The sequence below is a fragment of the Varroa jacobsoni genome, unplaced genomic scaffold, assembly GCF_002532875.2.
Source record: "Varroa jacobsoni isolate VJ856 unplaced genomic scaffold, vjacob_1.0 contig00763, whole genome shotgun sequence".
Classification (NCBI taxonomy): domain Eukaryota; kingdom Metazoa; phylum Arthropoda; class Arachnida; order Mesostigmata; family Varroidae; genus Varroa; species Varroa jacobsoni.
In genome coordinates, this window is record NW_019214522.1 from 1 (window position 1) to 122,344 (window position 122,344).

The window sequence follows — 122,344 nt, forward strand, 5'->3', positions numbered from 1 at the left end:
AGGAGGAGGAGGAGGAGGAGGAGGAGGAGGAACGTGACAACGATAACGAAAATATAGACGGTGATGATTCATTAATTCGTGTTGTTTGACGGATCGCAATACGATAGAGCTGAAGCACCAACGGAGAGTCACTTACCGTTGCGTTTAAGTTCAGCAACAGACCTGTCGATCTCGCTTAGTCTGATAGAAGATATCTTCTTCATAGGCAGAGCATTGTTTCCTTCAAAAAAAAGTTCAAATCTGCAATAGCAGCAATGTCCGACTGCACTATTCAGTACTAGCTTGTTATAAGCTGTCTTGGACATTTTTGACCTTTGTTGCATTTCGAAATGGAGCTAATGTTTAACTTGTTCTAGCAGCCATCTGCAATGGGCTAACTTAATTTAGAGATTTTTCACTGGCATTTTTTTATGGGACATTCATTATCTGCGCATGATATGATAAGATAGGAGAACCCAGTTTTGTCGTTAACCGTTGACCTGATGTATCTACATGGCGTTTCGATATCGCCAATACTTAACACCTAATATCACTTTGTACAGACTTTGTATAATACTTCACACGCTGAACAACAAACATCAAGTATAGTAGGCATCGTGGGAATTGAGTGGCACGAAAAGCTAACAAGTTGGTCGCCATCAAACAATGACAGAGAGACCAATGGAAAAATAATGACATTACAAACATTTTGACGGACCCGATAGAGAAGTAATCAAAGCTATCTGTTGGCAATGCTTTACTACGCTGTGCTAGTTCAAGTTTATTTGGGCCTGGGCGGAGGACAAGCGACCATAATTAGAGCGATGTTCTTCGCGTATTCATATGCTGCTGCTGCTGCGGTTATAGCGGGATAGAAATCTCAGATCTTGGGAGCAAATAAATCGGTCTCCAACTGGTAATGCCTTCGAAAGTTACAATAGCATTGATGCATTGTTCTTAAAACACTATGAGTTGGGCCTATAAAATCCAACTAGTATATTTAAACTAGTATATTTTTTCTTAGTTTTGGCATTTACTCACGAAATTAGATTAGTACAATCAAACAAACTAGAACGAGCTCGTATTATTTAATATCAAGCGACGCTGCGGAGGAAGCGAAAATTATTTTCTAGTAGAAAATTTCGACGGGATTAAGTGAATATATTGATTCGTTCTGAAGTACGGAGAGGTACGAAAAAATTCCAAGCCTAACCTCTATGGTAAATTCGAAATCGATAGCGATGATACATATACGGTAAAGTTTTAATTTGGCAACCCCTTCGACGAACGACGAATAGGCTGTCGAATAAATCGACCTATGGGACAGGTCGTTCCCTGTATGTAGGCGCACGTCGTGTATGATATCGATATACAGTAAATATAATTTATCCGTTTCTGCCAATGTAGCCGAATTAGACAGACGCAAAGCGGAGCCGCACCGTTTGTCGCTTTATCTTGTCGTACTTGTCCATGTCGGATATCAATAGGCTGAACAGTATCGGCGAGTATTCGCTGATGGCCTTTCGGTGATCGGGCAGGATACATTTGACCTTGGGATACTGCGAAACTGCTAGAGTGAGGTTTGTAAACTTACTAGTAACTGTAATAGTTAGGTACATTTTCGGTATTTGTCACAAATTTTCAATGGATAATTGCATTGGTATGGAAACAAACCGATTCTTTAAAGTATGGTTATTCTTTGACCGTTTAGCTAATGCACAATCTGTGTTTCCGATAAGATTAGCCATATAGAAAAAAAGAAACTACAGCAAGAACATGGGGTGCAAGTCGAATAGTTCTTTGTGCGGAACGTTTGCTCGGATGGCTTCAGATGTAACTGATGTCACGTGACAATGTTTGCGTTGTGGTAAACCTCGTTTTACTTACACATACCTTACCATATTTTGGCAAAATGGCGAAAGTCATACCATATTGTTCTATTTACCATCTAAAATGCCACAAAAACTTTCTGATTATCATGTATGCCTTGTAGCTAATTTACGCCAAAGTATAGAACTAACTGTGCGTGCGTCATATCGCCATTCGGATCACTTGCCGTGATCGAAGTAGCGAAGTACTAGTAAAATATCACCTTCGCCGACACAGTAAGATTGTGTAATGATATTATTGTTGCAGCAGGTAACCGTATAGATCTGAAAAGGGTCACAAGTTTAATTAATATTTCACTTTATTGAAGAGTGTGTCAGATAGTTTGGTGAAGTGGGAAGCTTCAAACCCAGTAAACATTCGGCTTACTTAGATTCTTAAAGACCTGGCCTTACTTAAGAATCTAACTTCTGACTTGTGTTAGATACGATTGTTTTCGGTGTTTTTCTTCTGTAATCATTCGGATTATTTGTGGACACTGGTCGAGCCTAAGGTTGCATACGATGGTAATAGAAGAACACCGTTACCATGACCGAGCACTGGGCTGATTCAAATTAAGCTGATATCTAATAGGTATAACTCCTGTCGAATTGACAATGTTCAGCGTTGGGGTGACGGGAACTGGTTAGCCGCTTGTAACGATGCCTGCATACAAATATCGTTTCCCTGTATAACTTGGCCCAAAGACAGACTTGGTGCTCACTGACGTCCCTTATCCATTGCTGCAATTCGAAAGAAGCTTTCTGTGGTTGTTGCAGCCAAACTGTTCTACTATCTCTTTGCTTGCCATAGAAATAATGCAATACGATGTATACAACAAGCACATTGATTTGTGGCTCCATTCATATTCTACTGTTGTTAGGCGTGCCCCTCTTCGACTATATGTCTATAAGCAACCATGTTTCGTTGCTATTTGAAGGGTATGCCACTTGTCTATGTCTGTATTCAACCACGCAGACCGATGAACCAATGGACTGCATACAAAACCGATATATGTAACAGATCGCAAGACACGGACCCTTGAAACGTATTCATTGAATGCACGACAGGAAGTTCCAAGGCTTGCGTCGCTTTTTGGATAGGAAGAATCGAGACAAAAATGGATACTGCCATATCACATTAATGAATGTTTATGTCTTGGAGAATCCTGCAATCAGCCGAGCATCGGTTAGCTCCGGCGTCAAGCACGAACACGATATTGTTTTACTATTTAGTCAACGTGAATAACCTAAAATACGCCTCGCTCAAATCTGCTTAAAAAGATCAAGAGGGTAATAAATTGTAGTTTAATTTTCGTGTGATTATTAAGTTAATGAGCTACTGTTATTTTCTCCCCTTATATATATATATATATATATTATATATATATATATATAAATGACCGACCAGACGTAACATTAACTGACTGAATCGAAGACAACGCTTTCAGCGTCGTGGTACAAAATCTCCAAGTCGTGTACACATACAAACAATTCTTATCTGCTCCATGTTCGGCGATCTATTCCTAGCAGCGTTAGTAAATTGGTGTTTTACTGTGGCACGAGAATGGCTCCTTTGCCCGGCCAGCCTGTCGTGACCGATGAGAGTGACCGCGGCTGTATCTTCCAGTTGGCCGCTTGTATCAACGTATCGGGAGATGTAAAAGGCCATCGTAAATCACTTCTCTACGCGACGTTGCATCTTAACCAAATTTAAACAATCAGGCAAGATAGGCCTACGAAAAGATAGGGCCCTTTAAGATTTTTGAAGAACGGCTTGTGGCCAAACTAACACTGCGTGGATTTGCCAATAACGTTTCTATTCGAAAATATCGGGACATGACGAACAATCTCAGCCAGAAACCGCGTTTTTAACGCTTTCAGTTTGAAAGCTTTCATGAGGTCTATAAAAACGGTATAGCTGAAACCGGTGCAAGCGAAAATATGCACGTAAATATCAACGTACAACTAAATATATGCGATATACGTGTGGCTAACGTTGTAGTAAAACCATTCTTCTGCAAAAATGACCTGTCATACCGTAGCTTCGAGCGGCTGTATACCATCGATTCGTATGTAGCTGGCAGTAATTTTAAGATAAGTGAAAAGGAAAGCCATGAAACGGCAACGAACGCCGCGGCGAAAGCACGTTTGTACTTGCACTCGTTCAATGTAAACAATGAAACATTTCTCTCCATTGAAATTATGCTTTCCTATATTCGTTTTGATTAAACTAAATGGAACATGAGCACCCCTCGTTCTTCCAGCGCCGTTGTGCGTATTCTTAATAATAAACGAATCAGTGACAACCAGTTAGAGCACCTTCTTCGCTGTACGTTTTACGTTGTACGTCACGTCAACTAATTGCCACAGTAACAGCCCGCGCTGCAGTGACGCACAGCAGTCTCTAGAAGTCAGCAGTGTTGATGATGATGCTAATATGAGCACCATTGAAGAACGTGCATCCATCCCCTTACGGCTAACGATCGTCTATGCGTTATATGAGTACGTATTGAGACAGTGCTGTGTATCGAATCCTACACTGTTAAAGGGAAAATTTCTGCCTACGCATAGATATGTTCCAAAATCTTAGAGACGCTGTTCACGATTTTTTGCTTGGTAAACATAAATGAATAACAAAAACTATATAGTGAAAACTATGTTTCATCGTACAGATTCTTCTCCATAAGCAAAAATAGTAAAATTTTCATATAGCTTTTCCAAAGAATGGCTGAGCGCTTGCAAAACGACGGTAGTGAAGACATCAAAATCGGCGTTCCATAGTACTTCCTTCCTTGGTTTCCTAGGCGGTCGAATGTTTACATGCAACTCTTAACGTCAGTTCCCCCCCCCCCCCCCTTGATGTGACGAAGTAACCGCAACGTCGTGACGGGCAAAAAACGGTAGTACGCTGACAGCTAAATTTCAATGGAAACTCAATATAATTAATCGGGATATTTGCGTACAGGAATTCTAAGAGCTACACACATGCGTTTCAAAGTACTCGGTAGATATCACTTAAAAAAAATCCAATTCAGATCGGTCCAATATAAAGTCGCGGTGTACTCAGAAATCTCACCTGCCAAGACAGACAACTCTGTTGCTGAAATAATACGATAGAACTGCGGGAGCGGTAATGGTAATTGAATAGGACGGTAACATAATGGGACAATTCAAATAATGCAATGGCGTTCCTACAACAAATTGATGTGAGAACCCCATCGTGAAAACTACAATGGGAAAACGAGTAATAGAATAACGTACGTTTATTTGTTTCAACCGTACCTGTCGTGTATCACAACATTATGATATAAACATGATAAATATAGAAACAGACTGCACCTGTTTCAGTCCGACGGGGTGCTACATCAATTCAACGAGTCCGGCTTTAATACTCTACTTCAGCCTAAGTAAATCCTAATGTAACAGGATAGCGGTCAAAAGCATCCAGCACGGATCATGTGCGACCAATAGATGTTTCGAACCTGAATGCTCGGACACGTATAAACACGCGAACGTTTTAAGTGTGGGGAAAGCGTCGACCCTCTCGGGCGGATATAGTTCATATCCTATCTATGTATGTAAAGTTTTTATGCAGGCATACGGCAATTCGAGAAAACTGCTCGATCTGTAGTAAAATGAAACATAACAACACAATGTAGATAAACTCGGTAGATATAGCTGTATACATGTGTGTCTCCAACCCATGGAAACCACTTGCAGACATAAAACTCCTAGCGTAGTGATTAGCCGGTCGATTTGAACTGCTCTGCAGGAGCTGCGCTTAGTTAGTTGATATTGAATCTACACGCAGACATAGAAAGCATTGATGTATCAGTGGTGCACCGACAATCGGTAAGCGTCAGAGGTTTCCCATTGCAGACAGGATTCTGATTAACACAAAACTTTTGAGGGTTTCGGGATCATATTCGTCCCATAACCATTATCATGTCTGTGCCGTCAGTGGTACTCTGCTTTTTAGCTAGCGAAATTCATTCGTTTCGTATCTCGTCGAGATGACTCCATGTACTGGGGTTAGTTCGAATGTGTTAGGCACTAAGGCCAAGCTTGTAGCTTACCCTTTGCATACGTTATGTAGTAGAGCCATAGACGCATTCGCCGCGATCCGAAATGGTTTGTCCGCATATCGAACTCGACAGGTGGACTTCGCCGTGAGACCTTTCACCTTTCGACGAAAAAGGTAGGCGGGGGAGATGACATATTTGCTATGCAAAAGCCTACCCGCTGTCCAAAGGCTCACCTTTTCTAGGAGCTATTGTGTTCGACAAGAGCTGATATGCGATGGTCTGCTTTACTATAATGTAGTCCGTACACCGTGTCGTCGGGTGGGTGGTGGAGGTGATGCATATTGGTGAGAGTGGAGCCGCTCACAACAATATACCTTCAGGATAGTACTTAATAGATGTAAATGAATTCAGGTAGGGTAGGCAATCACTTCTACATGGTCGGTGCTGCTACAAAGATTAAATATTACGCTGTTCTGTTTCTGGACATGCGTGCCACTAGGAGGGGTTAGCTAGTCTGTGTGATGGTCATGGCCGTTCAGTCTAAGTGGCGTTCTGTGTCGAGGCGACATCATCCAAGGACATACCTGCTCGTAGGCGTAGAGAACAAGGCCTATCGTCGTTCGGTCGAATACTTTGCTCCGTAATACCTTGACGAACCATTTCAGGGGCAGATAGCAGCGCAATCTCACACGGGCAGCGGACTACATACTCCGCGAACTTTGTCGTGATGCTAACAGTGGCGCAAAGCGGGGCATCCTTATGTACGTTACTCCATTATGCTGCATAGTTGAGCGTAATAGACAAGCAACGGCATTGCCTGAATAAAATGGATAGCTATAGTACCGTATGAGACAAGCATTGAATACGACAACAATAATAATAATAATGAAGTAATGTATGCCCAGTTGAGTTAGATGACTCGGAAGTAATATGTTAATGCCATGACTTTTGTTGCTAACCCCATCCACATTAATGAGCATGCAAGCTGAATTCGGGACGATGAAAGAACGGGAGCGCATGATGGTGATGCTAATTAATACTAACAGGATAAATCATCATCAAATATTTTTTATCGGACGTCTCTCAAATAAGCAATTTAATTCCGGGTTTTATTAATTATATTGGACCAAATACTAATTCTTTCGGCTCACTTATATTAGCTAGTGTAATGAACAAGGCTCCGAAATTAAGAGTTCACTTAAATTTCTGCTTATCTTCTCGAGAGTAGCTATTCTTCCGATATAGTTTTTTGTCTTGATCGGTTTTGCCAAGTAGCACTAAACTACATTATTTCAAGGCGTAATATTTAACTTCGAACAGAAACAACCGCAATTGTTTCCACTGTTGTCGGCTACTCCTGACCTCTCTCCTCCTTTGTCGCTTGCTCAGAGCACCAGCCGAAGCAAGGGGTTCTGCGAAGGCTAAATAGGTTGATGGGGGTAGTCATGGTGGTGATTCTGGTCGCTCTGGCAATGCTGACGCGTAGCCACAGTTTAGGTCACTGGGGAGACGGCAAACAGCAGTGCTTTTTGTTAATGACAAGCCTAATTTGTTTGCTTTAATGTTTTCCTTCCATCCGTATATACAACTGCGCAGAAGTGTTCCCAACGATGTTGAACTTGTGGAGGTGGGTGGCTCGTACAAGTGAACTCTGCTTTCTCATAGCAGGGGCTACCCACGTTCAATTGAGTCGTTTTTTCTGTGTGTATGTGTGTGTGTGTGTTTGTACTCGTTTTTATTGCCACCCGCTGATCGCTGCAAGTCCTGACGTACGACAGATCCTCTGATGTGTGCATGTTGGAGAGTAGTGGTTACCAGTGCAGTTTTCCAAGTTTCATTAAAGCAAAGCAGATAAATTCAAGCGAAACGGCGATCTTCTGTGCTACTAAGCTAGACAGTAGCGAATTGAACGGTCATCGCAATGCTGAGGGACGAAACCCGTGGCCTTACTACGGGCTACAGTTGCACAGACAAAATCCGGAGCCGTGCTTCATGTTACCTAGAAAAGACGACTCGCCCTTCTGTTTTCGCTATTGTTTTCTGTGTAACTTCAGAAATCGCAAGCAAATGAGAAGTAGCGAGGCGGAACATCAGGGTCTGGGAGAAGGAGGCCTATGTTGACAAGCGAAAAAATCGTGCGTCTGCCAATGTTAGTAGTGGTACACTTCCTAGGGAGGTTGCTGGATAACCTAAAGCATTGTCGATTAACGACGCCAACCTTCTTCTCTTAGCGATAGTTGTCAACACGAGAGATACTCCAGAACGGTTTGTAGCTTGCAATAGGTAGAATATTCCTATTTTGACTCCCATCCAGAGGGGCTAAGCTGAAAAGGGGAACAACCATCTACTGCTACCTACCACAATAGCTGCTACAGTGACTCTGTCTAGCTCAGTTAAAGGGCGACGTAGTCTAGAAGAACAGTAACGGTTTTCGCTGGCCGGCTGTTGTTGGTGAAGCTTCACATCTTCTTCAATACGTAGTTGAGTTGTCATCTTATACGTGAAGTAGAAAAGTACTGCAATTTTTCGTACAGAGGGAATAGAAACGAGACGAAGTATACAGAAATTACACAGATAACTGCGATAGACATACAGATATCAAAAAAAGCCTTAACAAAGAAAGTTAACTATCGTGTTAAACTTAGAACGCCACCTCGCTACTGCTAATCGTTACTTACTCAAAAACCACTAACCAGCCTCCAGAAGTTTGCCTCTTATATACGTATACTGGATGTTCGATATGAATTGACAAACAGTTTGTCACCTAAGTTCATCCTGACTGCTGGAAAAGGGTCGCTTTATCTCTAGAACAATACCACGAGCTTAATACGGAGAAATAGGCGAGAGATTTATCTTTGGACTATAAACAAACATCAACGCCTACGCCATATCTTTGTACCAGATTTTGCAGTTACGGTTTGGCTAGTCAAAATCGATCCATCTGTGTCCCTTCTAACATCCAAAGAAAGCGCTCAAACTTCCATTAGACCAGAGTGTACGCGTGCGAAAAAAATGCAATATATCTTTGAGGTAGAGAAAGTACTTATCACAGAAGGATATGACTGTCGTATTCAAGCTTTTATGACTTCTATACTATCCCTAATACCTTCAATAGCAATATTATCCTTGGCTAATGGCGCTGATCCTATATATACATCAATCGTAAACCAGTCATTATCCACTATAGCACATTTGACGACTACTTTATTAGGAAACAGAATGGGCAGTAAACAATTAATACGTAAAGAAATTGCCGGGTATACCGACTGTCGAACACAAAAACGCCATGCTCCAGGGGCTTATCGTCAGCTGAAGATTATCCTTCACATCAGAGGTGTCCAACCGGAACAAGAATGAGAAAGCCCGGGGTCTCATCAATACCATCGAATTGTAATATAGTCTGTCTACAGTTGTGGTTGTAGTAATGTCTTCTACGGAACCAACTCGACAGTTCTCGACTCTCTGCCGCCACGTTGTCGACACTTGGCTATTTCTGGAACAATTTAGAAATTTTCGATAAATGCTATTCTTTTTCTTTTTCTACATGTTTAGACTCTCTCTGTCACACATACATACATATATATGTGTGTATATATATATAGTTTGGGAGTTGGCAGTTTTCTGATGCTTCCTTCTTTTTGTGCAGTAATCAATAGGAAATGAGCCAAGATCAATTTTTTAATCCATAGGTTTTAGGCAAAGTAACGTGCGTGACTTGCAACAGATCGAGCAGAAAGTAAGTTTGAAACAAATGGAAGCGTTCCGGATGTTTATAAATAACGTCCCGGAAAAAAGATCATAGCGACATAATCTTACCATTACCAAATCAAGCTTCCATCGCATTGGTGAGTATTGGAAAATATGAACAGAATGCATAGTTTCTGGGAAAAATAATTAAATGAAACGACATTTAAATTGACATCATTGCTACCTTAAATTCACATGTAATGCAGGGGTTACATCATGGTGGGGTATTTTTTTTTTTTATTTAATATGGTGCCAATTCCCTCCGAATTACTACTTCAGAACCTGTGTAGGCGCTCGTGAACGGCATGCTATACAAAAACTATTTTTCTGAAAAGCCTTGAAAGAAACGAAAACATCCTATAGAATACTTTAACCTTTCCCTGAATCTGACGACACGCCCAATTGGGCTTTTAGGTCTGCGAGTGGGCCCCAATGGACAATAATGTGCCACAATACAAAATTATTCAAATGAATAATCCATCGCTATCAGCAGTGAATTGACTGGAGCGTGAATGGTTTTAATAGGAGGAAAATTAGATTGTTCCACTATGTAGATATTAACTAACCACGAATAGGAACTGCAGTTACAATTTGTGCAACGTTTTTCTTATTATTAGTAGTAGTACTAGTTTATTTTTGCGTTCGAAGGTAGCCGTTTAAGGCGACCTATTGCTACAAGGTTCACTTGAATGGACAGAAAGACACTCCTATTTTGTGATATATATATATATATGTAGTATGTGATTTCGAGTACATAATAATGCACGCAGTAGCCTAATATTAAGGCCGTGTAGAACTATGGTGAGAAGCTTGGGGCCATCAAATAGAAAAAGCTGTCTGCTACTGAACCGCATCTGCGCTGGATATTTTCGATCAAGTATTTTCGAGTTTCCTAGCCAATCAACTACATTAAGAGATTTTCTACTCAACGATTCGTGTATTACATAGCGCTGACAGTGCATCATATTGTGGTATCATTGTCTCATCATACGCTAGCCGTTTAGAAAATTAATTAAACTTCAATTCAATTCAGCTTAATCCCTCCTTCACAGTTTGGCTATGGCCTTCCCATGAAACTAATTCGCCGTCATAAATGTCGACCACAAAAGGTTCTTCCTGCCACAGAATAACTGTGTCCGCGATGATCATTGGCAGGATTAAGCCGTCACTTACGACATCATAATGGTCAACTGGTAGTACATCTTCACTTTGTTTCGGTAACCTGCAGTATCTGTCCTATGATTACTATAGAGTGTCTTCCCGGCCACAGTTATTCCCAGTTAGCTGGTATTGTAGTTACCAACGATTCTTTCATAATTATTAGCCAGCGATACGTCTGGAACCGCCGGCAAGGTAGATAATGCTGGGTCTGTTAGCGAAAAGTCACCCAGATAGGCTGATTGATCGTCTCGAGCTAAGGTATTGGCTGTCGGAAGATGAGGTAGGCGGCTTGCAGAAAAATCAATACGATGCCCGACGACTGCTGACTCTGGTAAGAGCTCCGGCTTACACGATTTTACCGCAGGGAAGTCGCATCGCTGCTTCCTTGTTTTTACATGGGTTATTACCTTTACACAGACTAAGATAATACCGCTCAGTACGATAATTACCGAGTAAGCAAACAACTACTCTTCACTAATAACTGTCACGCGGATGGTGAAATGACAACAATCACCTGTTTTCGGTTGATGATCATGAGTCGGGCCATCGAGGAGGAACAATTCCACCGACTACCAATCCTTTTCAGACCGGTAATATTGATGAAATCCGACCACAATCTTGTCAGTCACCATTGTTGCGTCTTTTTCAACGCTGAAGACCTCGCCAGATCCGCGCACAGACGGACGAGCGTTGGAAATTGCGAAGCCTAGTAAGTCTCGTCTGGTTTTTAATAATGTCCCTCCCATGGGCGTTTGCATTGATTTTATATTGCTTTAGGCGGTGTGTCTGCGCTGCCAGTTCATCAGTGATCAGACATAAAGAAAGACAAGGTCAAAGAACGCAATTTGAACAGGATAAATGAACGACAACTTTTTCGGGCTAATACACATTTAGTGGTCGAGAGATGATAATGAGTAACTGAAGTCTAGCAAGAAAAAGATGTATGATGGACAAAGACAGATTTCTCTCTCTAACAAACTTGCTGATCTCAGAGGTTTCCAAGCGTATGAAAATGATCTTGTTTTTAGTTTCGGGACTTTAGTGAACCGATACTGTCGGTCCTTCAGTCTGCTATCGAAAGAGCTAGATAATAACGATTGAGTCAAATGATTCAATCATTGAAGTCTATGACAGCTAAATTCTGTCGCCGTGAGTAGGGATACTGAGGGTGAAATGAATTAATGGAACATGAAGAAAAAATAGCTCGTGATCCATACATGTGCAAGCAAAGACTTCAAACCCCCTGTGTTTACAAAAATAAACAGCACATTGACGAGAAAGCAGCGTAGAAGACTACGTTAACCATTATACTATTGAGAAAGGTAGAAGCCATTGCCGTCTCTACGTATAAACCTGAAAATCACCGGACTCTACACGTTTTTGAATACAGGACAGTTGTTTTCGGTTACGGCAGGAGCATCGTTTGTAAGACTGTTATATACCATCACTAGATTTCGTTTTTGCTTTCAAGTACCTTCACTCACTCTATTAGCGTGTTCCAGCTAAGGCTCTGGTATTACTTTGGCATGAAACCGCTAGAACTAACGTTTAATCTCTTGTCTTTTTTAGGAACGCTTGGATTTCGCAATGAAAGAAATCGTCTATGACCTGCTTTCAGTGGGTCGACCCATAAAATTTATCCTCACTCCGGAACGAATGGCTATCGGACTTCGAGCTTTTCTCGTGGTTGCAGATAGCCTCCAACAACGAGAAGGGTGAGTCTTTGAAACGCTGAAAATACATATGAGCATCGCTACAACGATTTGTAATGAAGAAAATGATAAATCTTCATAATATTAAGCAACTAGAAGATAATAATTTTGTTGACAGGTAATAATATTTTCGAATGATGCGCTAAACACACGGTCGGTAATATTTTATTATTATCGAACTAAGACTGACGCCTGTTTTCATCACGCAGCAACAAAAGTCTAAATGTTTATTGATCTTATGTGTCTGTCCACTTTGTCTGAAGGTACTAGAGTGTCCCGAAAGGTAAATGTCAGACCTCTGTTATAGTAATACTGCTTCTGTTGCCAAACTGGCATTACAAACTATAAACAGTAGCGGTCGCAATGTTAAATATAAAGTGTTAAAACTGCTTCGAACCCTGCGAACTACCGGTGCCACACAAAAAATCTTACCTCTAGGGCTATGGCAAGTAAATACAGATACATCTGTTTTAATAACTTGGTAGCATATAATCATCACTTTACTACCAGCCAGCATCATCACCCGAAACAAGGACACATACGGGAGCTCGCCTTTTGTCCTTGGAACCCTTTTGATGACAGCATCACCTTAGGGGGCCCTGACCCTAACAGTGGTCGAACTGTTGCAGCTGCAGCTACCGATAAATTTGGTTGCCGTCGTACTGCATCTGGGTTTCGTGCGTTCCCTTGATTCCAGTACTCTGCTTTGACATCCAGAGAGGTTCGACAGCGGGAGACGAAGCAGGGATAAAAACGCGGTATACCAGACGCAGAACGACGTTGGTGAGCACGCGAACATTTACAAATAGTTTTTATCTATCTTGTAGCCGAATAGAGGCCGCCAAAAAAATTCGACGGTCGAAAATCGCGCATGTTTGACTGTTTGTCAGTAAATCGACGGTGGCGCCGGCACAGGTTACGGTAACGGTTGTCGAAGTCCTGTCGCATCGTAGAAATGTCTCACGTAGAGTATGAGCACCGGCAGACTTCAGGGCGTAGATTGGCGTCATTGAGACCTCCCACGGAGCGTGGACATTGCAATGGCGATAGCGTTCGTTGATTTGTTGAAAATTACTTCTGCTTTTTTTCGCCGTATCTCTTTTGGTGACCATTGCAAAGTGATACGATATCACATGCCAGCACAAAATAGCGTCGTCGATGTTGTCGATCCCACGTTGCAGTACACGCTTTCTTGTTGATTACATGCCCTACGCTATGTTCTTGCTGGGTTACATTGCACCGATTTGTTCAGATCGTCGGAATCTTCCCAGTAGGGCCTTGAGTCGTGCTTACAAGCTGCCGATCGCTTGCATCTCCCAAGAAAAGAAGGCCTGCGAAAGACGACTGCCGCTGCATTTAGAGCCCCGACGGCAACCCCGTTAGCAGTAGCGATCGTAACGGCGATGACAGCAATTCCAACTAGGATAGCAGTCTGATGATTACGGGACAAGTGGAAAAACGTGTCGCTTTTGTTTGATATTTCGGTTCTTTTAGCATTTGGGGACAGCGTTTTTTGCTCATATTCGACGATGCCCTCGACCTGCGTTGGTTGATAGTAATCGAATTTATTCCAGGGCTTTCAAATGGGCAGTGAAGACAGTCGCACCGTCCCATTTTCAATAACGGCTGTTTTTGTTCAGTGGGCTGGTGGCAGACATTGGTTCGCTTGGAAGCGTAGATTTAACGGCCGCGTTGGCGTTGTGTTATAGCTCGGTGGTTAAGACGTGAAGCCATACGTCCGTCCCTCTACCCGTGCAAGGGCCATGCTTGTTCATTGTCAGGTAGCAGACCACTCGGCAACACTGAAAACCAGGACCCGAATTATATGCCATATGATTATTGAATGTACTGCGCGTGGTGTTTGAAAAATGTTGCTTTGAAATGCTTGTAGCTTTCCCTTTGGGATTGACAATTAACTTGGAAAAGTACCAAGTGTTCTGCGTGCTAGTTAGCCGGTCGGTCACCAGCAAAATCAAAACGTATCTGATGCCCATAAATATCCCGAGCAAAGTAAGCAGGAGCATTAATATCGGGTAATGTTAACCGAAGGCTCAATTACTGACAAAAACAATACAGGCCAAAGAAAATCTGCCAAAACTACGTTCTCTCCGCATGTTGTACATGGTCGAAGCGAGCAACATTATCGAACGTGCAGTTTGTATCTATAAAAAAAGTGTGTGTGTGTGTGTGTCTATGCTAAAAACAGCGAAGAAACAAAAGTTGGTTGATTTGTTTTGGCTAGTGATTAAATAGGCTTAGACAGAAGCAAGCAAAGTAACTTCACATACACAACTAATCATCCGTGTGATCATGATTTGGCACTTAATAATCTTATTCAGAATAACTGTAATAACTACCGAAAGCGTTGCCGAACGCGAATATTGCTGTCACCCCTGCTTGGACGGACCTTCACGCTAAGTATTTAGCTGTCGATTGAGCTTAATTAAAAATCGTGAATCGAACAGTAGAAATCAGGCCCAAGCGGCTTTGCAAGTGCGGGGGGTTGTTACTCGCGTTGTGGTTCCGTCACGACGGGTTTTCGTGTACTCGGCAGAAATAAGAACGAAGTAGCGGATACGAACATCAGCTATTCAACGCCGCTGCTGATCACGCTAGAACAGATAGATTATAGCACTGTATATAATGTTTAGATATTTTTTTTTACCTAACTGGATTTGCGTTACGGTATGTATTTTTACGTAATTTTTCTCTTGCTTACTTTCTCTCACCTCCTTCTCTTACATGAGCTGATTTATTCGTACGGGCTGATGATTCTCGAAAATTCATTTAAAGTTTTTCTGCGCGCTTATAGGGACAGTGGGTGCCGTCGAAAATGTTTCCTATTGTTCGAAAAAAAAAAGAAGATGAACGAAACTATACAAAAAAAACAGTAATCAAACCATGCCGTCTAATGCTACAATGGCGCAATCTATACCGTAGCCATGCAACTGCTTCTTCATATCATCATCATCATTGTTATTATTATTTTAACAGGCTGCTTTGCACGCGTTTTTTTTTTGTGTCCAGTTGTTATTGATAGCTGTCTAATGGTGTTTCAAATTAAATGCATTAAATTGTGCACGATTGTACGTTTATCCCGTTTGGAACCTAATAAAAATGTCTACTGTTTCCTTCTTCACTTCTGGATTGTATGTCGCCGTAATCAGCTTCTTTTTTAAGTTTAGTATTTACTTAAAATACGTACAAAAATAAAGAAAAAACGTTATTTTAGATTAAAAATTCCCTTCCTTTCTTGAGTGATGAATAATAATTATCGGGCCATTGAGCCAATCTGCTTCCTAACGTCTCTAAAATACGATTTCAAAGAAGAGCTTGGCCCAGAATTACAACATTAGTTGAATATATAATAATATATTGTTGAATAGACAATCCAGAAGACGACTGCGTTTTCACGTAATAAATGTAAAAAAAAATAGCAGAATAGAACAAATAGTGTCTCTGAATTAGCTCGAAAAATACACATTGGGTTTGTTGGATTTTTTTTTTTTTGATTTTTCCCTTGATAATGTATATGCAAAGATAAGCTTACAGGTACGATTACGCGCTGTATGATCTTTTTACAGTACATCTGAAATGGCTAATTATATAATAATCGTGATAATAATTGGTTGCACTCCATAGTCTTTGGTTTGTGGAATCTGACGGTTTGACTAAAGCGAAATTTGGTTGCCCCGTCAAAGTGGACTTTTTTTTTTTAAGTAATCATCGTTAAGGACTAGCCCGTTCCGGTATCAATAGTCACTAGCTCTTACGGTCTCTACTGTTTCCTGTAGATCTGCTTCACGTTTGATGGAGATCTACTTGATAATCGTTACTTTACTAAGAATAATAAATCTCACACCGATCTGTATCGCTTGACGCCGATGCTAAGAGCATTTCCGCGAAATTTTCGGTTACTGCTGTCGCTACTGTTGTTAACGACGGTCGGCCAAGTCAACGACGCTAGACATTTGGCGGCGACTGGTAGCCGCACCGCACTAAATTTTGGGATCAATTGGTCCTGCCTCGCTTTCGCGTGACATTTGGTAATGATTACCAATTACCTGTGCTGTATTTGACACGCCTGTTACGTTTACTATCACCGCTTCAAACTAGATATTTGCACTACGTCGATACACCAACCTTTTCTTTTTCCCTCGCCCTTCCTGTACTCCCTTTCCACTTGAGTCGTGTCGTCCAAAAAAATCGCCGTTGACGTCGCACCTTAACAACCTCTTGCCGCTGGCCTGCCGCCCGCTCACTTAATTGGTCGGTTCTCGAGAGTTCGTCGTTCAGCTACAACTTTGACGACCGCATCAACTATTACTACTATACACCATGTTTAGGTCAACGGACCCAGCGGGCATCCTGCACTACGGAAGTTACTTATAAAAAAGTTACAAAGGGGGACAATTTCCACGACGGTTGCTGCTTTTCGCCATTCCTGATGACGATGAAACCGTTCTTCCAAAGAGTGACTGGATCGCCCTGGCCATCGACAGACATGGGTCGATGGAGAGATGGACCGATCAAACGACGACCCGAACAGTGGTTGCCGGTGGCCTGTAATCCAAGTAACGATCATGGGGGCTGTGGGATCGTTCTCTTCTTTTAACTTTTTCGTTTTCGTTCGTTGGCATTTATGTGGCTTTTGCTGCTACTGCTGCTGTTGTTGTTGTTATTTTAGTCTCCTTACCTCGTCTTCCGTACATTTCTGCCATTACGCCGTTGTCGTATGTGTTGCTTGTGGTGATGCTGCGCTGCGGCGATCCATGCCTTTGTCTCGTTGCTTCTGATGATGGCATAGAAGCTATGGGACACGTATAATATATATACATATATATCAGTAGCAGCAGCAGCAGCAACGGGAAGCCATTCACCTAAAGTGAATGTGAGCTTGCGCGCGCGTTAAAATTTGAAAATTAGCCTCTGCTGCCACTGCAGCGCTGTGCTAACCGTCCGGTTTCTCTGCCTGTCTATGTCGCTTAGCTATGCTAGTTACACGTGTACTTATGCATCATACACTAACGCACGCGCCTGTATATGCTTGTGTGTGAACGTAGGTAAAAATAGCTTGTGCCCTCGCCTATCGCCGCACTCATTAACACTTGTGCGCGCCATTGATGCTGGTGAATAACGTGTAAGGCAGCCGTTAAAGCGGAATAGGCTAGATACCGATTAAATGTCGACCCATTGTAACAGCAGCATAAACAAAACGCAATGAACGAACTAGGCAGCTAGCCAGCCATCTGATTCAAGTTTCTGAATACACACTCCGTACCAAAAGGACCGATATAATAACGAACAGTCGTAATATTTCTTCTATTTACCGTGCTCGACTTCGACTACGGCGCCACCAAGTCGGCCGATACCATCGTTGCTGCGTTCATCCTAGTCATCGAAGTCGGCAGGATTTCCACAGTTCTAGCCTATAGTCGTATATAACATCATGCCGGATCCTGTTGGTGTGATTGGGCAGTTGACGATAATACACAAACTCAACTCATTTCTACACGGGATCGTTTTACCGATAACAATATCACTGTGCCTTTGTTGTGCGTCTGCCCAACGCTGCTGATGTCGCTTATTGCGACGAGTTGCTGTTATCTTTTGCTTCTTGTGGTGCCAACTAGCAATATTTGTTTAGACACTTGATTTCATTCAGAAGTACGCTTACCTCTTGATTTCGACCGTTGACCTTGTTGCGGTCTTGTCGCCTGAAGATCGTCTTAATCACTAACGGCTTGCAATTTATTGGACGGCGAAAATTTTTGCTAACAAAATCCAGTATCTAACAAAGAATATATGTGTGATGAAGTATATTGAGAGCATTAACGAATCGTCGTCAAGAGACGCTTTAGACAGCGTCTGCAATAGTTAGCAAGGGATACCCGTCTGCTAACTGTTCTACCGTCATAGCATTCTTGCGTTAATAGCATCCTGATGAAAAAAGTTGGACAAAGGGTTTATTGCTTGTTAAATAGACACACTTTCCTGGTGGATTGATTAATTTCCATCGAACTGTGACACATGTCATGTAATATAAATACGAATTTAATATTTATATTCGATCAATTATAACAGAATAGACTCTCGCGCTTCACTAGGGTCGTCGAGGAAAGTGGCTTCAACTCATATAAAATATGTCTAGGAAAAAGTTGTATGAAGTGACACCCAACCTGAAATAACGTAATATACTTTTTTCTTTTCTGGTGAGTTCGGTCGTCCGTTTTTCGTCTTAATTTAGGACGCAGAACGAAATGGGTCTCTTGGAAGGGCACTTATAATCAACTCAAGATATTTACGCGTGTTAATAATAATATGATGCTACCACGTCAATATTTCACGGAAAAGAACACTGGACCGAAAACTTAAAAACCATAAGCTCATACCAACATCTGATTTTCTTTTTGTAGAGCGCATTATTCTAGTAATAAAAAACAATGTATTTTTTTTCATAGAAAAGAATGACAAGGTCCTGACAACAATCTACCGGTAGAAGTTAGGATAAATAGTGCAGGTAATGATAGTGCGTATTTGATTGCGGCGGCCACCTTTCTCGTTTTCGCAAAATAAAGAGGAAAGATTTTTGTTAACTTTCGCGGACGAAAATGACCCTTAGCAGTAATAATAATTAGATCCTTCTATTAAATGCCAAAATCTACTGCTTAGTTCTCGATATTAATTAACTAAATTACACGGCAGGTGCTTCCGTTAATTGCAATGTAAATGCGTAAATCTTGATCTGGGCTTTAAAATTAGACTTCCTCGTGTGACGGTCATAGTAGTAAGATTTTAATGATGGCTGTTGCGTAATAGGGAGCGGTCTCAAGAAGGGGTGAACAGTCTATGACTTTTTTTGTTGAGTACTTGCTCTGTTACAATGTTATGTCTTCGCAGTGTGTTTTTTCAGCAAGTTGTAGCGAAGGCTTCCGTGAGGATGTCGCGAGCTTGAAGCAGCTACGACGGTGGTTAGAGCTGATGAATTTCCGAACTTTTTTTGGTTGACATTGCCGCAAGGCTTCGGCATTGTTTTTGGCTGCCGGGAATAATTCACACATGTGTGGATAGAAGTATATGAAGATTTCTAAACAGTTGAAAATCTTCCTATTATCAGTTCATCATTAAGCTCTTCTGTCTTGGCTTGGCTTTTGCAGCTGTCACGTGTGTCACGTATTTTAGCTCTACATAGAATTAGCTAAAAGCTGCCGTGTTTCGACTACGTCTTCCGTATTCAGCTGGTCCCGAACGTGTCAGCTTCTACAGCTGACGCGTTCGGGATTAAATTAGCATTGCCATTGTCACGGCTGACAACAGCTGCAATTTTATATTTTTTCTTATTTCTATTGTTTTATTATTTTAATAGTTCGGCCGTAATCGTTGTCGAGGTATCCGCATGAGAGTGCCCACAGGTCCCCAATAGCTATCTGTACCCTATTGTTTACCTGGTCATCATCAATGCCACCGCCATTGTCATCAGTGTCATTACCACTACGACTCTAACGCCATCTGATAATCTTGGTTTTAACGATGCGCATTACTATAAGGAGATTCAGGACAAAAAAAAGCGCAGATATAAAGATGCAGTAGTAAGATGTGGCGAGGTAATAATAGAATAGTTTGCATGTACTTCCACATATCTGTATGGATAGTTGTACAGTCGACCTATGTATGTAATGCATTTTTTGTGCCACGTGCGTAAGCCTCTTTGCCTACTTGAGTATCTCGTCAATCAGTAAGCACCGACTGGTTTTAGGTTAAACGAAATTTGGAGAAGAAGGGATCGAGCGTAAGGAATTTCGACACATGTGTCAACTGCCGCCATTTTTTTCAGTTGCACAGATATCTGGCTGGAGTTGCGTAATGGGAAATATGGTTCAGGCCTGTGACTGTTAATGGCTGAACCATATGAATAAATGCATTCTTTCTCATGCTCCTCTGACCAAAGTCTTACTCCGAAAGTCAGCTGATTCGCCTGGTAGCACTGGTTCGCCATCTATTGCGTATGGAAGCTTCCACGCCTTATCAACGGCAGTGGCGTCTGCTCGTTGGCGCCAGCAACACTAGCAGGCGTCGTATCACTGGTGCATTGGGGTTCTAGGGCAGCTGCCGCGTGTAGCGTCGCTGGCTTCCACTCGAAATGCGCAGAAATCGTATCAATGGCAATATACACGAAAGTAACAGACAGCGCGGAGTCATCGGCAAAGAATGTCCTTTTTTTAGTCATCCACTGTCTTCTTCTGGGCCAGATCACTGCGCATATTTTTTATTTGACGCTGTAAATTATCCGTACTATGTCCTCAGAATCAGCTATGTTTAGGTTTGATACCAAAGACTTGCTTTCGTTCAGTCTCTAACCAGAGTGGGTCTTTGCTAGTCGTACTGGGTTTTTCCAACAGAGTTATGAGGCGCCATGATAGCTATACAAGCAATTATTGGCCTTCATAATAAGAATAACAACAATACCCTATTCCCTACACCTTGTGCCTTTAAGTGTCTGGTAGTAACAATATTTGTCAACACTCGAGTACACTGGAACCAACGTGGTACTACGATTGTTGGTTATGGTTATTACGAATACGTACTCAAAGGGATGCACATTAGCCGCCTACGCCACATTATGAAGTAAATACGCTTATAAAATGAAAGGATCGTCTTGTTCACCGTCACCCTTAGCTTTGCTACGATTGCATTGTCGGTGCCAAATAGTTTACCGTTACCTCCTTCTGCGAACTTTGCTTCCCTAGACTGCTCATTTTTAAGTAGAATTGTTGTCCTACCTGAAAAAAACTAGAAGGGATGAAATAGAGCATAATAATAGCCATGATGAGCTATATTGCGACGCTTTGTTGGCTGTTGTCAGTATCGCTCCCAGATATCAAAAAGCAGTGAACGAAAGAAACAGCAGGAGATGACACTGGCTGGCTGCTGGAACACCATCACCATCACCCAGACTCTATATAATTTCCTATCGAGAAACTGCACGAGAACCGAATAGCAAGAAGCTATTGTTCAGTTACTGGGAGATTGAAAGAGCGGACGACACAAGCTTCTATTGAAGCCAGCCAGCTCTCATAGATATCTTCATAGGCAAAGACGACAGAATGAATGGTCCTCTATTTAAGAGAGCGTTGAGCTAGGCTAATATAGGATAACCGCTGTTCGTGGGCAAACAGACCATCCCCTCGTTCAGCCTCTACTTTTCTGCGTCTACATGGGGCATCAAGTGTTGGGTAAACCGAAACAGATAATATATATGGCAGAGGCATAAAGTCATTGATTTGTTGACCGTCACCTGCCATGAAGTAGCAGATGCTTGTCTCACAAGGATGTCTACTATGCAAAAACAGGTTGACTGGTCGGTGTGTATCGACCTGCAGTTGACGTCGCCAGACAACGTTTTCCTATAATAATAATCATCACTTTTTCGTGGTCATCGATATCGGCGCCTGAGCGGTTTGTTTGTTTACCTGCCGCAAGTCGGGCTGCCTTATCGAATTGTCGAAGGCGACACGGATACGTTCGACCACTCGATAGTGAAGCCAATCGAGCGACTATTTCGGTGACCAAGTCGACGATTCCAGGTTACTACACGATCGACTGCACGAAAATGCGCTCGCAACGAGCAGGGACGAAGGCCAGCTCGACGCGGACTCTAGTAATCTATGAACGTAACGTGGTTGCAGTTCCTATCACAGTACTACATGAGACTGGGCGACAAAGGTAGTCACCTAGTTCTATTTTGGTAAACCGGCTCAATAATGATAGGGAGACGCGCGGGCCTACAGACGTTATGGTTAGTTCGTAGAAATGCAAAGAACACTGGTACAATATTTGCTCTGCAGATACTGACGAGAGATATTCTGCGTACGAGGTGCTCGTAACGCCACTTTATTTTTTTCGCCACAAATATCACTATAAGTACAAACTCGCTTTTTACTATTACCACATAAAATCAAATCTTTGATGTTTATGAATGATCTTCAACTTGTTTCGAGTGATCTGTTGTTCGGGCATCGGAAATATACTGAGGTGTAATTATCAGGAGATAAAATTATGGTCAATTTTCGCTGTGTAATAACACTAGCGATGATTTTTTTTTGTTTCACAATTATTCCCACAAGATTGTTAAAATCAATTGTTCTTTTATGAACTAAAACATCCTAATAGTAGATTGGGACGAAAGATTTTATTGAAGCCGCTGTTAACCGTCAACGTTTGACGTCAACCCGGTGCGATGTTTTGAAAAGGCCGTCAGTGTTAAATGCCATCGCCAGCCACAGATGTGATCATTGAGACCTAAGCCAGCCATCTTGTATTTTTATTGTATGAGCAGAATCGCAGATGGTACGTGTATGTATTCGTATCTAAATGCTAGGCAGCATGCGAAACGTACGACTGAAACCGATCTTAAAGTGCGACGCAAACATTTAGCTCTCTGAAATCTAGTCTAGGACTTAGCAGGGAGTATATAGTCGTTTCAAAAGTAAGAATGAGCTGCCTCGCGATGAGAAAAAATAAGAATGAGGGACACGCGAATTCGCTTAGGTTTCCTCGAGCCCAGATACGCACTCAGAAGTTAGAATAGATATACCGATAGGCGCAAACGGTAGTAGCTTGTCCCTAGGCCGGTAATAGCTGAGTTGCTTCGGTCTATTGTAGTGTTGTAACGTTTTAGTGTACCCATAATTGAAGTATACACCTAAGGGGTGATGCCATGCAAGGCTGGCTTGCTCACGGACTAAGTTCCAGGCTGCCATTGCTTGCTCAGTAGTCTGTCTGGGTCTTCCGCTAAAAAGTTCGCGATTCTCAAGGTTTGCCATGAGCTAGTAAATCTACGGCAGCATTACGTACTGCTGGCGGGGGTCCTTGGTGCAAGATCCAAAATGTAACGGTAACAACGGCCTATAGAACATAAGGAATCAATACATGGCGCCTATAGAGTAGCCCGTTGTTGCTACCGTTGGAGGCGATCCATTTGTGACAAGATAGCCGTACATAAGCCTTCACTTATTTGGCTAGCAGCGGTTCCTCTAGACGTAACCTCTAAACATTCCTCTAAAAAGTAACGATACGGTACCGTTAATGTAAGAAATCATGTATAACTGATTCAACGTATTAGGCAGAACTCTGATGAACGTGTGAATTGCATTAAATATTAATGCAAATTAAACTATTGCATTAAATATAGTATATCCTGTTCTTTTCGTTAAGAAATTGAAACTTTGCGCATTTGAGAACCCAGATACTAGTTTTGTAACTTATTGATTACCCATCAGGTGTAGGGTTAGCTATTTCAGCGCTAGTCTCGGTAGTAGTAGCGCTTGTGTTAACAAAGTAGCCTTTTCTTTAACATCGGCTCCTATGACAGGCTCTTTGCACGACATCTGTTCAAACAGAACGCGACGCTTTACAGGCGACCACAAACTACTTATGTGAGGACTGTCGTCATCATCGTGAAGTTCCCTTTCCTACAACGCTTCGATGACATCTGGAACTCTGCGAATTGGTGGGAAATGTAATTTATATTCTTTTAGTTTCGGCTTATTTTGCCGACTTGTCATTCAACGAACCAGCCAGTCGCTAGCATGTTGAACACGGTAGAATCCACTGTGGAATTGTGGTAGATCGTAGCATTTAGAAACGATCAAGCATAGAGCTGGTCGCCCTGAATACAGAAAAGAGAGCGGAAGGTCGACGCTGGTTTTCTCCTGTCGCCCCCGCGGCATGTTATAGAAAGTTTTGTCAACACAGACAGCTTTTGGCGGGTGGATCGCCAGCTGCTGGCGGAGTAGTAACAGCAGCGGCAGGAACTCGAATGGTAATAAGCGTCGTGCTATTTCTAGCAAGCGTCAAGCAAACTTCCGATTGACTTTTTCATAGATGGCGGTTTATTCCTGGAGAATGAGTGGGACAGAAGGTAGCTTCTAGTGACCGTGATGATAATGAGCGGCGACATGAAGTCGGCCATAGCGCGAAGTGATAGGATGGAGAAAGAGTTTGCCGATGACATGGGAAAGTCTGGATTCTTTGCTTCGTCTAGCCAAGGATATTCGCTTGTCTTCTTGTAGGCGCAGTTAAAGGAAAGGTAGAAATGTATTTGGTAGTATGCGTGGTCTATGCCGGACGGGAGTAACAGAAAACTAGCGGAAATTTGACATATATCCTTTAAAGAAAACTCCTTTTTGTTGCAAAAAAAAAAAACCATTAAAAGAAAGGTAATTGTCTGTGGCCGAAAATATTTATTCGACGCGAAATTGAGCAGAGGGTGCTCGCCTTTACTTCTATCTTCGGAGTCCTTTCTGGTTCCGGACGATGAGCTGTGGTCGAACAAAGACCTTTTTTGGGGAGAAAAATAGATGAGACTTGTTCAAAGGCGAGTAAGTAACTCCTGACATGAACGTGAACTGTATTAAGCTCATAGCAAGTTATAATAGCAACAAATAGAAGGAGGCTGAAACCTTCCGATTTTGGGGAAAAGATGTTAGCTTAAATCGGTTGTTTATGCCTGTGTCAGATCTCAGCAGGCTGAGACGACGGCGATACATGGGGTGCACTTAAAACAAACTTCAACTGCGCGAGGTTAAATAGGACTAATAAACAAAAATCATAAACCATCCAGATAATTCTGTCCTCTAGACTTCAATAAATCATAATCTTGCGTTATTATTTATAATTCGAAGAGATCTTTGTGTCAGAAGCATTGCACGTTTCGCAGCAAACAGTATTCCGTATAATTAACTGGGTAATTATTTATTTATTATCATTTTTCCTCGTCATCATAGAAATCGATCATTCTTACCTTTATGAATATCGTTTGAATTGTGTTAAGCTTATAATTTGTTATCAATATGTTATTTATTTCCTCGATAGATCGACTGATAGGTAAAAAATTACCTTTTTACAAGATAACTTATGAGTAAACAACAAGTTTGCTTGTGCAGCTTAAAATATATAATCACGACTGATTCCAATGCTCAATTGTCAGGATACGAGTCGCGCGTATTTCTTGAGTGTTTCATGAAAACGTAATATGGTAGTTAGTCTGAACACTGCGGCAACCTTGTTTCCTTTTCGTCTATATATATATATATATATGTATCAGAAGGAAGAATAAGCTAGAACTGATAAAACTGTAGGTATGTTAGCAGTTTCCATAGAGAAGATAGTAATTATAAATACTTAATATGTTTATTATGTTATGTAATAGTACCAGTTGTTGATCGGCCTCGATTTGCTCCCGAGGTTATTCCGCAGATAGTTTTTCCTCTGTACAAAAATTGTGCCCCCTCAACACTTCAGAAAATGAATTTTACTCGCTGAGGTCTACGGATCGCGGAGGCCACTTGTACGAGCTAGCTTTTCGCACTCTGAAAAAGCGAACAAGAATAACTCTGCAATTTTCAGATGTCAGATCGCACGGAGGGAAACCGTTGACAAAAAGAGCGCAGCCTTCACGAGTACCAGCAGAGACTTGAAAAACGTATTTTTCGTGTAGCTAAAGCCATCTCATCTTCTGCTTGTTATTTCCAACACAAACTTTAAGTATTTCCATATAAGTAGATTATTCTTATTGCATAATTTTTTGCTTATAAATATCTAGATTAAATAGTAAGTGCCTACAATTTTAAATGTGTAGACGAATTTTTTTTTTATTTATTCGTCTATTGTAAATAATAGACACAAAGTGGTAATTTTTCCTTTTTTGGCATCACTTATCATGGATTCGCCATTTTGGATGACTCAACTCCTGAAGTTTTAATCATCGATTTCGGTAATTAAAGGCGGCCCAGTAATCTGTCCCTCCTTGTTAGTACAATGATCTAATTATGAAGCGCCTGGCGCGAATTGTTATTATTCTTTGCGACAACGCTATAGTGATCGTAGTTGTATTAACGGTAAAAATCAAAAAAAGATGATAACATGGCGGAATACTTTCTGTCATATCATTACTATCGAGCAGAAATCGTACTTATGTATAACTGTGTCTCTGTGGGGCTGGCCTAAACGGGTTCAACCCACGCGCGTAGTGATTACGCTGGCGGTCTAGTAAACGTTGGATGAATAAACGAGCCAATCCGTGTTTCGCAAACAAACCCCTACTTTTGCCGTATATCTTCGTCTTCTGTTGGTTCTACGATCATGCTATATAGCATTTCCAAGTACTTTCAACTTTTCGAAATTTTGTAAGGATGGCAAAAAGAGATATACTATATAAACAAAAAAAAAAAACAATTTACCCAGAGCGGACTCCCTGATGAGCACGTGCAGCATCCACGTGCATTTTTATGTCGGAAACGTTTGACGTGGCCGGTAACGTTAAGGAGATGGAATTGGAACGAACCATTTAGAAGAAGCCACATTCATTATTGAGGAATGAAGAATATAAAATCGTATATATAAAATGCTAATTAGCTTGTTGATTAGGGAGAGAGAGTCTTCAATGACTGGAAACTGCAATGGTTGATTATCTACTATATATATATATATATATATAGGGGGTATAAAAACATTATCGATAACGTATATTTATGGTTGACCGTCACACAAGTTTGACTTGCTGTAGACAAATATTGAATAGATGTACACATTGCCTCCATAGAGACAGTGAAACAGGGGGATTATAATTGACCAAATTCGAATAACACCAATGTATTGAAATTGTCAGTACCAGCTACTGTTTTAACCTGTACAGTGGCTTCATATGAATTAATGTGGGACCTCTTTGATGTGCCTGTTCCGTTCGCTGCCACACAACTCCTGTCGCGGCTATAAATATAATAACGATAGTCTATGAACTTTTGACTAAATGAAACGACTTACGCGCGGCGTTTTTGCGCCATGCTACTGAATGGTGCAGAGCGACGCGTCTGTGCGCTGTGCTATGCTGTGTTTGTATAAGCCCTTACTCGTGAGCGTAAACGTGGGTGGAGGTTAGAACGTGACTTTTTTTTCTCTCGTTCCCTTCTCCGTCACCCTCTTACCCCTCCCCCCGTCCCCCTTCGCTTCTCCCTTTTTGTTTTCAGCTGGTCGTCGTACGAGCGCTCCACCAACTCAACAAACCGACCCTTACTCCTGTAAGTATAATAGCCATCATAAGAACAACAACAGCGGCACCGTCGCCACCTGCAGCGGCGGCGGCGACGGTGGCGGTGGCAGCGATAGTTGCTCACGGCGCATGGTGGCGGCATAAGAAACACATTCTGGCTCTTCGTGTTTATTTCTCTCTCTCTCTGACAGTCGGCCCGTCAGGAGGCTTCAAACGAAACTGATTCGCTTCTTTTTTTTAGAAGGATAAAAAGGGAGTTGGAGGTGGGGAACGGCCGGGGAATTGGACCGCTGAACTGAACGGCAGGTAAACACCGCCATTGTCGTGGTCAACACACGTCAATGACTCCAGTTTCGTAGACGTTGTCCGTGCCATTATTACTACGGCCGTTGCAGCTACTAGTGAACAGGACTTGTCGGTCTCTACGCGGTCGCTGTTAAGACGTGCGTAATCGGACCGATACTACACAGCATAGTAGACATGCCAAACAGCGACTGAGACTATCTACTTTGATTACGATGTTCCTGCTAGCACTGTTGGAAGCGATGGCGGGGCTATTACTGCCTACAGCGTTGTCGAAATGGTTTCTATCAACTATTGGTAGTAACGTCACCAGCAGGCGCAGCGAAAGGCCTAATGGCTATAGCAGCGGTTACAAGCTATTATTAACAGCAAAAAAATAGTTACTATAATAATTAACTGTGTAATACTACCATTACGGGTGCACTCATCCTACAGAAAACTTTCTTTAATAAAAAAAAAAAAAAAAAAAAGAAGAAATTTAGCTCGATGAGCGGAGAATAGGGGTAAGCAGCCAATCCGTTGATGAAGACGTTCACCTGTCGAGAGATAAGGCTTATTTTCTGTGACTTTCATACTTTACCAAAATAACAACGAGACGTTATAGCGTTGATTTGGCTCAGGTATAGCCCGCAGTAACGCCAAGAATGGATTAGGAAATCTGTCTTTTTTTTTTGAGCATAATGATCGATGATTTGCTAGTTGCTGGGTCTTGGCACCAAAATAAAGGAGGGGCAACAAAGATAGCTGCTGTAACACTTCATATGGTGTAGTCCGCAGTGGGATTAGTTTAAGCAACAACGCCCAGTTTGGCTAAAAATCCAACTACAGTGATGGCAATCTATTCAATTGTCCATCAGACTGCTCCGCAATCAACAGAAATCGCGCAAGTTGCTTCATCGAAATGAGGGCACTCGCAATCGTGTTGGCGGTTATTTTCAGAGAAAGAGGACTAAGGGCGTCGTCATCCTAACCTACGCAAAATAGGACTTGAGCAAACCTTGGTATTTTCGCTGTTTCTGTATATCTGCGTGGATCAAATAGATCTTCCTGAACAAAAGTCACTTGAGTAATTGACGTCTTGAGTTCGCACTGATGTGATAACTGCTTCATTCTGTAGAAAAGAAGGAAATTTTGCCCAAGATGACATTAAAGAAAACTAATTAATAGTTAGTAAATAATAAACGAATGCCCTTCACTGAGTACTAGACTACTGTCATGTATCCCGTATTATGTTTACGGGCTGTCATATATATCTCATGTGTTTCCTATTGATCAGCATGAACTAACAGCAACGAAGATAAAAACGTTTTTTATGCCACATAGACAATACCTGCAATCGAAGATATGACTGATGAGCTGTTATTGTCTCAGCTGTGTCTGTGGGATCCCTTCAGGTCGAATTTTTGTTCGAAAAAATTGCTATTGCGGTCAGCTGTTGGGTGATCCCAACGTCGATTGTTCTGCCTCACACATATATTAAATATGGGTACAACAAATTACAATAAGCCGAAGTAGGCCTACGGATACGGTCCATTCGTCGATAATGAATAGAAAAGGATTCGCCGTGCCGATAAAGAATAGCGTCATCTACAGGTTCCGCGAGCAGCTAAAACAGTCCTAATGATGATAATAATAGACAAGCTAGCGAGATAGTTCTTATCTGGCAACAGCATGTGTACGTAGGCGGCGGAAGAGTTGAAAACATCTAAACAACAAAGGATCGGAGACGCGCCACTGTGGCAACAAACGGTGAAAAGATTGTATTACTTTGTCTGCTTAGCAGTCGTCAATGTCGACTGGCTTCTCTCTACGACCGATAAGATTGACAGCACGAGATTTCGAAGAGAAGCTTGGTCGGATGGGTACTTCTGTGTCTGTGTATAGCCCGTCCAGTCCCTCGAAAAGAATGACTATACGAACACTTTCATTTATGTTTCAGTTATAAAGCGAATGATGAAAGCTATATATTTAGGACAAGCCTCGTTTTTCCAGTTACACACAATAAGGATAAGTTTGAAACCGGTTATTGTAAGGACAGCGTTTCCGTTCGAAGAGGTGTCTGTCTTCGATAACAATGGAACGTACAGCTTCAGACCTGGCACTAATCAAATTCATTATATAGAAAAGTCGCTTTTCTGTGTTGATAATCTCTTATCATTGGGTATGATTGAAGCGTACAGAAAGATCGTATTCGTTTAGTTACTGCATGTGATAATTGTTCAGCCTATTGAAAGAGTCAAATGATCGGGGGTTTCCTGATCAACTTGTGCCAGCACGACCTTTGCAATTAATTTACGTATTATCTATAATAGTAGGCGAGATGATTATCACTGACCGACTATAACAATGTCTTAGAACTGGACGACCATAGACATGCGCACATGTATATGGATTACGAAGGTATGATTCGACGATACGCTTACCGTTTTTTAGTTAAACGGAAATTAGCCGTTTTTTATTTTTTTTTTAAATGTTCTGCTTCAAATCGAATAAATTGATTATATGTACGCCATCAAAAATAGTATCCTTTGAAACATCCAGTTCCCTTTTCAAGTGGAACTCAACAGGGCTATTTGCCTTTCGTTAAGTAGAATTCGTCGTTGGGACCGCTTCGCGCGCCGCCCTGGGGGTCTTGGTTTTGTAATCGCGGACCTTTATGAAACGTTTCTTTTGCAGCCCGTAACATTCAGAACGGTTTGGATCCGTGGAAACGACGTGGCCCGTTTAAAATGTGTCAATTAGATACTAATGTTTTTCTGCTGCTGCTGCTGCTGCTACCGCTTTCACTGTTCCATCAAACCGCTCCGAGAAAACTGTGAAGCAGAGCTCAATCGTCCAGGCTATGGCAGCACCGATAAAACCAATGATAAAAGATTGAGTGGTAAAAACATATGGCCCCATAGCGAAATATCGGCCGTAACAGTAGCTAGCTATAAGTACTGGCAGCAAACTCTGATTACGGAAAGCAAGAGCTGATGGGTTCCTTTTCGGACCCAGTTCGATTTTCCACGGCGACGGCCTTGCACTTGTTATAGTTCTATGTATGTGATGAAAGCTATCTGGTGCCACTGATCTATATCATGCGCTATTGCACGTAACTACCAATATTTCGGCGAGTTGATTCTATGCACGTGATAATACGATGTGCGCGTTCGTATTTGACCCTTATGCGCTGAGAGACTGAGACTCGATTTGGTCTTTGGTGTTGGGAATATGAGAAGCGTACTATCCCACATCTGGCGTTTTAACACGTTCTTCACAAGACTTGCTGGTGCTGCTATTATCGATATTTCCAATAAATAGGTACCGATCGATAGTATCGAGACTGAAAACCAGATAAAACGCTGCTGCATTGTCATCGGCTCCGTTTCAACCTTTCGTGTAAGGCAAGACCTTTAATTTCGTGCCATTGCTATGGAAATATCTGAACTGTCAAGAGTTTCTTGATGGGAGCGAGGGTCAAAGAGGCTAACCGTGTCCTTCTGACATCAGCTATTGTTATCGTAGTCTATCCGCAGGCCTTAATTGGCGCCGGTGGTTGTTAAACATCGCTGGTTGGCACCTCACAACGTGTTTACATAATTTTAGGGATTGGCCCGAATGCGTAAAACGGGGACGTTTCTTTGCTAGCGTCATGTGCAATTAGCGATTTTTTTTTTGCTAAGCATATGGCGCGGATAAAAAACAGATCTACTGCAGGAACTTTTGAGCTGTAAAAACACTGCATTTCGTCACAAGCGCACAGGCTTACAGGTCCGCGAAGATCTTGAGCTTTTTGCAAGTACTTTTATCCTTTACGACGTTTGCCCAGTGTTCAGTAGTGTCGATAAAAGGGCGTCCACTTGATAGGAACGTATTTCGGTTATTTGCTGCTCGTTTTCGCCTTTATGCCCGATAACGGCCGTTGAGAACCGTTGCGTTGAAGGAAATGAAGATCGAGGCGCGCAGTAGGTTGCGTTATTCTCCTGGGATCATGAGTCATATAAACGACGCACAAAGAGATACCAAAGAGAGAAACAGAGAGTCGAGAAGATGATAATAACCCTTACGATCAACAGTGTCTACCAACAGCTCCGCAACGGAATCGCATTTCGTATAGCAGAATAATTGGTAAACAACAACTTATTCAGCGATTGACTTTATTCCTTTACACATAATAACATATTGCTCAAATGATCAGGGGTTGCTAGGCAACTATTGTAATGATTATCTAAATATCCCTGTAAAAGGCAATAACTTTTAATTATACAATATAACAAACGGTGAGTTTTTTAGGTGAAATCGGTTTAAGCATGTATATCATTTTTACATATTTGTTATGTTCGATTATAATGCTTACTGGTTGCCTGATGAAGAGCTAATACTGTCCGGATCTAGCCCACCATTGCTGGCGCCGTTTAATTGTTCGAATTATGCGAACGGACGAGTGCGCGCGCCATTTTGGTCGTCGTGATAATCTGTAACTAGCTGTACGCCACGAATGCCGCTGAGGACCGTTGACGATTGTTGCGCAGCCGTTTGGAAGATTTGGTGACAACGTAAAACATTATCAGTTCTTCAGCGGATGAAAAAGATTATGAAACGTGCGATACGGAGGTTTTGTATAATCTATATTCCTTCCAGCGACGATGTTTTTGTACGGTAACGTCAATCAGCCTGACAATAGAAAGGCTGACGATGCGAGGTATTATGGTCTTGCTCTATTACGACGAGTAGTGACAAAGAAATGTCCGGTGACGGTTTGCAAAGCGACAAGCTAGCGTCCTAACTACATAAATATATAATATTTCATATACCTATTATTATACACGTAGAGTCATGTTAGTCAACAATATATATCCATAGACAAACTTCTGTATTTTGACAAACACAGAACAACTAGTGGAATCTCAGCTTCAAACCAAAGTTTCGACTTTGTGGTAGAAAGTCGAGCGGGAGATTGGCACACAGAAAGAATTCAAGCCGAGCTCGATATGACCCTGTGTAGTGACAAGGGGCGAAAATCGTCTTTCGAAAAATTTAAAATTTTCGGTACAATAATTAACGCATTTTGTCAATAGAGCAAAGATGTGATTTTAAAAAAAATGTGTCTGTTAATTAGGCTGCCCATATATTGGTTTAACATGTTGTGTTGTGGTTGTAAATTCGAATGAGCATTCCTGTGAATTTAAAGGATCGGCCCATGTAGGGGCAACGTAAAGGCAAAATCTTACGCAAGAAGTTTTACGGCTCATGACAATAGTGAAGTCGTTTTGCACATGGCCTCGTATTCATGAAGGTGGGTCATGTGTGTCAGATACATTTTTACGAATTTACTCGAAGCACTAGACGAAGGATCGACTTAATGCTTCGTATGGTCAAAGTTGATGATCTGTAGCTTGGTAAGCTTGTTTCCTTTTCAGTAAAGCGATAAGTTAGCTAATTCTAGGCCATCGACTTAAGTCGTGCTCGAAAGCAATGTAAACATTTAAACAAAAAGGTCTTCCTTTGGCAACTTTGTATGGTTTCGGAGATATTTGCTCACTAAGCCGAAGTTTTACATAGTACATCTGAAGTTCGGATCTTTATACACAGCCCAGCCATTCCACTTACGGCTAAACTCTATCATGAGTTCACATCATCCTGCCTGTCCTATCTAACGTTGATCGACCTGCCGCCTTAGGCGTTTCCGCAATGGTATCCTGCGGTAAGGTGTGATGGCATAAGAGTGTTGACATATTTACGTAGATTGCTGACACAGCGTTTTCAACTTTATTGTCCCTACTGGCAATTGTAGAAGCGGAAAGGGAAATGGACGTTGTCATGGTGACGTCGGCGAATCATTCCAGTAATCTCTTGACCGTGTAAACTGTGAATGTTTAGCAGAGTTACAGTTCTGTCAGATGTATCGCTTATTGGTAAACAGCCAGCGCCGTAGGCATCGCATATAAGGATAGGTAGGCTTAGGATGTACTTGAGTGAGTTTCGGGAACTGGTACCCTGAAGTTTTCCGATCAAGTAACGGAGAAAATTCAAGTGGAAGTGACATTCAGAGAAATGTTCTGACTAAATGATTGGGCGTATCTTACGGATTTATGTATAATATGATAACTACTTTCTAATGTGTATTCATGCGGGGAGAAACTGGCATGTTGGTTTAATTGGTTTGATTTGTACAACATTTAATGACAACAAACGACATCTTCAATGCCTCATAAACAACGACTGCTTGTTCTGATTCTGTTCAGACGCACATAATTAACCCGGCGCCGGCATCGATCTGTGCGTGCTACGACCCTGTGTAACTCTACGAATACAGCCTTGACCTCATATTCGCCTCCCCCGATACCAGAGGAACACCGTACCATGTTCTGATCATGTCATTCTAGATCAACATAGGACAACATTTACATTCGCATTAAAGTTAAGCGTAATAGTTAGAGTAGTATGAAAAAAAAAAAAGCGGTATTCCCAAAGATGATAAACCAAAGGGCAGACGAACTCTGTTATTGAGCATCACGGCTGCCTTGACTCTAGCGCATGTTATCGATCGCCAGATAAACTGTCCACAAACTAAATCTATTGAAACAGGAGAACGATATAAACAAATGCGTCACAGCCTTTTCTCAGTGCTAAAACTTTTACTATATGGGATATTATACCGGTAATGCAGGATGATAAATATGCCGCGTGGGTATGTAATGAAGCTGTTAGCCTTTAAGTCAACCCAACTGATTGGGCGAATATTTCCTGAGCGTATACAGCCCACTGGTAGACAGTATGATGGGCCTTGGCCTGTACGTTTTCATACAGTTCGTGCACTTTATTCTCTGGAGTGACGCAGTCGTTGTGAATCGATCGTGCACCGTGGGTACTTTGTGTCGAGTTGGTGCGAGACATATTAGTTGTACGCTGCAGTACCTCTCGAATAAGTGTCGAACAATATGGATGCGGCCTTCCTACAGTGTGGTGCGCGTAAAATATCAAAGCGGCATAGCACCTGCTCACCATCTTGGATCGTGGTCCATCTGCAATTATCATTTTCTAGTTACATGCTGTCGCCATGTCAAGAGGATTAGCATCTTCTGTTATTTGCGCGATTAGGATAGAATGCTGTGGAGAAGATGGCGTAATCTTGCGGGTCCATCTAGAACTTCTAATAGCCTATACGTGAGTTTGGTCTAGTAATGTATACTGTTCTCCGTGAGCCATTGTCCAATTGAAAAACGAGCTAGATCGTTTTTGATTTGACGCTGCGACAACGATCTATGTAGGGCAGAGACGCGAACAACGGATACGCTTGTTAATCCTACTGGAAAGTAAAATGTATGTTATAATAAACAAGTCAAGGGTACTCTAAAGAAGATACTGGATGCATGACACTGTTATAAAGACGCTTTTTTCTAATTCGTTTACATGATAGCCGTGTTCTTTTATAATCCAGTGACGACGGACTCTTTGTTGGAGCAAAACTATTTCATTCTATTTTGTTTTGTGTATGCCATAATAATATGCCTTATATGTGCTTACTCCGACAACCAGTTTGTGAATGGAGTTTTGGCTTGAATAGCTCTTACCCACTCACCAGAAAGGTACAGGTAGGTATACACGAAAACCCAATACCGAATGTATGTCCGATCTGCATCGGTCAGAGAGAAGCTGGAACACCCTGAGCAAACTTTTTAGGTATGACTATGTTTAGGCGATGAACTGGAGCATCGTAATGAAGACAATGATTGACGTTTGTGGCACTATGATACTTGTTCGAAATTCATGGAAGCGCGTCATTATCATGTAGAATGATTTGGGAAGTCCTAGATACCCTTGCCCGCAGCACGCGTTGGTTAACACTAGGCAACACCAGATAGCTAACTCTGCAAATTGTAGGTAAGAAAATTTTCTACTTCGTACAGTGCAGAAACTCAGCATGACGCCCAATAGTAGGTAATCACAGCGGAAGCAGTATTGTTTGTCATTTTTACTGCGCCTAGTAGTCGCTTGGCAGAGTCACTCGTTATATAATTATCATTATCATAATAATAGGGGCAGTAATAGGGTTGATAGTGCTTACAGGTAAAGTGGAGACGATTATTTCTGTTGCTTTGGCCTAGTGCTGCCACAGCAACAAATTAGTCAAGCAGTGCTTCAAAGCGCAGACCCATTTCTTCTTCTTCGTTGTCATTCGCGGCGATGGCGTCTTTTCGTAGTAGCGTATCGGCACAAGTCAACGCGGCGGGCAAACGTACACGCAAACCGACCCGTCGGCCAATAAGTGGGAGTAGAATATAGCCGTAGGGCCAAAAATCACCGTCACATTTGATTATCAACATTGATGGGCCTACGCATATAATATCATAGCTCGAACTGTGATTGTTATATGGGCAAAGTTGTCTGTCGTCGTGTTGCTGTCATCGCTAAGACGCTAACTGCATTCGAAAATATTGGCTCAGTAATTCCGAAGTTCATGATTGCTAACTAACAAGCTAATAGGTAAGAACCCAGTCCCTGACTACTCATCTCTGCCACCTTCGAATAGTAGCAGCCTATATCGAAATGATCAACGGCCTATGGTTTTGTCTAGCGGACACGAACGACGAACTTCGCTATCCGGAACTTGCAATCAGGGCAGGCCTTCTGCTGATCCCATGGCACGTGGGTATGCCATAGGATGTCGATCCGTGGGCGCACAAACCAGACCAAATTGTAGTTTGTAGTACACCCCCCCTCCCCCTGCCCCTGCCCCTATTGCCCTCAATCGTCAAAGCAGCTGAGTTAACCTTTTCATAAGCGGACTTCGTCGTAATGTCGGGGCTCGGTATCGGCCGGCCATCTAATTTCGTTCGCAGTATCCGCGCAACATTCATGGCCGTACGTTTTCGTGCTAGTATGATAGTTTTTGCAACGCTTTTTTATGTATGCGCGTATTCCGAGCAATGAATTGGATGATCATGTGAATGATAATTAAATGCGTGTTTGTGTGTATGCACATGTATGTTTTATGGAGCTTCGTGGAATCCCCTTTTACTAGAAACGAACAAGTAACAATCCGTCAGTATATGCGTCGATCTGTCGCAAGTTGATTCATCCCGTTTTCTGGTCATGATTTCCACGATGACTACAGTGATAAATGCAGCAAAAATCGGATTTTTTCCCAGGCACATTTATCCCTCTGAATATATTTTGAAGTACAAACGATCAAATGGTGATGAAGATATTATGGTTTCTAAATACTAGTAAATAGCACCGACCAATCTGTTGGCTATTCGTTGCTATTGCTGCTCCGCGTTAGACGTAAAAGGCGATCAAATCGTGCCCTAAGTTTCTCTGTGGCTAATCTCGTGCGTCCATTTCGTCAACGGCGTGGTACACTGAATTCTGGCCCTTTCCTTGTTTTCATTGCGCGATTTGGACACTCAGTCAGAGAGAGTCTAATAGTTGCGTATTTTTACGAAGAAATACAAGGGAGGTCTGTGGCATCGAAAGTTTGTCTATAGCTTACAACAGTGGCGAATTAAACATGTATACAAACGTCTTCTGTACAACTTTACCTTAAAATAGAAGTCATTATCATAATTGTAGATTTTCTCACCGGATGATATTGGAGGCTACTAAAGTGCAATACCGATATTGTATTTTATATATATATACTTTGATGCTATATCGAGAGGGGCATAGAGAAAACAGAGCACAGTAAGGACTATTTGCCTGATGAGTGAGTGTACATACGTATGCCCACTTGTGTATATGATGCAATGTAGCATTTCCCAGCACCGTATATCAGTTACTTTAGTTTGTGGCAACTCACCACAGAGGAGGAAATGTAATTAAAATGGACGGGTCATTTCAAAGGGTCAATCGCTGCAGATAAGGCTGACTCTGTATGTACTATAAGATGTCGGAGTCTCTCTGTTAGTGGGCATATGAGCAGTGGCATCGTTTCCGCACTCGTCATTCGACTAATGCCGTGTATTCATACATTCGGTACCGATCTAATTTTTTACTGTTTCTGTCCGTCTGCTGATAGATGCGTTGAGCGCACCGTTTCCAGAAGTTTTCCCATTTAAATGTTGTGCATCCCTTCCCATTAGATGCATATGTAGCTATGTGTTTTGATGCCAAAACATGTTGATGGCAGAATGAGAGATGATTTATTACGTTATCATTGATTGATAATAATAGATTATTAATCTTTGGCACACGTCAGAAAAAGATATCCGTAGATACAAACGAACGAATGTACCGTTTGTGATGCATCTTTCTTTTGCCGCGAGATCCATACTAGCTGTATGATAAGTGGCTTAGGCGGTAAGTGCTATCCAAATATGCCAGACCGTCACGAATGAGTGATGCGAACACTGACTGCGTGTCATTATAGATCGTTAGGCATCTGGGGTAGGGCGTAGATTGTCCTAGGCAGAAATTTTTTCACCTTAGCTGACTGAACACTAGGTCACTTTAGACCTATGGTGAATTGTGCCAGTGACACCTTTCACGCGGAGAACTATAAAAAGAAGTAAATAAACACGTGGAAACGGTGTGATTTCTCTTACAAATACAAACTTATAAATGGTAGCTACGATTAAACAGGCAATCTATCCCTCAATCAGTAAGTGTGAAAAAAAAGTGACTGGTCGAAAATAATTGTGATGCAGCACACCGAAACACTGCGATAGTTATTTTATAAATGCTAGTATAATTAACATGTACCTTTATGAACTTGGCACAAAAGTTGATCCAAAACAATTTTATATCTCGAAATATTTACCTTTTGAGCTTTGACAAAATGTTACATGTACTGACTTGTCCGTCAGTGAACATGCCCGTCGTCATAGCAGCCGTGGCATACCTTTATCTCGAAGACCTTTTGAATATTTGTTCATTTGTGGAAGCTTTTCGTTAACAGAGATGGTAACAGAGATGCGAATTTTATAGAATACGCGAGTGACTGAATTGAAACCTTTCAGCGCCGATACTTTGTAATGAACGATAATGTGTCTAGAACAATGGGAGCTAATTCGTCGCGATTATAGACAAATGAGTTAAATAGTCTTTAAGTTCTGTTTCAATGAACACTGCTGTAATACCGTTTAGTCCTACGATAACAAACATGTTTTTTCCTACGCAATGTCAGCGCTGAAGGAGGCCATTCCGATTTTTCTTCTAAACTTTGCTAAATATTTGTCGAGAATGCTGAGAGTGGGCCGACCCAGCTTGCTGGGTTTGTAAAGATGACAACCCACAGGTCGATGGCCAGTTAGCATAGGCCTCGTTACTCGCAGATCTTTTCTGGACCGAATCTTTAGATGGTATGCATTTTAGACGGGGGGCGTAATGTGGCTAGCTCTACTAAGTAAAAAGATACAAACCAGCTGTATTGAGACTACGGATGGCAGCGAAAGACGAGAAGGGTTGCCCTGTCAGTTAACATTTAGCTGTTAACTGCGAATGGTATCTGTTTCGTCAGAGTGAGTAGAAGAACACAGAGCGCAATGGCGGCAGCAGGAGCTGAATTCTGGGGCAAGGACATTCTGCCCGTTGCGGTCACGATTTATCTGGAAGTTGACACTGTCTTTCTTTCACTTCAAAAGCACGTATTTCAAAATGGAAGTACTCGACTGGTCGTTAAAAGAGCTCCTATCGGGTTCATCCATTTTATTCATGGCGGTCCGGCAATACGGACACCCAGAACACAAAACACGTGAATGACCCAGTTCGGCCCGATAAAAGCCTTAGCGACGAAAACTGCTGAAGATGGAGACTTATGGGTTATGACAGTATCTGGCCATGAGTCTACAATGACTCACTTCTTCATCCCGGCAGAAAAGACTGAACACCTTTGTGGTGTGTGTTTCGTAGATATTTATCGTCGTCCATTCGTGCAACTTACTGGCTATTTAATAATTATGAACTTTGTACACGTGATTGTCAATAGGCGACGGCGTAAAACTACTATTGTGTTTGTAAGTTAGTAGACGATACATGTATGTTGTGTGCTAATTCGTCGGCCAAGACGAATAGCACCAATGTTCAGTGGCCGTGCGGTCCTGATATAAGAGCTGGCAACGATATCGGACCACAATAATGGTACTCTTTTAGAAATTTGTTGGTTCAGTATTGTAATTGGCCTCATTTTTCGTTGTGTTTTCAGCTCATAATGATTGCTGTATGATGTTTTCACCACACGAAAGATTTTTTTACTTTTCTATCGAACCGGGTCCGTCTGTTTCGTCATTTTCATCTGACGGCAACAGTATCAGAGTTGTAACGGCACAAGCTGCCAGCGCTGTTGGAGATACCTAAAGATGATACCCCTGCGACGGCGGCGACCTATGTCCGTCTATGGTCGACAGGAGTGATGCGACTCTTGTATTAAGGGTGTAACGTCAGCATCTGTCTGACTGATACGATTCCGGCTCGAAAAACAAACGTTTTTCTCGCGGACTGGCATTGACTAAGGATCAGAAATGCTCTGGGTTCGGACGATGCAGCGAATAGAGGAAATTTAGAAAACTGAAGAAGCTACAAGGACAAGAAAACGAAGAGCAAGTGAAGAAATGCAAATGCAGATCTGTAGATCTATGCGGGACGCGGCGTTATGATGCGCTGGAGATCAGTATCTCGCGTGCACACACACATATACATGAAAAATCTATCAATGGCGGAAGCTGCAACAGTGACTGCATTTTATAGCGATTAACCCGTCATCTATGCAAACGCTTTTGACCACAAGCAAGGAATTCTTTCCTGATTGTGTCATGGGATGGGTGGTAAACCATCAGCCTGGTGGGCGGGTGCGTATGTGCAGATCGCGAAAAATCAGTGTATGTCGCTGACGAAAGACGTCTGTAACACACGCCTAGATCGTTTAAAGATGATCGGATCAGTAGGTCATGTTAGCAGTTTGGCTAAACAGTGGTGAAGGAAGTACAGGCATAGAACAAAGGTGTGAACTTAATGTCACACTACGTTAGACAACATTTCAAAACTTCACATTACACACACACTTTAGATTAAGTGAGCAATGTCGTACGTAAACGGCATTTACGCATCCGTTTTTGCAGTTATTAAAGGGTGTTTGATTTATACGAGATTATTGTGCGGTGCCCTGGGTAGGACGCAATGCGACCTGCTATTTTGGCGTATCGATCCTTGTTTTCACTATTGCTCTGTACTGGTAAATGTGGACCAAACCGTGGTCAAATTTGTTTTTGTTTCTGGCCATTTTAAAATACGCTTTGCATATTCTGAAGGACTATGTACCCTCGACAGTAAATGCAATCATGTAGCTTTCAAATGCATTTAAAGCCAGCACAAAAGTTGTTCAAGTACGTCTTTTTTAAACCAGGTAATATATTCATCAGCAAGTTTAATATTACGAATGATGATCTTCTTGACCAAGCCGTCACATCTTCATTGCTGTTTTATGTTTTGCGAATCGTTCGGCTATAGCATCGTTCCGCACCTACGTGTATAGCGCATAAAACGAAGGTTCTTCTATTGCCCTGCTAGTCCATCAAATATCTCTCTACTGGATCGATAAAATGTGCCTGTGTGTGACTATGAGCGGCCTAATTTTTTCAGCGGTATCGAGCTTACTATGTTTCCCAAACTCGCACTCTCGTTGCCCATATGGTTATCACGACGGCCCTTCTTTTGGGTTTCAGCGTAGCCAGCAAGCGCTGCTATGTTTAAAAAATATTGTAATTACAACTTGGTGGGAGACACTGTAGCAGGCACGTCGATGATGGAGCATTTCTACAGAACTTTGTCAATTAATGAATTGTGAAGACTTAACTAAAGTGGCTAGCTGAAAATGCTGAAGACGCTGGCCAAAGCTGCCTCAGCTGTTTCGATGGCAACAAGAAAGGCTCAAAGTTAACCAATTTGCCGTAATGCTGTGACCATACTATTAGTGCCTCGTCAGGGTTGAGGGGTAGCATTACACGTTCAGTAGCAAACGCACGAAGTGCCGCTGTTGATGCTACTGTGGTTTTGGGAGCACCCAACGACGATGAGGTCGCCGCGATTTGTCTTATCAGCGACTAATTGAAAAACACCGAAACTCATCATCCACTGCCATCAGATATTCATACGCAGAAAAAAGCAAATTATTAACCACTCAACCGTATCTATTAGCGTCGGCTGTCCATGTAATGTTTGCTGGAATTTTGGATTTGCGTGTCACGTATGGATACGTACGAATAATTACTCTAAAAATGACAAGTGACACCAATTTAAAAGCAAAGCTTGTATGTGTGGCTTCAATTGATTCTTTCTTTGGGCATATATTTTGGTTGTGATATTACACCAACTTATTGCATGACAGCTATTACGGAAGGTACTTTTTGCCTTAGACGATAAGCTTCGAATGTTCGTAAGAAATGTCGGCGGTCTTGCCAGTTCGCAAAGGCTTCTGCTTAATTTTTAACACGTTAGCGTCTACTTTGTCGAAATGTGTGCTTTTCCCTTTTAAGCCTATTTTTTTTTTAATAGATACTGCCAGTCGTAGAAAACGCGTAACGCACTACCACATACGTGTAACTGTTAACTTACCTTGTCAATATCATTATCGAGTATCACACTATGTTGCCGGGCGTTCGGTGGCCCTTAACTACGATATTGCTGTAAGCCTAAGCAAGGCTTCAGATTTCGATAGATACGTGTATCGATGTGCGCACCTGGCGTTCAAGGGGCTCCGACGTTTCCTCGCTATCTGAATATCCGTTTTCTACAGTTATTTAGGGACGGCGCTAGTGGCAATTGCGGCGGCAACTTGGAAGTGAACAGCTCAAAAGATTAAGTTACAGTATAATTTTGTTGTTATTTCACTTGATAGTGTAGTTTCAGCTAGTGGTGGCCATTTTCCTTGTGGGCCGTGAACGCTTATTGTTTATTCAGTGAATTAACAGAATGATGATGATGATGCTGTTTAGGCTGCGGATTAACTCTCTGGCGAACTGGGTCGGAAGTCGGAATACATCCAGTTGGGTCTACTGCCGTTGTTTTACGTACCGTGTCGTAGTTGGTGTTAATAGCGTAACTGTATATACTCGACGAGTTATTGAAATGCGAATAGTTCAATCCACAAAATAGGATGCAAATATAAATTATGAGGACGGAAAGAACTGAAGCGTAGAAGTAACTGAATGACAGTACTGAAGTGTAAGTATTGAGGAGGCATGTGCTTGTAAGTTGAATGCAATTTAGTTAAGCGTGAACTTTCAATAGAGTGCTGATTTTTCTACAGCAGGAGGCTCAACGAAATCTGGCTGGCCAAAAAAATAGGTTCTCACCCAACCCAGATCTCTAAATATCACAATACAATTTGTGTATTTTGCCTTTCATATGCATCGCGTACGATCTGCTCTGTTCTATTGGATCAGTGTATTTAATAGGGTACAGAAAGGCGCCTCAATAACTTCAATTTTTGGACCTTAGACTGAGGTTGAATTCGGCATGCAGGAAAAACTTCGGCCATTATAGTGAACGCTTTGCTGCTGTCTCGTAAGAGGAAAGGATCTGCGATGATCGCAAAAGGGTGCCTACGCATTTTTCCGAATCGAAATGAAGCTTAGCTTGCCAATTTGATTTTATTGTTGAAGTTATATCAAAGTTTTTGGGACCGACAGGCGAGATAAGAATCTGTTATCCGAGCGCCATCCGCAATGATAGGTGGCAATCACCCACATTTGTATGATGATTATGATCATGTGAGTCTTTTGGCCATTTATGATCGACCCATATGTCGAACAGAAGAAACTGTCTCGGAAGGAGCAAAAGTGCTAAGTTTCATTCATAATATGTTGCTATAATAAAAGTAGATAGAATCATTTTGATTATTACGGTGCCTTTTCAAGCTCGCAATAATTCTGCCTATCATCTATTGAAATAATGGATAACAAAGAGGCGCGGATCATTGTATAAGATAGTACTCCGAAAAAATTTGTTTTGATTCACTAACTCGAACATGTAATATTTGTTCATCACCGATATATTGGCATAAATACATAGACGCCTATTTTCATTTCTTAGCAGTTTGTACAGCAGACAACTAGAGGGCAGCCGCACGGCCCCTGTTGCGGCGGATCAATTGCAAGGCCTTGATTAATGAATGTGCATGCCAATATTATCCTGTTTTTGGTGTTTATGATAGTTGCTTATTAGGTGCTTGTTATGATAACCTGCTTGTAGTGACGGCAATGGACACAAACGTTAGCGGTAACTATGCTAGTAAGCAAGGAATCAGAGCTCTCGCTGTTTCTCGCTGTCTTCTAAGGTGACTAGATGGAAACGACGCGCTGAAAAGATGTTCTTGTCGGCGGCATGCGGGTCGCGCTTCATTCGTCCTCCTCCGAAAGAGGCAAAACACTGAGTGACAGTAAAAACAAAAACACCTACGTTTAGTAGAGGTTTTGGCAATAGAGGACAAACGTCAGTAATCGAGCAAGGGGCTCTTGATGCTCTACGCGGTTTCGAGCACACGATTCCATGATTCTAAAATGGCGAAGCAGATGGCATTCTCCGGCTAACAGGACAACGATATGTTGGCGTTATCGTCTGCTGAAACTTAGGCGAGAAGTCTGGAAGCAAATTATAAAAAACGCACTTTCATAGCGGCAAATAGAAGAAAAACGGGCAAAACTCTGATATAACCACTGCTAGCGATTCTTCCAGAGGAATCAAGGAACAAAAAGTCAGCTAAGATAATAAGGAATATAGAGAGACAAACGCATGGGCAGGAAAACGGCAAAATGCGCTAAGAAAGGGGGGGGGGGGGGACGCATTTGCTCTATATATGAGTAGGCCGGCTATCTGTAGGGGAAAGTAAGGGTTGCAGACACTGATATTTTACCGGACGGTAGTAACAGTCAGGCCTTTGTTTGTGTCTGTGTGTATTTGCCCCTATCGTGTATGGCTTTAGTACTGGCCACTGCGCATTCGATATCAGCAAGTCATGTTTTGGAGTTAAGTTAAAAAATGTACTATATAAAAACTTCTCATGAAGTCTTGGATTTCGTGAGTGGGTTTTCAGCTCCAATCTAAGTGCTAATCTGTTGAATTCTGAGTCGGTAATGTGAATACTGATCTCATAGGTTCAGTGTTATTACAACTGTATATCGGCGTCGGCTGGTTAGCTTGAATGGGATTGGGTTCAGAGTGCTAAGTGACCTACAAGAACCTCCGCTACCTATTTGGAACTGTTCATATCGTGTACGGTCTCCGTTAGGCTCCTGAAGGATGTCGCCTAGCGGTGCGCCCAATACAATAGATTCGAAAGCTTTTATTTAGTAGAGGAAGCTGTCCCATAAGCTCAACAGCCAACAAAAACAACATGTGTTGCTGGTTTTTTCGACGATGACAAAGCAATCCTAAAGAGCGATAGGGCTTTTGTGAGCGGGAACGGAGAAAAATGGACGATACTCTCGTTTGATTCTATCGACGTTTCATCGCTTACTTCAAGTAAAATATCTCGAATCGCTGAAATATACAATTTGATTTTGCAGCCAACAAGACGTCACCTGGCTCAGGACAGCGACAAAAGCATCAGCGCAGTTGGTAAACATCCTCGATACTCCTGAGAAAAGCAATTACTAGAACTTAGCAAGTATCGCTATAGCAGCGTCTAGCAAAGACGCTGCTGTAGCGATCCCATGTAATAGAACCGAACTTCGACATTCTACGCTAACTTGTGTTGCGTCAGATCGCGCGTCGACGTTAACAACAAGCAATTAGTATAACTAAACACGGAACAAAAATAGTTCATCGACATACACATAACCAATAGACGTACCCCAAAAGGACCGCTCTCGGTTAATAGACGAGTAGCATTTGAACGTCCGTACAAATAGTCTTGCTGTTCATTCACTGGGCAAGATTCAATGGTAACGTGGGGTTTGTCGTCGAGTGAAGGAGAAGCGTGCTACCACTTATGCGGTGAGGACATAGCAACGAACGACGAGAACGTGTAGACTTATTTGCTAATCAACGAATATTACTGGCAAACTTTGTTCTCTTTTTCTTCATGGAAACGAAAAAATGTCCTTATCGTTATTGGCCTGCCTTTGATTTCGGCGATTGATTCGATACATTCGTAATCGTGCCGACAATAAACGTCGTGCAAACCTATCGGTGGCAAAAAGTGCGTCGGCAAAATTTTGGCTCGTCAGACGAGTCGTTGTTTTTGGCGCATTCCCTTGATGAGAGGATCAACGGCAGTGTCGTGAGGCGGTCGTTGAGCCCACGCTTTCCGTTATTATCATTATTATTATTATCGTTATAATACATACAACACACATACGGTGCACGTACAAACATCCCAACAGTGAGAGACAAATCTGTCCAAGAACAGCTAGACGCAGGCCCATAGCGCCAGAAGCAACAACAATGAGAGCAACGGCAGCAGCGATGAGGAGTAGGCCCGAAAGAAGACCAATCCTAAAAAGGTTATGGGAAGCATCAGAAAAAGGAGAATATTTTTGTGAAAAAATCTGCTTGTTTCTTCTATGTTGTTTCGTCCGTTCCGAGCCCTGCGTTCCATACAACTTAGACCGCCGTAACTGTCTGAGCCAACTCGCGCCCTTGTGGTTAACAGCAGCAACAACGACGACAACGAGAGCGTAGAAAACGAAGAACGCGTCGCCACCGAACTCGCTAGTGACGGGACGAGAACGTCCTAAAAGGCCAACAGTCATCAAGCAGATTATAGTCAAAGCGGGAACGGGCTATTCATTTCGGCCAAATACTGAAGAAGGCAGCAACGTATAAGCACTCACCGATTCGTTTATTCCATTCCGTTACGACATTGTAACGGAGTCGACAAGAAAAGCAACTATCTATGACTTTATCGGGAGCATCTGTGAAGCTGCTATAAGAAAATTATATAATTATTATTATTACGCGGTTATCGTTACGCGACCGACGGTTTAGCTCACTATGTACCATTGAAGTATATCAACGTGTTTTTTAGAAATCGTCTCGGTGTTTAGCTATTTCTTTTATTGTTATCTTGGTAAATTCGTAGGCCATTCGGGTACAGATGCACTGCGAAAGCACAACATAACGGCCCAGGAGAAAAACTTAGCCATTTTATATAGGGAATTATTATTACAGATCAATTGACAACGTCACTTGAAGTTTTGGTACATAAGTTGCAGTGCTACATTCAAAGCCAGACGGCCAATTATTGTCAACACCTGTCACGCAAGCGTCCCTGCATCTGTGTCGTATTTACGACACAGATGCAGGGATTATAAAATTACTCCATCGTTGGAGTCCAGCTGGTAGCTCGGGACCGGCTCTTCACATATTTCACGCAAATGATGATGTTAAGTGAATCATTTCTGATCGGGATAATAATAGAACAAACAAGTATAAGTATATACAATGAGGGCTATCGACGATGGTAGAAGCACCTCCGACGACAAGACGACATTTGGCCTTCCAGTCGTCGTCTTTGAACAGAAGACACCAGGCGGTAGCATTTATCCGCGATTTTCAATCGCTTCAGAGGAACTCGTTTAGCAAGATGACTTGCGTAGTTCCCCTCGGCCGTATACTCAGTTTATAGTACCTGTAACTCCAATAAGTGATAGGAGTACAGATACCTTGTCCACGTCATGTCAACGTCAGTTTCTCCTATAACGGCTCTCAGCCAAGTATGTTTCCTCATTGCTCGACACTCGGTGATAGATGAAGCAACACCAGTTAGCTTGAGCAATACACAAAAAGTAGCTTCTATGATATTGATGCAAATTTTGTTCATTGTCTGTCCTTGAAAAAGATGTTTTGTTCGGATTACGATATACCTAATATATAGAAATATTACGAAGCAGCAACCGACTGCTTTGTCTGTTTCGCTGCGGATCCAAGTGCCTGTCTACTGTTGCGTGGGGTGCGTCATCTGGGCAGCCCTGAGCAGTTCCGGATTGCTAATGATATTGCTTTCGGGCTTTGCCCTCATCCTTTTTTGGGACCACTTTAAACAATATGGAAATATAGCCATAGCTAAAAGAGGGAAGAGCAGCAAACGTGGCACACATGATGGTTACTTTTACTAGTCGCGTGAGGAGTCTTTTCTTACGTACTATAGCGACGTCTGGCGTAACTCAAGAGAAAGAACTTCAGATACATCTTGTATACAATCATATTATAAATAGCTAAAGGTGAAGGCGCATCTGAACGTATTCGGCCGTTCTATAAGTAATATGTGTTTATATATATTCTACTATGCTAGCGACACGTTTACGGCATCGAAGACGTTCTATTTACTATTACTTCATATGAAGTAGAAAGCTTTTAAGCCATATAGATTTACCTGTAGTTAATGAGCAACGTTAGTGCTAATGCAAAGGTAATCGTACCTAACCAAGAACGGAACAGGTATTCCTTAATTGCCCAGTTGATGTTTGTGCCCAATTAAAATTTCCTATTAAACGTCAATTTTAGACAAAGATCGTGAGTACATGGCTGGAAAAGATTGCGTGTTGTTTAAGTATTAGTAGATATTATGAAATCTGCGCAATGAAATTTCGATAATGTAGGAGTAACATTTCAACCGATCATGTAGGTCGAAAGTTGTATTCTAGCTGTGTTGATTAGTTGGGTTCCGCTGATAAGAAATCCAATTATTTATCGTTAACAATAACCTTAGTTGATTATATTCTTAATCAACCGTCTAGCGTCCGTCAACAAATACAAAAATACTGACCAGATCAAGGCGTGACATGGGTAAATGGGAAAAATAACAAGTTAAACATTAATTTGATTGAACGAACGGACTTAATTATGATTTCATAAATTGCTTATTGTCTGACTTGGTTTTATTTTTTTACTTTTTTGGTTAGATACCCACCGATGCCTCGGACGGTCGGAGTTTTACCATCCGGAAGTACGTTACGAGTCAAGAAGACATTTATCAATAAGGCACTCACCGAGGATACGGCCAAAGCAATCGGCATGTCTCAACATTATCACTATGTACGGAAGGCTTTCGACGACATTCTGAGAGCGTTGGATGCTCAATTTGGACGGCCCCTTATGATGACTCACACTCATAATACCAATAAAGAGGTTTGTATGATGGTGTCGTGGAGTAGATCAGAGGCAGAATCTTCTCTTCCGTCGATAGCTTTTTCCTTTCCTATAATTGCGCTTTTACAGAATTCCTATTAGGACCAGTCGTACTTATCTTGTTGGTACCTTGCGCCATTGGTAAAATATGTCTTCGTCGCGCTAGCAGTAAGGGCAGTAGTGCACCTGCCGCTCCCACTAGGCCTAGTGTAATGTCATAATAGAACAGACGCTCCTGCTGTTGTAGCTGTGCTTGGTGTTCGTGGTTAGAAGGCCTGACTTGAACAGCTGCAATTAAGCGATCCGATTCTTTGTCGCACTTTCTTTTCTCGGAGGAACCTTTAGACATTGGAACATCCATTTAATGACGGCAATTGTCCGCGCTGTTACCCGTCGGGGTACGTGATCACCAGTTATGACGTAGACGATCTATTGGACAGTGCTGGGTTGAGTTTGTGCAAAAATCCTACACGATTACTCATTTTCCATTCGAGTGCCCCACTAATCAGGAATCGGATGACACTAATTATTAGGAAATAGGTCAAATAAAAGAGAGCTTCCGGTGAAAAGGCACGTTCCTGCTGGCTTCAATGACTGGTAGGTGTTGTAAAGGTTGTTCTAAAGTTTGAACAATTTGGTGTCGGAAAAATAGGGCATCATGCTAAACGCACTTGAGAATTTTTTCAATAAGAAATATTACAACGGAGCTGGTTTTGCTATAGCTAGCTAGATAATGATGTACATTGTTTTCCAGTTCAATCGATGTTTTCGATTGTTACCGCTATCCATAATGACAATTCTTGCAAACGGTTGGCAAATCGATCATTATAGCATTGTCTGCAGGGTGTCTGAGGTAAACTAGGACACATTTTGAGATTCAACTGCTATTCGTGGTACTAGAAGAAAAAAGTTATTTTTTCATTCGTTAGAACAAAACTACTAACTGATTGTTGTGAAAGAGGCAGAACGTTTATCCTTCGAGTGAAGCCGAAGATCAACTATTGCCCTATGTTTTCACACTGAATAACTCCTGCTGAAATAGTTAACTTCCTTGGTTGATCCGAATCACCGCCGGTTTCTGGGACCTTTTAATTTAAAAACCATATATATGGCGCATTTCCATCATGCACATTTCGTCGTCGATGTTTCCACATGCAAAGCTTCAATTTAACTTAAAAATAATGGTTTTAGGGTTTATGCTGGCCAAGATACTAGAGCTGGTGTAATACTAATAATATGTACAGGGAAGTTACGATCTGTGTGCAACTCGCCCACATCTTCTCGTCCTATATGAGTGCTTGTTGCACGTAATTTATAATCTCGATGCAAATGATGTTTCTATTTTTAATCTATCCCCGATTTTTTTAATGTGTCGTTGTCCTTTTTCTTTGTCTCGTTGTTATAAGTTACCTCTCAATAGCACTTTCGTATTACCCAATAACGACACATCCAATGTTACAAAAAAACTCATGATCATAAATTATACAGACTACTCGACAAATACTGGATATTTTTTCTAGTTTGGTGGCGTTGGAGTCGTGTCGGGTCGGCATTGGTACCATTTGAAAGGTAAGAACTTGAGTAAGAAATCTTAATACATCCGCCGTTTAGCCCGGATCCTGCGCCATCAGATTACCGTCTGTTTTGCTTCCTGCGGAACTCCCTTAATAATGCTAACTTAGTTTCAACGGGGGCATGTAAAAAATCGCTTGTCGCCGCGGAAAGAACAATGTTCTAGCATAAAGGGATTATGGTATTACCAGTAGAATAGCAGAAAGTAATCGGCACATATTTTGCTTGGTACTGTTTAGAAGGATAAGTAGATGTTTACCCAGAGTTTGGCCTGAAAACCATCACTACTTTTTGGATTTCTCAATAAAATGATAATGCTTACCGTCGGTTATTGAAGCTATCAAAAAGAAAAAAAAAAATGAAAAAGATATTCCTCGAAGCCAATTTGTCTGACACGTCAGCTGTTGCTCCTGTTGATGATGCTGCCGCTGCTGCTATGGAAATTTCTGAGCGTTACTTACGAGAATTGAGGTTGATTACTTTCTGGGCTAGTCGCTCGTCGCGCCTACCGTTCAGATGCCTAGTAATAACGCGTGCAGACAGGCTTACAAACAGAGACAGATAATATCGTATATGTACTCTTGCCATACACGCCGTGAAATTCTAGTCTTTGTTGCATATTTGTGCGTACTGGCTTCAACTAACGATGTTGCCTAGTTATGGCGTATTGTGTACTTTTTTTCCTAAAAACACTTACCGGTAGCCTTTCCACAAAGCATATTGTCCGCGCACCCGTTCGTTTTTTCCAACTCAGGTGCGAATGTCTGGACGGCGATCTGTTCTATTTCTGGCCGTCCTATGCGCGTCGTAGTTGTTTTTGCCGTACACGTTTTTTGCGTAGTACGTCACTTATAAGCACACACAGACACAGAGGCTCAATTTGTCGCTTATCGTTATCACTTGTTGTTGCTGGCCAATAGTAATTATCGATATCCCTTATTCGCCTATTTTATTCGTTTGTGGACCATGCCATATTGCTGCCGCATAGCGGCACCAGTAGTTGTTATCGCTGTCAGCCTCATTGCAGCAGCACAGCAGTAGCAACGAGTACGGATTGCGCGTGGGAAGTTGTCATCACGTACTTCATCAGCAGCGACCCCTCCCGCCACTGTGTGATCCGATATAATGGTAGCCCGATGGCCTTGGGGAAAGCCCTTTGCCAACGTCATGATGCGAGCGAGCTGCATTACGCCCAAGTACCTGGAGACGCACTGACGGCACAAGCTGACGCCACATGCCACTATTTCGTTGGGTATTAAAATGACGACCATCCTGCTACTGCCGTGGTCGTGATGATGATTAGGATGCGCCCAAGGCGTGCAATCGATTCTACTAGATAATGCACAGACTAGCAAAACAGACGCCGTGGCTTCTAGGAGACGGAGCAGTAATAGGTGTATATATATAGTTGTGATAGTTGTAGCGTGGAAGTTCTGCGCGCATGCAGATTTGTCACACGTGCAGCAATCCCTTTGAATTGTATTATGCTGTCACACTTTTAGCAGTACGCATCCAACACTGATGCACGAAGGACGACCATGACGCTGAGGGATAGATCAATGGATGCAGAAAAGGATGATTAAGATTGATCGGCGCAGAGCAACCGTCGCAATTGATACTTCAGCCCAAGTTCAAGGACAACTCTTAAAATCTAACGTATCCAACGCTTATGCAAATTATCCCTAGCTATTCAGCTATTCGATTTTCTAGGTTGATAGTTTTATCACTGAGATAGGATCATGACTTATTAGTTAGATACATCAGTGCAGTTAGACTGGACGTCAGCTTCCATGATGTATTTTTCGTTTCAACTGTGGCAGTTTCAATTAATATTTATTAATATATAATAATATTAATATATAAAAGCATTTCCGTATAGGCCCTTGTTAACTGTGGACTCATTTGGGGCTCCTCGAGCTGATTTAGAAGATGGCACGGCTTTCATACAAACATATGTTAGTTTTAATTTAGTTCCTGATTTCTCTGATTGTTAACGTGTGGCAATATTTTTTTCCAGCGCCAAGATTTGAACCAGCATGACCGTATGCTTGTTGGTAAATGGTTACCATGGCTAAGCGCTCAAAGATGCACATTTGCCATTGCCCCACGCGTCATGGAGCAGTGGAAGCTTATTCGCCTATTAAATTCAGGGACGATTAAAATCGTCTAGGAGTAAACCCGCTACATTTTATGCTGGGAGCCAATCGCCTAAGGCTACGCTTAAAGGCATTACCGGACATAGAATCTGACTAGACTGCTGTTTACTCTGAGAAGTTCACACAATGCGACAACTTTTAGAGTTTTAAACCGCTCTTAGACGATAGCTCGTCCTGCCAGATGCCATTACTGAAAAATTTTTAGTTTTAAATAATGAACATTTTCAACTCTGTTGTTTTTATGCTCATTTTAGGCGGAGGAAATGATTACAGCCGAACGTAAGCCCAAGATCGATCTGTTCCGAACATGTGTTGCTGCGGTGCCCCGATTAATTCCTGAGGTAATGCGACGGAAGGAACTCGTTGATCTTCTCGCTCGGCTCACTGTACATCTCGACGAAGAACTACGCGGTCTGGCCTTCCAATCACTACAAAACATGATTGCGGATCTACCTGAGTGGCGTGAGGATGTGCTACAGGGCTTTGTACAGTTTACCCTAAGAGATATTGGAGACCTACCTATAGGCCAGCAGCATCTCGCCGACCAAGCGCATCGAATGCTGCTGCAGTTGCTTGCGGCCTGGCGAAACGCGAGCCCGCAACCTCGAGACGTGTCCGAGATGCGAGCAGACACCATCGCTAACGTTTTGCATCTTGTTGAAGGCCTGTGCCTTGTTATGTTGTGTCAGAATCGAGTACGTGTCGTTGTTATTGATCCTGGAATATATTATATATGTGTGCGTGTTTTTGTCAATTCTATGTAGGCTAAACCTCCTACCCTACTGGCTTTTAGATGTTGTGAATTTTATATATTATGAATGTATAATAATTAGTGCCCCCTATGTGCAACAACCGATGAGTCATACTACTTAGGTCTTGCACTCAGATGAGTGATGAACTATCAAGCCCATAGCTGCGTCCCCCATATTTATTCATGCTGTGACGATATGTTATAGTGATTTAAATCACTATTCATATATCTGTTCATTGTCTGTGATTGTCGCCGTAGCTCGCCCAGCGTCGCGTGGCAGTTCATTTGCTTAAGGAGGTCAAATGCCTGATCCGACTGTTGTTACCTCCCCCACCGAGATCCGATCCTCCTGTGATCGACGTGGTCGAGAGCTCTCTTCCTGCAGTTGTCGACCGCTTACTCCGACATACTCATTTGCAATTGCCGCCAGCCGAACGTGCGGCACTGCAAAGTGCACAACAGTCACAGCAGCTAGATCTACAGTGGCTGACGGAGCGTAGTAGCCCCGTGTGGACTGGCAATCCGAACCCCACGCTGCTAGACGATACCGACAAAAATACAGGAGTGAACAGTAATACCGGTCAAGGAAGTCACAATAACAATACGGCTGGATCAACCAGCTCGGCCTCAAATGTATTCCAGGATTTGTCAAAAATGGATGCGTGGTGTCTCTCAATGATGGTATTCGTACCAGGTGTGGTTAAGCATTGCCCGACCGCAGTCACAATGTCATGGCCTATTGTCACAGGACGCATCAATGCTCTGTTCAGCCACTTTGAGATGAGTCTCATTAATGACAATCGTGCCTCGTTACTCAGGTTCGTAGAATATCGACCTTCGACATTCAGTTGCAATAGATGATGTCAACAATACAGTCAATGCCTTCTACAAGCTTCAAACGTATCTGTTGCAAATATGACTTTTCATTGTGGCTCTTAAAGAAATCGCCCTAGAATATATCTTTATACTCATGTAATGTCATTATCTTGCCTGCGAGCACCACATCCTTAACAATTTATTTAACATTAGTGATGAGTCAAAGTTTATGCATCGACGCACGAACCGTCATAACGATTTGCTTATACACTCGCTTTTCTCTCGCTTGTTACTTTATTTTCTTTTTATTCCACAGGACCAACACAGTGAAGAAGACGACTTCAGAACGTGACGCACAGTTAGCCTTGTGGCGTAATTACATTTTGTACGCATGCCGAGTAGCCCCGTCTAACCCAAATGTGATCATGCGCTACCTCTCGCCCGATCTCAGCTTTAGTAGTTCCCCGGAGAATCTTCCTGCCGGGCGAGACGAGAGCCGCATTAGCAACTCGGGCATCAGCGCCACCAATCTGTTCAAACAACTCGTACCTTTACTTCGATCTGAACAGAGTGACATGAGGTCCGCGGTCGTATTAGCCTTAGCACAGGTCAATCCCACTGCTCTGAAAGATCTGGTGGAAGAGTTGGCACCGCATATTCGGGAAGCCGTCGACAGGAAGCAAGAGAACCTCCGCAGAAGGCGTAGAAGAGATATTCTACGGGTGCATTTAACCAAGCTGATGGGGAACCTAGCCGGTGAAGGAACCCTTGCTGTTGCATCGATTGTCCGCGACAAGGAAACTGGCTCACTGTCTCCAGTATTCTTGGAGTATATTGATGGTGTACGCCTCCTGCTTGAGACAGAGAGTCAAGGAGATAAGGATTCTGCAGCAGTGGCCACCGACCTGAAACATCATTTCTGTAGTTTCCTGATCAAACTCATTAAGAGTTTCAACATTGAGCAGCGCTCGGCGCTTCTATCGCTCGAGCTGCGTCGTAAGCTGTTTTATCTATTTGCCAACTGGTGTGGCTATCTGGGCACGCCGTTCTCTGAGCGAAACGACACTGTCATGGAGTATGACATGACACATCTGCAGGCCATGTGCACGGTGCTTGGCTGCGGGCCAATGTTTGAGCCGCCAGGCGTACACGAAGAAAGTGTTATATATCACTGGCTGGATGGTTTATTATTTTCGAAAGATGAGAAACTCAATCAAATTGGGCTTGAGACTGTAGTCCTTCTTCTCGAAAACAACCAGGACACGGTCAACGTTCTGGACTGGCTTGTAGATCGCTGCTATACGGGTGAAACGAAGCTAGCCGATGCATGCTTCAAGGCTCTCGTTACAGTGTTTAGTAGTCGAGAATACCCGTGCGATCATTACATCTCAATTATTAACGTAGCGCTACTTAACGCGGGTTCTTCAAGGGCTCACAACCAAGAGATTGCACTTCAGCTGCTACATGTACTTGACAATCGCTTCTTCAGATCACCCTCGATGTGCGAGTCGTTTGAGGAACCCTCAACACCTGACGGCAAGAAAAAAGGTCAGGCGTCTCGGGATGAGGAGCGCAAGAAATCACCTATGCTTCCACGATCAGAAGAACAGCCAGGTAGCTCACCAAGCTCACATAGTTCAGGCAGTCCGGGTCGTATAAGCCCACGATCGGAGCGAGGAGCTCAACCAGCCATCTGGTTTAAAGACGAACTTAAGAAGCCTTTGCTACTTGCTGGCTTTCCACCATCGCAACTGTTGTTGTCTAGACAGATTTCGCGACTGCATCCGGAGCTCACGATGCCAATGTTCTCCGAGATTACGTCACGTTTCCGGAGTGCACGGCCAGCGGTGCGTGCCAACATGCTGCACTATCTTCTGCCGTGGCTATACAACATGGAACTTGTGGACCCGAACGTAGCCCATCGTGGACAGGAACAGGCGTGTCCACCAGGCAAAGAAGCGCGTGATGGTCGTGAAGGCTGGGGTTCAGCCGAAGCCACCGAAATGGTGCTCAACAACCTTTTTTATGTCACGGTCAAGTATGGTGACGAGCATTCCAAGGAGATTGAGGAGCTGTGGGCGGCTCTTGGACTCTGTTGGCCTAGTAATCTGCGAGTCATCATACGCTACCTCTTCATCATGATCACGCTTTCACCTAACACACTGTTGCACATTTGCAAACGGATCGTCCTCTACATGGCACGCACGGCATCGGAGAGTATCATCGATGAGCTCATGGCTGAACTGCAGGTCGTTGAGACTCTAAACGCGCACGTCGAACGCACAGAGGCACCGCCATTTTACCGCCTCACACGAAAAGGTAGCAGTAACAATAGTGAGGAGGAGAAACGCATCGAACTCGAACAGGAACGTGGTACGATTCACACGAAACGTCGAAGTGCAGAAGATGGCTCCGATGGATCGGTGTCGTCGGTTAAAAGCCTAACCCGGGCCGACGGAGATGGGATTGGCGATAATAATTTTATTCTCCTGTGTCGTATGGCGGACGAAGGCAAGCCCCAGTCAGCTGGCAAAGAACCACACCCCTTGCCTATGCCTGAGTATGGCGGTTATTACGCGCCTCTCTCACAGGAGCTTCCAGCTACTGCAGTTTTCCCCAATTGCGGTTTTCATCGTTGCAATATGGCAGTCATTCTACTTGCTGACATGGTGACAGCGGGCATTTCCGTAGACTGGTCGCCACACATTCCGCTACTGCTACACGTCGCCTTCCTGGGGTTGGACAATGGCAAGCAGCTGGTCTACGAACACTGTCGCAAACTCCTCCTGCACCTTCTTGTGGCAGTAGCGCAGCACAATGATGACTATACGGTTTCACGCATCCTGCTCAACGCAGCTACTCAACACTTGAACTTCGGTTTACCTGGTCAGGTGTTTACGGCTATCAAGTATAACTTCACTGAGCCACAGAAGACCGCTATTAGTACATCCACGACACTGGTTAACCCTAGCGGCGGGTATTTTGAGGCATTCGTTTCCGTACGCGTGAAGCTAGGTCGAGGAGGCGAAACCGCAGAGGAAGTGACTACCGAAGACGTTATCAAATGTCTTGTCGACTTCTTGGCGTGCAAGTCTGATACACCACTCTGGGCCTGTGAAGATATTACTGCAAAGGTATGGTCGGTGAAAAGTGCCGAACAGTTATCCACCTTCCTGCAGCACGTGCTTTTCGTCTTCAAGGAGTCACTGCCTCTTGCCCGTATTGAGGAACGCTGGGCACAGTGCGCTCTACAGATGGCGTTAGGTTGTTCATCTCGACACTACGCCGGTCGCTCACTCCAGATATTTCGAGCACTCGGTGTTCCACTGAATAACCGTATGCTAATGGATGTTCTTTCCCGACTTGTCGAGACCGTCAGCGAACAAGGCGAGGATATGCAAGGCTACGTCACCGAACTCATGCTTACACTCGAAGCCGCGGTCGACGCATTGGACGCGCCTGTAAAGATATCTGATCTAATGCGAGAAATCTTCAAGCCAATTCCGCAGAGTTCGACAGCAAACAACAAGAACAGCAAACAAACGCCAGCAAGCTACTCCTCGCTGCATCGTCAACATAGCCATAATCATGCACGTTCGACATCGCACAGCGTCACTGTGGTTAGCGTGGGGCAGGGCTCCCTCCAGCAGAAGAAGGCCGGTGGCGGCGAGTCGCCCTTGCCAAGATTGGCTCGCACGTCCAACGTCACCGCCACCTCTGCCGAGGAGGAGCCCCGTCAGGCCGCGCAATCTACCCCGCTCGGAGCAGGCCAGCAGCAGCAGTCGCAAACACCTGCATCGCATCCCGGGCAACAGCTCGGCCGATCCCGCAGTGCCCTGTCGTTGAAGGTAGGTGGTGCTGGTGAAGAGGTCACTCAGGAGGATAGGACCAACTTACTCCTACAGATGTTTTGGATTGCTTTGTCGGTTCTTGATTCCGACTATGAACACGAGTTCCTGCTAGCGCTTCGACTATTGGAAAAGGTCTTGCTAAAGCTACCGCTAAAAAACACTGAATGCATTGAGAAGCTTGATAAAATACGTTCGCAGATGAAGTGGACGAATTTCCCTGGAGTACACAACATTCTACTGAAAGGCTGTACGTCACCGACAGCCTTTGATGCGACGATAACGGTACTCTGCCTTCTCACAAACCACTTAGATATTGCCGTCGTAGATTGTTCGCAAAATAGTCTAGGTTTCCCGCTTCACGTCATGGCGTTACTACCTTATCTGTTGGTCAATTATGAAGAACCCAGCCAGCAATGCATTAGGGCGGCCGAGAACATCGCTCAGGTATGCGTCGAACAAGGACCGAAGCTAGAGAATCTTGCAACAGTGATGACGCTTTATTCCCAAAGGGCATTTAGTAAAGAAAGCCTACAGTGGTGCAAATGCATCGTCAAATACCTGTACGATGCGTATCACGACGTGTTCCTTCACCTCGTAGGTTTTCTCGTAGAGATGCTCGAGAAAGGACCGACGTATTTGGTAGCACACGTACTCACTGTTCTGTATTGCATCCTGCTATATTTGGACATCAGTGGGCCGACAACGGCAGCATGCCTTAATAACGATCTGCTCAAAACACTCGCCCGATACGTAGAAGGTAGTCACTGGAAGGACGCTCTACGAGTAATCAAACATGTCGTCACACGATGCTCAGCTTTGCCACCAAACGCCGCTGGTGGCGTCCATCCTCATCCACCGCACGCACATCCGGCACCTCATGCATCAGACGCCGTGTCGCTTGCGTCGTCAGCTTTCGAAGTGGCTGATAGTGTGCAGAGCGGTAAGCGCGAATTGCCGGGACGCACAATGGATTTCAGCTTCGATATGACGTGTGCTCCATATGTGGGTCTGAAGGGGGCAGCGCCCGTCACGCCGACGCCCGCCCCGTCACAGCAGGGACAGCAGCAACAAAACAACAGTTCAAATAGCAGCATGGTAGCGGCGCCATCACCCAGACGCAGTCTATCGCACGCAGCATCCTTCAACAATGACAATCAACTCAGCGGATGGAAACGGCCTTGGCTTTCACAGGTTTGTAGCTCCGTTAGAAGGCGCACTATTTTGATATTTGTGTAATATAACAAAGCAGAAAGAAAAAAAATTGTTCAATTATTCATCTAATTTTATTCAGTGTATGTGATGGCTTCTGCTTTAAAAAATATTTTTTCTCGTCATAATGCGCCGTCGTTTTTCTAATGCTTCTACCCGTTTCTAGGCAAAGACGCGCGAGCATCTGATTTCCGTTCTAAGCTCGTGCGGCCAACGAGTCGCGGCGTTGCCGAAAAGCCCGTCGGTGATCTTCAGCCATACATCAGACTCGCACCATCAGTCCATGTCGATGTGCTCATCTACAGAGGAGGTATCCGTGAATGTCGGCCCAGGAGAGCATCACTCGTCGGCAGATCTAGATGCTAACAACGATTTCGGAGTGTTTAAAGATTTCGATTTCCTTGAGTACGAGTTGGAAAGCCAGGAGGGCGAAACCATCGACAACTTCAATTGGGGAGTGCGTCGTCGTTCGCTGTCTAACTTCGAGCCCGATGACACGCCGTATCAGGGCACGTCCAGTGCTCAGGACTATAATACACTTGTCCTTCATAAGGACAAGCGGGCACGTGAACGCGATAAGGAGAATCGAGCGGTTGCAGGACTGGCGGAGCTGGCAAGCGCTACCGGACCACAGGATAACTCGTCTTCGGATGACGGTTCGGTGTCGCCTTTCTATGACCATTCAGACGTACCGAGTATCTCGTTAGTCTTCCCAAGCCGTCCATCACCGTCACGCGTCTCGGGATCCTCGCAATCCCTCATCTCGGAAGGCGATTGTACTCTAAGCAATACCTCGCCAGCATTCTCTCCGGTGCTGGCACATTCCGGTCACGGTGGACATGGTGCCTGCGCGCATCCGTACCTTGATGACTGTGAACATTTATGGCGAAATAACGTCCGTCAGCTTATGACAGCCGCCACAGAGGCATCTGCTGGAGCAAACGTCTATAGGTGATTATATTGCTAATAATATAAAGGAAAGAAAAGACAGCTGCGCACTGCACAAGCTGCTCAATAGGCCATCTTTTACTGCTTCTCGCGAGTGAAAAAAAATTACAAATTTCAATGCCGGTCGATGTCGATGCTTCATAAACTCGTATAACTATCATATAATCGACTAAGCATTAGCTTATAATGCAGTGATTAAATCATCAATGGTATTTTGTTCCGTGATATATTTGTGGATTAATGAAATATTGCTATGATATTTTTGTGTTCTAGAACCCTTGGACGCCTACTTAAGCAGTGCTTTCGGAAGGTGTCCGAACTGACCCGTGAGTGCTGTGGCTATCTCAGTACCAATGATATCTTTAAGAAAGTCACCACTAATTTTACGACGATACTAGACGTATTGGCAAATCAGGCAGAGCCGCCTTTTATTCATATCGATCCCGAGCTATTGGGCTCAGCCCGAGCCCTCGAGCGGCTTAAGTTCCTCGTGTTGGAGGTGCAGGAGCACTTTGAGACCTTCCTCGACAAGCGGGAACACGCCCTCGAGCATATGGACGCACTGCGTTCGGCAACGAAACTTGAAGCAATCGGTGAAGAAATGAGTGAGGAGCTGATGGATGAAACCAAACTGGACCTGTGCCGCGCTTTGTATAAGTTGCATTTCCAAACTCTACTGCTCGTTGACAGCTATAATAAGACCCTTTCGCATCTCGCCGGTAGTATCAACCATACACAGATTGTGGACCTCTCCGAAGAGGTATCTGCGGTCAAGGCGGAGATTTTACGTGCATGCGAGGACACTGAATCGGACCGGATGTCACCTCCCGTTCCTATTGAACTGCACTTGCTATCACAGCCCGAGGCGGAGAACGTTCTTATAGAACTTGTTATGCAGCACAAGTGGAACAAAGTGACGAAGCATCTACACACGTACCGCCAGTTGTTCCCATCACTTCAGCTGGGCTCTAGCGAAGATGATGACATGGACGTCGTCCTTAAAATCTATTGTCGACAGCTGTGCGAACATCGTTCTGGCTACTTCGTTGTGACCCGTCCGGATCACGACATGACCGAGGTGTGCCACAAGTTACGTGACCTCAACCTCCAGTTGTCGTCAACACTGCATCAGCTTGAAACATCTGCAAACGAAATGCCGGCTGGTAACACCACTTCGTCGCCCATACAAACGACGCCACTCCGAAGTTCAGCACAGCGGCCTTCATCGTAGAGTTTATGACAAACCAGTGAAGTCTATCAGTCAGCTCTTTCGATAAATAACTAGTGGCCATCAATTACTAATCACCGAACACGTGGCGAATACTGATCTAGTTGTCAATCCTTCTATATGCCTCTTACGGTCTCGGTCGAGAACTGTGTGAGAGCTGACGGTTTTACCCTGCCTTCAAGCATCGCAGTGCCTCCTTAATGCACTAGCACATTTGGGCTGAACCAAACTATCAGACTTCAGTAAAGGCAAACAATAGACACTACACACTAGCAATTCTAGTTAAAAAAACAACTAGATAACATTGATATAACACTAACAACACACATGTTCAAACAGGCCTATATACCTACAAATTGAGTTATATATATTATATATATAACATTTGATTCTGTAACTTGCCCGGATTACATCCTGTACTGTGCAGAAAGGAAGGGAAAAATATGTAGAGCTTGTAGTAGTAATACAGAGACGATAACAGATAAACAGAGATAGAAAGAAAAGAGGTTATTTAGAAAGAAGTGATTATTGAAACTATGATTGTCCCTCGTTACAGCTATACGATTATTTTTATTATTATTTGTAAGCTAATATGCTACTATTTATTGGATTTTAGATGAACTGTACATAGATAATACGATGCTGTGTTCACCCGCATACGAGATGATGGTCAAAGTAATGGTGGGGCCTGTGTAAAAGCAGTTCTTGTGGTCGGTATCAACTTCGTTGCAGGCAATGCCCACAGAGGTCCATTGGTGATCCATAAAGAGGTAGTCTAACGCCTTCCGTCTCTTGTAATAGTTCCCGGCTGTCCTTTCCCTCTGCCGTTTCTTCCCTGTAGAAAACAGGGAAAGTTGTGATAATTTTGGTTCCTCTAATTGGGTCGTCTTGCTGTGAATGAGACTCGTTCGTCTCTTCCGACCGTAGCGACGATGACGGTTGTCGACTGTGAATCTGTTCAACATGACAATCTCTTACACCTTTTTGTGCAGTGTTGTAGAGTGTAGAAGATGGCGTCGATAGCTCTGTAGCATGCAACCCGAACCACCGAAGATAAAAATACCCCGGGCCGGAACGACATAGCTTTGTGTACACTTTCTTTTTTTATTTTTCTTGTTATAATGGTGATGATCATGCCGATAATAATAATAATAATCATAGTAATAACAGGAATAATGATATTAAAGAGAGCGGGTGAGTAAAGAAATGAGATGACGATGATAATAACAAAATAACCGCCACATAGCTGTCGTTACTACCGTGCGTGAATAAATAAAAAAAGTGTGGAAGTTAGTCAATTAACGTGTCTCTTTTTATTTATGTTTAGCTGAAACATATTTATTTATCAACAACTCGAGAATGCTTATACAGCTCTACACAAAAAGCTGAAAATGGTGAAGTATATACAATTCTATATTTTTATACATTTTTAACGAAGTATACAATTTTTCTTCGCGAAAGTTTTCAACTCTTGGCCTCAACGCCTGGCACAGATAATTGTTTTTTTTTCAAGTTTTAATGCAATTGCTTCAGTTACTACAGCATTGCAAAATAATTTCGTTGTAAAATGGTTTGTGTTCTACTTACTTAAACTCACGTAAACTTTAGTCCGTTTTCTGAAACCCTCTTTCTGATCCTAATGGTTCTTTTCTCAATATGTCTAATAAGCAAGTCCGATTGATGCTCCCGCCCTAATTTCTCACAACGTTGTTTTTGGCTTTGCTTTTTTACAATATATTTAAGAGCTAGCGAGAGGTACGTGAGCACATATGTGTGCCGCATAGTAGCCATTAAATCATGGAGACGTCTAGCACCCTCTCGTAACTCACAGTCTATAACAAATCAAAGGTACTGACGAGGAGTAGCAGTCGCAACTTTTATAATCGCGTTATTCACTTGATGGACCTGGGGCGTTAAGGTGCGGGTGTCATTGGCACAAGAACCATACCCTGAGATGTCATTGTGGCAATAAATTGCTGAACAGGTACCGCCGAACTAGACTGAACGGATACGCTGGCGCTGGCGTCGGCATGAGCTGGCTCTTGAGGTATGCCGCTAGATGCTACAGGAATAATGATCGAACTACTAAGCCGTGTTGAGCCGCTGGCACTCATCGGATTTTGTAAGACCTGTCCTGCTGGGGCTACGATGATGTTGTTGCTAGATGCAGGAATTGCCTGAATTCGGATGGTCCCACCAGGCGAAGTAATGGAGCCTGACTGCGGGACCTTTTGGAGCGCGAAAACATCGATTTGGGATTACAATTATTAGGCTTAATTTGAATCGGTACCTCCTTGAAAGCCAAATTATTATTTAGCTCTGGGGAATTTCTAAAATTCATACCAAGGTTATGAGGCTTCGATTTGTTTTCCCGACATGACGTTATACTTGAGCAATGCCTGTTCTTCGCACGCACAGCGGCCGACTACGATGGGATGTCAAAACGACTAAACTTGCAGTATTACACGACTAGATGCTAATAAAGCGAGTTTTATACATTAATCATCTATAGAGTTTAGTACAAGGTCATCATACTCACCACTACAAGTACCGCCTAGAATAGCATTTATTTCTCTGATTCTTACCTCATGGGAACACCTGTGCGATTGAATTGTTTGAAGCTGCGTCGTTTGAGGCATGGTGACTGCAATAGGGCGCTGCAAAGGAATAGCGGTCCCTGTTACCTGTGGTATCGCTGAGATCGATTCAGCAGTGACAGTCGCGCTCATTGGAACCTGGACACGCACTAAAGGTCGATACGGAGCAGACATCGAGTTCCCTTCGACAAACGTCGACTGAAGTCTCCGGGGACGTGCCATATTGACGATCACCGGAGTTTCTTGAGGAGGTGTAGAAGTAACCACAGAAGCCTAATGTAATTAATAATAGAATGAATCAGAAATAAGCTTAAGGTGTTAATCAACTACCGCCAGGACCATTTGAAGGACGCAAGAAGTAAACTTCTATCGCTTGGAATAATCAGTATATTTTTGTTAGATTTACTGCGAGATATAGGTAGGCTTAAGTGCGAACAGGTCAGACGGCGCACCTGCTCCTTGAGATCACTCCGAGAAAGAGAGATCACTCCTTGGATTAAATAGGTAAAGTATAATAACGATTCACGCAGGAAATAAATCGGTTTTTTGAATGAATCTGGGTCTTCATTTTTAATGGTTCCGCTGTATGCACTTGGGTCAAATTAAAGCGGAGGTTGCAACTTGATTTGTTGTCAGCATATTTGGCTCAGGAAAACATCGACAGGTCTTAGCTTTGCTATAGAACTTTCAGTCCATACCTCAACAACCATCTATTGTATCAGTTACTATATTGAAAGCCCTATTATGAACGCATACATTTCGCATGCACCGTGTTAATTTGTACAACAAAGTGTTGGCTAGAAAGTTGTATGTACCTTATGTTGCGCGGCGGTAGGCAACGCCTCATTTGGTTTAAGGCACTTGTCAGCGTCGAGACTCGTGATTGGTAGCGTTGCAACATGGGATATTTTCGATTGAGTACGCCACCTTGAGCGAGTTGAAGGTGATAGCTGCATTTCCTCCTGAAATCGGACAAAGCAGTGGTCCACATTACATTTATCGATTCAAATTTTGGAAAACGCTCAGTAAGTAACCTAAAGACACACAGGCACCGCTAGTCAATTGTTTTGCCTTAAACCTAAACTGAACACACGTACATATTTAATTTATCATTCGAAGAGGATAGCTGATCTAATTTCAAATGCTTCTATCTAATGAAGAAGTTGTAAGCAACAATATCCCTTTTTTTTTCTCTTTCGACGAAAAAAGAGAAAATATTTTGGTTATTTTCTGACGTAAAAAGCTTCGCGTATAAGTGGCTTAAGTGTCAACGTTGGTTTCACTCTATAACGCATTAGGAACCTGCATCGACAGAGAAGATTTGATAAAGGATATGCTTGAAAATTTTTATGAGTTCACAAAATTATAGAAAACGCGAATTTTTCATAGAACTTACCCGTGGTTGAGACAACATAATGGTGTCAAAACTTATATAGATCGTACCATAGGATTTATTAATAAACTAAAGGGAAAACATTTAACAAATACTTCTGACTACGGTAGATTACCATTGTACTCATTAATATAGTGCAGTTACAATGTTTTATTATTATATTAATTACAGTAATATATCACCTGATTATTCTAAAACGAAATACCTAGTTCTGAGCAGAAGAATGTGCTGACCATGCTCGCAGTTAAGTACACAAGAGTAGTGTCATTCACTTAGTATGTCAATTCTTTCGTGGTCAAATTTTCATAGTAATAATAAAAGATGAAATAAGATGGACACTATTAGCTCTTGACGACAGTCTGAACAGATCCCTGACATTTTCGTATCAATACATTCTTTAAATGGAGAAAAGAGTACTTTACAGATATTTTTCTCAAAGATATTACATGGATATATACAAGGACAAACGGGGTGTGCTGTTTCCATATTAACTAAACACTGAAAATGCATTGATTTGTTGGTTGAACGCTTGTCTAGTCAGTGATTTAACCTTCCTAACCTAGATTATTATAACAAAAGTACTTTCTTATGATTATAAGCCATTTCATTGTACGTGCTATCATTAAAAATATATGTACCGTACAAATGTAAGATAGCACAGGATTAGTCGTTGCAACAACCCCAAACAATTTCTTTGATGCAGCTCTTCGGTCTTGTGGTACGGGCCGTAATGGGCATAACCAATCTGCGCAAATGACAACTTCTCCACACTTTACAATGGCTAAGTATCCGAGGTAGTGAAAAAAAACTGTGAAGCAATTCACCTCTAACATCTTTAAGATGCATTGAATGCGGATAAAAAATACATTTATGACTATTAATTTCATCGATCGCTGGACAATTATAGGTTTGATGCATCTCAAAGATGGTAACGATAAGAGGGAAGAAGGGTGCCAGAGTGTGATGATCTAAGACGATCCATTACTTTTGATTTGATGCTCGCAAGGAAATTTTCAACTATCGAAAATATTATATTGAAATCAGATGTCACCTGAAGAGATATTTTACCTATTTCTTTACTTTTATTACTTTACCTTTTTTATTTGTTCGTTTGCTAAGGTACCGAGATAAAGAAGATTTTTGAGAAGATGTTTTTGAACTCTGAAAACGTAAGACACTGTAAGATTAGCTTCTTCAAGAAATAATACCACATAATAACTGTTTTACCCTCTAAAAGGGACCATTTTAACACTGGCCTGAATAAATTCATCATTTATTAACTGAAATGAAAAGATTGGTGGAACAAGCCGCTTTGCTATCGAAGTGATTTTTTGCCCAGATCCGTTCAAACAAATGTCACTGAGTTGTGTAAAACTCACACATGACAATCGGCGACCCGACCCTTATTTTGAAGATCCGTGATGTGATGTATTAGATAGTGGTTCTCATCCAACATCTGAAATAAAAAACGCATCTAAAATAATTCTGATATCAACTGAATCTGTTGCTAGGGCGTTGTACTTTCGAAATTCAGATTACCATGTTTCAGACTTTGTACAGATACACAGCTACCCCGTTGGTGCGTTTTTTATGCAGATATGCTGCTTTCTCCAATACAATATGCTGAATTATAGGTTTTTTTTTTTAATACAGTGATTTTGGAAGATACCAGAGATTTGAAAGGGTCTTTGAACTACATGAAGTATGCATCTCGAAACTGTCGTCTCGTAACGTCTACTGACCTTCATGAGTTCCGATCTGGGTTGAGGTTGAAGGCTCATCCTAGTTCTGATGGATGCACAGCTGCTGAAAATATTTAATTTCGGAACTTAGCACTTCACACTATTGGATTCAGCATATGAATATAATTTATTTGTACACAACATAAATGCTACTATGGGCAACCCCAATGTCGTCACGTTATGTTGGCAACAATCATCATGGAAGAATTAGATCATCATTAAGAGAATGATTGTTTCTCTAGCCGAACTTTCAATTTACTATAAGCACGCATGGGACAGGCGGAATAAAAGGTCCTATTTAGCGGATGTCATTTTGGCGGCCCATATATCAGAACATTCCGCGATTTATTTCCTTTTCAGCAGCGATGTTAACAAAGTACACCCGGTAATTATTCAGTTGATTTTTAGTTCGCAGAATTATTTTCATCCAAAACATGTTAATGCCGTTATTTCACCGTTTATTGCGTCTTATTTATTTAAGTTTGTTCGACTTCAAAGTAGAACTATGGTGTTAGCTCTTAAACGACGGAATTACCCTTCAAAATGGCAGCCACCATATGCTCAAGATGTTCGATCGCTGGAGTTTACTCTCCGATTTGACAAAAACTATATATATGTATTGTTATGAATCTAGCGAGCTAGTGTTTTTTTTTGCTGAAATAACGCTTATTGGTCATTTCTTCAGGATTATACCTGCATATTCAAAAACGGTGAATAAGAATACAAAGGGACTTCCTCGGAAAGATCTGTGCTACATAACAATTGGTTTTCCGGACATTGTTTGCGTTCGTGTTTAATTTTTCGACTGAAAAATTCGTTAGTAGTTCGTTCTATCCAGTGAGTTCTGCAATCAGACATTGAGATTAAATACGATCCTCTCGCAGTTGAAAAGCCACTACTTCCTCTTTTAGTGAATTTTTTTATAATCGTCACCCAAATGGCTACGTTACGAGTGCTGGAATTGTACAGTGGAATTGGTGGAATACACTTTGCGCTCGCAAAGGCGTTTTCCACCAATGGCCCTCTCGCAGATTATATTAATTTCGAGGTCGTCACTGCTGTGGACATTAATACGGTGGCTAATGCTGTTTACCAGGAGAATTTCAAAACGAAAGTTCTCAATCGTCAAATACAGGTACGCTAAAAACTTCTGCTGGATTGATGTGTAGCGTAGTTGAGGCTTCCACCTTGACTCTAAATACGCTTAACTAGAACATGCTGAAGCTTCGGAACAATGAGCCATAGATAGAAGTCGAGTTCAGTCTTTCGTATTTGAGTTCATCTATCAATACTTATACGTTGATATTTTATTATGATACAGTTGTTGATTCTATATTTCACCTATTGCTTCCCTATATATGGAGCGCTAAGGTTAGGCTCGATTTCAGATAGATAAAAATTCAACAGTGAGGAACAGTAGTAGAGCTAAATGTAATTTCTAATCATCTCTAATCAGCAAATACGTGCGTTTATTACGCAGTCACTTTCAGCAAAGGAACTGTCTGGCAGCCTTTCGAGTTGCCTCCTGACAATGAGTCCTCCATGTCAACCTTTCAGTCGGCAAGGAAAACAGCTAGGGGGGGACGATCCTCGAACATCTTCGTTCCTTCACCTTTTGGATATTTTCCCACAGCTTAGTGAACACAAACCCAAGTCAGTATTACTAGCCAATATTGTTTCTCACTTAAAAATCTATGCTAGCGCAGGATCTGAAACAAGTCTTCTTGTATGTACACGCAGTGGGCAGTTCGCATTTTACTGTGATACAAGAAGCTAGTACACATTTTTTTCCAGTAGAATTTTTTTCAACTCAGTTTGGTGATATAATACTATTTAATAATTGCTGGCCGTTTTACAATAATCGTGGCATATTGAATAAGGTTACGGTATGATGTGTTTTCGATGACGATACTTGATCGATCGTCACGTCAGTTCGCTACTGTATGTAGACTCATTCATTGACGATGCGTGCAGCTTCGGTTCCTTTGCTAACTCTCATTGGCGGTCGCTGCTTGTAATGTGTGTGCCTTCCTGTTAGTTACTATGACTGAAATCATACTGCGTACTATAAAGGGTTCTGCGAAAGTTGACATCAAGTATCTATAGAGATTTGCATACAATCTTGCTTTACAATGATTCACCGCTAAAAGTTGGGAAAAATCATATTTCAACCACGGTTTCAATCACAATGGCATAATGGATTTTATGCTAAATGATGCTATTTCCTATATAGATTTGTTTTTCTGGAGAACGTAAAAGGTTTTGAAGGCAGTCCTGTATGCGACGCATTTTTGAACTGTCTCGAACGATGTGGCTTTGTTTACCTGCAGTGCCTCTTATCACCGAACCAATTCAACGTACCTAATTCACGTTTGAGGTAAGCCGTTCATGTTCGATCTCAATCTATATAAAGTCTCCACCAGCAATACGTATTACAAACAATAAATAATTAGCTAATCCGTGGAGCATAGATGATGCACAGGTTGATAAATTTACTATAACTTGGGTGGCTGAAGTGAAGCACTAGACGTGACACTCTGGGCTTTGACTCCAATGTAGATTCAATTATTAATAGTATTTCGGTAATATCACCGTATCGCACAGTTAAATTTAGTCAGTATATTTGAAATTATTCCAAATTGTAACCTTAATAATATATTATGTAATAGTGTATGTAATAATAATATGTAATAGTGGCTTAATGTAATAGTGGCTTTACCTTTTTTAACAGATATTACTGTATGGCAATTGATAAGTCTCGATGCAATAATCCACTATTCGGCACGGAACGCAGCAGAATTATCGAAGATTCGTCGGTTTTAGGCTTAGGTGAAGATCTCACAGTGACTATCGCTGACTATCTGGACGAAGTTGCTCAGGAAAGTGAGCAACTGGTACTCGACGTAGCTACGCTCGCCAAGAACGCCATGGTACGCTGCTCTCTTATATCGTATAATATCACACGGGTACATAACTGGATAAACGCAGGCAGATAACAGAGCTTTATATGGCTTGCATGCAATGCATAACGTTGTCAACCGGAACAGTACTATAGAAATTGATGTATTCTGAGGCTTATAACCTGCGTGAGTTCTTCGTCGCTTGGGTTACACACAAATCGGAACTGTTATCAATAAATTCATTTTCAAACTATAATTATTAAGCTTATAAACAGAAAACAAGTATAAACAAGATGAACTATTTTATCTTGTTTATTGTGGCATAGCTTTCATACAAAAAAGTTTATCCTGTATGAACTAGCTTCCATTTATTTAGACATACGATCCTTCACTATACAGGTTGTGCTAAAACTTCATGTATAAATGATCACTTTCAAGGTGCTAGACATCGTTGATAAGTCTGCTCACACCTCGTGTTGCTTCACGAAAAATTATGGTCGCTACATGAAAGGTACCGGTTCGGTGTTGGCAAACTGTACCCGGGATGAAATTGAGGCGGCCTATTCTGCTCCAGATCATCAGAGAACCGCTCGCATTCATGGTGAGTTTACAGTTCGTGTCATTGTGATGAGTAACAGACCACTTCTTGTTATTTCTAAGCTAAGTGAATTTTCCAGTTCAAGCAGGTTTGCAACCAAAGCCCACGATATTAATTTTTTAATTATGAACCTAAATGGCTCGCTAGTGATCGTTTCTATTTGCTTTGTTCCAGCATTGGGTCTCCGGCTGTTCAGCCCGCGAGAGGTGGCATCTCTAATGTGTTTTCCGCCTTCGTTCCGTTTCCCACCTGGAACAAGCCTCAAAGAATCGTACCAGCTCCTTGGAAACAGTGTCAATGTGCACGTAATATCTGTGCTATTAAGCTTTATGCTAGGCTCTGTAAAAATTTCAAGTTCTAATAGAAAATAATTGCCGAACCTGTCTGTGATAGAATGCAGTGTCTGCATTTTGGCCTATGTGTTTTGCCTTCTGTGGCTTCTAGTTTACCAACTTGAGTGCTATACTCAGTCGGTTAAAACTGTGGACAATATATCCGTCAGGTGATAATATAAAATTCTCGATGTAAATAGATTCATTCAACTTGTCAGCTATAATAGATACCTTCCATAACTTCAGCGGATAGCCCTCGTAATGAATTAACGGAAGTACGCCAGTTCTAGGGTATGAGACAAAAATACATTCTTCATCTCGATCTCTACATCGCGCTGTATTTAGTTGTATAAATGTTAGGGTTTTTCAATGGGAAATAACAAAAATAGTCAAATGAAACGAAAAAAGTGAAAAAGCAGACTACTACGTTTAGAATTGGCAGATAGCATGGCTAAGGCGGTAAGACATTCTGTCGGATTTGACGAAAGCACACCATATCGGTCCTGTTCTAATCTAATCGGGACTGTACGATCGCCATTTCCAAACTGGCATTCGGTGCCTTCCCTTTCCAAAAAAGTAGCATTATCGTAGAGGTTCTATTCGTAAGGTTGGCCAAAAAGACAATTGACCGTTTCATTGTCGATGATTTTTTCTGACTATAAAGTAAAACCATTATATAGCGTACTAAAGAGTAAATAACAGGTTTTCGAATGTCACTTAAAATACGTTTAAAACACCTGTAAAGGTCAGAAGCATCATTTGACTCTTACTAGGTCAAATTGCGCTTTACTAAGGAGCGGCATCCATCAGAGTATTTAATTTTATTAGCCAACTAATGTAATTAATCTAATATTTCTAGTACTATATATGTATATGAATTAATTCGTGTCGGATATTATGCATACTACCTGTGTTAATTATCTTCCAATAGAAACGCAACACTTACAGGGTATCCAAAAAACTGAATCATTTCGAGACTGACTTTGGAGATAAAGAGAAATCCTTAGATTAATCCTTGTCTGTTGCTAATTAAATTATATACTGCTTATAGGACTAATCGTAGTGACGACGACTCATGAGGATTGATTTCAAATGCAAACCTCGTTTTGGCATTTTCTTTCCGGCGACTCATCTACATGCTTGAATAATTATATATATATATATATATATATGTATATACACTTTATTGTATCATATAATCATGTAAATGAGTCGTCGGAAAGAAAATGCCAAAGCGAGGTTTGCATTTGAAATCAATCTCCATAAGTCGTCGTCACTACGATTAGTCCTATAAGCAGTATATAATTTAATTAGCGACAGACAACGATTAATTTAAGGATTCCTTTAATCTCCAAAATCAGTCTCGAAATGATACAATGTAGGTATATATATATATATTTAAATAAAAATAGCAATAGTTAAATCGTGCTCCTTGTATCTCTATCATGTCAACTATTTCGCAGCCCTTCTGCGGGCGATTATTTCTATATAAAGCATTATGTTAACGTGTTTCAAAGTTAAAAAGCACCAGTCATGCAAACTGCTTTTTTCTATAACGTAATACAAACAGAGAAAAATTTAAATTTGCGTTATTCGGACAGTTCTGAAAGGCACGTGCATGACGGACATCAATACCTAAGACTCATCCTATCATAGAGGGCCTAAGGTCACTACTCATCGCATTCAAAATACGTTATCTGTAAACGTGTACAAAAGCATAAATTGACAAACTTTTGGCAAGCAAAAAATTGACAAAAAATAAGACAGTCTTATCTCGAAAATATAAATTGTGTAGGCTAGAAAATCGCAGACAGAAAATTATCTGTGCTTTATCAATCAAAAACGTCCTTTATTCTTCTTGGTAAAAGACTACTACAATGAATGCAAATTTCCATAACCGAATTGTTTGCGTAAGTATGCAAACGGTTTAGAAGAAACGGTAACGACGATACGCATGCAGAAGTGATTTGATATTACCCGTTAGCCTTATCGGCGAGTGTAGAATCTCGCTTAAGTTTAGCCAATGCGGCAAGGCGGGTGTCCCTCCACTTCCTCCAGTAAGGCAAATCCTTTAACGGCATCTTATCAGTGAGTAACTTGTCGACCTTATTGATCGTTTCTTGGCAGTAGGTAGGGGTGCCCTGTAGTTATGTAAAAAATACGTCAGAGGTAAAGCTATATATGTACGGGAAGTGCACGGCCTCCGTTAGATATGTGCGATTTATTTTTTTAGAATATAAGATTGTAATTCGGTAAAGGTTTTCGTCATGTATATATAATTAAGGGAGGAGTCGTCTGTTATTAATGCTGGAACATGATGTATGCAAAACAGACTTATTCTCTGCCAAGTTCTAGTGTTCATGTGTCATTAATGCACATTATACCCAACTTACAAAGCTCGCACTAAACTGCATCTGGCACAACGAAAATCGGCACGAAATCGTATTTCGAAAGTGGTAGCCGTATGTCGCCTTCGTTGTTACCAGTAAAACTTCTGAATCAATCCTTCATTCCTTCAATATGTTTAAAAGCTATCCTTCGACCTTATCAATCTGATAACCTCAAAACGATCGAGATAGAGCAGTTAACCAAGAACAATGCCAGTATCAACGAAATCCACAAATCGATACTCTTTACCTTCGATTATAAATTTTTCAACGACAGCAATGCCAGCGACAACGATATTAGTAATGTCAAAATCCCCTTTTGGCTCCTTTCACCCCCTTGGTAACACTCGTTTTTACTATCCATTGTCCGCGAGTTACCTATTCTTCCGTAGTTCCCGTAGGCGCCGCCTGATAAAAACCTGCTGTGGTATTTCGACTTCACCATAAAGTCGAAATTGAAGATTGATTACGTGTAAGCTAGACACTATGAAAACAGATTATGAGAACCATCTCTATCGAAAACTGATTTCCCTCTTGTTTGATTTCGCATGATTAATGCACCCTTGTCCAAGAGTCTCAAAGCTGTTGCAAAATGCACTCTTAAAATAACAATGTTATCTCTAGACAGATACCTTAAACGTGTTCGACACACGAATAATACCCTGGGCGTACTTCTGGAAATATTCCTGCGTCCCTGTAACCACCAAAAAATCGGCAGGAATAGTAAGTTTAAGAAAAGCACACTGCTCGAGTTAAAGAACACCGTAAAGATAAAACGTTTGCTTAAAAAGTTTTGGTCAAAGTTTAGTTTGAAGATGTGTTTTTACCCTCAGCGTTAAGGTGGGCCGTTTCGAGAGGACCTAGGAAGGCGTATCGCATTCCGAGACCGTCACTCATAACAGAGTCAACGTCGCGTACCGAAAGAACCCCATCTTCTACCAGGTTCCAGCATTCGTTCAGGATAGCGTATTGCACTCGGTTAAGTACGAATCCAGCAATTTCCTTGTTCAGTACAACCGGGCTCTGCCCTATCCGCTCTTGAATAGCTCTCGCGGCAGCTGTTACCTGCAGAATATATCCAACAATAATACACAATATTGACTATACCTATATTGTTACTATCATTGTTAATATGGACTCCATGCGTAGAAATATCTACGTATTAAATTTTGAAATTTTGCTTCGTGTGTGGCTTCATAAATGGTAGCTAATATTTTTTAAGCGTACTTGAGTCCTACAACAAATAGCGAATAGCTGATTAATGTCATAATCATCGACTACTCAAAAAAGCGGCGGGATATAGACAATTACTGAACTCAAGCAAACAAATATTATATTTTTTGACGTAGTTGTTCTTTAGTATCTATCATTCCGTACGGAATAACATTATAAATACTCGGATATGTCAACTGTCCACAATATAATATTGTGGACAGTTGACATATCCGAATATTTCAAAATTCATGAAATTTCTTGTCTGTATACTATACGGGCACAGCACAAGGTGGCAAATAGAGAAGCGATATTAGATCATACTTGATACCAGTTTCGTGTATCGTGATCGAACAATGAAACGACGAACAGACAAAAAAAAAGTTCTGTTACCTTTATTCCCCCTATCTAGTGAAAATTGGAACCCTGCACTCTATATTGTACGCAAACACATTCGTTGCAGACGGTGGCACAAAGTTTCGTGCTCGATAAAACAAGCAAAGTTAACGGCAGATAAGAAGTAAAAGAAACGCATGGAGAACACACACGGCGTTTTCTTTTTTCTTTCAGCTGAACAGTTGGCCTACCTTCAGCGTGGTGCATCATGCCCTCAGGTAGATTTACTTACCTACCTTTTTTCACTTTTTTTTTACCTACCGACATTTACTTAAGTTGATATTTTACTATGTAACATTGAGATATTCAGAAACGAACGGAGCTTTCATAAATGTCCCAGTCACCCAATAAAAATAAAGCGTTATTAGCGTGATATACTGCCAAAATGATTCAACTCGAGTATATCGTGTCATGAAAACCCCCAAACATATCGATCAATTGACTGAATCGTTTATGCAGTACTTGCAGAGACATCTATGCCTATTACATATACTAATTCTATGAGTCGTTTCTATGCCTTAGCGTTGGTCCAGGGTGCTGGGACGATTTCAACAAGTGGAACATAGTACGGCGGGTTGACCGGATGCGCCACTAGGCATTGACTACGGTGAACGAGATTTTCAGTGAAGCTCGATGCAGGGAAACAGCTAGTTGAGGAGGCCAAAACTGAAATCGAATAAAGAAGATATCAAAACAAACGTAGTGAATAGGATAACTACGCCCTTGCATAAAAGTGACCATCGAACAAATCAGCCGCTTCACTTTAACGTTAATGTTTTAATGAGAATGAAAGGTAAAGCAAATACAACGCAATGGGCTATGTTTATATATAATAATGTAAGCTAGAGTATCAGTTAGCTATTTAATAGAAAGCACTTACTCGTCTTATTGTCGACAAGACCATCAAATTCCTTGAAGATCATTTTTTTAAGTTCGACATCTTCGAAGACGCATTCCTGGACGTAAACAGCATCTTTAAGAGCCTCTTCAAGGGTAGCTACGCCCTTTATTAGACCGGCCTGCTCTGAAGCCTTAAGCGTACCTCTGTAAAAAAAAGCAATGGTTTTAAACCGTTTCAAGTAAAGGCAGCCGCCCTTCCATCTTGACCTAATGAGACCAAACTATCTTGACTTGCACGCTTGTAATGTTCAACGCAGGTCACTTGGATGTTATTAGTTCAGATGACTGGCAATGCAACGTTCCTTTCGGACAAATTTGGCTTTTTACTGCATCAGAACAACGAACTTCTCACACGTGCAAAAGAGGATGCTATATTGATAATTATACCTGAGCATGCCCATCTCTTGAAGAGTCTCGAGCTGTTGGCGAATGTCCTGCAACGCTTCAGGAATGCGACTCTGATCTACGTCGAAGATTGCTACGTGATAGCCGGCGCCAGCGAACAGCATGGCCCATGATCGACCAATCAGGCCGCTGAAAGAAAAAATCAGTGATTGGGGATTATCATGAATACTATGGCTTTTTTGCTTTTTTTTTTGTTTTTTTTGTTTTGTTTGCTTGGATGATGTAACAAGTATCTAGCTGTCAAACACACACAAGCCATTTACGTATCCATTGCAAAATTAGAACATTCGTAACAAAGCGTTTCATTATGAATATAAACCGTTGATATTAAATACATTCTATAAATGGGACACAATATTTATCGGCATTCTATTGCTTATATTTATTGACTTCATTGTAGAGAACTATATCTGCAATGTCTCTCTGTGTATAGGATTGTTGTGGGAGTGACTGATTGCTATGGGCTCCAGACCCAGTGTGCAAATCTCAGCAGTTGGTTGAGAAAACTTCGTAATCATCAACGATCGAGGTTTCACTCTACACGAAAGCGTGAAGTCTTATGAAAATCCCAAATTTTGCCAGATATTGCTTGCTGACACAATTACCTCGTACATGTATTCCTTTTACCGATTAGTTTTTTCGAAAAGCTCAGTCAAGAATTGCGCTGTCTATGTAATTTGGAAGAAGGTACTGCAATGATACCAAAACTCGTGAGCAAAGTTCTTGATGGAATATCTACCAGGCGAGGGGAACATATAAGGACGGCTGCCATTTTACAGCCTTAAATAGGACATACCTGTTCAAAACTTACAGCTTGTCTGTGCCACGAATTGAAAAGACACTCAACGACGGTTTTTGGTAATTATATGTGACAACAAATTAAAAATTCACATATTGGAAGTAAACGATACTTCCGTTTTTTTAGTTTTCACCAATTCCAGTACTAGTAACGCTTTACCTGCACGTAGCACAAGAATTTGTACCTAAGGGCGGGTCATTCCTTTAAGTGATGCAACGACTTCGAAGTTTTTTCTCATAAGAAAAATGTTCAAAATTACATTAGTCCTACATGATTTTCGCCAGACTAGACACCTCACGTACCTGCCAATGATTCCAACCTTTTCCGAAGCCATCTTGCAGTGACCTTTAAATGCTACTTATTAAGCGTGAAGAAAGCTAGGAATTCTTGTAACCACCGGCACTTAGAAGTAGCACAAGTACCGCCTGATGCCTCTTCTTCAAATGCGGAAATTACGCCCGCAGAGTAATCGCGTTGCATATACGTTTGCCTTGTCGGGTGACGCTGGCGTCGACACAACGATGATAGCAATTACCCGCATAGGCGCTTAAGATACGGAGGCTCCGCCCGAAACGACCCTAGAAGCAACCGTCACGTGACTCGTCAACAACAGGGGGCTATCGTATCCTTTCCACGATTAGGGCCGCCCCAATGGCTACTTGAGCAGCTACGTCTCAAACAAACAATTAGGCACGAGAGTGGGTATTCCAGCAGATGCTGTTTGAATAAACGGAGATACGCTCTGTAACAATTGAAATAATGCCAGCAAGTGTACTTCTTGTATGCGAATGTCTTACCTTCTTGTTCACCTCACAGGTACGTACATATAGAACGGAATCCTTCGTTGGCAAAGCCACTCCATACTTAGAGTGATACAATACTCGTTATTACAGTGTAGAGCCTGTTACTTTCAGTGATTGTTACTATGACTGGGGTTAAAGTTAATTGTTATCGCTAATTTTTCACGAAGCGTTTACGATGGCTTGTGAGATAGCACAGCACTGAAATCTGCTTCGATTTCGCGACCACCCCCAACGACTAGTTTAGTCTGACTTGGTGAGTATTGTGCTCTGGTGCGCTCGTAAGTGTTAGCTGCTGTGTTTGTATTGCAAAAAATTGCTTTGTATGCATCGTAAAGTAACCCGATGAATTGGCTTATTGTATAGTTTAGACACAAACACATATCTGGAAAGTGGCTATGATACAATTTATTGCATAGAATTGAATTCGTTTAGAAAATGGAAAATTGGATCTAAACCGCCGGACCCTGTGTTACGCATAAGATCGGCTGTTTGATGCTAAGATGACCAGATCACAGTAAAATCGGTACCATTCATACGTTTGATCTATGTGAAAATATAATTTCTTGTTAGCAAAAATCTACCACTGAGTCTCCGTGTGAGGCTAGGTTTTATAACTTTTGCCTTTTGACATTTGCTATAAAGTTTGCAACACTATTTTTATTTGCGTAGTTTTAGTATGAATTTACGATCTAGCCTATGTTCTTTTGAAATTCATGCGTTTAATCCTGTAGCAGGTAGTACCTGCCATCACTATTCGGCACAGTTACTTCAGCCTCGCGTAGTAATGCTGTCTAGTTTATCGCCTTGTCAATATAAGGTCGCGATAAAATTATCGCGATCTTATATTTATGTTTCGATTTACTTTGAAGTTCCTTAATTTTGGGGACGATCTTCGTTACTGATATTTTGTCTTTTGAGCTTTGCCTCACTGAATTTGCTTTTCTATGCGCACTCCTCGCTTATGTTTTCATTCTAGTGTTTGTCGTTCCGTCGGAAACTGCTTATGCAGAATTCGAGGCCAAAGGCTGTCTTCCCTATTTTATTTCTAGTTTTTCGTTCTATCGGTGATTCGGTTCAATGGCCAATTTTAAGACGCGTATTACTCTAGATATATGGCAGCTTTAGAGGGACGCAAGGTAGAGCAAATAAAGACTTACAAATGGGCGCTTAGTGATTCGCTTACAGCATCATATGAGGAAAAATTTAGATACAACAGATTTGTAATTTCGATGCATCGTTGATATTCCTACGACAGTCGTGATATACTGATCAACAACTGAGCTGGATAATTGCAAAGAATAAGCGATCACTAATCGGATATATATTGCATGTTTCTTAAGAAACGCACGAAGGTCGTACATGACAGTCACATCTACACATAGTGTTTGTTAGTAACTTTTTTGTTAGTATAACCATAATGCTAGTGTTTAAGGCTATGTGAAAAATATTTATACTGTTTGCTTTATGTTTGGAAGGACCACTCCTGAGAAGCGAGTTGTTCTTCCACTATCCTTATTGCTTAAACATATTCCTACCTTTGTCCAATTGCGGTTGAGTCTCAAGTGGCCGATAGTCGCTTAATCTACAACGAGTTTTTCACATTTAAACGAAGCCCACGACAATAGGTCACAAATACCGGACATAATCAGTTTCGTTGTTATTTAGGATCTTGCGATTTGATGATGTAGAGTATTTGCGTTTATTTTTCAAGTCCGTGTGAAAAAAATTATAATGGTAATAGACTAAGCGACCGGAAAAATAAACATGTAGTGACTTCGGTGTTGATGGCATTAGATAAAATGAATAATACCGAGTAGTCTAAAATATCGTCAGACTAGCGTACGAGCACAGCAATCCCTCAGCTAGAACCATCATTGGTTCTCAATAAATTCAGTCTATTTTAAGCTTGTTCTTTTGTCTGCATGGAGGAATGGCTTAACTTTGTACATGGTGGAATCTGTGCTTTTGTTTTGGCTAAGGTGTGTACATTCAGATTCGACTAATTGCTCGAGTATTTTGCTTTGGTGTAGTTTTTCTGACACACGACTCCACTGTTAATGCTTTTCAACGTTTTTCATGAATCTTAGTGAAATGCAAAGGTGAGAAACGCAGAAATATTCATGACAAATGGTAGGTTACACAAGAAATAAGCAATCTCTTTGATGAAAAAATGGTAATGCATATTCATCCGCAATTATTAGATTAGTCAGATTTGCAGCATACGGGTTCTGTCTGTTCCATCAAGGACGTCAAGGATGGTCTCGTACGAGTAGGAAAGACATTTATGCACGCGACCATGTATCTGGCGCGCCCAACTCATTGGAACCGTATGTCGCAATAATAGGAAGAGATTTACCCCATACTCAACTTATTTAAAGTTCTGCATAAAATGTTAACAGAAAGTCACTGATTCATATCAGTCAAGAGGACGAATTTAAAGAACCAGTACTGATACATCGGATCCAAGGGGCATATTAATATATCGTGCAGATTTTTAGACAATTACAAGTACATCACGCGCGTCAGTGTATCCGATAGTTGGTATTTTTGACAGATTGTTTCTTTATACCACTTATGGCTGCTGGGTAATAAAGCGAAGGCTGAAACCTCAATTACGGTCGTAGGTTTCGTAACCCTCTCGATTTTTATTATCTTGTTCATAAATATTACAGTGTCGTTAGAAGCAGGTTCTATGTTTATAAGGGTTCAGTAGATAGAAAATAGATGAATACCTAGTATATCGGTGTAATATGATAAGTCTAGTAGTCAATTTGCTTGTATCGCATATGTATATGTTGTCACATACGGTTAAACTTTGGTTGCTGACTGGATATCCTGGTTGCATTGCCATGCAATGATGATATCGAAAATGTGGCTTTTTTTTTTTAAATGTACGGTAATTTAATACAATATTACTAGTATTTTAGTTGTTCTCGATTCGGTATTTTCATCGCCTACTTTTGTTATACGATTCTGTGCGAGAGACATAGGAGTGAAGTCGCTGTTCTAAATACTGAAGGATAGCCGGCAAGTGAACAACCAGATTGATCTAAAAAGTAGGAAACAGATCAACTGATCATCGCTTTTGCTTTACAATTATCGCGTTGGTATAACAGCCGACGCTAACACCCGACGTGGCCCGACGCTATCATACAGACGTCCGCCGTAGTTGCGGAGATAGGCCAATAACTCAGTTTGTCCCTTGACTTACGTATATAAACCGTTGGATGATTCGAACGAGCCGCTTGGACCCTTTACATAACTAGAAAATTAATAGCGTAAGAAATTTTCCAGTAGATCTTCAGTAACGCCTCACAATTAGAATCTATTCTTTGTTGTTCACAAATCTAAAAAAAAACCGTAAAATACGACATACAAAATTGAGAACGATACCATTTAAAAGAAATTAAACTGATTTTGATACTTCTTGTACTGATAAAGAGTGTTTTATTGTTATTAATATGCTACCAAAGAAGGTGATAGTAGGGCGCGCTAAGTAATACAGAGTACCAACACGCAAATAGAGAAAATGTACTAAACGAAAAAAATCTTTTTGTCATTGCAACAAAAGCAAAAAGGAATCTGTACTAAACGAAGGACCTTCTATGAGGTCCACCGAGCTGAGAACTTTTTTATATATATAGAACTGTTTATAATGGATAAATAGCAAAGCGCGTGCCAAATAGGTATCGTAATTATTTGGAGTCTCTCTTGCTAACACTCAACGAATAATTTAGTAATTAAATTAATTTGTAGTTTAAAACCAGTGACTTCCTTCAGTCATTTGCTGTGATTTTTTTAGTAATAGAATCCTATCGTTACCTTTATAACATTGTTTATAGTTTTCAAAGAGTAGCACTTTAATAAAGAGAGCGTTAGCAGTATCAATATGTCAATGCTGTCTTCTATTTAGCCCTATAAAATTATAAAATAAACTTCTCCAAGCTTAGAGCACCTATCTATCCATATATCTAGTAATATCTGGCCTTGATATAGGAAGCCATCGTTTATCTGCTGCATCTATCTATCAATTAAAAATGTATAGAAATGCTTCCAAGTTTTAGGTTGTTTTAGGCTGCGTTAGTGTTGCTTTAAAATTTGGCTAGGTATCGAGCGTACCATAGCGAAACATATCGGTTATGCATTAATTTCTCATTTACTCGATAAAAATTCAATAAGAGTTTTTGGCCTGACGGAGGCTGGAGAGCAAAAAGCGAGCTCGGTTACAATTGGAGGTTTTTACTCAAAAAAATGCCTAATGGTGAGTAAATCATTTGAGTATGGCCATATAACTCCTGTACACTGTAATATTACGTCATTTATATTAGCAGTATTATCTATCACAAGATTCTCTCAAATCTACCTGTCTATAAACAAAAGCAAAGACCACAAAATACCCTCTTTCGCAGATATTTATGTTCTGCCTGACAGTTCATAAAATTTCATTGTTTTCAAATGTTATCTAACGTAAGCAAGAGAGGATGACTAAATCGATTTTTATAGCGTTTTGTTTCAAAAATAACAGAATAACAAGCAAAACGAAGAAGAAATATTTATTGTGTCCAAGCGCGTCGATTCACTGCTTGCTTTGCACGCGTAAGTTATATTACAAGGAAACGTGTTTTTTTCGCTATGACTTGTACTTAGTTCTGAAACTTTTAGTTTACCTTTTGAACATATGCGGAAACTAATAATATAGGGATATATACGGATAATATAGGAAAAAGCTATTATTACTATTGTTACTGTTATTAGTTACAATCATTTTTCGAAGGTAAGCTTTGTCTCTAGTCCTCACTAGTCTCGCTGAGTTGACGATCATAGTGTAGAAAGGTACTCACGCCTCAAAATGGTCTGCGTTTTCTGAAAAATATTCTAGAAGGGTAAAAATTTCCTTACGTTAAAAATTGACAAGTGTTGAAGGTCACAACAGAGGAGACCTAAATATATTTAAATATAGATATAATATACTTAAGGGTTTGGTGAGTAGTGCGGTTGTTACGGTAAAACGTGCTCGGTTAGTAATGTCAAAAATAAGCAGCATGAAACAGGTTTAAATTTAGTTACCCTTTGAACTACCTAATAATAAATACTTATCAAGCGAACTTCCTAAACACACGATGCGTTACTAGCATACCCCTTTGTTGTGTAAAAATGTATGTTTGTTAACGAATCATTGCAAATAGACACATGAAGCTGACAACCGTAATACGGGAGGATTTTTATTAAGCAGTCAACATGGTTTTATACAGAACACAAAAAACTGTTTTAGCGCCAGATCTCGAATCGCGTCTGTACTCTCTATTTGTTAATATATTTCAATTTCGCGTCTCAAGTTCTCCTACATTTTTTCTCAAATCTTCCATACGTAATAAAATGTTTTGTTGATCTAATCTTATTTTAAAAACAGCACCAATTATAATAATGGTGTACCAATATTAATTTTTTTTCCTGCTTTTGCCTCCTCTCTAAGAATATGGCGCTGCACTTTGCCACTGGTGGTCTTTGGCAGCGACTTCCGAAATTCAATTTCCCTCGGATACTTGTACGGGGCAGTTCGTTTTTTTACGAAATCTTGAAGTTCCTTCTTGAGTGCCTCGCTTGCCTTCTTCTCGTCCTTCAGCACCACGTATGCTTTAACCACCTTAAGGATCACATGAGAAAATGCGTAGGAAAACGATCATTTAATGGATTTCCTGTCATATATATATATATATAATATATATATATATATATATATATGACAGGAAATATATATATATATATATATGAACGCCAGCTTCGTTTCTCCTGAATGTTACGTCTGTATGTCAAGCTTACCTGAACACGTTCATGGTCAGGTGATCCTACAATGGCCGACTCGGCTACATCTTTGTGCTCGTGCAGAACCGATTCTATTTCTACGGGTCCAATTCGGTAACCAGCTGAATTAATTACGTCATCCGCCCGCATCTCAAACCAGAAATAGCCATCTTCGTCACAGCGTACCTTGTCACCTGTCAAATAATAGTCTCCCTGGAAAACCTCCATAGTTTTTTTTGGATTATCCTTATAGCCAACGAAAAGACCAGGCGGATAGTGTGGCCTAATTTTGATAGCCATGTGACCGACCTCATTCGTTTTGACAGGCTGAAGATTGTCGTCAATAACCGCGACTTCGAACTCAGGTACTGCTTTTCCCATTGAGCCAGGCTTAGCCGGAAAGCTCGGGTTGCTCGTACAAACCATCAACGTCTCGGATTGGGCGAACGCTTCACGGATCTCAATTCCAGTATTGGCTTTCCATTTATTAAAGGTCTCGGCACTCAGAGGTTCGCCTCCGCTATAAGAACCACGTAACGACGGAAAGCTAAAGCTTTTACGCAAAGCCAACATCATCCTGTACACGGTTGGTGCTGAACTAATGTGTGTTATCCGATGACTTTGAATAAGGTTGACCAAGCGATTAGCATCGAAACGGTTGACCAAGTCAATGACAATCGAAGAACCGGCTATGAAAATTGGATAAGTTCCAAATGCCGTTTTAGCCCAACCTGTATCAGCTGTACAGAGGAAATCATCGGTTGTTGTCATGTCTAGCAGCAAATTCGTCAGCCCACTCATATGTCCTAAGGTGTAAGCCTGATTATGCTGAACCATCTTCGGGAAGCCTGTGGTTCCTGATGTGAAATACACAAGTGCATGATCACTAGCCTGGGTGTCTGTTGCCTCGAAAAGACTATTTCCATAAAGGGTATCCAGAAGTCTCCAATTGGCAGCTTTTTTATTCACGCAGATTTTATGTTTGACCGGCCAGTTAAGGTATTCGGCCTCGGTAACCTCTTCGATCTTGTCGGTTATAATCACCGTTGGTCGAAACTGCTGAATGCGGTAACGCAGATCGCGACTGAGCGCTTGGGGCGTGACAGATGTAAACTCAATGCCAGTCCGAAGCGCAACGATCGTAACGATCCAGAAATCGGCGCAACGGGGAAGGCACAAAAGGATGCGGTCGTCGCGAGTAAGACCCAGTTCGTAGAGGAACCCGCCAGCCAATGCCTTGGAAAGCTGGGACAGTTCAGTGTAGTTTATGTTCCGTTCAGTTCTGCTACTGAAACCGATCACTTTCAACGCCGGATGTGAGCTAGGCCGCTCGTTTTTCTGTTCCTTTTCTGCCCAGTGATCGATGACATCACGTGCGAAATTGAACCTTTTAGGTACCATACCAACAATTCGCCTGTCCACAATATCTTTAACACTGATTTCCGAGACAGACGCGTATCGCACACCTACCCGAGCCAAAAAGATTGCCCTCTTGGACAGCATTGCTTAGTATGCCTTATGTAAAATCCTTATAAGGCCAATACTGGACCACGAAAAACAATCACATTCGGCCCTCTTGTAACAGCTCCGAGTTGCTGTACTGTTTAATAAAACACCGGTGAATCCCCAGCCTGCTCTTCTAGCGCTAACATAAGGTATGGGTATTCGAATATAAAATTCAACTCACTTGTGTTGTCGATCTTATGGCAGTTACATCATTTTGGCAGACCTTTACTCTCAAGACATCGATACTGTTGATATAGAGAGAAAGCCTGTTAGTCCATGTCGAATTTGTCACCATCTGGCCAACAATCGTCCGCGATTGGTGAGAACTAGCGCTGTGAAAACAGGGCGTACCGGGCGTCCCTCTCCACAAAGTCCGTCACCTTTCCGCTTGTGCAGTTTATGGCTAAGCATGTTAGTCGGTTGAAAATTATCAACGGTATATCTGTAAGTATGCTCGCTAGAAAGCTCTCTTTGTCGTTGAGAGGACTGCAGAGAGAAAATGATGTGACAGAAGCGCAGCTCATAACAGATTAGCATCAGGAACTAACTTCATTATTAGGGTATCATAAACACTGTTAGTGGTTGACGCTCACCCTATCATGGACAGCGCTCTTTGTTGAAATTCGTTCTGTACATACCGTCGCCGTATACCGTCGACACTTTTTGTTTCTTCAGCACACAAGATGTATTGAATTGCTTCCCACTCTTGGCCACCACGCTAGTTACTGTGCTCACTTATAACAGCAGGATATGTCCAGCGTGTGCACGTTCAAACTAGGCTTAGCGGTTTAGGTACCCGATGTCGAAACTCGAAACAATCTCACGTGTACAATTTATATTTATTTTGTGACAGATGGACCATGATAACGGAAAAACTATTATGTATTAACTGTAACAATTATGTAAAATCGTGTCGCAGCAGTTATGAAAAATAGCTCTTTTAACGCTCACAAGTTTAAAATTTTAACAAAAATTCAATAGAGTTCTAACCACTTTGTGTCACTTGGACCCAACTTCTCCGTGCTCTTGAAATATTCTGAGATAGTTTTAGTAGCCATTTATGCCATGTACCTACATTACGTAACGTTGCACTTAGTGGGTAAACTAGTAAATTCAAAATTATTAAAAAATAGGTTAGATTTATCAATGGAAGGTTAGTCTGACTTGAAGAAAATGTTTGATCGCCCTATGCGACCGCCCTTTCTGCTGTAACACTGTAACGGAGCGGGGATATAGCCACGTATGTTATTTTAATAATCATCAGGCCAGCGATTCGAACCAGCCTCAATCATATGCCTGCGAGAGGCTTTGAAAATGTTAGCGTATGTGAAACACGTTCTTTAGAGTGGGAACCTAGCTTCTACGTGGAATTTCGTTATTGAAATCACAAGTTGTATTGCGAATGTCTCCCAGCGTTTGTTTTGGCTCACACTAAGAGTACTACATAGCATTTTAGGTTTACTCTGTCATGAAATATCTAAAAAAGTTTGTCGTAGCATAACCTCGAGATTAGCCAAGGCAACGTATTTATTGTCAAAGCACTCCATCATACATCATTTTAAGGCGTTTGTCTTAGGACACAACTTCTTCGCAAACGTTCAGGCGTTGATCACACATATACACCGTTTACTTTATCTTTATATATATATATATATATATCTACCCAATATTTTTACATAATAAACGAAAGTGAGCGGATAACTACTCCACAACGCAAATTTTAGTCTGAAGTTTTTGTCAAGCGATTCATTTTACTATCAACTGTTCATTAGTATAGAACTTACATTATGAGGCAATTTATCTCTTGCTGCCCTTATTTTTGCCCCCCAGAGTGCCGCCTCAGACCAAAACGACTTGCTTCAAGCAAAAAAACGAGATGCCTATTTGTCCTGAGGACCCCTGATGCCCAAGTACGCCAAAACACATACAGAATTCATAACAATGGAACAACTGCCAGCTCAATTTGGCAAGTCTTTTGTCCAAAGTAAATAATATAGTCGTCCTAGCAAAGTTACCCTTCAACCTGAATGAAGTCCGGCCACCTGCTCAGTACTGCGACTCCTATGATGCCATATGTACATGCATTACATGAACGATGGGACTACTAAAGTTTAAACGTAATGCTGACGAACTGTGCTAACTAACACCTAATACATTCCTGTTAATGCATTTGATTCTTTTTTCTTTAGCAATTTTGGCCTTGCATACGTGAAGTTATGGCGTTAAGAACTTTCTAAACTCGACTGAAGGCATAGCATTCGTGTTTACGCTACAAGGGCTAACATATGCATTCGGTACATCGACACATACAGAAGCCAGAATTTAAATGCAGTGCTTCAACTTGTACGTGTTTTTCGTAGCAACCGAAGTGCATCTTCAGAGCTTTATCCAATACAGGGGGGAAGGGGCAGACACCTCATAACGATCAGCTAGTCTCATTAATGAAAGTTGCATAACGTAGCCGACTATCAGAATAATTAATTGAATTATATAAATATGTGCACCCCGGTGTTTGGCTGTAACTTTAACATATTAATGCGAGCAGTGTAACAACAAGAGTATATTTTGCCTTCTGCACTACATTGGACCTTTTCTACGCATTCATTACCCGGAATGCTACCTCAGACCCCCGTGCGATAAGCTGCTGCAATCACTCAGCACTGACAGCGGTGGAATCGCTTTCCGTAACTTCAAGGGATCTGTTTTCGATCTTCGGAAATCCGAAATCGGCCGCTTGTTCTGACTCTGCAGGTAAACTGTTGTTTCTGGATAAAGACTCGTCTATTTTTTCTCCCTTAAATGCAGTTTTTGCGTCCTGTTGTTCCTCCCGTAAACAGGCAATATTCAAGATCGCGTCAATGATCTCTTCCGCTTGGGTCTTTGTGGCTGCGCTTGAGCCCTCGTCACCTTCAAATTCTTCACCAGGCTGCTCTATTTCTCCTTGAACCTTGAATTTGCCCGCGGCCCCAAAGTCCGACTCGCGTTTAACTTGTTGACGCTCTTCAATAGCAGCATTTCGATTCCCCAGGGGTGCAAAAGCTGGAGACCCTGGTATTTCGCATTCGCTGGCAGTTTCCGTACCATACAACCTGTAACGTTGTGGGTTGTGTGCTTTACAGCTAAGTGGAAAATAAATGCATAAATATAACAGGTTTGCTCCTAATGCTTCCTCTGTCGGGACATGAAAGCGTGCCAATAGTCTAAGCCACAGAATAATATAAATCGTCTATATGTAAGGCCATTCGGTTCCTGGAAAACGTTTCCCTATTATTTCAACTGTGTTGGAGCGGCAGTTACCTCGTCGGTTGGGAAATCTTAAGGTCATAAGAAGCTTTTTCTTCACTTGGAGGATACTCGAGCGTAGCATACCGTTCGTGATCTTTGCTGGGGCCGATTTCTCCACATTGACCAAGAAATTGCGCATGAATCCAGGACTGCGTGTCTTGCTGGTCCATGCCAATAGCGTCGTGGGTTGAGTGGACCTGTTCGTTCGAGTCGTTGGCTATTTGCAAGGAACGTGCTAGTCGCTCGAAGTATGTGCTGGGGCGAAGAGAATTAGATTAGGGTACGGCAAGACGTTTTAGTATCTTAAATGCTACGATTGATACGATGTAATGCAAAGTGTTACCCATAGAGCACAATCGATTTTCCTATTGCAGTTTACTGCAACAGGAACGCAAGAAGCCAGTAATCAACGGTACACTGAGTGTAATGAAATCATACTTCATATTACCCACATGAGCCTAGTATCAGTGTAGGAACAATTGAATACTATTTTCAAATTGAGGTAATAAACGTTTTCTTATAGTTGTCGTTCTGAAGTGGCCAACGAACTTTGGAACAGATATGAATACTCAGACAATGTCTGTGAAAGTGGGAAAGGTTTACTACTCGAGCGTTTAGCCCAGACACGTCGATTTTGTAATATCAATACAGGACCATAGGCAGAACCTTCGCAAGAACTTGAGATTCTCAATTTTGACATGTTTCCAATTGGACTGATACCTGTCATTGTTCTGCGCAGCGTCTTGTTCAATATTATCGGCGCCACTGAGCGTCGCCACTCCCACCGGACATGAAACCGGGACCGATCGAGGCTGTGCTGAAATCTCCGTAGTATCTTCTTTGGCCGTCGGATGTTGCTCAATTGGTCGATGAACGGGCGCGCTTGACGGATCGGCAAGAATCGTCACATCCACTACAAACAAAGCCACACAAATATAATAAACAAAAGCCCTCGCGTACCTGTACGAGATATATGAACATACTGAAAGCTGACAACATGCATTCAAATAACTAGCTTACGGCTATGTGCAGTAACATATTCTATAACACGTTACGAGAGCTCACCTCTATTACACACCGCCCGATTATCGTTCGTCACGACCGCCTATTATACTGTATTATACCTGTTTCACGACTTGCGAAGAGATTCGTTTGCTGCGCGCCTTGACTCCATTGGTTTCCGAGTTTCTCTTGCAGCTGTTGAATTGTAGTAGCTTCCGTGGTAGTTGTTGTTGACGTTGCTCCAAACTCCGTAAAGTTGTGCGCGCTACTATCCTGTGGATAAGCCTGAGAATTCGAAGTACCGTTTGATTCGACAGGTTCCATTTGCTCTTCGGAGTGGGGTGGATCAATGAAACTTGCCGGGGCCGTTGTAGTTGTCGTAGATGATGGCGTGTTCTCCAAAAGACGCTGCTTCTTTGCAACAGCCTCCTGTAGAGAGAGACATTGACACTAGCCACCCCTATTGAAGTATGGATTTGTTTGGAAAAATCCGAATGCAAATTACTCTATACAGATATATGCACAATGAGTTAAAGTCAAGTTCGGCTCTCGAAAAGCTTCAATTTGAGCCTATAGGCCTTGAAGCTTTCATAACAAATCTCAGTTTAACTTTTCTGTTGGACAGAAAATAAGCCATTGCTAGTCCTAGCGATTAAACAGGGCAATGTCTGTTTAATAAAGGTCAAATGTATCACTTTGCTTCGCGCACTCCCTTCTGTAGTCTGCTTAACTAAGTGTATTTTACGTCAGTTATGAAACATAGTCATTTGACTAAGGTCTGTAATTATGCAGCCACTACCTAGGACGCAACCGGCATTTCACGCCACTTACCACTGGTGTTTCCTGTTGTCGCTTGTAATTGGTTCCAGTGTAGTCCGACTGCAGCTGGGCCTGTTGCCTGCAGGTCCGCTGTGCTGTACACGGCACTTCCATTGAAGTTATGTACGGTGCGCCACAATACATTGCGTGCCGCGATCCAATTGTTGTATCGGGTACGCTATTTGTCAGATAGACATGGTCGGCGTGCACCTCAGTAATATTGGGCTCATAAGCAATGGCTGTACTTCGATACGTTGAACCTTGCAGTTGTTCATTAGTCACGATCGCCGTTTCGCCATCTAGTCCACTCGAGTGGCTTAACGAACCGTCCGACGGGATCGTGTACGCGGATGAACCACTGGTGCCCGTGTACACCATTCTGCCAATTGCACTGCTGCCGCCGCCGCCATAGTACAGTGCCTGTGACGTGTAAGCAGCGTAGCCGTCTTGCGGTATATGCGCCGATCCGAACTGCTGCTCCTGCATAGGTGTGCTAGCACCTGTTCCCGACTGAAGAGAACAGGCCGTCAGGGATGTCGCGCCAGACACGGTGCCACCGTGGGATGTTGTCCAATTAACGGCCCTGCTCGTGCTAGAGCCGTACCAGAGAGTCTGGCTGTCTACAGTCGGCTGCGACGCTGCCTGAAACTGTTCTTGTTGATGCTGAGATTGCTGCTGTTGCTGCTGCTGCTGAGGTTGCTGACTCTGCACGGCAGATGCGGCATGTTGTCCGCCAAGATAGTCCCACATATGGCCAGCGTCACCACCTTCGTCATGTTGTAACGCCTCTAAGCGCGCTCGTAGCTTGCTGTTAATATTTGTATCACGTAAAAATGTATGTACAAGCGACAAAGGTAGGCAGGGCTGTATACCGGAAACGGTGTTGTCTTATAAAGCAAAAACATGTACACCGTAAGCTGGATATGGAAGCTTAACGTTTCGATGTAAATGTTTATCACCTTCATAGATTACACTAAAAGTAGAGATATATAAACTAATGAGGTACAAAGTCACTCTTTTTTTATTATATACAAAACGATTTTGTTTTGAAAAAAATCTCGTAGTGCCCGGACGACTCCTCGTCCCTACCGGTTTCATTACATATTCGATCGAAATAAAAATCGGCAAATATATTTCACGGAAAGTGGGTACGGGCTTATTGTAGATCAAAGTGAAGAGCAGGGCACCGTTATAGTGCGGACGTAATTTCCTATATCGTTCTAATTTGTCTATTCTCATAGAATTCAAAAGTCTGATGTGAAAACCTGGTTAGTTACCTTCGGTGTTCAGCAACATGCTCTTCAAGCGCTTCGATACCTGCCGTCAGGAAGAGACAGCAGATGTTGCATTGATACGGAAAAAATCTGTGAGGTTCGCCATCCGTACTTATTAATGATGGGTGACGAGTTTGCCAAGAGGCGTCTTCGTGCGACGCCATCTAGATTTAGGAATGAACAGGAAGATTGCGTCAGTTAAATTGTACGTTACGGTCACTTACTCGATCTGGTCCAGTCTTGGAAACTCTCAACTCGGTGTTGTCGGTAGACGTCAGGCGAATCTAGGTTCGATATCCTAGATGAGAGTAAAAAGGTATGGCGTCTTTCTGTAACCTGATTAATAAGGCAAACCATTTAGCTGGATTCGGTTGGTCGGACGGGACAAAGAAATGCCATGAAAATAACCGATGCCTTAGAATACGAATCGCGTCAAGTTTCTGCAGAGCGGTAAAAGTGGAGGTCTGAATAGTTAGAGAAAGATCGCACGCTCTTTACAACGTGCCAACGCTCTGGCAGCGTAACCTCTACGTTGGAAAAATGTTTTTACCTGATTATGGGCGTACAAACTCAACGTCCCATGTGTCTCTTACCCTCGGTCGTAGCTAACTCACTTATTTTTGTATGCCGAATTCGAGTCTCCGAGGTAGAATCGTGTTCTACAAACATTAACAGTAGTGTTTTACGAAATAGACGGCGCTAATTGCCTTCTAATTGTGATACGCAAAAGACTAGCTTTCTGTGTACCTGTCTCAACAGTTCGATACTCCGATAAACAACTGTTTATACCTGTTTGCTGTTAGCTCTGCTAAAGTACGTGTTATGTTAGGCGCATGAATCATTTACGCTGTAGCGGTGCGGTTCAATTGTAATTGTAAAAGGATGTTGCCCTGTGGTCATCGACATTTGTGGGTAGTGCGGCTTCTCGGCCTGTACACAAGCGGGCCTGGTTAGACCACAAATTTATAAATTCGTGGATCGCCTGTAAAATTCATGAGCTGTACAGGCGATACTCGATCAACCTTGACAAACCCAGGTTACTTGCTAGCTGGCTAGATGGACGCAGGTATATCTTGCGTATTGAAAAAATATACGTTCGAAGTTGCAAATGACTCGAGCGACACGATACCGACAAAAACTCGGGTTAGTTTGTACGATACCGTGTTGGAAACGACGATATCGTTTCTGTAAAGCTAACCAATATGCTCCTGCCTTACATTTCAGGTGCTAGCTCATGTTTGAGTAAGGAAACTTCAAGAAAAAGGTGTCTAATGCCGGCAATCTTCCGTTCGAACCCGCGTCCGAACTTGACGTGTTCTGCCCCTTGAATAAGGTCTCTGCACCTATTCAAAATTTCAATTTGATTCTCGTTTGAGCTTGCCCACGTAACCACGTCATCTACTGCTTTATTTTTTCTTTATCATAGCCACAAAATGTGTTGTTGTTTTCTACCAGACAAACGTATCTACTGACGTTGATGGCATACTCACCCAGCTAGAATTTGCGGCAAGGTTCCTCCAGCATACAACAGATGGCGTTCTGCAAGCCGCTTCGCGCTAGCGTTGGTCAGCTTTGTTCTCTCTCGAACAACTCGTTTCTGAATCTTCTTGCAAGATGCCTACAGACTAGTGTATGAAAAGGGCGAAGACGCACTCCGACACCACTTCAATGATTAGGCAGGGACACATTCGTGTCAATACGCGCTAAAACTGTGCAAAAAGGCAGACGACGGCGCTTGCCGCCAAAAGGATCAATAGAGAACTTGTGAAGGAAATGGAATGATTGTGCATGCGCGTGACGGCGCCACAATTTGACAGCGAATCGAACCATCGTGGAACGGCGAAACTCTATATACGGTTCTTAAAGAAAATCGTCCTTTAGCCTATAGTGGCAAATGCATTGCGTGAAGTGCAGTATATTTGTGAACAAAGCAATATGTTTAGAGAGCAGCAGACGAACCATAGGCCACGAGGCTGCTAATCTAATTGCTGTAAAAAAAAAACCCAATAGATCAACAAAGACGTATGAGACGAAATGTTAACGAAGAAATTCATTTTCAGTTCTCTATACGTCCAGTGTTCTCTCAAATAATTAGAAAAATATACAAATGGAGACCGTTTTCAGTGCGTTATTCATTCATATCAATCTAAATAGTCGAACGTTCTATATTCATTCTATGTTGAATATATGTTATATATATATGACGAATATCGTACCGAGTTGTGATACGCACATGTTGGTGTTATTGCACACACCATGTGTGCTTGTAACTAATATGCACTTATTAAATTCGTTAAGGCCCTTTCATTTGTCTGAGCCGACAAAAAAAAACGTCTGAATGTTTCGCTATGAGGTGACCACAGCAAAACACATCATAAATTACAAGGATAAAGAACACGCTGCTATTCATGACGAAGACATTCAGATGTACATTTGCAACACACGTGAATTCGGCGCGAAGAACTTCGCTATGGTAGTGTATCCGCTGGCTACAGACGCGTACAGATCTCCTGATATCCTGAGGCGAAGATCATCCGTATATCTTTTTTTTTCTTTTTATTGAAAACATTTGTGTGCGACTTCGGCAAATATCGTTCATTATAATGGAATTAACATAGTCCTAGGGATCATACTAGCAACCGATACTGATCAAATACAATGATAACAAGTCTTCCTCACAATCCAGCATAACGAGTCGAATGGTCGGTCTTAGTAACCAGTTCGTATAGAAGTGAAACCGTACAGGAAACAGAGCGTTTGGTGATTCGTTGGCTTCGTGTTGGTCGATGAATGACAATAAATCATAATGCTGCCCTAACAGTAATGCGTTTAGGCCCTCCGCGTAGGGTTGACCTGAATTGAATTGAATTGAACGTACAGAATCTTCAAAAGAATACCACACTCAAACTCAGCGTCACTTCGCACATATCTAAAAATATTTATCTAATACTAAATTAGTTATACCTTATGAGTCTATCGAGCCGCAGTGATCTTGCGAGACACCATTATCGTCCTATATAACCTGTAGTCACGTCTAACGTGTTGGCCTATTGTGATGCCGATGTTAGTCTTAATCGTTGCTTAGAAAAGGCTTTAGATTGCGCATAGCCGTTCCATAATTTACAATAGATGAGCCGAAATCAGGCAAGAAATTTCTCTGTCATTAGCCCCTGGAAACGGAATCGGTAGCTCGAGGACAACAAAGTGCTAGATTCATAATCAACTGGTTTTTGTCACACATGTGTTTGCCGTTATAGATCTCATATACAGCGAAAGATATTTGGCTTGAAAACTGCCGTTATCGCGCCGTATGCCCCGCTGCCGACGTCGGACGAAATGCACGAGGGCACTTTCCTACCCAGAACCTGATAACATTACATTCGTTCAGAGCACTATTGAATATCAGTCCAGAAGCCTCGAATTTTGCTATGCATGCCCGTCGTGCTTAAAGCCCTAGTAGAGCAAAAATTTCAATATAGTTATCTTTGAAAGTGGTATGCAGTCCGGTCCATGGTTTCACACCGACCAGCATGTTGGTTACATAAAAATTCTGATCTGTATCTCACTCTCGGCGATTTAGGCGAAGGTTGACTCGAAGCAGTCCTCTCATACGACGTATAGCATCGCTTAAATGGTTTAAGGGTAACTCGTAGTAGATACCTACTCACTAGTATGCACTTCTATTATTATAACGCTTGATAATGGATTCTGTAGTGGCCTGCGGGGTGAACGTCAGTCTGCAATTGAACTACACTTCGATACGACGATGATATAAAGCAATCAATTGGTTAGTGACTAAATAATATTACGTCCAGTAACTCAGCGAGGTACTGTTTTCTATTACTCAGGACGAAATGACTCGGCCTTCTTATTACCTAATTGAGTTATGTTCACTTCTTCATGTGAAGAGGTTTTCGAAGTTAAATTGACGGCGCTGGTCGTCAACCAACTGACGTCGGTACCAACTGGCCTCTAAAATCGGTTGAACCTTACGTAGCGATCTAGATTATTGGTAAACCTAGAAAATTAGAGGGAGGCAAACCCTGTTTCGTCCAAGTAGTAATCCTATTCTTATAAAGGCTTTGGTTTCACTAGGCATAAATTGCGTTCGACCAAAAGGATCTACCTGCTGTATGTGTGGAAGAGTACCTACAAGATTATGTGGCAACAATGGGTAGCCTAGTACAGGAGACCTAGACACATGGATTTTACTGATTATTGCCTTATTCATAATCATGACATTTGATTAGTGTCGCAGATAGTTGCTTCTCAAGGCGTTCATCCTTAAACAATGGAAAAATAGAATTTTATTTAATATTGTCGAAGAGTTTAATAATTCTGCTGTTAATTTAGCTCTAAAAATCACTGTCTGTTAATTAACATTGAGAATGTCAGCTATCTACAGAAAACCATTCGAATTCACGTCCTAGGAGTCTACCTGTAATTTCAGTTCAAAACAATTCCTAAGATACGTTGTTCTCCGACGCCTAGTAAGATTATTGAGACACCTGGCAGGCTACAATCTAAGGGGTAATTTCTAGTTTTCTCAGCAGACATATCCACCAGTTTGATTTATGGCACATGCCTCTATATAGGGACAATTGACGCATGAAACGATACACTAGACAGACCGTTTGCGCAGCCGGTAGGACTTTAGCATCCGAGTCCTGATCGTTTGGCCAATATACACGAGAAATACGAGATTCTGAAATAGCACCGTGCTTTGTTGGTATCATCTTTAGTCGTCCGCAGGCTAGGAGCGATGAGAAGGGTATCTTCCTCGATGCAGCGTTCAAAACTATATATATGTGCACAAAGAAGCAGAGTGGACTAATGGGAAACAGTTGTTTTCATTACTGCCATTAACACTGGCTCGCAGGTGCTTTCCATAGCCACCAAACCTCCTGCTGCCATTTGGCATGCGAATCTAACCATAAACAAATAAAAACGGAAACTCGCCTCTAATTAGGTCTTGGTAAAATATGACTTATACACTGGTACTCCCGCAAAAATACACATAGAGCATCTGGGAGCTCTAACGTGAATTTAGTGAAAACCTTATCATAAACATCGTTCTTCAAGTCAGTACTGAGCGAAGTACAGTGAACGTATTAAGATTTATTATCGTGTTCCAACCAGTGCCTGGCTTGCTTCATGGTCATCTCAATCTTTAGTACGCAGGAAACCAGAACTATCCTAACGTATTAATCACGCAAATTTGTACGAATCATCAATTGTGTGATTTACCATGTCAGACAGGCGGTATCTTGAAGATTTTTTTCCAATAACTATTGATTCAAAATAGCTGAAACCTGAGCATCAAGTTTACAAGTTATCGTCTGCTAACACCAACTAGCCTAACTTTCTGAAGGACTTCCCTTTATTCATTTCTTTAACTATTGTAAATAGTACCAATAGCTTCATTCTTGCTGTAATTTTATTAATTTCTACTTCGTATTTGATTTTCTAACTACAGTATTTAGCTACCCAATGATTTCGACCCACGCGATTCGATACGTCGCGTGAAAGCTCTGTTTGCAACGATATTGTGATCCAGCCACAACTGCTGGCAGACAGGGCATATAACCGTGGCATTACATTCACGTCGATAATTCTGCGGTGCCGACCTGTTCAGGCTACAACGATGAACTTACGTTTGTGCTAGATGTGTTTATAATGTCCTGTGTTCCTTAGTCACGCCTTAAACACGTGCGGCTACAAAGCATTGTTGCTGCCACTTATTTTTAACAACCAATCGCAAAACACTGCCTCGTTTTGTATCAATTTCACAACATATACTTCCATATAGATATTCTACTACCGTGATACTACACGCTTGACAATCGTAAGGAATATGTAGGAACCATTTCAGGACGACTAACACAACGAGACGAACTGGAACTTCCGTGCAGGATGTACTTATCTAACTGGAAAAACTGTGCATCGCCTAAACTTGAACACGTTAAATCATGCGGTTGCTGAATAAAAAAATCTTAGATAATTTTCTGGCAGGCACGTATGTGTACGGTACGCAAAATCTAAAGCATACGACGTAATTCAGAATATCGAAAACCCAACGGCCGATCTAAGAAGATCTGCTGATAGCGGATAATGTACGCTAGTTACAGTATATAAATAAGCTAGGTTATACACAACAACTGAGCAACCGCCGTAAGGACGCCATATGCTTTTCACTCGAAATAAATGCTACCAACTACGGGCCATAAAGAAAGGTTAGCATTCATAAAACCTACAAGTGTTTCTTTCTGCTTTTTTCCAAACTTGAACGTTCCAGGAAGATAAAGATATCTCTGCTGACCGTTTGCGTACGAAAACAAAGGTCTTTGCTTTGGACACTATGTGACTTACATACCCACTCCAAACTCTGTCAGTTTGACAGGTTCCCACTATATCCGTTGATGGCGTTAATATCGCGTTCCTTTAACCTACAGTTAGCGACTTTTAAATATTTAGAACTGACTTCGACCTTAACTATTACTTCCGCATCGTCATTTTCGCCTTTCTTTCATTCGTTCCTAACAATTTTCGTTCTCCTTACTTTTATATTGCTCACTTTGCAGCTTTTTCAGATTATTCTGTTTGTGCTCGATAGGCTACCTAAGGTAAGAGCACCTTGTCGAAAATTTCCTTGCTGCCGAGGAGCTCGATTCTGACGGATGCCGGATCACCTTGTGCCCGTTCTAGGGCCGTCGGGTTAGCTAGTGATCATAAAATTCACAATTAAAAGATCAAGTGTTTGAAACCTTTAGCAAGTAAAGATCCGTATGATGACATCCATAGTTCACAGTGCAATCCGTTTCCAAATTTGAAGAAACTTCTCCCAACTTTGCCTATTATATAAATGCCATTCAGATCCATACAGTACCTATTGACATGAAAACTCATAGTAGTATGCAAAATAGAACGTTAATAGCGATTATATTTATTATAATAGCCCCTCAAATGACAATACTGCCTGTTTCCTTTTAGATTATAGTTCCTTTATTGTTAACTTGTAATCAACTTTTCGCATCCATCATAAAACGTTTTATCAATCCTGCGTGACAAAGGAGCAACTATGAACCGGTATCGGTATTTGCTACGACAGACGTCAAACTACTTTGCAGGAAAGTGAGATAGGGCTTCGTAATTTAAAGCTAGGCTTAAGGATTACGTTCCTTTATGCTACAATTAGAAGAAGGATTTAGATCCTTAGAACATACCGACCTTGTTATTCGCATAATGATATCTTTAGTAGTAGGTCTAAATCTTTAGTATAATGGCATCTTTGGGAAACTTAACATCTTTCTTCGAGTTCCTCTTATCACCAACCTGTGAAATAATACTGAACGAGTAATTACTCTTGTGTCATCATTACTTCATTTTTATGTACCTTCTATATTCCCTACTGCTTCTTGATAAATAACTGCTCAAGCAATCAGAACTGCCTAAAATTCGTTATATTATTGGATACTACAGGAGAACGTTTTTTTTGCAATCGTATACAGCAGTTTTTCCGTCAGTAAACAGAACAGCTAAACCATAAAATATCTAAGTCTGTCTGGCGGATTCGTATTAATTGCAGTCAAATTTAATAATGTGAAAAGTCTTAGCAGAAGGCTAACGTGTTCTTTAGCTGATGAATCACTTACTCAAAACATACCTACTATTCTCACCAGAATAGACTATCAGAACATTGTTTCTCTGAAATGACAAAAGAATATGACGAAGCTAGTTGAAACTCAAACTTGGGGCTCGTCGAGACGCCGTCTAGTTACATAGTCAATGAAACCAGCGGCAAGGATCGGCTTAAGATAGATTTCTATCAACATTGTTAACGCTCCGCATGGGCATCGCCTTATTTGCACACGCGTTGCATTCTGTTGAAATAGCACAGCATTGACAAATTTTTTCTCTTTTACGAAATTACATTACAAAGGTTTTCTTACTTGGAATGCCATTCGTACATTGGAGAGGGATAAAAAGCGAAATATATTATCGCCCAGCTTGATATTTGCCTACAATCAGTGGCAGTTCTGACACTGCGGGTGGCATAAGTTGCCACCGTTGTATCTGCAGCGACAGCCGCCTGAATTGTCCCCTCGGCCTTTGGGGCCCCATCGAAGCCCTTTAGTGGCCCAACACAGGTCTGTGCGGCATTTCAAACACTGAAGAGCGTCACATCCCGACATTTTATCGACAAGTGCGTGACAGCGGGGGCACACCATGCCTTTGCCTTCCCGTATCATTTTCTCAATGTAGTCTTTCGTCTGGACCTCGTCTCGTGCGTTCTGTTCACGCGTCTTTTCGTTTTCAAGCTGTTGCCGATAGTCTTCGCACGACTGCCAGTTGACGTGGACGGTGTCGCATGTGAGGCAGTTTATTTTCTTGCAAACCGGACATTCAAAACGGCCTTCGCCTTCTCCTTCTACGAACCACACACCCTGGCAATCGGGTACTCTACAGTGACAAGCGTCCGCACCAGCCGCCGCTATGGCTTGTTCTACGCCCAGAGCCTGCGAAAACAGTGTTAGTTTATATTTTCAAAGCAAACGTAAAGCAAACGTGCTTTAACCGTCCACACTTCGAAAGCGAGTTAGATTTCGTTTTTCATTTTCTAATAGAGTAAAACATGTATGATTCCCATAATCGAATAAGTAAGTTTGCCCTTATGTTCTCAACAGGTCCTATAGATTTTTGTCGTGTCTATTTACCATAAGGCGAGCGTGCTCTTCAGGTGCAAGGTGCTCAACTTCAATATCGAGAAGGTAAGATTCACATTTGACGGCAGGACAGCGAAGGCGAGGCTCATCAGAACTTCGAATTGCGCCTCGCATGCATTCTCTGTTATAAACGCGAATAAGGGTAAAAACAAATAAGAACAATAAATATCTAACAAGTAAAGGCCGGCATCGTATATATATATATATATATAAACATGTAGCTATTTTTTAATTGTTGTCAAAATGTAAACGATGAATTCCACTTGGACATCAGTCTCACTTGCGAGTAATGTAACGAAATACGTACACGCAAAAATAATGTACCCTGCAGGTCTTTGCGCAGACGCCCTCTAAAGGTGGTATCGTCTCCATACAAACTGGGCAGACGAACTCGACAACATTGGTAATGATTTTCCAGTCGTACACGTATGGCTGTAGTTGTGTTAAATCTGAAACGTGTAGGTACCCAACAAGCACAAAAAAAACTCAAGGTTCCAACAAGCAGCGCGCCACCATTAGTCCGGCTAGTAGCCGCCCTTCCTTCCGACGTGTCATATTAAACAGTGCTAAACATGTTCCGGTGAAACGTGCTTCCTTCCGTAATTTACTTGTTTTTACGCTATAGAATATATCGCTATTAATCAAGTCAACGTACGTAGGCAATATAGCCAAGGGTTATAAGGTAGACAAGTCAATATAACTATATATCTATTTAACTAAGAAATGGCGATTTTGTCATGTGCCTATTGCGTAGGGTTTGTTTCAACTGTGTAAAAATAATCAATTAATACGAACCGTTTTCGACATGATGACGCGTTTTTTTAGCTAGGTAGAGTTGATATAGTTCAGGCTGGTAGGACAGAAGCTCCTTAAGTTCAGCATCGCTGATCGTAGAATGGCATTCTTTGGCTAATGGGCAGTCCACCTCGAGCCACTGTGAATTTATAGCTGCTTGTTGCAGGCAGTTTCTACAGAACGCATGAAACGTGTATGGTGTCAAAAACTTCGCGCACTTATTTCTACATGTCAGATTGTTTAACCTGAAGTTCAGATCTACTGCAATTAGCACTAAGCAAAAACAAACGGGTCCATGAATTTCAAGGACTTATTTAATAAGTCTGCACTTTTCGACGGCATAAAGGTCTAAAGATCGTATTTATCTCGTTGTAGTTCTGTGTGTGGTCTGCCAAGAACTGATAACGGCTACATTCGGCAAATGAACTACCAGCCACCGTAAGTATGAAGTACGAGTGCCACACATATCTACATACACGCAGAAAATGCTGCACGAATTTCGGTTTTGGTACTTAGAAAATACAACAAGGTCACTAAAAAAACCTTACCGACAAAATTTATGAATCATGCAAGCCTTTATGAGGATGCCTTGCAAGCGTCCGACAACTTCAAGGCACAATGGGCACTCGAATTCATTTAATGTAGGCCAAAGTGGACTATCAAATAGGCCAAGGCGTTCCAAATAGTTGCTCTCGTTTAAACTCGTATCAGGATGGGACTGCTTTGACGTCTGTCCCTTTTTCCGTGGACGACGCTTGCTGTCGTCTTTATGAATGCCTGAAATAGAATAAGCGCCGCTTGTTAAAGGGCTACACGTGTCTATGCATCGAGTTTTGTCATATATAAAATTACATCAGCTACAAGGTTTTCTACGCCGTGGCCAGTTCTTCCTACGAAATGAATACGGATAAATTGTAAGTAACTTTAATCAGGTAAAGTATCAGGCGGAATTTTCTCATCAGACTAGAATATAGATCGTTTATGATAGCAAACAGTTCACCATCTCAATACACTTCAACAGCATAAGGGCAATTTGATAGTTTGTTTAGTAAGTGCTTATTAATCCACCGATAGCTTTTTAGACCAGCTTCTAAGATCTGTCTTTTTCTCAAAATGTTTTCACCAAAGCTTTTAAAAACCAACCAATGGACGTGCTATTCAGTGGGACGCACTGTTCTAGACGTCAAAGAATTGAAACCATTTCAACAAATGAAAACAAGACATTTATTTACCTTCAAAGGAACGAAGTTAACAATACGGCTAATACTTCGATTGCCTTTGAGGTCTTAGACCCACAAAAATTCACATTGATTCTGGAGCAGATATTAGAAATCCAGCGATGCCAAACTCAATCACATTGTGACTAATAGAGGGGTGGACCACATTTAATGTCAACCTCTCTCAGCGTTGACGCCCCCTATCAAAGTTAATTATATGACCTATAAAGTGAAGCTGATGCGTCATTGATATCTCCTATTCATATGCTCTGAAAGTTACTCCCTTAATCATCATAATTCTGACACGCCTTCACATGTTGAGTGACTACTGACATTGAGTATGGCGTCATAATACGGCACTGTAGCGCGTTCACCAAACACAAACGTGTCCGTTTAATTTGCCTGCTTGTTATATCATCCGGTTTGGCAAAATCTTGTTTTTCTAATAAAAGCAACTTGTCATCAGTCGGAATAGCGCTATCGTGATTCAGTACCTACCGGCGTGAGTTGAATCAACAGTAGAAAGCACCATAACTATAATGAATGAAGACCTTCAATACATTTTTTCAAAACACAGAAGAAAAATTGAAGCTTCGACCTTTAATTTTGTCTACAGTCTACCACGTATAGCCGCAGCGGATTCGAAGCGGCAAATACTTTCTACACAGTTCGAAACTATTCGGCGTTGTCTGGAAGACATCCGCGATATCTCCTAACAACCTCTTCACGCTACACGTGCTCGCTGATCTGTCACAGTTAAGACGTTAGACTATTTGAAACGTGCACGCCTATATTTACTGCAAGCACACGTGGCGTGCGTTCAAAGGTGAAGTGTACAATCGTTACTGCGCAATGAACATTTGATAGTGATAGCGCCGGAAAACGTCATCTGGCATATATAGGCGTACATCGTTTCGCACACATCGCACAGCTGTTATGATACTTGCTAAAATCTTATCTTTCCAGATAGGTGTTTACCTCGAAAATGTTTTAACTCTTACAAAGATCAACTGAACGCAAACTGAACCAAACACTGGGTCATGGAGGTCGAAGCTGACCGCTTGCCCGAATGAGCTCCGAGAGGGCAAAGTAGACGTCTGCCGTCGTTTCTGTTGGTCCACTGACGTAGGTATTGTGATCGGCATTTACGAGAACAGAACCTCGCTGCGCTGCCATTCCTCTGACTCATATGCTCGAGTACCATTATTGTGTAAACATCTTTCTCAAACGTTCCATAATTAGTTGTTAAAACAAAAACAAGTTCAAATACATGCCTTATTTCTTTAAGTATTTCCGATAATGTAGCTTAAAATTTCATTTCATTGCTTTGTGCTATAAAGACGCCATTCAGCATTCAGACGTTTTACAAATAGCTATTCGATACTATTACAAAGCATAACCGCTGCTCACTTGGAACATGTATTATTACATCGATTCGTGTCGAAATCGTTCCTTGTTAGAAAAAAGTGAGAGTTAAATGTTAGAGTTAGATTCATGAGCATTCCGCTGATTTAGCATATGCCAGCTATGTCGGATCATTGCTCACATTTGCTCAACCCCGCTAGATCCGCGCAGAGGACAGCTTTACCCTGCCATGTAGCTGACTGTCAGAGGAAAACTTTTCAGAATTTTAATTCGATACCTATAAATGAAAAACTTGCGCAAGTATCGTCGGCTGTTGGATAGAATAACTACGCAGCGCCCACACCATGTCCGAAAAGAATGTTACACATTCGGCCGGGTTTTCGTGAGATACCGTTTCTTAATATTTTGAATCGAACCTTATGTAGCATATTACAATCGAACGAGGCAGAGTAAACGAATTTAGTAATTACTTGCAACTTGTGGGCTAAGCGCCGTGTCTGTCCCCTGTCTAAATGAAAAGCACGAACTCAATGGATACTTTACGGACACTAGTGCTATCGGTACGATTATCGCTTAATAACAGCTCTGAGGTAGCTGGCAGATCTGGCGAAACAGCTGACCACCTATAATAGTGGGAAGACAAGGCGACGGGCAAATATATTCATAAGATCGCCTATGAGACGATAAGCCACCTGCCTGGTTAGGAAGTGCTAGCAACCAGCGAAGGCTGCATTAACAGATATTACGGAGGAATTTTGTAAGCCACGCTGCACTGCGGTATGAAGGCTAGCGGCCTTGGAGATCAAGGAAATGACCGAGCCTGCTATGCAGACCACAATTGACGACGCAAATACTATCAGCAAGGTCACCGGCCTGCGTCAAACCATTGAAAACTGCAGTTTCACCGACATGCTGGCCACCTTAATTTGCAAAATCCCATTAACAAAAATATTCGAAGATTTTCAAAGTTCATTGTATCTCTCAATGTAGCGCGCGTGTGGCCCCGAACATCTGAAGGTATCATACACCTGTTATTGTTCTGTTTCAGTGTTAAACACACTTGATCCTATTAAGGATCGTCACGGAATATAAGATTCCGTGTACTATTCAATAAGCTACAAACCCATTTGCTATCGGAATTAACCAAACAAATCGGCCCACCAGTTCCTCAAACCTACACGCAAACTTTTTAGATGGAGCGTCGCAATAACAGCGTTCAGTCAACCATGATAATCAGAACGTGTCTATCCTCAACATATTAAACGATCGTCAACAAGGTGCTTCGGAAGCTTTTTCTGGTACTGGCGGCTCAGAGGACCTAGGTCCAAATGGACATATACTCCCACAAGAAGCTCTCCACAGTAAACCTAATTGATGAGACGACTGAAAAAAAGGTATCTAACTGCACAAAGTACATAGACCGCGCGCGTCGTACAAGCTGAGCCCTCTGTCACGGGGGGCTACCGGGTGATAGCTAATTGTCTCAAAATCCATGAACGGATATGAGCTATGCGCAGCCTACCTATATGGTGGACCTCTTTAATAGGATAAAAATGTCGGATTGTACAAATAGCTTGTTCAAAGAAAGAAGGTTACGGTAAGGAACGCGACGCCGACAAATCTTATTACAATTGTGACAGGACGAGTCATACCGCCAACTTAACAGATTGTCCCAAACATCGGGATCGTATTCATGAAGAGGTACGCAAGAACAAAGCCTCTTTCTAAACAGGCGGGCCGGGAGCAGGAGGTGAAACAAGACGGCAACTTACGGGCGCTCCAGAGACTGTCAAAAAACAGGGCAAAATGTAAAGTTGCCACTTTTTTTGGTGGTCAAGGGAAGGATGACGATTTATTTTTTGAAGCTACAGGTAAGAAAACACAGAATAATGTCAATATCAGAACGAAAGAATAATGATAATAGTAACCTTAGCTTCCCGCCGTTCTGGTACAACTCACTTATTACGGTTACTCCGCTTAAGGGCCCTACATTTCCCCAGCGGAGATAACTAAGACTTGACCCGAAGAAACCAAACTGCAACAAAATTAGGAGAAAATCTAAATGGTACGTATGTTTGCCGACCAGAGCCCGTAGTCTCACGGATTTAGATTGGGAAATCGGGTTGAGGCCAACGTTGGATATTTTTTCGCTTAATCCGGCAAGGAAGTGATGGATGGCGAATAGATCTGGCATAAAATAACCAGACTGCGTCCCTTTGAATTCCAGTAATAATAATAATAAATAATAATAATAAAGGCTTTTGCGAAACTAGGGATTGCAGGCTGCATTCATTGTTTCATCACAGCCGAGCACTTCATAGTAACACATTTGGTGTCCATTGCAAGTACTACCATCACCCTATGTCAAACCTACTCAACACTGCCGTCAGCCTTTGATTTCTTTGCAGCTCAGCGCCAACAAGGCCTGGTCCATCTCCGGCTCGCGATGAAAATTAGACTACGGCTAACTTAAAGTTACCGTGTGCTCTAGGTGGGTTTTTTTTATGAGTCAAAGTTTTGCAAATTGCACGTGGAATACATGACATGCATTTCTAACTAGGCTGGAGTCATTTTACAGAATCCACCTTTCATCCAGTTCTCACATTTTTTACACTTGAGTTATAATTCTACAGCATGTATATGCGAAATGTCAGGCCATCAAAACCCTGAGACCCAGAACTTCAAGCAAGGCCTGCTCGGCTGGTGCCTTCACCAATCTTCGAATGCACGTAACGCTGTGGCTTTCGAGCAGAAAAACCTTGAAGAAAAATTCAGCGTTGATTTACCGAGAGTAAAAGGTGGGTTTCCTTCGCAACCCATTTTTCCTGGAATAAGCTCGATCAGCTTTTACTTAAACATTTCTAGAAGACTGGAGATCAGATTTCTAACAAAACTAACGACACGTATTTCACAAGTTATTCTATTTCAGAGTCCACCGCGGTCGCTTGTAACACCCGAATAAATCTGAGAAACAAATGGAAGATGAACATATCCGCCAATCACTATAGGGGTTATGATTAAGCACGAAACACAAAGTGAGGAAAAGTATCAGATCAAAACGGAGCTCTAATGATTGTTATTAAAATTATTTTTACGATTCCTATTCCAAGTAAGTTGGCAGTTCTTCTGGATGTTAAGAACGCGTTGAAAAAGGACAATTCTATGACGTTTGCAGAGACAAAATCTTTCCCGTACGCGTGGAACTACCTAAGCAGTCGGACCGTGGCGAATTGGCGCACTCGATCTGCCACAACTGCCGATTTCTCGTAGGTGTCTATCCTAGGGCCCTTGCTTTGGAATGAGACGTAGTCCTGGGGCTACCGAACCTTTTAATGGGGTTGACCTGTTGATACAGTGAAAAATTAGAAGACTGCATAAACTAGACACTGGCTGAAATAACGACCTGAAATGAGTTATTGTAGCTTGAGATTACCGCCGGCAAGATCTGAGGCAGTACCTCTGATAAGCAGGAAAAAATCTCCAGGCACAGTAATTAAGGTTCAAAGCGAATAATTAAAGATTGCTTACAGTGCCAGGTATTCAGGGACTCCAATGGATTAGGCTATGCGGAGCCTAAAGCACATCAAGCAACGGTTACGAAAGCTGTGAAGGTATGAGGACCTAGCAAAGATAACGTGCATAGCCTCATACATCACATAATGACGGTGACAGAGTCAATCGTTCACCTTGGAGCCTCAGTTTGTACAGTAAAACGATGTTTTGGACTTAGTCCAACATTTAAAAGCATGATCCTTCGGTACGCCTAACATGTTCTAGCCCTAAAGTGTCTCGAAGATACCAAATAACTAATTCGCGGGAGGTCTTCGTGCTGGCAGGAACTGTCGTTTAACTTAAGCGGACTCGATAGTCGAAAGGCGACCCTCGCTGAGTAAATCACAAAACAATAATAGCCTTTTTCTAATTTAATTTAATCAACAAGATGCGTTTAATATTTGAAATAATATTCCAGAGGTCCGGAGAAACTTACGGCCTGTAACTTTGACAACTGACTTTCTGTCTGGTCGAAGGGTGGGGGGATGCAGGTTCTGGCCGCGTAAAATAACAGCTTTTAATGACTGAGTATTCCAAATAGAGGTTCGACTCTGTCTCACAAATAATGCAAAAAATAACCTACTTTTCAATTTGAAAGAGGTGTTATGAAAAGAGCAATGTCCGATATTTTCTATGCGACGGATTTTTAAATTAGGCGAGGACTTTTTTTGATAAAAATTATAATAAAGTTTATGAGACTCTTTGAAAAGAGCAAGCAACATCGAAAAGCTCCTATTTACAAAAAAAAAAGCTTTTTTAATACATACACCACAATTCTGGGAGTAAAGAGTGTATAAAAAGTTGACCCCCCCCCCCTCCCCGAACACTTTCGTTGCCTTTTGTGTTTACTAAAACACGACTTTGTTTAGCTTGATTAACTTTATATGAAAACAGAGACAAACAAAACGGGAAAAAATATCAATCCAAGACAGAGGTTACAGTACGACTTTTCTCGCTGTGACAACTGTGACTTACTTAGGCCAGTATCTCTATGCTGACTGTACATTATTGACGATCTGCTAAACGGCAGTTTGGTAGAACGCAGCCCCGAACCAAGGCTGGCTGTGGTAGTCCAGGACCCAGGAGACGCTAGCAACGGCGCAACTGTGCTTGACGCTAGAAGGATCGCCAGAGTTTCCTGAGAACGAACAAATGATGTTTTACGTGTTTAACATTCATTGTTTGTCATATAACCATGCTAACACTACACCAGGTCAAATTCATTAGGCAGTTTTATTATGCTAGACGTGGAACGAACACGCCTTTACAAAATCATATAGATCTCGACAATGGTGTAGCTCGATTCCAACGTCGGGTCAAACACGAGGTCCTTAGGTACGTTGCCGGAGAAAATACAGAAAGGGTTTTCGAGCGTCAAATTGCAAGGCCGTTGTGACCATTTGAACTCATTCCAGGAAGACATTTAACACTGCTAGATATTTTCTATGGTTATGAATTAATTTACTGAAGCTTACCGATATCCTAACTAAATCTTGTACTCGTAAACCTATCGATGTTGCCTGGCTGATCTGGCTCCAATAAATTAGGGTTCCTAAGCTGGACGTATTTAAGAACTGAGAACAACACATTGTATATAAGTACAGCTTCTTTTGATGTTTGCAAAGATAGCAAGGGGAAGTCAAAAATATAACCTGTATATGGAATCATCCTATGCTACAAAACGTCTTAAATGTAGAAAAACAAAGCACAATGTCTGGTCTACAACACCATCCGAATGCGATATTAGTTGCGACCAATGTATTGAGGCACGAGTTTATATTGGTTTTGTTCATGATAATAAAGGTTCTAAATACACCTGAACTTTGCAAAGCTGGTGAGAAAAAATCCTGCTTCAAAGCGTTTTCGCTCGGAATCACTTAGCGTCTCTAAGTGGATGTACTAAACAGTTTCATAGATAAAATCGTTGGCGGATGTCACAGCGCAATCTACATTTTCCGAACGCTGATTATCGGAGCAACGAGGTGAACAAATTCTTCACATGTTATTTTTAAGCTGTGGCACGACTTCAATGAAGCCGATAACCGAAAAATTTGGATACTAATTTCCTTTTTTCTACGCATTTGACCTGACTATATGTAGGTAACATCGTCCTTGTAGACTCCCAGATAGCGAAAAAGTATAGGGTTTTGAATGCGTTGACAAGTCGAACGTTGCCTGGGCTAACACAGGAAAGCCCAAGTAAGATCCCACAGCTAGAGCTAAAAGTGGGATAAATCCAAATTGTCCCAGTTGAAAGCGAACTAACGAGACCCATATCTCGGATAAACCTGCAAGATTTCGACAGCTGGATGTTCGCAAAGACAAGAACTCTCCCTTCAGCTGTAGGCTCTGATGCATCAAGCAATTTGTTACTGTAATCTAAACAATTAAGTTAGACCTGATCTAATGACTAATACAACGCCCTACCGTTTTTATACTAGCTCTCCGTTATTATACAGCATCGTCTCCCTACAGAGATATGGGGAAAATCACCACTTTATGTATTTAGTGTAACTGAGCACTAATTCGTTTTAAACGAATAGAGTTATTTTCATGTACGTACATTACTTTGCTCTTTAATAGCTTTACTGTTTTCACACAAGAAAACCTCAACGCGCATCACCAATGATCGGCAATCAAAGAAAAATCCTTTGACGCAATTCAAAATTGGCAAGAGTAATTCATTTTAACTTTAAACCCAAACTTCTTGAAAAAGCTTTGAAAATTTCTCAAAGCCGTACAATCCTCTCAAAGTTCATACGAACTTCGAATAAAATCCTGTCTACAAGAAGACATTCGAGACTTGACTCGGTTTCGGGTATTGGTGCTCTCGTTAATCTCTCGGATAACTCACTGCTATGGGAAACCACTTCACAAAAACCCGACAGGTGGATGATGAACTTAAAATAAGGTACTTGAGTTTAGCAACATATAAGGGCCTAGATGGCGTTTACAAGGACTCTGAGAATAACACTCAAACACTGTTCATTTTTGCGAAAGGAAGCGAGAGAACAAAACGACTGAAGGAGATGCAGACACGACGTCAGAAGCAGTTCTATACGTCGGCCCTTGCGCATACAGTGCCGAAAATATTCAAAACGTTACCATAACCTTAGAAAAAAAAGGTTAACCAACTATCAAAGCAAGTTTGTCGTACTTCGAAGCATTGTCATATCTTTTTTGCATTAGCTTAGTAAGGCTCCAGTGTTATATCGGAAATGTTAAATCATCATTATGTGCATTTCGCAAACTAAACACGCACGGCCTCATTGCCAAATTCTATGAATGTGCTTTTATAATTAGGAAATAATTATGTAATATACTAATATGCTAAACAACATTTTAATTGTATATAATATTCCTGAATCCAACTGGGGAAACACCTCAAGCAGCTCTTTAAGTGCAAGGGACCTTTTTAGGCCGAAACTTGCCGAATGCAAGCCGAAAACCAATGAGTAACTGTAAAACTCCGGTATTTATTCCGGTGTTTAAGTATGGAAATATACAAAATCCATCGCATTTTCTAAAATTAAGAAGCTTCACCTATGTAGCCTTTTATAGTCCACCTATGAGCCCGTCAGTCAGAACCGACGAACTAGTCTTCAACTGCTAAAAATGATTAGTTACGTTCGAGTGATTGTAAAAATTCAATGTTTATCCTCTCTGTTCTCACCGCGCCGTTTGGCCCCAACGCCCCACATTTACCACCCCAGATTTGACGCTGTATTCTGTGTTTCCAGTGTAGGCAGACTTCGAGTTCTCTCGTATGATAAACATCAATAGTCTCATCTGGCGATCATAAATTTCTCTGATAGCAGCATTCGTTCGTACCTTGAAAGGAAACTAATCGATTCCGAATAAATACTCGACACACTGTTAGCACATATGAAGCTGGAAGTACTACCAGCAACAAAGACACCAATTCTCTAACTAAAGGCATTTCTTTGTTATATATATACAATATAAATAAATGTTGTATAGCACGTGTTAACGCATCATTCCCAACGGGTGGTACTGACATGGCATGGTGTAGCATACGGCACTGGGATTCTTCGGAACGTGTTACAGAAACTGTAATTTCATTAACCGTAAGTAAGTTACAGTACTCGAAACACGTGCTACCCAGTCTGCTAACAAGCTGATAAAGCAAGAGTGCCGTACATAGCGAGGGTTCTTTAACAAATAGGATTGTTCTAGATGGCTTTATAAGGTCAAGGTTGATTTCTGGACTTGTGACATGCACCTCACTTCGATCGGCCACTCTTCATTAACCTAATTAACATTAAATTGGTGATGCCACATTGGAGAATGAAGAGGGTCTGAAACGAAACTGAGTGGCCATTTACTGAATATTATAAAACAATATTAACATGTTACATAGAAGAGAATGTGTTAATTTCGCGCACATTTAGCATCGCACATATTTGTAGAAAACTAATATAATATAATAATAATAATTTTGTCATATAAAGGTAAAAAGAAAGATGCATATACTGTACCGTGTCTGCTTTAATAGTGATCGTACGGTCTTCATCAATCGTAATTGATGAGACATTATTGTGTTGACTCATTTGTATTTCTGTTGGAAATTCAGAGCGTGCACGTTCAGGCCATTCACTGACTCCGCTTGGAAGGCGAGCTGGAGGAATCGTCTCCTTAAGATTTTGTCCTTTCTCCTTAGATCGTCTGCAAAGGCATACATATGTATATATAATGAAACTTTAGAGAAGAGCAACAGACAATTAATCGTCGATTATTTAACGCAAAACAACAAGAAGCATTCTTATCAGTATTGTTATATATATAGCAAAGTAGGGAGGCTTTAAGGGTCTTTCAAAGAACCCTCTGGTTATTATGCGCATTAAACGCTGCTTGCTGTAGTTTGATGTGAAAAGCAAACGCCGGAAAAATTGCCGCAGGTCTATTTTGTCACTGTATACTCAACCGTTCAGGCTTCCGCAAGCAACAACACAGATAAGAGATCATAGTGGTACAAATGCGCTGGTGTGGTTTCCTCCGATTATCCGGTTGCATCTGACGGGACGTGAATGCAGGTCACCTCTCTGAGCTCTCGACATTCATCATTTGTCTTTCTATAATTCAAAAGGCGAAATAGCGCTCATTCCTTGGTTGTCCGATGAGATGCGTTATTTAATGCGTCGTGGAATTCCCCATGATGCTTTGCGGAAAGGGCCCGTTGTAAAGTAAGGGTCGCTGCCATGGCGTTATATTGTGGGGGTGATCGAAAGATAACTTACAGGAAACGTTCTCCGTTACTACGACCCTGTGAGCGCGTGGAAAAAGATTTAGTCAGTTCTCTGAAGGATCTGACATGAAACCAGAAACTTGTTACATAAAAAAAAAGCGATAGATCGTCATTTCTAATTGAACTCGAGTCGGACGTTTGTGTGGTTGAGAAATTTGCTTGGGGACCGTGATCAGTCTGAAATACAAAGTGTTTCAGTTCACGATATGTGTTCTGCGATGTGACAGTTAAACTTGGGCGCTTGTCGCCTAGAATAAGTGTATTAGTAATTAGCTATTGGGTAATTGGGAATCTTTTCAGGTTAATTTACAAGCAACTACAGAAAATTCTGAGTTCCGTCACTGACTGTTGCGCAATACATATGGACAAGTTCAATGCTAATCGGAACCCAGACATGTTGGTCTAACAACAACAAGAAATATTCGTGGGTGTATCCATTTTACTAATAGTTTCTGGCTTAAATTGCTAAAGTTCTTCAAATACCTGACGACATTTAACAGCTACAAGGTCAGTACCTAATAAAGCCGTAAGCACGTATCGTTGACAAAGGCAATATCATCTTTCGTTTTCGGCCGTAGCAAGTCCGTCTCGCGTAGTTACATGATAATCGAGTTTACTAGAAAGCCCCGCTCTTACTTTCGTATTGAGCAAGCCAACGACAATTGGTTTCTTATTTTTTAATAAATTGTATGACTGTGCACTGTCAAAATTGCTTGAGTTACCTTTTGTTTGCATGTGCTTCTTGTAAGGACAACGGGCATCGGAAGGGGCGCCTTCAAAAGTGATACTGTGTCAAACAGGGGCTCTACATTGGGGCAACGTGTTCTTTGTAGCACAACACCAATGAATCTAGACTTCTTCCATCTGTTAACTTTTTACTGTACATGTCACCTGAAAATGCACTCTTTCATATTTTCCTAATTCCTCGTACACAGGACATAGCACATATGAAACCGCTTTAAACAGGCCTCAACCATAGATTTATATCTTTATCCAAAAATAATTATATGATTGCAACTTCAGAAGAGTATGCGTGACACGGCATAAGTTAATGTCCTCGTAGGTACCTGACTATACTTTTCCTAAACATCCATACAGAATATAGCACCAGTTAAGATCAGTGTTCTTTCTACCATTAAAGACAAAAGTATCCCAAGGTCACGTTGCTCATCTCTCAGTAACCGAATGCTATTTAAACCTAACAAATGATTTTCTGATAAGAATGTCAGTGCCCTTGAGTAAGCTGCAGCATCGGGATTTTCGTCAATAAAGTATAGAATTTAAATGCACCAACGGTAAGCACCTCATTCGGACATCCCCTGGTAGCATTACTTTGTAATTGTTACGAAATAAACAAAACTAATAATGGGGCTGTGAGATAAGCCAATGTTTTTGATTAAAAAAAAACAAGCATTTGAATTGTATCGGTAGCAACGTGCGATGGGAAATGCAATCAGATGTCGTCGTTGAAAGCAGAGATTATGGTCGAATATCGTACGTAAGGATGTATAAAAATGTTGCTGAAAGGATGTATAAAACCATTGCTTTGGTACATGTTGAGAATCAAGTGTTGAATAAATGTCCTACGGCAATTTTGGTTTGACCACAGACGTAACAAAGTGCTGTACGTGCTGCCCCCACAGTAACGACCTAGTACATTCAAATTCTACCCTATAGGTGGTATATCGTGGCCATAATGGTAACGTGTTTGCCTGCTCTAGGCTGTTTAGGTAGTCTTGGTTAGACACCATCTTTTATTGGGAGCCAGCCGCCTCAAGCAATATTTAACGGCAGGGCCACTCGAAACGTCCACAGATTTAGCGTCTAAATCTTTGCGTATCCATTACAAAGGTTAATTCGTACGCTACCTTACGTATGAATTAAAACTATTTTAAAATCGTTTTCTAAATTGTGCAGCTATTGATAGTTACTTAGCGCCTTTTTACACTGACAAAAACTCTATTTACAAACAGACTAGCGAAAAACGTAAACAGAAATCAGTCAAAAAGTGATGAAGTACAAATCGCTTCCTTCGCACATCTCTTACAATCTGGTTTGTATATTTGCAAGGTGTACGCTCTTGGTTGAGGACAATGAGATGTTCAACCGAACAATGCTCTTGATCCTAATTGATGCTAAAAAGTAACTTCCTATTTTACTACCAACGCCTTGCTGGCGCTTTCAACGTTTTAGATTTTCTATACGGTACCGTCGTTCAGCATTCTATAAGATGGCTGACTTTCGGCACAACAGGAAGTGTCTGTCCACAATTGAATTCGAAATTAGGCCACTTGGCATCTCGTCGCATAACTTGTTACTCATGACGCTATCACCACGACTGCCGATATTTATTTAGAACTGCCTAGCTTAAGCTGAAGAACACCAGAAGCTTTAAAGTTTTCAATTTGTATTGGCCACTAACAATAGTCTAACTTATACACCTATTACTGATCGTTTCATGACGTAGTCTACATAGCATACGACTCTGCTGCTTCATGTCTCTTCGTTGCTCCTCTGGATTTCAAAACTGCACAGATAACTGCAGCTTAGACTACTCGGACAAATTTTACACTAATATTTATCATAGTCACGCTATTTAGCCAATAGAAACCTGGTTTACCTTATCGTTTGCCTATATCACTGTCCGGCCTGTGTATGCACTGAACGCGAGCCAAAATCACTATCTACTATTAACAGCCTTAGTTCACGGATAAACAACGGTATCTGCAAGCGATCCACAAATTTTAGATAGAAAATATGACGTAGCTAATTTTCTATGATCAAAAATCAAATTAATTAGTTGTGTCCGACGACAACTAACTAATATTTAAGTACATTGCCAGTCGACAAGTTCGAATCATCGGTAAAAGCTGAGTGCTTAGCTGACAGTCAACGGTACAATGATACTATGCCTCCGTGCAGAGTGGGGGGACAGGATGTTTATCGTAGCCCGTTGCCCTTTCTTAGTATAGTTTGAATGTATGGCCAGAGAACAATTATGGCTCGCTGCTCCACCCTACCGTAATCTGTGTTTCAATATGAGTTTAGCGAGCGATCTCCTCTATGATTCAACGACAATAGCCCGACTCACCTCTTGCTAACACATAGGAACGCCATATCAGCACACAGATGTGGTGTAGTTTTACCCTTTCTATCGGCTTTTCTGAAACGTTTTTATTTTTTATCTCTGTGTTTTGCTGAGTTCTTTGGTATGGTAAAAATTGTGCTGCCGCAGATACACGAGTGTTGATAGCATATGTGCGGCCTTAAATTAAAAACGTATAACTTTAAATGTGTTCTTGCGTCCTGATGAAGGCGGCAGTCAAGTATTCGCGTGGGATAGGCCGAATTGACTTGATTGTGTACGATATGATATCTTATATAGCGATATACATAATATAAGCGATTATATTATTTGTACCTTATAGAAAATTTTCAGGTGATTATTGCTTATCCCAACCGAAGGCAAGGAACTTAGCCGCTCATTCAAAATCATAGTTGGTGGATGCTGACGGACCTTCGGTTCGGAGTACTTATTCTCTTTGTAACCTTTTTTGACGCTGCTACGAAAGTAAGCGCATGATCGATCATGTAACGTATGAGTTCCTCTGGCATATGCTGCTTGAAAGAATGGCTTTCTATACTACACCAAATAATATATATACAGATGGCAATTGAATAACGTTTCCGAATAACCCCTATGTATATATAGTTACAGATCCGAAATTGTGGAGTTCAACAAATCTATACTGCATCGTAAATGTTGTCGAATATAGGACAGAGGTACTTTTGTTACTTTGTTGTCAGTTGAAATTTTTTTTTCGCCGTTTGAGTGACGTTTATTGATATCCTGTTAGATGTAATGTGTAAACGCAAATAAGGTCTTAGATAAGCTTTCTTTTCATATTATATCAGTGAAACTATGATTTTTCATTAACACCATGGGATAGATAATGTAGCGCGGGAATGGCGTCATAATAAGTAACCTCGTTCGATTTCACACGACTATTAGCTAGCATGAACTAAAACAATGCGAATAGAACCTCTACATTCAAATGTCATCAAGGTTTCGTTATAGTAGATAATTTTCTGATAGATTTGACTATCTCTATCCTCCCGACGCATAATAACAATATCCGATCAGACAGACACTGTTTTACGGACACTGTACAGCGAACGTGTGCAAGTCATGGATTTATACATTTACTAACATGACACTCAATAAATCATAGAATGGCGTGTTCGTAGCAGAGAGAACATTAAAGGGACCAAATTCAAATCTAAAACTTTCCGCTATCATATTTGGTAACAGCAGTTCCCCTGCACTGATGCGTACCTTCTTCCAAGCATTTCACTATAATAATGGATCTACTTACTGGTAACTTATACTCCCGTATATATAAAATATATTCCCATGCACATAGCATTTTTACTAACCCTCCATTCTGGCAATCCTTTAATTAAAGGATCATTTAGAGGAGCTCAATAATTTTCTCCTCAAAGAAACGTAGTCCTATTCACATCCAATAGCGAAAGTGTATGTCCTTCTTATGGCTATCCTAAAAAAAAATCTCACAGCTGTTCTTGCGCTGGATATATCGATCGGAGTTTTTGTACTTGTGCATGTGTGCACGTCCGTTTCAACAACCGTCAGTTTGAAAGACAGGTGTGAGAGCTTATTTGGTTTAGAATCGAGTGAGCTAACTACCGAGCAAGATGAATCCAAATCTTCTTCCTTGAAAAGCGAGGTGTTAGCGTAATCTTAAAAACATTAAAACTTCGTAGAACCTATATATAGAACAGATAAGTTATCTGGACCAACCAACCTAAAGTAGGCTTTCATTGTATTACACGAGTCTTTCCTTTGATATTTCTCCATACGTCTAGTGGCTTCAACTTTTTGTTTGTTGCAGCAGTTTTAGGTTTAATGCGGTAGTATTTAAAGAGGTTTATTCCTTAGTTGTCGTGAAAGTGATTATGGCACACTTGGTCGAAAGGAGCACCAAATTCCGCACTAGAATAGAGTATTTTCAACAAGGACATGTATTGTAAAGACTGTTAATCCGATTGAGATAAGATAGAACTGTAGTTTTACGTATAAGCACAATTATCCGTCATTATTTGTATAGTCCATAATTTCGTATGACCTATGCGCGTGTGCCGTTTCGCTATTTTGTATATATAGTTGGGAGATAGGTGCTCGTTGTTATACAAATTAACCGTCAAATGCTAGCTACGCGAGCCCATCTATAAGTAGACCTCCGACCTTGCATCTTTTGTCGAACTGCTGCGATTAATAGCAACTGTAAGCTGCTCTCGGAACAGTTCAGGGTCCGGTCGGATTCCTCTAGAGTGTGCGGTCAAGCCAACATATTCTGTGATCGCGAATCGTCAGTTAAAACACAAGATCACTGTTGCCGATTGGAAGTTTGACAATCAGAAACGTCCTTTGTAAATCATCATTTGGCTTAAGCTCACCTAGCTTTGACGAATTGTAACTGGCGATCTACAGGCTTTACACATAGAAAGTTCCAACGCGTTTGGCGGACAGACACAAGACGAGGCGCAGCAGAACAAAGCAACGCTTTCGATGAAAGTGTATCCTCTAGAACGGTCAAATAGCGAAACACCAGTAAACCTCATGACACGTTCAGGTCTTAAAAATTGTAATTTCAATGACTGACGAAGTGGTCGGCGCAAAATTTTGATTAGATAGGGTGCTGCCATCTATGATATATCTATCTCCTCAGCTGAATCCTCGCTCTCTATTTAATTCTGTTGACCTTGACGCTTTTTGATGTTTTCTAGAACAAATGAGAGATGCTACTGCCCTTTTTTTTTAAACTACAGCTTAGCGTTCATCAGTGATAGCTTTTTCTATCACAAATCTTTGGCCTAATGTGACATTCTAAAGACGAATATGTAGCAAAGCATAAAAACAGTACTATGAGTTCTCTTAATTGCTCTTACAAAACAAGCCAAGTTAGACATCATGTGTACAATGAGAATTCTACCGCTTAGGATCTCTCTCTTAAACAGCATGTATAGTTTAAAAAGGACGCTTCCGACCCAGAGGGTCACGCTGCGTTTCAAAATTTTGAACTAACGAAAGTTAAGCCACGCTTAAAGCGAGAGAACGGCTGTCGGATGAGCCTGTATCCCCCGGCTAAAGAGTTCTCCTCATATGGAGAATAAATTATTTGGATTGTCCTAGTAATTTTTCGACATCGGCAAGAAGTAGGCGTCACCACGTTTCTTTTCTCATCCAACAGACTTGTCTTGAATATCCCAACTCAGATTCTGAAATTTAAGCAGAACGACTCAATAAAATTAAGTTTTTCGTTGAATAAATAACGTTTCTAACATTACATAAAAGTTCACAAATCAACACACGACAGCAATCAGTCAAAATGACTATTGCTTCCTTAAGAGTTGAACAGCAAAAAAAAAAAATATCTATATATCTATATATATATATATATATATATATAGCTGTCCTTATCGCCAATGCCCGCTTCTTTATGGATATAATTTACGTCCTTGATTACAATGTGTTTGTATTTTGAATCAATACACCAATCAATGAAAGCGGTCTACAATATTAAATATTTTGAATTCTTTGTAATAACATCGCAGTATCCTAATTTCTGTTGGTGTGATCCTGCGACAATTCTTCTTCTACATAACTGTTACTTTCAAATGAAAACATCAAATAACGAGAAAATGGCTGCGGTAATCATGGATACACATGACGTCTTTGTTACAAGGTTGTCTGTCAAGGGCCATCTTCGCGTTCAACGTAGTCATTTCAGCAATGCAGGTCTAATATAAGATGTCAAAAGATGTATATTTTCCAAATTTGGCCTTTTTTCGTCGAATATGACCTTTTGCCAGCGGTCGAAAGCAGTGACCTTGAAACTAAGCCAATTTAGAAATTGGCGCTTTTCAAATGCGATATCCACATAAAGTCTCATAAGATTCGAATAGAGGATCGCTGCTATTATAAAAATATTATGCATGTCAACTGTGCACTGCTAGGAACGTTAACGTCCTATAAAGTTGTTGCCAATTTTGTTGACCTCTATAAAGTCCATATAGTCGGAGACGGCCAACTTTTATTTTCTATAGAAACACTCATATTTCCATATACGTGGCCAACATTTGTTCATTATTAAGGGCGAGTCGTAAACGAACGGTAACGTTGTCGAGCATAGTGAAAATGCGCTTTTGTTTTTTTAGTGCAAGCTCCTCGTTTCGTCAAGGTTAGCAACATTCTTTTGAACACGCCCGTTTCGCCACACTCTGGAACGACCGTTACTACATCGGCCAATTTCGTAGCGAACATATTGCGGTACGACATCTAAAGGGTTATTTAACGCGACAGCCGGGGCAAACGATGCGGCTAATCGCGTTAAGATATAAATCATACACATAACCATCATGAATGTGCCGTCTTCGAGTTCTAATACAGATGGCCAAAACTGGTTCAGTGCTTTGAAGTATTTGAAAACAGTGGATAAAATGGTAGGAATATACACTATAGAGTTCGAAATCAGACAGGTTTGCTATAATGAAATTCAATAGCGGGATGAAATCAGACACTGCATTTATTTCTTCAAACCAGAAAAAGACGTTTCTAGGGCAACTGGGAGATGGCTCGACTAGAACAAGTCAGACTAACGATTTTTTGAAGTATGGACGCAAGAAAACAAAGATGAAGACCGGAAGCCTGCGAGGAAATACAGTGATACTTCAGAAGAAAACAGTAAGTATAGCTGCTCGATTCAGTGGGGAGCGTCACATCAACCTTCTGAGTTAAAGAACGATTGTTGCGTTGATTCTAGTAACTTGCACCTTCTGTAGGCTTGTAGCCACCGCTCTATGGTAATCTAATGGCTCTTCGTTTGTTTTTAATATGAATTCTTACCTTGAATACTGTTTGTTAGCTATTAATCTATTAAATATTGCCGTGCCCGGCATACAGAGTCACTGAACAAACAGCAGTAACGATTTCAAATGCATTTGGTGACCGTGGCTCGATATAATTCTTATTAGCTGAACAAAATAGAACATAATGAGCATATTCTTAACTTACTAACTGAACTTCAGTAGTGGGAATGTAGTAATAAATGTTATGAAAAGACTCGCCGATCGCTCCTGCTGTGTTGAAATGGAAATCTTTGTTCGTTCGCTTCCACCGGTAATCGAAAGTCTTCACTAGCTTGTGCCCTCTTAAGAACGCTGTAATGCACCCTCGACCCCTTAGAATGCATTCACCTATTCACAGAAACGTGCGAAATAAATGCAGTCCTGCAATTAGCTCTACCCTTATGCACATCCAGCAGAGAAGTCCACGGAAGGGGCCAACTGTTTTTGCCTTCGTCAAAGTGAAACGTAAGAAACAATCGAGTTCATATTATAGCGTTGAGCTCTTTCGTCACGTTATAGCAACAGCTTTATCCTGATATTTTTTTTCGTATGTGCCTTCTCGAAGAACATGTCGCCGTATGCATCGCAATCGTTTCATACAAATTTGTGCAAAAAAGTTTTTGGATGGTGTCTCCACGACTACAGGCCATAAAAATCGCGGAAGACATCAACAAACCGTTGTATTTTATATATCCTCTTTTAGACGGGGTCAGCTAAATACGAAACGCTGCCTGATAAGAACGAACTCTGTCGCTTTCTTTCATAAGTGCTACGTTTGAAGCCTCACCTATCAGTTCACTGCTCTAACTGCTATCTCGACGTAAGCATTGTGAGTCCAAATGTGCTGATCAGTCTTCGCAGTTGGGCTCTCATACGTCCCTTTAAGCTCGTTCGGAAAATCTTTTTAATATTTAAAACCTATTCAATATCACCTATTCAATATGCTTATTCAATATCGCTGTTGATATTCTTCACTTGTTCCAAAAATATCATAACTGGTAAAATGTATTTACTCTCCTAAATTACGCAGCCCGTCTTTTGTCCCCGCGATGGTTATCTGCTTCATCTAAGGGCACATGTTGGCCTAAACGCAAACATATTTCGTTTTGGTGCTGGGAGCCAGCCGCCTGAAGTAATGCCTCACTGATAATATTCTTCCATATCTGACTATGGTTTTTCTAACTAGTGCGTTTTTACACACTTTAAACACACACACACACTTTTTACGAAACTTTGTAGAAATATCGCGTAGAACTTACTCGTTTACATAGCTAAAATCGTTTGAGTTGCTTTCTACCCTGTTTTGATACTCGACCCTGATGCTAACTCATACTACTAATTTATTCATATTATTATATTATTTACATAAAATTTTCGTTGACACATTTTTTGCTCCGTTACTTCAATAACACCACCTATCCTACGTGAGGTTAATTTTATCTTATAACTATTCCTTATTATCCTCAACATGTCTAACTATATGATATCTCGCAGCAGATTACCAAATTACATTTATTCGCCAAACTACTGATAGATTTCTTAATTAGAGCCATTATTGTTCAACTATACTTTTAAATGCAACAACAGTTTCTATAGCATCTATGTTGAACGCGAAGAACTATTTACTGGGTGCTATAAACTCTCATAGCGTATATCTGTCTTAAATGTATCGCGTGTTTAAAGTAGTTTTTCGTTTCAATTTCCATTATATTCCAGCTTGCGTTTTCTTTCGCCTTCAGTGCCCTCCTCTGATGCCACAATAGTCTTCAATTATCAGATCAAGATCAGCAGGAAGCAGACTATAAATAACATACCTGTTCTCATTGACGGGTCGATTTTCACAGGAGTCACCTAAGTCTCTAATGATATTTCAGGCATTTCAAAAGTAAACTGGAATCAAAAACTTCGTTAACTATCTATAT

At 41.5% G+C, this 122,344-nt stretch overlaps 7 protein-coding genes and 2 long non-coding RNA genes across 14 annotated transcripts; 4 read left to right on the forward strand and 5 right to left on the reverse strand.

Annotated features, from left to right (window-relative positions):
• The first annotated feature begins 12,338 nt into the window (after positions 1-12,338).
• fry (microtubule binding protein furry) lies at positions 12,339-62,725 on the forward strand. Its single transcript, XM_022852448.2, has 7 exons — positions 12,339-12,495; positions 48,667-48,892; positions 52,875-53,315; positions 53,630-54,189; positions 54,504-59,229; positions 59,414-60,198; positions 60,469-62,725. Exons 1-7 carry the CDS (start codon positions 12,368-12,370, stop codon positions 61,424-61,426), a joined length of 7,824 nt encoding a protein of 2,607 aa, XP_022708183.2. The 5' UTR covers positions 12,339-12,367; the 3' UTR covers positions 61,427-62,725.
• LOC111271570 (uncharacterized) lies at positions 62,714-69,991 on the reverse strand. Of its 2 annotated transcripts, none has more exons than XM_022852459.2 (7): positions 69,875-69,991; positions 67,156-67,216; positions 66,793-66,869; positions 66,508-66,574; positions 64,836-64,982; positions 64,009-64,293; positions 62,714-63,651 (listed from the first exon to the last, which is right to left on the reverse strand). In XM_022852459.2, the coding sequence occupies exons 2-7, from the start codon at positions 67,192-67,194 to the stop codon at positions 63,337-63,339; spliced, it is 930 nt and encodes a 309-aa protein (XP_022708194.1). In that variant the 5' UTR covers positions 67,195-67,216; positions 69,875-69,991; the 3' UTR covers positions 62,714-63,336. The 2 variants fall into 2 exon arrangements, with proteins under 2 accessions (XP_022708194.1, XP_022708195.1); XM_022852460.2 differs by having other exon boundaries at positions 67,156-67,219; positions 69,875-69,987.
• On the forward strand, positions 67,740-72,413 carry Mt2 (tRNA (cytosine(38)-C(5))-methyltransferase). 2 transcript variants are annotated; one of them, XM_022852457.2, is made up of 6 exons: positions 67,740-68,290; positions 68,636-68,808; positions 69,389-69,532; positions 69,887-70,085; positions 70,494-70,656; positions 70,828-72,413. In XM_022852457.2, the coding sequence occupies exons 1-6, from the start codon at positions 68,093-68,095 to the stop codon at positions 71,022-71,024; spliced, it is 1,074 nt and encodes a 357-aa protein (XP_022708192.1). In that variant the 5' UTR covers positions 67,740-68,092; the 3' UTR covers positions 71,025-72,413. The 2 variants fall into 2 exon arrangements, with proteins under 2 accessions (XP_022708192.1, XP_022708191.1); XM_022852456.2 differs by having other exon boundaries at positions 67,988-68,290; positions 70,494-72,413.
• Positions 70,765-77,558, reverse strand: Had1 (beta Hydroxy acid dehydrogenase 1). Its single transcript, XM_022852458.2, has 8 exons — positions 77,387-77,558; positions 76,268-76,414; positions 75,861-76,024; positions 75,498-75,646; positions 74,200-74,437; positions 74,005-74,066; positions 72,963-73,126; positions 70,765-70,902 (listed from the first exon to the last, which is right to left on the reverse strand). The coding sequence occupies exons 1-8, from the start codon at positions 77,416-77,418 to the stop codon at positions 70,869-70,871; spliced, it is 990 nt and encodes a 329-aa protein (XP_022708193.1). The 5' UTR covers positions 77,419-77,558; the 3' UTR covers positions 70,765-70,868.
• Positions 77,559-77,726: 168 nt separating this feature from the next.
• LOC111271571 (uncharacterized) lies at positions 77,727-93,694 on the forward strand. Its single transcript, XR_002686940.2, has 2 exons — positions 77,727-77,900; positions 92,800-93,694. It is a non-coding gene; the product is annotated as an uncharacterized LOC111271571 (long non-coding RNA).
• On the forward strand, positions 77,916-81,777 carry LOC147751982 (uncharacterized). The gene is made up of 2 exons (XR_015315373.1): positions 77,916-78,140; positions 80,089-81,777. It is a non-coding gene; the product is annotated as an uncharacterized LOC147751982 (long non-coding RNA).
• On the reverse strand, positions 83,079-85,370 carry LOC111271567 (acyl-coenzyme A synthetase ACSM4, mitochondrial). The gene is made up of 2 exons (XM_022852455.1): positions 83,708-85,370; positions 83,079-83,531 (listed from the first exon to the last, which is right to left on the reverse strand). The coding sequence occupies exons 1-2, from the start codon at positions 85,190-85,192 to the stop codon at positions 83,304-83,306; spliced, it is 1,713 nt and encodes a 570-aa protein (XP_022708190.1). The 5' UTR covers positions 85,193-85,370; the 3' UTR covers positions 83,079-83,303.
• Positions 86,694-93,156, reverse strand: LOC111271566 (uncharacterized). The gene is made up of 7 exons (XM_022852453.2): positions 93,066-93,156; positions 91,579-91,739; positions 90,314-91,109; positions 89,605-89,911; positions 89,201-89,393; positions 88,565-88,735; positions 86,694-88,284 (listed from the first exon to the last, which is right to left on the reverse strand). The coding sequence occupies exons 2-7, from the start codon at positions 91,737-91,739 to the stop codon at positions 87,846-87,848; spliced, it is 2,067 nt and encodes a 688-aa protein (XP_022708188.1). The 5' UTR covers positions 93,066-93,156; the 3' UTR covers positions 86,694-87,845.
• Positions 93,695-98,554: 4,860 nt separating the features above from the next.
• On the reverse strand, positions 98,555-115,379 carry LOC111271564 (ranBP-type and C3HC4-type zinc finger-containing protein 1). 4 transcript variants are annotated; one of them, XM_022852451.2, is made up of 10 exons: positions 115,114-115,379; positions 113,216-113,384; positions 112,486-112,511; positions 111,727-111,913; positions 108,203-108,365; positions 101,642-101,870; positions 101,094-101,266; positions 100,606-100,747; positions 100,290-100,419; positions 98,555-100,091 (listed from the first exon to the last, which is right to left on the reverse strand). In XM_022852451.2, the coding sequence occupies exons 2-10, from the start codon at positions 113,252-113,254 to the stop codon at positions 99,600-99,602; spliced, it is 1,581 nt and encodes a 526-aa protein (XP_022708186.1). In that variant the 5' UTR covers positions 113,255-113,384; positions 115,114-115,379; the 3' UTR covers positions 98,555-99,599. The 4 variants fall into 4 exon arrangements, with proteins under 4 accessions (XP_022708186.1, XP_022708184.1, XP_022708185.1 ...); XM_022852449.2 differs by having other exon boundaries at positions 112,173-112,511; XM_022852450.2 differs by lacking the exon at positions 113,216-113,384 and having other exon boundaries at positions 112,173-112,511.
• Positions 115,380-122,344: the final 6,965 nt, after the last annotated feature.

Bases quoted from the DNA above. Each gene is read 5' to 3' on its own strand.
- fry (XM_022852448.2), top strand. From the start codon at position 12,368: ATGAAAGAAATCGTCTATGACCTGCTTTCAGTGGGTCGACCCATAAAA. The intron at 54,190-54,503 runs GTTCGTAGAATA...TTTATTCCACAG, and splicing joins AATCGTGCCTCGTTACTCAG to GACCAACACAGTGAAGAAGA. The intron at 60,199-60,468 runs GTGATTATATTG...TTTGTGTTCTAG, and splicing joins GCTGGAGCAAACGTCTATAG to AACCCTTGGACGCCTACTTA.
- LOC111271570 (XM_022852459.2), bottom strand. From the start codon at position 67,194: ATGAGCCTTCAACCTCAACCCAGATCGGAACTCATGAAG. The intron at 66,575-66,792 runs GTGAGTTTTACA...TTACGTTTTCAG, and splicing joins CGGGTCGCCGATTGTCATGT to AGTTCAAAAACATCTTCTCA. The intron at 64,983-66,507 runs GTAAAGTAATAA...GTCCGATTTCAG, and splicing joins CAAACGAACAAATAAAAAAG to GAGGAAATGCAGCTATCACC.
- Mt2 (XM_022852456.2), top strand. From the start codon at position 68,093: ATGGCTACGTTACGAGTGCTGGAATTGTACAGTGGAATTGGTGGAATA. The intron at 68,291-68,635 runs GTACGCTAAAAA...TTTATTACGCAG, and splicing joins TTCTCAATCGTCAAATACAG to TCACTTTCAGCAAAGGAACT. The intron at 70,086-70,493 runs GTACGCTGCTCT...ATCACTTTCAAG, and splicing joins CGCTCGCCAAGAACGCCATG to GTGCTAGACATCGTTGATAA.
- Had1 (XM_022852458.2), bottom strand. From the start codon at position 77,418: ATGGCTTCGGAAAAGGTTGGAATCATTGGCAG. The intron at 76,415-77,386 runs GTACGTGAGGTG...TTTTTCTTTCAG, and splicing joins AAGGTTGGAATCATTGGCAG to CGGCCTGATTGGTCGATCAT. The intron at 76,025-76,267 runs GTATAATTATCA...TTTTTTTTACAG, and splicing joins CAAGAGATGGGCATGCTCAG to AGGTACGCTTAAGGCTTCAG.
- LOC111271567 (XM_022852455.1), bottom strand. From the start codon at position 85,192: ATGCTGTCCAAGAGGGCAATCTTTTTGGCTCGGGTAGGTGTGCGATAC. The intron at 83,532-83,707 runs GTAAGCTTGACA...GTGATCCTTAAG, and splicing joins CTGACCATGAACGTGTTCAG to GTGGTTAAAGCATACGTGGT.
- LOC111271566 (XM_022852453.2), bottom strand. From the start codon at position 91,739: ATGGCGTCGCACGAAGACGCCTCTTGGCAAACTCGTCACCCATCATTA. The intron at 91,110-91,578 runs GTAACTAACCAG...AAATATTAACAG, and splicing joins CATGTTGCTGAACACCGAAG to CAAGCTACGAGCGCGCTTAG. The intron at 88,285-88,564 runs GTATGCTACGCT...ACAACGTTACAG, and splicing joins CCCAGCAAAGATCACGAACG to GTTGTATGGTACGGAAACTG.
- LOC111271564 (XM_022852450.2), bottom strand. From the start codon at position 112,261: ATGCAACCGGATAATCGGAGGAAACCACACCAGCGCATTTGTACCACT. The intron at 108,366-111,726 runs GTACAGTATATG...GTTCGTTCTCAG, and splicing joins TCACTATTAAAGCAGACACG to GAAACTCTGGCGATCCTTCT. The intron at 101,267-101,641 runs GTAAGGTTTTTT...TGCGTTCTGTAG, and splicing joins ATGATTCATAAATTTTGTCG to AAACTGCCTGCAACAAGCAG.